This window comes from Caloenas nicobarica, chromosome 2 (assembly GCF_036013445.1).
Source record: "Caloenas nicobarica isolate bCalNic1 chromosome 2, bCalNic1.hap1, whole genome shotgun sequence".
Classification (NCBI taxonomy): Eukaryota; Metazoa; Chordata; class Aves; order Columbiformes; family Columbidae; genus Caloenas; species Caloenas nicobarica.
This window is the reverse complement of record NC_088246.1, coordinates 12,025,393-12,149,029: the sequence shown is the minus strand read 5'-3', so window position 1 is coordinate 12,149,029 and position 123,637 is coordinate 12,025,393. Positions and strand designations below refer to the sequence as shown.

The 123,637-nt window shown below is 41.9% G+C and overlaps 3 protein-coding genes and 1 long non-coding RNA gene across 8 annotated transcripts in view; 1 reads left to right on the top strand and 3 right to left on the bottom strand.

The window, feature by feature from the left end:
• Positions 1-10,349: 10,349 nt before the first annotated feature.
• Positions 10,350-56,622, bottom strand: WDR37 (WD repeat domain 37). 2 transcript variants are annotated; one of them, XM_065629851.1, is made up of 15 exons: positions 56,430-56,622; positions 51,184-51,215; positions 47,181-47,358; positions 44,534-44,630; positions 41,954-42,049; positions 41,720-41,784; positions 36,175-36,310; positions 34,713-34,784; positions 32,504-32,548; positions 30,676-30,752; positions 29,140-29,377; positions 28,456-28,597; positions 15,746-15,880; positions 14,985-15,099; positions 10,350-13,449 (listed from the first exon to the last, which is right to left on the bottom strand). In XM_065629851.1, the coding sequence occupies exons 3-15, from the start codon at positions 47,316-47,318 to the stop codon at positions 13,318-13,320; spliced, it is 1,488 nt and encodes a 495-aa protein (XP_065485923.1). In that variant the 5' UTR covers positions 47,319-47,358; positions 51,184-51,215; positions 56,430-56,622; the 3' UTR covers positions 10,350-13,317. The 2 variants fall into 2 exon arrangements, with proteins under 2 accessions (XP_065485923.1, XP_065485922.1); XM_065629850.1 differs by lacking the exon at positions 51,184-51,215.
• Positions 56,623-56,765: 143 nt separating this feature from the next.
• Positions 56,766-67,276, top strand: IDI1 (isopentenyl-diphosphate delta isomerase 1). 3 transcript variants are annotated; one of them, XM_065628489.1, is made up of 5 exons: positions 56,766-56,997; positions 61,399-61,562; positions 62,451-62,543; positions 63,891-64,021; positions 65,145-67,276. In XM_065628489.1, exons 2-5 carry the CDS (start codon positions 61,421-61,423, stop codon positions 65,460-65,462), a joined length of 684 nt encoding a protein of 227 aa, XP_065484561.1. In that variant the 5' UTR covers positions 56,766-56,997; positions 61,399-61,420; the 3' UTR covers positions 65,463-67,276. The 3 variants fall into 3 exon arrangements, with proteins under 3 accessions (XP_065484561.1, XP_065484560.1, XP_065484559.1); XM_065628488.1 differs by lacking the exon at positions 56,766-56,997 and adding an exon at positions 60,164-60,371 and having other exon boundaries at positions 61,402-61,562; XM_065628487.1 differs by lacking the exon at positions 56,766-56,997 and adding an exon at positions 60,164-60,371.
• A 1,873-nt stretch (positions 67,277-69,149) lies between these two features.
• GTPBP4 (GTP binding protein 4) lies at positions 69,150-81,560 on the bottom strand. Its single transcript, XM_065628744.1, has 17 exons — positions 81,473-81,560; positions 79,155-79,325; positions 77,791-77,894; positions 77,577-77,713; positions 76,891-76,991; positions 76,422-76,514; positions 75,732-75,923; positions 75,582-75,647; positions 74,779-74,868; positions 74,234-74,344; positions 73,885-73,962; positions 73,725-73,776; positions 73,050-73,150; positions 71,876-72,073; positions 70,924-70,989; positions 69,845-69,979; positions 69,150-69,350 (listed from the first exon to the last, which is right to left on the bottom strand). The coding sequence occupies exons 1-17, from the start codon at positions 81,518-81,520 to the stop codon at positions 69,198-69,200; spliced, it is 1,896 nt and encodes a 631-aa protein (XP_065484816.1). The 5' UTR covers positions 81,521-81,560; the 3' UTR covers positions 69,150-69,197.
• A 25,226-nt stretch (positions 81,561-106,786) lies between these two features.
• LOC135985669 (uncharacterized) overlaps positions 106,787-123,637 on the bottom strand; it is a 25,018-nt gene continuing 8,167 nt past the window's right edge. The window contains exons 3-5 of one of the 2 annotated variants that reach the window (XR_010605797.1): positions 121,200-121,300; positions 113,863-113,900; positions 106,787-109,182 (exon numbers count right to left, since the gene is read on the bottom strand). This is a non-coding gene — a long non-coding RNA (uncharacterized LOC135985669). The remainder of the gene's footprint in view (positions 109,183-113,862; positions 113,901-121,199; positions 121,301-123,637) is intronic. The other variant, XR_010605796.1, reaches the window with a different exon arrangement.

Here is a 123,637-nt window from a genome sequence, read left to right as displayed (position 1 = left end):
TTCAAAAGAGCAAAATTCTGCTTATATTATTACTTTTTTCTAACTGCTGTGGAAGAAAGGCTCATGGAAGAGGACCAGCTGAGCCAGGGGAAGGGAGGCTCTTTTCTTCCCATCACCACATCTAAAATGCTACCTTCGTAGTTGTTTTAAAATATTTTGATGATAGCATTTTTCAAAGCAAAATACCACCACTGCCCTGACAGACCAATTATATTCCCTTACAATGTCCCACAGGCATATGAATTATGAACCGACAGAGTTTTGCCTAACTCCTCAGATAAACTGAACATACGGAATTTTGTTTTTTCCCCCTCTGCGTATCTTGGCGTGCCCTCTGCTGGCATTTATTCCTAATGACACATCACAAATCTCCCTCGCTTGAAATACCTGGGGCCAGCAGTTCTGCTCACCCAGGGAGAGTTTTTGTCAAACGCACACGATGTGAAATTTCTGGAAAAAGAAGGAAAAAAAAAAAAGGCAGGTGTGTTAGCAACAGAGCAGAATTTTGGTAGAGCTGTGAGATGAGGGCACATCTTGGGTGGATGCCGAAATTGCCCTCCCCAGCCTTAAGGTGGAGGCTCCTGGAAGGGCCAGTGGGGTGGCTGGAGATGGTGGTCCCAAGCGTGCCCACCCAAGGGCTCATCAGTGAGTCTCTGACAGGGGTGGGAGGGATGGTTTGGTGACTGCCACACGCTGACAGACACTATCGTCTTGCGCGAATCTATCAGATATCTGTTCTCCTGCCACAGCCACAACATTTCTTTTGTTCTTCTCTGAAGTTTTTACATACCTTGGTGGTGATTTGCCCTTTGAAAATAAGTTAAATTGAAAAAAATGAAAGAAAGTACCAAAAATTAATAATTTGGCCTTGTATATTATTTATTAAATTATGCTGCTGTAGTGGCAGCGCCAGAGATTTCCTCATTTAGTGTCTTTTAAGTGTCCGTAGATTTCTGAAGAACTGCTCATTTTTAAAGCAGAGATCTTTGCACCGAAAGGACCAGGGAGCACACGGGCAGGAAACTGCAATCTTTTCCTCTTCATTAGGAAGGGCTCTGCAGGGAAAAGACTTGTTTTCTTCCTAAATAAGAAAAAGGATCTGCCTCTGCTCTCAGATACCTCGTAGAAAGCTGATGTTGCTGATGGAGCTACCTCAGTATAAAATCAGTGTCACAGAGAGAAGATGGGCTCTCTTTCGAGGGAAAACGGTGCGGCCCTATAGCAGCACTTTTGGCACGCAGCACATTTTCTGTGTAAAGCCCTTGGACGAGAGTTATTCCCAACACATCTCTGAAGGACCAACCACTCAGCGAGCACACGACACTGTCCTGGAGCCTGCAGCTTTCTGATGGCCAGAGCTTGCCTGCGAGTCTGGCAATCCACGGGTATCTGATGGACCCCAGAAAAAAAGGACAAGCCCCATCACTTCAAATCCCCCTGGCCCAAGTACTCAGATCCCCTGGGGCAAGGAGCTTCCTTCCACAGCATTTAGGTGCTAAAAATCCCATGCTCTCATTCATTTTCTAACTGCCTCTCCACAGGTCCCCAGAGAAGGATCCCACGCAAATCTTAACGCCCTATCACCACTGGTCCCACCTCCCCAAACCAGGTCTGACCCACATTTGCACCAACTGCTGGAGGTCACTCCAAGACCGATCCCTTTCTTTGCTGCGCCACGGGAAACACAGGAACCCACAGCCCTGTTCCCAGGGATGCAGAGCCTGTATTGGAGGCTCCAGCTCATCAGCCGCTGTCCAAACCCACAATACGGGGTTGTCCCTGCCCAAGACCTTATGATGTAAAAGAAAAATCTAAAAGCCCGAGGGAACAGAAGCAGGAGGTAAACACAGTCAACAGCAGCGTTTCTGCTGTCCTTGGGCTGAACGTTACATGATGCTGGCTCTGACCCCAGTTAGGGGAACCACCTACCCACTGCACTTGCAGAGAAATCCCTCCATGATACGAAATATTTTGTGAAACTACCTTTATGGGTAGTTTCTTCAAGTCAAAAATTGCACATTTGGTGGAACCACAGGACCAAAAATCTGTGCCTTGGTAGAGCTCCACTGAGCTCAGCTGGACTTGCACGAGAGTTTGACTCCCAGGATCAAGGTCTGCATCTGCATTTTGACATTGTTTATTCCCAGCAAGAGCTCTGTAACTTGTTGGCAACACTGCCGGTGTTCAGAGGTCATTTGTTCTGTTGCATCTGGAGAAGAGGAGATAACTTTAAATACTTGTAATCAGCTTATTAACAAAGTGGATCAGAAGTTAGATACCATTTCTCCTATGATTTTATACTTGTAAACTTCAGGAAAACAGGTTAGAGGAAAAATCAAAAGGATATTAACTAAAGATCAAGATCAAATTAAGCCAGATTAAAATAGCTCTACATGTTATCAAGTATAACACAAGGCTTTGTTGCAAGGTGGAGTGGACATCCAGATAAATTAATCTTTGGCCTTCGGTATGGGAAAATAAATAAAAAGAGTATTGACAGAGCAGCTTGGTTGCAGCATCACAGAAGCTGCTCAGGAAAAAGGCTGATGTGGACTCCTTCACATGTTTGGCTTTACCTTTCTCTGTCCCTTCAAGTCACTTTAAGACAGGAAGACACTGAAGAGAGAAAGATCCCTTTTTCAGTGAGGGCGAGAGAAGAGTGGAAGGGGACATCTCAGTGGTTGTGGCTTTCTAGTGGGAGAGCAGAAATATGTTATACTTAAAAGAGTCCTAGGTGGTTCAAGGTGAAAAAACTCAAATGAGCAGATGAGGCTCTTGCAAACATATAATTGCCGAAGGCTCATTGAGGCCAAGAGCACTGCATGAAGGGATGGGCTTTGGAAGAACTGGAGTATGTTTGGATAAGAGCCCGACAAATAAGATACTTATATAACATTAAACATAGTGTTTCTAGGGCACTCAGGGCAATGTGCAGCAGTACTGCAAACACAGTTAATCTCAGGCTGGGGAGGCCTCATCTCCAGTAAGATTATTAGAATGGATGCTCATCCTTTTGGCAAAGCCTCTTGTGGAAAGCATGGTCTCTTTGGTAAGGAGAATGTTATCCCAATCTTTCTTAAATTTCAGTTATAAAAATACTTTCTAGGAGTCTGGGGAAGTGGGTCTTTTTTTTTTTTTAAGACTTAACCTGATTTCTCAACCTATGAAAACACCAGTCAGGATCAGCGTGAACTGAGACTCGCCCCCACAGCCCCAGCTGAGCCCTGCTCCAACACGCGAGTGCTCCTGCCCCCGGGTACCACCGCGCTGAATCACACCAGCTCCTGCAAAAGAAAACTGGCAGAAACACCCCGCCTGTCCCACAGCCCATCCCTCCTCTCTCACAGGTGCTGACTTTATTCGGTATTTTTATCTTCTAACTCCTTTGCTCACCTCAGTGACTCAAGCCCATTGCCTTCACACCCTCTCACCCCCTCCTGTGCTTTTCATGCCAGGGCCAACATGTCCCTCCTTGGGGTCCCCATCCCCTGTGCAGCCACCCGCTGCCACCAGCCCTGGGGGACACGGGCCATGGTCCTCCTGCAGCACTGCGGGGCCACTTTGTCAGTCTTCTGCTGGGCAACCTCGTTTGCAGACACCAGCTGAGCTTGTATACTGATGGCTCACAAACCCTTCTCTCTCCAGACCTTTTTGTTCTGCCCCGTTCTGGGTGTCCCCGTCTCTCCCGACAGATCAACACTCACCTGATGCTGAAGAGCAGAGCTGCTGCTCTCCAAGCTCTGCCTTGCTCCTAGCCCTCACCTTTAGTTCAGAGTCATCTCTGGGTTCTTCCGTTCAGGCCTAAAATTTCTGGGGTTTTTTGTTTGGGTTTTTTTGGTGTTTGGTTTTTACGTTTTTGTTTTGGTGGTGGTGGTGCTTTTGGTTTGGTTTTGGTTTTATACCATCCATGAAGGCTGAACCTTTCCCTGTTCAGCCAAACTAAAATCGCAGCCGGACCAATCCCCGGTAATTACACTCGTTACGTTTCCAAACAAGCACCTTGTACAGTGCCTTGTGCTGCCAATACCCTTTGCAAACCCCTCCTTACTTTCCTCCACCTTCTCCCATCCCTGCAGCTCCCGCACAGCCTGGTGCAGCGCAAAGAGCTGGTGTGAAGAGGTGGGAGGGGAAAGAGGGAACTTGCTAAGTCCTGAGGAGCCTGAAATACATGAGGGAGCAGCCTCTGACATGCATGTGCATCTGTGAGCACCTGCCCACCATCTAACAGCTGCAGCTGCAGAGCAGGAGCAACCCTGGTCCTGCTGTGCTTGCAGGACATTTCAGCCAGTACTCCCTTATTATTACGAATGGTTGAGGCTTCTATATATCATGATTGCAATGATGATAGCGGGCTAAATAACCCTAATTTTCTGTGCATCGTTCTCCAGAATTACCTCTACCTACCTGCCTTTATTCCCAGCAGAGCAAAACTTAAGGTCTTTGGATGGCCTTGCCTGGCGATATTCATATTTTTCCCGTGACTGCTGGTTTTATGTGGACCCCAGCTAATCTCTGCAGAGAAAGAGCTGTAACTAGCTCTTGGTCTTAAACCTTCATTTAATGCACTGTTCATAGCTTATCTGTTTGTAGCTGCTTCTTTTAAGACCTTGCCAGCATGTTTTCCACAAGAAAATACAAAATAAACTGAATCATTAAAAATACTACTGCAAACACACGCCTGCATGAACATAAGGGAGACACTGCAGTTCAGCAAGAAAAGGAGAAGAAAAAATTCGGGGTTTAACAGGCAGATACAGGGATCCCTTGCAGCCCAGTTATTCTCTAACTGCAAAATCAGACTTTGCTACGAGGGCTGCCACGGAGCCCTCAGCACAAGGCACATGGCACCGAGGCTGTAGCGTGCACAAATAATGTCCAGCTGTTGACAGCTGGACTTGATAATCCTTACGAGTCGCTTGGAACTCAAGATACTCTATGACTGAATAAGAAAGAGGCTGTGTAAATCCTTGAAGGCACTCTTAGAAATGCCTCTCCTCAAAAAGAGGGACTCCCGGTCAGCAGAAGCCCTGGGGAGGGACGATGCGCCAGCAGCCCTACGGACAGCTTCCCAGAGCCCCATTTCCACTAGCACAGTGTAAAAAGAGGCTCTTTGCCCCTGATTCCTGCCACTTGGCTCTATTTGGACTGACTCGCCGTTGAAGGCAAAGCCTTTTAGTTTCCCTCCGTGTGGCTCCATCTCTCGCTGGCACAGAAGTTACGACCAGGTTTCTTTTTATGCCATTTCTGATCCGGTAACTGACATTCAAGGCCAAGCCCCTGTGCCTGCGCCAAGGTCGCTAAACAATGTGCACTCGCTCACTTCAAGGAACTCGTATTTTCTGGTCAAAAACCATTTGGAGACAAAAGTCTGCATCTCCTCTCTATCACCACCCACTTTTACACTTGGTTTTAGACACAGATCTGCCTTTGTAGCTCATCTGTAGGTGGGCATCCAGTGGTGTCCCCAGGTGAAGCACAGGAGAGATGTAACTAATCTTGCTCATCATACAGGTGGTTTCTCAGAAATACAGCATCTGTTTGAAGGGCCCTACAAATACATGCGTTCCATTTTGATTTCCTCACTTCTGCTCATAACGGCAGAACTGGGGGGAATTTTATTATTTTTATATATACATATATACATTATTTTTATATATACAAAAATACATTATTTTTATATATACATATAATATCTATCTTCAGCTAAACCTCCAGTTTCCTTTGCTGTGGAAAACTCACGCTATGACTTCTGCACAGGTAAAAATATTCTTGTAAGAGGAGCGATGAGCATCTGAAAGAATGTTCTTATTCACTACCAGTAAGCAGTGATACCTGGAACTGATGCAATGTAGCTTCCGTTTTCAATAGTAAACTCCAAGTAGTTTAGGAAGGAAAATAATCTCTCTAGTTTTCTTCTATTTCAGCAAACCATGCATCTGTGTCCAAGAACTTTTCAGTACATTAATTCAGCAACGACATAAAATATATTAAAAAATAGGGTAGAGTTTCCAAAAGCTGGCACCTAAAATGCAGTTTCTAGAGGCATATTTAGGCCCACAAATCTGATTTTCCAAACTACTAACCAGCCGCCAGAGTGCGCAGAACGCTGCCGGGAGCTCAGCACTTCTGCAGGTTGCGCCGCTCAACAACAGCATCCAACTTTTTGACAGCCTTCTGGCGGAGACGGTTCTCGCAAGCTTCATAAAACATGAAAGGCCAAACCAACACATCCTGTAATTATCCACGCTGAAAACCAATCTTAATTAATAATGATACCATCGCTACTCCCTCTACCCTGAAAATGCCGTTGAAAAGTCTTCCATTTCCTTCATTTCTCTCCCTTTTCCCTAATACTTTAATCCTGTACTTCAAGGTTTTACCATACTATCAACCTGATTTCAGTGGGGTTTGTTGTGTACCGTGTCAGATTTTAGTCTCTCTTATTGTTAGGATTAGTCACCTTACTCTATGCTCAGTAACTGCAGCCTCAGAGGACACACACTGTTCCAGCAAAATACTCAGGTTCAGTTTTGTGTCTGTACAAGGCTGATCTTGGTGACATAGCAAGGATTTCGATAAGGTTTAAAAAAATAACAAGAAAATAAAAATCAGATTTCTGCCTTTATCTAAATTAAGCATGTAGAGGAAAAAAACATTCATTAAAAGTATTAAAAGCTAAATGTACATATGTTTAGAACATTAAACTGATAAGATTAACCAGTTATTTGTTCTCCTTTCCATGAGGTAATGGTTTTGATGAAGGTACAAAATGTCACCTCTGCGTAAGAGTGCTCCTGTCTGTATTCTTCGGTACGTATTTTGACCAAAAATTATTGAGGCCAACTGAAGTCAGAAGTTTGATCGCTGAAGCCAAAAGTACTCTTTTTACGTAGTTGGATTTATGAGGGAGGGTGGCAAATTTTGACATCTCAACAAAGTGAAAATTGGAAGGAAAGGCCAGTTTCACCTTTGCCAGAACTAAAGACCCTACTGAAAATACAGCAGTATCTCCCTGATGGAACTTCTACATTCGGATGCCTCTATTTTGGCTTAGCTAAAGACATTCCCTACTCAATTCAGGCTAAATTGAAATAAGTAGAATTAAGGCAAGTGTTCAGAGTATTTTGCTCTGAAGTCAAGTTCAAGCTTAAAATGCTGAACTTTTCTTTGCAATCTGGCCACATATTCTCAAAGGGACCATGTAAATCAGCATCTCCTTCTTCCAAATCAATTGCTCACTCAAGAGATTTCCAGTCCAGGCGCAACGCCTACTAAGCCACGTGCCCTGCTGTCATACCTTGAGTTTGTAGGATGCCTCTTATTTGTATGTAACATTTGTAATCCTCTCCTAAGATTACAAACCCGAGGGGTGAACGCATCAGCCACCTGAGCAATCTCAGCACCACTAAACCACTTGAAATAGAGAAGTGAATATACACATTTAAAATGTGGTCTATATAAGAAAACGAGTTTTTCCCCAAACAAAGAATACTGAAACCAACAGCCTATTGTTTAAAAAAACCGCAAAGGACACGTTGAACTCCCAGCAGTTTCCACACCAGGTTCTGGACGCAAGCACATCCCGATATTGGCATTTCCCAGCGAGCTCCATCCCTGCCCTGGTCCCTTTTCATCAGGTCTGGGTCATCCACTAGATTCTGGTTTCCCAGTTCAGTTTATCCCCAATTGACCAATAACTTTCATCTTTGGGACATCCACCTCCTCCTAACCAACCCACACTCTCGTTCTACATGGTTCCCTAAGCTGCCCCATTTTTATTCCAGATTTTCATTCCTCTTCGTTATCCTTCCTTCGTGTTCCTTATCGGCAGTCCAAACACTTTTATCATAAATTTGCCTCTCATATGATCTTATTTCCCCCTCTGAAGCCATATCTCCAATGCTGGGCCGCTATTCCTGCTCGCACCACAGACTCCTTACCCTTAGTCTTGTACCCCCTTCTCCAAACTCTTCTAGCATTGAAAATCATTGTCTGCTCTTTTCTGATGTCTCAAGTCACCTACAGCATCACTGCAAATCTAGTTTCTCTTATCAGTTAAAGTGCATGGACTTGATTCAGACTTCAGCAACCCCAGACCATTAACGCATAAAGCCATCAGGAAACATTATTAAAAATTTGCATCTGACTTAAAAAAAACTTAAAAAAAAAAACTTAAAAAAAAAAACTTAAAACTTAAAAAAAAAAAATTATGAAGACAACAAAAAGCACATTCACATTAAAGTCAGCTCCAAACATCACACCTCTGCTCCCAGCGCAGGGCTGCTGGATGCTCCCATGTCACAGAGCTGCACACAAGGGTTTCTTTTCCTTGGCATTGTGCTCTGAAATAGAGACAGAACTAAATTAGTTCGAACCTGGGGAGACAGGAAAGACGACAAATACAAGTGGGAGAGGGAAACCACACAAATTCAGCATTAACCTCTGAAGCAGATACCAAGCATGGCAAGTTTTGGTGGAAGCATGTGGAACTGTGCAGTTGTCAGCAAGGGGAAACAGGGCCTCAATTAGCATCAGACAACCCAATTAATTAGCAGTGCGATAATTCCGCTGTGGAGCAGGCACCAGCCCAACTGAAAAAGTTTCCATTTTCAAAATAGTTCGGGCCAGAACTTTTATTTTTTTAACTCCCTTGTACTGTACACGCCATCACAGACGCTTCGTACCATTTCCATTTGGCGAAAAGCCTGAATGATGGAATTCTACACCGAGCACTGAGCCACCCTTCAGAAACTCCCCAAAAATTATACCAGCTGCTAATCCAGGCACTTGGGTTAGACGCTGCACACGCCTACCAGCGTCAGCACTGGGAAATGGCTCCTCCTGGTACTGGTGAATGGTCTCACTGGGAGGACACGGACCAGCAGCATCCACAGCACGTCCGCGACAAACCCCACTTATCCCCTGTGACACCTCTCCCAGTCACTGGTACCTTGTGACTGGGATTTACAGTCCGAATTAAACAGGATTTCCCCTGCAAGCTCCTGCAAATTACTTATGTTCTGAAAACTGTGACCTCTGGGAATTAGAAAAGGTAACACCACCACTTAAAAATAAAATATCACAATGCTGAATGATTGTTCAGTGACATGCTTTGGTCCCAATGGAGCATTAAATAGAATTTCAACACCCATCTAAAGAGCACACAATGAAGCACGACAGAGTGGTTCTCCTGCAGCTCATCTTCAGGTTAGAACACAGACATCCTATCGAAGCCACTTATTTGCCACACTACTTACTCACAGGTTTAAAAAAAAGATAATTCAGGCTTCAATACTTACTCGTCTTCAAGTCCTCTGCCCTCAAAAACAAACAGAAATGAGCTCTGTAAAGGGTGTATAACTTAGGTCATTAGAATATTTACTGAGGTTACAAGCATCACAAGTTTAAATCAGTTGCAAAAAGCCCTGACTTGATTTAAATCCCTCAAAGTCAACTACAAAGCAGGGTTTGGTGTTCTGTCTCAATCCAGCCCTCACGTCGGTTACGCCACCTTGCAACTTTCGTCTTTTATTTCTAGTCCGTAACACCATTGACACCAATTAATAATAGTTTTCCAGAGCACAAGCTCTTGAGGATGCGAAACAAGGCAATAAGGGATGCTGGAACGCACTGAAGGATACTTGGGGATGCACAAAGCAACATCCTGTGCTCGGGTACCGGCCCAGCAGCGCTCTGCGTGGCACCCGAAACCTGATGGCACCGGGGTTTTTAGGCTTGATTTCAACATTGCAAAGCGTTATGTTTTGAATAATATGGGTGCAACAAGCAAACAACCTTTATTGTAACCTACAGAAAAACTGCTGGTGGGGTTCTCCCACCAGGGAAGTTCTGCAATACTTTTGCCATATTCTAAAGATATAAAATCTGGTTTAGACTTCATTGAAAATATCAATCCCTAGAGCGCTGTGAAAAGTCACATGGAGACTTTTGCATAAGTGTAATTACAAAATTTTTCATGCAAAAGTGGAGATGCCAGTATCAATGCAGGTCTGGGCACCTCTTCAGCCCATATACTTTACTGGCAGTATGACTGATGGCGCTACACAAGTCCTGCTTCCAGGGACAGACTTGGTTTTCTTCCAGAAGAACTGTGGCCATCACTGCCTTGGAAATGAACTTCTTGGGTAGAAAAGAGTGGAAAGTGAATAGGAAGATCCTTTGACTACTAACAAATCGAAATTGTAAGATTAACAGCAACCTTAATGTAATACAGAAGAACAGCAACTTGCAAAACAAAATGTTGAATGTTTTAATGCATTTTGAATCATAATGAAGAACAACACTGTACAGCTAAAAACAAATTAGCAGAATAATAAAAAGTGGTTCCACATAACTTATAATTTTTTTATTTTTTTCAAAAAGGTGGTTTTCACAGATTTAGGCAACAAATAAGATGTTTCATTCCAGATCTTTCTGATTGTAAAATATACACAAATTTTGTGAAAACTGATGTGCATTGCTTGAGAGAAAGACAGAAAAGCTTGATTTTGCCCAGTGATGAGTTTTCTGTGAAATTCTGCGCAATACTGACACTCTAACTGCAACTCTCCTCCATTTTATGAAATGCTGGACATTGTTCAGGGCTGAAAAACACTCTTTAGAACATTCAAAGCCACGAAATGTTTTCCATGTACTCAGTCACTGTAGCATTACTCACTAGCACTGCTCACGGGTGATTCTGCTTCAAGGGAAACGGCAGCCTCAGCTTAACCTTTGGTACAGTATAGAAAATTAAAATAAGTGATAGTTCAGTGTTTAGCTGATGAAGTGTTCGCCTGCTCATAAGAACACGGCTCTAGCACCTTATTTGGTTGATTTTTTCCAAAGTGAAAGTGTGTGATCATCCCACTCCCGGTGCGAGAGGATGGTCCCTCTGGTGATACAAAAATTTGGTAGCAATGACGATTAAACTGCATAGAGTCCAGTGGTCCTGTGTTACAGATGTATTGGAGAAGCATAAACAGACAATTTAGTTTTTAGCGGGACCAAAAACAGCGACCCTCTCCCACACCTCGGGTAATAGGACAGTCATTGCTCAAGACAGCACATGCAGGTCCTGCTGCAGAAACTGCTTCTGCTGGCTGGAGAGACATTTTTTGTCTTTTGGTCTTTTTTTAAACAGCATCAACCTGTACCAAGTTCTCTCCGTCGCAAACTAAAAGAGAAAGCAAGTATTTATTTCTTAAAGAATAAAACCTGCAACCTAACATCAAATGGCTTTACCTGAGTGTTAAAAACTCGGGGAAAAAAAAAAGTGAAAATAAACTTTAACACCATCCTTTAACCCTTGTTATTAGCAGAATTAAAAGTCTGAAGGTCCCTTCTCCAACCTCACTAGTTTTGGGATTTTAAGATTACTTCGGTACAGCTCTCTATGTAACTTGTATCTAAAAAATTTACAAAAACAAACCAAAAAAAAAGGATCACCAGAAAAAAACCAAGGTATCAAGCTGCTACAATAACCTGTACTATAAAGATAGTGCATACACTCTCCATTAAATAGCTTGAGCTCCATCAATGTTACGCTCCAAAACCATTTCTAGGATCCCAGTTTCCCTATAAATACTCAACGATGCATTCACCACCCCATCCCATCGCACTCCTACGCCATTTCACGTCAGTTCACAGGAGAACCAGTTCGCACATCTGCCCTTATGTCACTACACACAGTGCTGCAGAGGGCAGCAGCCCAGCTATAGCTTCACATAATCACGAGATTAAAAATTCCCAATACTTATTTTATGCCAACCTACCACGAATTATTCCTGTTGCGTACCCCGGCCTACCCTCACCCTGCACTTACGCTGTGATATGTCAGACAGCTCAGGGCAGCATCTCCCTTCAGCTGAAGAGGCGTCTGTCTGAAGCAGCATTTCGTTCTCTAGATGTCCGCTGCCACCTGCATTTACCTGTATCGTCAGCAGCTGTGGTGTGACACCCCACTGCCAGTGCAAAAAAGGCAAAACCCAGTGAGGAGCAAAACCAGAGTAAGGTAATTTGGGAGAAGGAAGGGAGACGTGTTAATTATCCCCTTTTGGAACAGAGCAGGGACTGCAGCAGCCCTCGCCACGGCTGAGAACAGAAAGGTGACAGATGATGTTTACTTATCGTATTGCTCCATTAGCTTTAAGTGTTAATTATCTTAAGGATCACATTTAGCATGATTGTCTCTCCTCTCGTGTCAGAGATAGCATAACACTTCAGCCAGAGACCAAAAGTGCTTCTTTTTCTAGGCTACGGCGAGATTCAATGCATCTTTACCAACATTCGTTTTTGAGGTAGTACTCATTTACTTTGTATTGCTGGCTCAAAATAAAAATATGGGAAGTGAACACAGTTAAAAGTATGCCCACTGTAGGTATATATATATTTAAAAAACAAAAACAAAACAACACTATTTCCTTTCTGGGCAGATCACCAAAAAGATCCAATCCTTCTTACAAAGGTCAGCTCACATTCACTGGTAAAGTCAAACTTTCATAAATGGTTTATAACAATAGCTATAAACTAAAGTGCTTCAAAATTTGCTTGACTAGATTTCAGTGATTACAATCATAATATTCTGGATTTCTGCTAGTATGAAATGCCATGATATTTTAGAATCACTTTATATAAGAAGGGCAGAATGAATATTTTTCTTTTTCAAAAGAAAAAGTACAAAAAGCATTCCGAATAAACCTGGCAGTCGATACTCACTACAAGTTGCTTGTGTTTTCCTTCTCAAACCTACTATTTCTCCAGTAACTGGAATAAAAAAATGGAGTTGAAGTTGCACTATACTGCAGCACTAAAAAAAGTATTCCAAATCAGATGCAAACAGGAAAATGTTTACAACCATACAACTAGTGAAATTCACACTTCATTTCAAAGTTTTAGCCCTGCAGGTTCTTTTTAACACAAGGCAGATATGTAGAGTCATGGAAAAATGTAACAGACTGCTATACACACTCTACATGAATTACAGAAGTTTCACATTTGCACAACTGTAATGCCCTACTGTGTATCTATTAAATGCTAAATAACTTACGAACATTTATGTGCTCTATACAACAGTGAACATATTGACCAGTGGATGCCAAAATATAAAAATTCATACACCAGATGAACTAATTTTAAAAAAAATCACATTGTCTGTACAATTCATGCAAACTGCGCACAATGTGGTAACAAGAACAACATTTGCTAAAGTCTCCACTTGAGGAAGAGCTTTTACAGCGGCAGCAGACCAGTTTTTGGAAAGTCTGTGCGAGTGTCGAAGTCCATGGCAACAGAAAACGCAAAAATTCTTCCAGCATTTCACTTCTCTTGTAACAAAGCGGGGATGTTGATGTTCCAGCCAATCGCTTGACGATCAAATCCACATGTGAAGAGGTTACATATGGGATGGTCCTCACACCAGGCGGTGCAGCACACCATCCTCCTGTGGCCCTGCGACAGGTCAGGGGACAACAGCTGTTACTGACGGTGTCTTTTGGAAGCCTCTATGCCTGAGGTGTCCAACTCATTTTCGGTGGGGGCAGCATCAGCTTCACGGTTGCCTTCAAAGGGCTGAATGTCATTTTAGGACTGGATAAATGTAACTGCTCCTACATTCACACAGTCCTAAAATGACATTCGGCCCTTTGAAGGCAACCGCGAGGCTGATGCAGCCCCCACCGAAAATGAGTTGGACACCCCTGTTCTATGTTAACAAGTTAGTGTGACTCAAAAGGCAAACTTGCTAATGCTCGCACTAGTTTTTACAAATGGTACTTGGGACTCCTAAAGGTCATTGGTACTTTCATCTGCAAGGTGAAAATCTTTATAATAATGAAACTCCTTAATATCAACACCAGGTCCATGATGAGAGAAGCAAAGAGGGGCATCAAAACTTTTGAGTTTTCCGAAGTATGTTTGCTATTTAATTGCATTTTATCTATAAAAGCAAATCAAATTTCGATTTTAACATTCTTATTTATAAAAGCAATCTTAAAATATGGAACTACTTGCTGGCAACTACTTTGTTACAAACCTGCAAGATTAAGTATCCATCACGTTCACAATTCAGAAAGGATAATACTACACAGCAGGAGGAATGTCATAGTGAGGAAAAGCAATGCCTTACCATTCAAGTCCAATAGTTAAAAAAATGGACAATTTTGACTAACATTTAAGTTTAAAAAAAAGCCATGATTTCAGCAGTGTCAGTCTGAATGGAAATCTTAAGGAAAAAAAAAAAGCCAATACACTACAAAAACCCTAAACTAGAAAATGACTAAAAAAGACTAAACTAGTCTTAAAAATCCTTCCTAAACTCTCTCAAGAGTTGCTAAATCCACCCAAAAAAGCCCACTGAGGTGACATAATCCAATTAATTTCACTTAGTCTAATTTGCTCCACCAGTGATGGCTGCCATGCCAAATAGCACCACAAATGCACAAAACTTGATGGCTGCAGCAAGGATGGTTTAGTACTTGGTACCAAATATCAAGAATTTATGTGCGTAACCATGGAAGAAAAAATATAAAATTTATCACCCAATCACACACAGCAAGCTTGCAAAACTGACCCCACTTTCATGTTTCTTCATATAACAAATTAAATACCATGTAATTGGAAAAAAAAAAAGCATTAAACCTCAGTGAGTCACTTTTCTGACATGATTCACATCAAGATAATAAAACACATTTGAAATACTCTTACATATCTTCTCCATTTCATAGAGAAGGCAGACATTAGCTTCACTTTAGCGAGGAGAAAAATTATGATGAAATCCAGTTGGAATAGCATTTCTAATTCCAATTAAAAAATTCTAAATTTGTTACTTATTTGCATGTTGGCAATTTTCAATAACAACAGTATATTTGTATTGACAAGTGCCTCTCAGCATTTGCTCAGCTGTTAAGCTAGAGAGACCAAATCCTAGTTTTAACCTTGTATGAAAGAAGAACAGGCGTATTTTAAGGTTATAAATATTCTGTTACCTGTCTATTACTGCGAGGGAGGCGGGCTAATCGCACCCCTGACATGTCAAATAATCTGACCTGCCGGTTGTCATGAGGAAGGGCAATGATTCTTTGGCCAACACATACGTTAATCCTGCACAGAAGAGACAAAAGTCAGTTATGTACAAAATGGTGAGCCTGGAAAATAGAATTTGACAGTACAAGTATAAGCTCACAAGAAGCAATACAGCTGATTTTTTTCCTGATTAGAATTCACAAGTGAAAAAAGAAAAATATTAAATCATTAAGATGTTTTCTATTGCAGCAGACACTCAAACAGCCTTAACATCTACATCCCATATAAAAAAAATTCTCATAAAAGTAATAGAATGTATCTAGTGAAAATTAATGTTGACTACACCTGCATTTGATAAAACCACTTCAGACCTTCTTCAAAATATTAATCTCAAATTCGATTTTAGGTACTAAAATTAAATGTACACTCAGCAAATGAATATAATCGACTATTTCAGTCTGAAGGGACCTACAACAATCATCTGTCCAACTGCCTGACCACAAGTTAAAACGTTATTAAGTGCATTGTGCAAATGCCTCAAACACCGACAGGCTCGGGGCATCGACCACCTCTCTAGGAAGCCTGTGCCAGTGTTTGACCACACGCTCAGTAAAGAAATGCTGCCTAATGTCCAATCTGGACCTCCTCTGGAGCAGCTTTAAACCATTCCCATGTGTGGAAAAAAAACTAATTAAGAAAAATAGTAACTGAGAGATCTGCTTACCTGTTGACTGCAGAATCTGTGCGGATGGTTGCAATAGGAGACCTCATATTTTTCAAATCCCAAACTTTCACAGTACGGTCATCGCTACCAGAAACAACATTGTCTCCCACAGTGAAAACTGCAGATGTCACAGTGCTAAACAATCAGGAGTAGAAAGACATCAAGCTCTAAAATTCTTTATTAAACTAGTTGCTGATTTAAAGGTCTATTTTCTGTTCCTGTGTTTCCTTTAAAATATACAACTTGCTTTTCTTTTTTAAACTGAAGTAAACTGAAATAGTGGAACTCTAAGTAGTTGTTTTAGAATAAAAAAAATATTTTTACAAGAAGCTGTGTCACTGAAGGCACACAGGGCTTGCCTGGTCCAAGTACTAAGGAAACAAGCCCAGCAGTGGACTCACTGGCATTTGTAACTCACGGCACAGACACTGAGGAAATCCAAAACACCCGAGATGTAGCTAAAGCTATTTTGTACACACACCTAAACACGCTGTAATACATACACAGAGCTTCCAGTATAATTCCACCAGCAATCTAATAATTTCTAATTGTGATTTCTACTCCTATTTTACTAGTAGCTGAAATCTGGGAGTCGGACAAAAAAAATGGCAAGTAGTAGTAGTAAGAAGCATGACCAGACAGTTCTTCAAATTTTACCCATTATGTCTATAAATGCACAAGGGCAGTCAGAGAAACACTCCCAAGAATATTTCAAACAATTGGAAATGCAAAATATTACTTTCAAAAGATATTATATATAAAAAAAAATTTAGAATTTTATTATCTTTGTATTTAATACTTTCAGAGAACAGTATACTGCTGAGCTCAAATGAATACATCTCACAATGATGAGCTGATTTTTTTCTTTTAATCTTTTACGTATTATTTCATATTAACCAATTAAAGGTTTTGTACGACTATTTTCATTTTAGTACTGTGTGAATTCCCTATTCAAACCCAGTTATTTTCTGCCCACATAATGTACTAACAAAGCCTTTTTGTCTCTCCCTAAAACCATTAGGGAAGGCTTCTCAACTCTTTTTCTACAGATTTGATTTAATGACCTATCTTATAGCCTGGGTCACGCACATCAATTTCTTAGAATTTAGTAATTTTAATTTAAGTTGTCAGTTGTTACTGTCACTTTGGTTGTTCTGCAGAAATTTGAATTCATGTCCTATCCAAGCTGCTGATTGAGATTAGCACTAGCCAGGTCACAATGGACCAGTTTATGCAAGCCTCTTAATTTAAATTGACACCAAATTAAGTTTTAATTAGGATGAAGGCCCACTTTATTCATGATAGCAAGTTTCCTAACGCATTATTTGAGTGCAGCTAAGCTACCAGGGAGATGATTACAATAAGAACCAAGTTGTCTTCACCTAATCTTCTGCACTTTGTGAACCAAGAGTCAAAAAGTTAACACTTACACCAAGGTTACAAGTGATGAGTCTCTTCCATCAGGCACCTTTGCATTTGGGAAAAAAACTCACTCATGTTGTCAAGTTACTGCACAAGTTGGTAAGTTCTTAGCACCAAACTTGTCTCCCACCAGCCTGGCCTCCATTAAACTTACCAACATCTGCATTTCTCTCCTCACTAGTTCTTTATATCGGCTGCAAAATACCTCAGTAAAGCATCTCAGACTCTCACTGAACTCTCTACTGCTGCAACACATTTGAAACAACGTTTATAAGTTTAAAATCCACTATTAAATCTCCACACTTTGCACACACAGACTTCCATGTACAGAACAGTATAAAGAATTCAAGTCATAGAAAAGCTCAATTCAAGTCATGGAAAAGCTCCATGTGAGTCAATATATATCATTTTAGTATTCTGCTGCCAACACACAAATCTGATCTATTTTCCCATCATGCATTTTATTCCAATTGCAGTCGGAATATCTTGTGAAACTGTCTTAAAATAACCTTCCAAATTTGGATATTTTTTCAAAACTTTAAACAGCTTTCCAGCTTCTTTGATCTCATATTCGTTCTCCTGTATCACTTATTGCTGTCAAACATAGTGAAGGTTCTTTGATCACCTAAAGTGCTCTAAGATTTATCATTTTTCAAATGAAGACATTCTAAACTATTGCCATGCAAATAGAATGCCAACTCTAGGTTAGCTCAACCCTAACTGCTCCTGTAAGAGCAAGAAGACTCTCAAAAGAAACAAAAATTCTTTTCTGTACTCTTTTCAGTTTAACAATTCATTCAGATATTCCTGGGTACACTAAGGAAAAGTTTGTAAAATAAAAATGTTATGAAGTTCTGCAGCTTTCTCTGGTGACTGGGCAAGCGACAGAAAGGCAAAGGGAAGGCGGCTGGGACGTTTTCAGTGACATCTCTAAAGGTGTTTCGTGGTCTCAGTCCTCTACCCACCCTCCCAGCCCTGCAAGGCACTGCAGCCCCGGACACGCACCCAGGGCTGCAGCAACAGCCTCTTCGTAAGGAGCTCTGAATTCACAGGCTAGATATAAAAGCACTTTTTACTGAACCCACTGTTTACAATCAAGAGTTTTGGTCACAGCTTCAAAGCAAACAGTATACGGATGTACCGCGTAACAGTCCTAGATGTTACGCTTTAAAAAAAATGAAACAGTCTTCTAGGAGAACCTATAGATACAGAATCACAGACTGGTTGGGGTTGGAAGGGACCTCTAGAGATCATCCAGTCCAACCCACCTGCTAAAGCAGATCACCAGAGCAGATCGTACAGGAATGTGTCCAGGCAGGTTTGAATGTCTCCAGAGAAGGAGACTCCACAACCTCTCTGAGCAGCCTGTTCCAGGGCTCTGGCACCTCTAAGTAAAATTCAAAAAAAATACACTCGATTCAATTCTCAAAGATATCTCATTTTCAAAATAAGATTGCAAGACCAGAAGTTTTAAGTAACTTAATACCAATTCTAGAAAGGCCAAAAGCAGTATCATTCTCACCAGCTTGACAACTCAACTTATCTGCACTTTGTTGTCATCTGAGTAAAGACCAGGGTTTTTTTTTGTGGTTGGTTGTTTGTGTTTTGTTTTGTGTTGTTGTTGGTTATGATTTTTTGTTTGTGGGCTTTTGTTTGTTTGTTTGGGGCTTTTTGTGTGTGTTTTTTGGTTGGTTGGTGGAATATATTAATATTAAAAAAAAAAAACCCATACATTCAAGAACATGTACAACACTACTGACTTAAAACATGAGCAAGTGCTGTGCTCATGTGTTTTCTTATGTGCTACAGATCACGCTTTGTCTCCCCTGCTATTCCAAACTGGGGCATCTCTTAAGGTGAGACACATGCATTTCATCTCAGTTTTTGTTTTTTCTAACTAAGACGAAATAGCAACAAGAAGAAAGGTCACTTCGTACTTACAAACTAGAACAGGATTTCAGCCCAACTGAAAGGGGAAGGTGAGAACAAAGAGAAGCAAGATTTGAGTGGGAAGAAAGAAGTTGGCAGAGCAACCAATATACAAATAACCTATCAAAAGTATTGCCTCTCCGACCCCACCCACATCACAAAAATAAAAACTTTTTCCTGTATTTTCATGTGGACAGTTTTACTTTGTTTATACTAGTCTAACCCAGCTAAAACTGTAGTTAACATCCTCCTGGCTAAATTAATAAAAAGTGTCAACAAAAGATCATCATCCTCTGAGTTAATGGAATGCTAGAAGACATTAGGTTTTTAATAACTCAAAGAGATGACAGGTATTGTAGGACATTAAAAAAAAAAAACCAACACCTGGCAAAGAGGAAGCAGCCTTACAACACTTCAAACCGCGGGTCCCACAGGGAGTTCGGCGCGCTGCAACCATTCTCCAGAAAAGCTTCATCCTCCGCCAAACCCCAGCAAAACTCATTTATCTTGTCGCAGGGAGCAGCCGAGCGTGTACTCGCGGCTGACAGCGCGGTCCTTCCCAGCGCAGGCGGCTGCCCGGCCCCGCGCAGCCCGTTCCCTCCGCCGGGCTCCAGCAGCAGCGGTTCCGCGGCGCTGGCACCGCTCATTAGGCCCAACAGCTGCCTCCCCAGTCACGCCGAGACACAAAACTGCTTTGCATAGCAATCTGCTCAAATTTCACACATAGGGGAGGAAAAGAAGAAGATGGGGAAAAAAAAAAAAATTTGAGACGTTGGACCATGAAATGCTGATGCAGAACCTTTGCTGGCAATGCACCAAGAAAAAAAAAAGTTAACATTGCTCTTTCCATTTTGGTTTGCAATCTGTAATGGGATTTACCGTGGAACACTTGGAGGTAACATGTTTTTGTGCCTGTGAAAAGGCATCTACTCGTAAGCATTAATCTGTGTGTGGGACAAAGTTCTGGAGAAAATGGACTAAACCAGAGCTTTCCGATAAATTTATTCGATGCACACCAAACTGTAGTTAAACAGCAAAATTTGGGTGCTCAAATAAAGCCCCTCTCATTTTAACATGTAAAATTCAGGAACAAAACCTAGAGGAGCTGTATCTGGGACAGAGTTTCCTGCATAAGATTTTCCTTCCTTTTAGGGGAACAAAGTTCCCCTATAAAACAAAACAAAATAAAACATCCTCAGGCAGAGCCATTTGCAGGGAAGCCAGGACCTGGGCTTAAAACCTCCCAATACAGACAAGGGTTTGCCCAATGTAAAGGGCGATGGCTCAGGCCGTGGGAGTGCCATGATAGGAGCACACCAACATCTCCGCGGCTGATGGCGCAGCCAGGTTTTACAAGTGCTAAAGGCACTTGATTCCAGGAAGAACTACACATACAATTCCCAAAGGTCTGTTTGTGGATTTATCTCCAACTGGAGAAACAGTAAGAAAAAAACATGAAAGAATTAACAGAATAGGGAGAAGAAGAATTCAAAAATGATTGTTAGCAGTGAAAACTCTTTTTTTTGGTGTTTAAATCAACGTCTAATCCAGATATACGTGTTTCATGACATTCAGAGAAAATTGACAGTATCTCCTTTTCTCTCTGTCTTAAAATAATGAAATTATACAGGAATGAAAACAATCACTAGCTTTTACAAGAATTACTCAATGGCAAAGTTAGTACATTAGTTAGGGTGCAGATATCTTTAAAAATCAATCCATTACATTAATGATGGGATAAAAAAGGTCCATTTACCTCTGCAGTATTGTTGCATATGTTAAGTAAACTTTAGAATGACAGCACACTACAAAACATTATGCTCTGTTCAATAGGATACAAAGAAAAGGACTTTGGCTATGCCCTTTCGTGGATCATTTGAAAAAATCATAGCACTTTTTAGTGCATGCATTCAGGAATGGAATTAAGATTCTCTCCATCTACTGCAGCAAAGCTTAAAGCACTCATAAGCAACTAGATACAGATTTATTGCCTACATCCTCTTTAAAGTGACAAACCCCTGATGGCCACACTGAGTACAGCTAAACTCTGTATGTTCCATACTCCATTCCCCAAATTAAAACACCTAAAGGTTTGTTGTTTGTTTATTTTCTTTTAGCAACAGGGCTTTTAATTTTATGCACTTACTCTTAAAGCTTAAGGAGTAGATTATTCAATTTATCATATTTCTTTATTAATTATGAAGTGATTTCTGCCATGAGGAAAGAGTTCAAACACATAAAGGAAGCAAAACTATCAAAGAATATTATCTTTCAAAGTGCCTTTGTTTTGGGTCATGTCAGCAGCTCCATGACAGTGCTGCAACTTTCCTTGTTTGCCAAACTATTCAAGTACTGATATGTGACTAACAGTTATAGAATGACTCACTTTCCAGAATTTCAAGAGTGGTTGCAGCGTGCCTGTTTCCATTCCAAAGTGCACACAGTATTGGTTAGATTGTAGAGAACGTACTAAGATTAGTTACTTAGAACTCCAAGCAGTATTTCCTATAGCGAAGCCCCTTGCAACTGATTTTCACTATGTCATCCCTGTACATTCCTTTTACAGGAAACAGGAATTAAACTTCAGAGAGTTTTGACTATTCTCTTAAAATAAAGATGGCAAAAATAATCCAAAAGAGAGAAAGTCTAATTGTCTTCACTTTAAAAAAGAAATCTGGAGTAGTTATAGAATCTCTCTAATATCAATTCCATAACATCACATTTTCATGCCTTCTCCCCTAGCTTGATGATAGCCTTCCTTGTAAACATTTTAAGTTGATACTAGTTATTGTGGCTTACAAACTCAGTCATGGTACATTTACGTGTACATGGTAGCAATAGCCTAACAAAAAAAATCTTAATTTTTTATCTGTTTTCTTTGGAGTCAATCTCAGCAGGTGAAGAGATGCATGCATTTACTGAAAAAATAAAACAAAACACCCATCAGAAACATCCGAAGAATAATAAACTCCTCACAACCTTACCACTGGGAACCAACTTCAGATTCTATCAAATGGCAAGCTCAGTAAACTTACAAATATTTGTCAAAACTAGTAAAAAGACACCATAACACAACCTACTTCTGGATAGCCAATAACAGCTTCAGCTGTTAGCATTTCTTTTTCATTGTCACCCCAATAAATGACAAAAAATGGTAGGCCCAGACCTATAAAGAAAAATGGGATAAATGCATATTCATCCCATTTATTTATAAACAAAAATAGAAGAATGCTTGCCAGAAAGTAGAAAACATCATAGCATTTGTTTTTCTTGGTGCATATTTAGAGACATATAGACAGCAAATGAACAGGAACTTTCCCTTCCCATCTCCTACAGCCACACAACCAGAGTGAAAGGAGAAGGAATATGCTGCAGTCTGAAAGTGCTGTAAGACACCTTGTTCATCCCTTCCTCACAAATAACATAAGATACATAAGGCTGAGGGAGCTGGGTCTCTTTAGTTTGGAGAAGAGGAGACTGAGGGGAGACCTCATTAATGTTTATAAATATATAAAGGGTGAGTGTCACGAGGATGGAGCCAGGCTCTTCTCGGTGACAACCAATGATAGGACCAGGGGCAATGGGTACAAACTGGAACACAAGAGGTTCCACTTAAACATGAGAAGAAACTTCTTCACGATGAGGGTGACAGAGCCTGGAACAGGCTGCCCAGGGAGGTTGTGGAGTCTCCTTCTCTGCAGACATTCCAACCCGCCTGGACACCTTCCTGTGTAACCTCATCTGGGTGTTCCTGCTCCGGCAGGGGGATTGGACTAGATGATGTTTTGAGGTCCCTTCCAATCCCTAACATTCTGTGGTAAGATACATTTTCAGCAAGTTTTTCTCCAAGTTTGCCCAGAAAGTAACACAAAGGTATAGATTCAACAGCTAACACACATTCATGCTTGATGCACTGGCTTAATCTAGTTACAAAGATCAGAAAGTTTGAGAAATCATAAACAAACTTTATAACTTTTTCTGGCTAGGTCTAAAGTATCTGTTCAATTTCTTTTTTTTCCTTAAGCCAAAAATGTGTTTAATGGCCATGACAAATTGGTGCATAACTATATACTGAACAATCAAGAAGCACTAACAAAGGGCGTTCACTTAAGGATAGCAAAAGCTCCTTCTGAACACAACATTTTTCTATTGGAAAGATGGTATTTGCAAGTCCAGACTTGGAAATCCTGCACGTTTTATTCAAGCATTTCAAGAACTAAATGCCCAACCACTCTGTAACTTTGACCATCACTAAACAAAACTAAACAAGTTAATATCTACCAAGTAACTCTTCAGCTGCATAAAGCATCAACATACTAGAAATATATAGCAAAACCAGTGTACGGTTTAAAAGATGCATTTGAATCCATGAGCTAATAAGCATTGTTACCAATAGGGTATTTATTTTCACTGTTACTGAATTGTCAGAATAAATGTGTGAAGTCTCTAAAGTACTTGACCGAACCTGTACAGACTAAGATATTTTTAAGCTACAAATAGTAAAAGATTTCCAACATGAATATTTTAGAAGGCTCCACACATCAAGACAGACCTCAGCACATGCAGAGTACTTGAAGACAGAGGAAAACTCATCAAGCATCAACAACGCCAGAGTTGTTCAACCAGGTCACAGGCTGCACAAAGAACAACCTGCAGAGCCCTCAGCAGAGAGGGCTGGGCAGGAGTCAGCAAACAAGAGCAAAGGGAGGCTGGAATGAAAACAAACGTGTAGGTGCCAGAAGCATTTTGCTCTTCAGAGCACCACCTTAGTTTAACTTGAAGAGTTCTAATCAATAACCTCTAAATTCAATAATTTCTCAATTGGTGAACAGTTGGTGCTGTACATTATCAAATATTTATTTTAAAGCAGTATCTGGTGGGAAGAGGTATTAGAATTTGAGTTCTCGATATAATTTTTGGAGGTTTTAATTCAGGAAGTCAATTCAATTAACATGCAACAAATAAGTATCTGGAAAATAATATAAACGTAACCTTTTCCTAGGGCTCCATTAAACATCTCCTAGAGAGATGTGATCAGGGATTAGCAGCACTAAATTCCTTGAGGTGCGCACACAATATCAGACAATAACAAAGCCTTACATTTAAGCAAAAATCAGTCTTATTTCCACACCAGTTCATTAGTGTTTTATCAGTAAAGAACAAGTAGTGAGACAAACTGGAATCATAGCAAACCTAAAACAAAATGTGACATGATATTTTTCTCACTATGCCAACAGGGCACTAACAACACGTGGACTGAACTGAAACAGTCAGTAAAGAAGATATGTTTACAAATTTAGAAACTTCCCTAGGAAGATGCAACTTCAAAAAAGACCGGAACGTACTTTGAATACTCAGGTGAACGCTGGCTTAAAGTGCAAAAGTACTACCAATGTACCTAACTTGGCCTTTGAATATCTACAAGTCAAAATATATTGGGCAATGAACTTTGAGGCAAAATAGATAACTTGTAAAAAAGAACTGGAGGAAAATAAAGACAACTTTTATCATCACCTAAGTATCTAGTAATACAGGAACCAAAGCTCTTCAAGATCAAATCCAGCAGCTAGAAACTGAAACTAGAGAAACTCAGACTAGAGAGGCACAAAAAGTTCAACAGGGTAGTTAACTAACACTGGGATTAGCAATTTCCAGGATATGCCAAGGGCTAAAATGAAATATTTATCATTGGAAGAACCTAACATACAACTGGCATGTCTACTAACATTACCTCCTAATGCAAAAAGGGCACCAGTGCAGGAAGCTCAGACAGATACGCTGATCACAACAGTTTCCTTCTGGCCTTACTGGAGAATGACTTATTTTCTTGGACTGTCACAGTAGTAGGCTATAAGAAATATTCTGCTTTTAATAAAGCAAGCAGTTATATGCTCAGAACACAAAAATAATAACGTTATTTCTTAGTCCTTGTACTTAAAAAAACCCCTAAATAATCTATCATAGCTGATGTATATATACCTGTTCTGACAGAACATCACTTTATAGCACAAGGCAACACACAGCAATTGCTTTCCCGTTTTGGATGTCAATTCACATTCCAAAATGATACTCTGCATATAACAGGATTCTCTCAACAAATCAGCATAATTGTGCTGTGTTTTTTACAAGATCGTGTGCCACTTTGACTAAATCTTCGATGTAACCCATTAAGGCTACTAAGTGGAAGCTGAAATGGCACTATCCACGTCTTGTCTTTGGTGCGCAAACAGGCACAAAGCTGCGGGGAACAGAAAACGAGCAGGTTTAAAGTCTCAAGCCCCTCCCAACCATTTCCAAACCCAGAAGCTGCTGCTGGCGGCCGGAATCCCGCGGCAGGAATCCCGCGGCAGATGCAAAGTTTCCCGAGGCAGGAGCCGCCTGTCCCCTCCCGCCCCGCTGCGCGCGCTCTGCCGCAGGGCGCTGGCGCCACCTGCTGGCGCCGTCGGGCCGCTCCGCGCAAGGCTGCGCCACCGCGGGCGGGAGCGCTCGGGCAGCGCCCGCCTCGCCCCGGAGTCACGGGTTCGATTCCGCTGCGCAGAAGCGCCCCGGGAGAAGCTTTAGAGCGTTCGGGAACGAAGCCAGTGCCACGGGAATGTCAAACGCGGCGTGAGGGAAAGAAACTTAAATTGCGAGCCAGGTATTGCGAGGATTCCATGACGGTGTGGATACCTCATGAGGAGGGATATGGGGATGGCATACGATTTTTGGGGGTTACGACACAATAAACACTGTATGTCAGCCTCAGAATTGAGATGTCTGGCATCTAATTACATTGGCTTAATGCATCAGGAGTTGATTGGTGAAATACACAGGAAACAAAAAATAGCTGCTTCATGAGCTGTAGACAGCTATTCATCAGGTAGTACTTAGCAAGAGGCACTTAAAACTTACAGCTGAGGACTTTAAATCATCACCGTTAATGACTGTAACATCCAATTTACAGAACTGATTCCAAGAGCCTATCAAAATCTTAAAAACTTGGCAAATTATTCAACTAGACATTCAGGAAAGCCAAAAAACGTCTTACATGTATGTATTTTCCAGTCAACAGATAAAACAGTTTAATCTCTGCTGCTTAATGCGAGAAGATTGCTACAGTGTTGATTTGAGAGTAATTTTAAAATATTTTGCCAATAGGGAGCAAAATAAATGGACCAAAAATAAAATCCCTCAAAATGTGTCTTGACTGCAAACCACCGAATTCCCATCTCCCCTCTGACTGCATCCCTCAGTGAAATACTCATCTTCTGTAACAGAATCATCTCTTCAACAACTGAGAGCTGAACAACCTTGGCCACTGCCCAGTAAAGTCAGTTTAGGGACTGCTACAAGTTACAGTGCATTTGGTGAAAAAAAAAAAACTATGTCAATACTAAAAATTCCTACATCCAAAGAACAAAATGGATACAGACAAACACAAATGTGAAGACAATTAAAAGCTGGAATGAGAGTGACCTAAGACATTGTTCAAGGTCTGTTCCACTCATAAAAAATAAACTCCCTGATAGTTTACAGGTCTCAGTGATAGAGGCCAAAATACCAGCTAACAGCTTTTACAGCATGGACCACCACCCCAGAGCAGCATCGTTTGGTCTCCACATAGAAATAGAAAAACACAAATGTCAATCACATTTCCTTCTCTGAAAAAATGCCCTGGGACAAAACAATTAATTAGCTCAGAAAAAAAAATGAGGCACCAATGGACAAAAAAAACTTCCAGCTTTTACAAGTCATTCTATAAAAAGCGATACCAAGAGTACAAAAATGATGGCATGAAACAATTCCAGGATGCAGACCACAAAATTTTCCATCAGGAAAAGATGGCTACTAACATGGGATGACTGTTGGGCACCAAATAATTTAACATGCTGAGTAGTCTGGGCTGGGGGGTGGTTAAAGAGGTTTTACTGTACATATGGGTTAGTCAGCAGCTGGAAAAATGAGAAAGTGCATGCTGAAACTCAGTCATAATGCAAACCACACATTTGAAGTAACGCAAAATAGAAACATGAATAAATATTTGTGGTTTCTGCTTTGAGCTAGGACTAACAATCATCTTTTATTCTGAAGACACGAGGTGAAATTTCTTTCTGAAACAGTCTAGTTCAAACATTCCACAATCTTAAAAAAGGATTCACTTCCTCAGGTAAAGTATTTCAAAGTTACTTCTGCATTTTCTGTGTATCAAAGCTGTGATGAACACAATGGCAAATCAACACCATAACATAGTTTCTCATGACTACATTTGCCCATATTCAACAGTAGCCAGTAAAAAAACCTCAAGTCTAAATTGGCAACTAAAAATGTTACGCCAAAACCATGCTTTTGACAGAACACTGTAATCAGTGCCCTTATTTTAATTTCTTATTTTAAGTACAAATTAGAAGCTTTAGCTTAAAGAGTAAAAATTAATCCTGCCTTTTTTTCCCCCACTGGTTCCAAGAAGTAACCTTCATCACAGCCTGAGTATCATGACAGGCAGATATGATCTGCTTGATCAGCTGCATGACAGCAACACCCCTTGTCCCAGTTTTGGCTGGGTTAATTTCCTTCCTAGTAGCCAGTATAGCACTGTGTTTTGAATTTAGAATGAGAATAAAGTTGATAACACACTGATGTTTTAGTTGCTGATAAGTGGTCACGGACTTTCCACCTTCTCAGGCCGTGCCAGGTGCACAAGAAGCTGGGAGGGGACACAGCTGGGACAGCTGACCCCAACTGGCCAAAGGGCTATTCCATACCATATGACATCATGCTCAGCATATATGTTGGGGGAAACTGTCCCAGCAAACAAGGATGGGCTGAGCATCAACACCAGGTGGTGAGCAATTAAATTGTGCATCACTCGTTTTATATATTCTTTTGTTACTATTATCATTATTGTTATTATTATTTCTCTTTCTGTCCTATTAAACTGTCTTTATCTTAACTCATGAGGTTTACCTTTTTTTTTTCCGATCCTTTCCCCCCAGCACTGAGTGGGGGGTGTAAGCAAACAGCTGCCTGTGGTGTTTAGTTGCCTGCCAGGTTAAACCATAACACTCCTGAACTACAGGCATAACCAATGCCAAAAACAACCCTCACACCTTAAGCTACCTTTAATTGTGAGAAGTTTTATCTAGACTTACCATATAAGCAATATGACACCAAGAGCCCTGGCTGCTGGTTTAGAAATTAAGTACTGCTGCATTACATCTGAAAGAGGATAGTTAGGGGTTTCTGTGAAAAATCAATCTCATAAAACCGGGGAATGAACTTAGTACCTCAAAAAGAGCAGGGGAACAGTTTTGTTCAGATTAGCAACTGAATACATTTATACTTCTGGAACTTGTAAAACCTGTGAAGGAACTGTCACTTACTCTGTGTGGCCCTGAAAGACATTCACAGAATGGATGGAAGGATCTCTGAAATCCCACAGACGGAAGGTTGTGTCGCGTGATGATGTCACCACAAGACGTTGGGTGGGATGTGTACAACAATGTGTTAGCTCTTGGTCATGCCCTACAATCGCAGATGAGAACACGTAAGGTAATGAAAATAAAGACTTTTCATTTCCACATACACTTGGAATGAAATGCTGATGATTTTTCTTTTTTTTTTTCCCCAAACCGTAAAAGAATAATAATCATTCTGAACTCTAATGTTACTACTACTGCTGTAAACATTTACAACTGTATTTGAAAGAAAAAAAAACCCACTACTCCCTTCACATAATTATGAAGTAGCAATATGTTATTGCTACTCAACATGTCATGAACACAGCAAAAACATTTTGCAAGAATTAAAATTTGGCTACATTCATTTCAAAAACAACTACTTCATACGATGTATCATAAGCTTAAAAGAACACAAATTCATGCTCAGAGGATTAACAAGGTTGGAATTCTAGAAACCACTACAAAATTGAGCAGCAGTTCAAGTCTTGTACACACTCAAATTCTACTCCAGAGAAACAACTTACTTTTCCCAATGTTACTATATCTACAAATAAGCCTCCATATAAAAACAAACCACCAATTTATCTTTTGTGAGTGAACAAATACCTGTAAGAGAATGGACAAGTTCGGAAGTCTCTACATCATACAGATTTGCCGTCCTATCCCACGACGCTGTCACAGCTTGCTTGCCCCCAACCAGCCAGTCGGCTGCTATGACGACTCCTTGATGGCTTTTGAGCGAAGTTAAGGGCCCTCTGATAGTGGGACAATCACTAGAACCCTCTCCATCTCCATCAGGTTCATCTTTATCTGAGCACTCAACTTCGTCTTCTCCGGACATTTGCTAAACAACGCAAGCGAAAAAAGATTTAGCAGAAATAGGAAGGAATGTCTCCAAGTTAAATTTTACAGTGTAAATGCTTCCCAGTCCCCTTAATGTGAATGTGGATAACCCAAGTCGTATAATCCAGCTTATTCGGGTATTCACTATCAAAAACTTAGCTGAAGGGCTAATACCAGTGAGTTAAATGCAGTTTTAGTATCCATTTTTAAATACCTTCTGAACTGTTTCGCTCTGAATTTCTGTCCCTTTTACTATGTGACAAGTCTGTCATATTCCACTCATTGTATTACCCTTCAGTTTCACTGCAGCACATGTATCAAGGGACTTTTCTTCCTTTAAATTTTTAAGAGTAGGAAGCATCTAACAGGACACTGACTATTTTAATCTTTGGGAAGACAATCGCATCTATATTTTTATCCATTAGAATCAAAATCATTACACCTGTCTGCTGGTCAATACACTGTCATCACGCAGTGCCAATGTAAACTGCATGCAAAGTAAATTCTTTCGCTAACCAGGAAGCAGTCTCTGAAGCCTATTTCACTTATGCAAAACAAACATGCTTTTCTTTCATGATGTTTGTATGTGAAAAGGGTAACATTTGTACTGCTGTTTCAAAACGGAAATGCCAAATCAAATAAACTGAATCAAACATTTTCCATTCAGAAACCTCTCATATTATACAGCCGTCTCTTGCCCCTACTGAGCTTACTGAGAAGTTCATGCTATAAAAACTGTTTTCACAATTTAGTAAGGGTGCTTTTAAGTCACATACAGCATTTGACAGTCTACAGCGAATACTGACTAAATAAAAGCCTGGGGACAACAATGTCAGATAGTGTGATAAGTGCTGGCAAGGGTTGATTAGAAATCAAATTTAAATATCCAATTAAATTAATGCCAAAAATACAAGTCTTTACCATCAGTTTTAAATTCATAGCAACTACAGCAAATAGAGGTGCCTCAGGAAGTTAAGCTACAAGAATTTAACTAGTTTTAAAAGAACATTATTATTTAAAATTTGAATTATTAAAAAAAAGTACTCAGTTCATTTACTTGCACATTTATTACCTTGAACAAAAAGTCAAATAATGAACTTGTAGCTGTATATTCTGTTCTGCACCATAGATCTTTGAAAACACAAAGGCTTTTTTTTTTTTAAAGAAAGGCTGAAATATATGTTAAACTAAAACCTTAAAATCCTACCTTTTGCATTCCCGAAACCATGTAATTTTTTAATTATGTATAAATTTAACATTCACTCTTATTAGTTTGGTTGTGGTAAGTTGATTGCTTACATTGCAGTCTGCGGTTGGCTGAGGTGTCGGCAACTGCACTATGTACCTCCAGATGTGAGCTGTCTGGTCTCCAGATGCTGTATAGGAGGAAGAGGGGAAAAAAGAGAAACTAAGTAAGAACATTTCCATGGACAACGGAAACAAGCTTTAACATTATATTTGGCAACACTGTCTGAGTTGCATCTTTTTCTAACAGGCACCATTATGACCTTTTTGGTAAGCAAGTCTCAACATCAAAGGTTTCTTTTCAGGCTTCAATACTGATAAGAACATAACTCATTATGGAAAATATAGGTAGCACCCAAATTAATTATTCCTCCAGTGAAAACAACCACTTAAATACTACACATCAGAACATGAATATCACTGCTGATCGAATATGCAACATGTGAAGAAGGCATTTAATGCGTCAACAGGTACCATCCTTCATTTGCTATGTCTCAAAATACTGGAGTTCCTCCTCATTCAACAATTTCTTCTGTTGAATGTTTTTAGCATGTTTTGAATGAGAAATCCAAAAGAGCAAGTGTGAGGCTATCCTGCTTCTGCCTTAAACAACTGAGCTTAACTAGCACCAGTTCACAGCTCAGCAGGTACCATCTGATTTTAGACTTCATTTGGTTTGGAAATAAACTTATCTGTTATTAGCCAAGTAGAAACTCAAGATTCTCCTTGTTACAAACAGATCGAACATGCTCTAATACCTCGGAGTACAATGCTGAGAGCTGTAGACTTGAGAAGAAAAATAGTTTGTTATGGCTGTGCATAGATCTGGCAAATGCAATGTGCATGAAAGCACCAGGAAAAATATCCCATCTAATAGACCAAGTAAGAATGTTTAGAAGAAAGGTCAACCTCCTATTATTTCTGGTGTCAGTATTCTGGATGAGAGTTCTAAATCAATCAAATGACACTGAAAAACAGGTCCCCTGAAGGCTTTCAATGGAAATACTTGGCTTATAGAACCACCTCTTGGAAAAATAATTGAAGAACAAAAAAATCCAGCTATGAGCAGCTTTTCTTTGGTTGGTTGGTTTGTTGGGGTTTTTTTGCTTTTGTTTGTTTTTTGGTTGGTTTGGTTTTGCTTTTGTGAGGTTTTGGTTCGGTTTTGGGATTTGTGTTTGTTTATTAGTCAGTTTATATAAAACATTGTTTATGGTACTGAAACGAAGACTACAGTTAGCATATTAAACCAGCAAAAGCCAAATTGCCAAACTTCAATCATTGTTGTCCTAGATAGAAGGCATGCTACTTCCTACCTTCCTTTTAAAGTAGTCACTGTAGATGCAGAAATAAGCAGTGTTTTAACTTCCAACCTCAAAAATAACTATCCTCATTTTACAATGACTTACCCAACAGCAACAAATTGAATCCAGATCTCTTTAATCCCAAAGCTAGTGCCCTAATTGCTGGACCATACAAACCACAGTATTGACCACATTAGACAGATTCATAGCCCAAAGCTGCACTGATGGTATTCTGAGTCCTGAAAACACCTTTACACTAAGAGTTGTATTTTGGAGTATTTTTTCTGCACATTCAATATATTACAATCTTCTTTTCCTTTACTTCTGGAAATATAATGTATTTCAAAAGGGTTAAGATGTATAATTCTAAGTGTCTGTCTTGGAGCAGGTGAACAAAAATGGCAATGATATGACAAACACAGATGGAAAGATCTACCTCTGATTTGTTACGCCTTAAATTTAATTAACAAGGATACTGACAAAGCACTAGGAAGAGGGGCTATAACCAAAAGATGCCAGCAAATGACATTTATTTTTCCATCATGATTAACATACTCAGCATAAGAAAAAACTTTACATACCTGTAAGAGCCACTTGCTCAGTTGGATGAAACTTCACGGAATTTACTGCATAAAACAAAGTAAAGTTTTAAGCTAGTATACTAAAAGAATTATTTCACAATGTTTTATCACTAAATGACAAAAAAAATCAATAAGTCTTCAGTTTAAAGTCATTTTTTGTAGTATAGCAATCTCTTAGGTGAGATAAAGCACAATGGTATTTGATTTCAGTACACAAACCTATGCAATATCAAGGAAATTAGCTTAGTTGATTATACGACAATACGTATTTTCTACCAAGTTATTCCTGAAGCTAGTACAAGCGTTTCACGTTACAAAGGATAAACAAATCACATTGAAATAACTGTGTATAAGCTGGCAGGAGATAATGCTCTGGACTTGCATACAGAGAATTTAAGTACTCATAAATATTTCTAATATAATGAAAACTTGCTATATATGACCATCAACTTTCTCATTATTGCTTAAAATTGCAAGAACAAACTCCTAAAAACCTAACATAAATAATACAAATTAGATTTCAGTCCTGCAACCATATATAATCAAAACATGATTGTTCTAAAATAATCCTGCACGAATTATCTCAGCCTACAAAGCTCCTGTTCTTATTTTGGTGACTAATATTCAATTACTTTTGATTACTAAGCACTTTCATTTGCAAAATCCATAAGCTTCTCTTCAAGAAAGAGCTTAGAAATCATTTCCATCCATCATACAACTAAAAGAGATGCCCATGTTTTCAAGAGAGCGTCATGTAATGAATCTAAAAGATACTCCTTAAATTGTTCCCGCTGAACTAATCCAACAGTGCACTAACTGCTGGCACCCAACACCTCTGCTCTATTTCAAATCAACTGTCAAATGTCAACAAGTTCTATGAAATTAAAAATACACGAATTTTTATATAATTTATAGAAAAATTATTATTTTTATAAATTATAGTGTAGAAACATTTAACTTTTAAAACTTAGTTTACACATAACTGTTTAAATACAAGTTAGGGCTTTTTTAATTTCCATGGTTACCCAAATAATAATTAAAAAAAAACCCAAAAAAAACAAAAAAAAACAAACAAAAAAACCAAACAAAAAAACCCCACCACCACACACACACCTATCAGCATGAAAATACAAGTGACTGGAGTTTTCAAACATGACTTTATGGAGGCTAAAGGTACTCTCTCCATGCAGCAAGCAACCTAAAATATCTGAACAAATGAGTGTTACCTGTTGTTCCTATACACCTATCTTTGTGCTGTAGGAGCTAGAAGTCACATAGCAGGGAAAAAAAAAAAGTAGAACTCATGGCTGAAGCAGTTGACCACTCTCTGCAGAACTTAATTCTATTTGTATCTTTGCCACAAAGTTCATGTGATGCGCTCGCTGAATTACTTAACCAAACATACCAGGTCAATAATGGCATTCCTCATTTTCTGGGTCCATGACTCTACAGCCCAGGGTACGACCGCTCAAAGTGCTCAACTCTCAATAGCAAGCTAAAGATATAATATGAAAAACCCCTCCACCTTTCGTCTACAAAACCCTATATTGTAACCTGTTATGAAACAAAAGGGGTCTACTCAGGTGCTTGTTGAATTGGACACCAAAAATTCAGATTAACATCAAAACCACTTACCACGCTGCACCTCTCCATCCAAGGAGGGGTTTAAAAACACTGTTTCTGAAATATTCATACTGATATGGAGGAAGACAAATGCCTACATTGAATTAATTGTCTTCAAAACAAGATTTTAATACCATGCAATAAATTATATATGGGATAGCATATTAAACAAAGTGCAAATAGATGGTCAGCCCGCAACTGCATCTTGTATCCCAAACATAACACGAATCCTGAAGAACAGCCAGTTTCTGACAATACAAACTTCTCTTGTTCTGCATATGCACGAGACCTCAATGAGTTCTGACATTTAACTTCTGAGTGTCGTAACTGCGCCTGTGAATTTCTTTACATGGACTTGTTTATTCATTTAACATTTACAGAACTGTCTTAATACACCTCCGTAAGAAAGAATCACAGTATGAAACATTCTTTCTATGAAGATTAATGGAACTTCACAACTGACTTGTTAAAGGCATTGGCAAACCTATAAGTGAAACCACAATAAACATTTCTGTAGTTGTCCAAACACATTTCCCCCTCCCAAACACGCTCTGTTCCCAGTTTTCACAACATGCCCTGATCTTACCTGATCCAACGTGCCCTACATACTTGGTAACGCACTTCCCTGTTTCTATGCTCCACAGCAAAGCCGTGTGATCTACAAAGATTAAAAAGTAGCTGTAAATATTGTTACAAATGTACAGTTTTCACTTTCAACCAATTCAACAAATAAGTTGTCTTCAAATGTAGAGTGTACCATATGAAATAGACTTCAAATGTAGAACAGACTAACTCATCTTGATTACTACCTTACATTTAATATATAAAAATTTCCTATCATTATAACTTAATAAACATCTCCCCCAAAAAGTAAACATGCTGTCCCAATCAGATTAATTTGCAGTAAGCATTGAAAGGCAAATTCTACTTTTGATATTTTTCCTAACTTGGTTATACAGTTATGTATAATGCTCCAGCTGTTTATCATGAGATTCAGAAGGAACACAGAAAGCATTCGGTGTGGAGGTCAGGCAGTCACCACGAGCAAGAGTTCTAAAACTATTTGCTTCCTGCATAGATGCATATAGGTCACTGCAGAGCGCTATGAAAACTTACTTAAAAACGAGATTTCTGCCATGTCACCCCTTTACCCCCCCACACCTCAAAATAAATAATTAATATCAGTATTTGTAAGTGGGGAGAACTTTAATGCTGAATGAGAGAATGGCTGTTCGCAAGTTAAATCAGGACAAACACAAGACATCCCACACAGACAAAATGTGTCTCTCAGTGGACACATAAAAATTATAAGAGTTCCATTTAGGACGCAGAGATTTCTGGTCCATAATGTATGTTTATGCCCTCTAAGTATCTTCAGATTCTGTTCCAGTTTCAAAAGACTGTCACTTCAAACTGACCAATTCTAACTGGTTATGGCTTATTTCGCGAATAATTTGACAAATCCACACAAGACTACAGGTCGATTTTTGGATCATAGATTTAGTGACTTATTCATTAGTACCTGTTTCCTCTCTTAAGTAGAGAGGAAGGAATCCAGTAAATTACATAAGATCTGAAAATTAAGATATTTAATTGCCCTTAGATCCTTAGGAAAAAGCCACATGAATGTAAGAATAAGAGAATATGCAACATATGATTAAGAACACAGCTTCTATAAAACAAAGGCTGAATAACACTACAGCAGAAAGTCTGCAGGGATCTCTGTGCGAGATCTCTCCAATCAGCGGCTCCACATCCCATCCACTTACACCCTCCAACAGGCTCAAAACGACACCAAGAGCAGCATGACCTGCATGGACATTAACTGCCACATACACAATGGAAGATCAACAAAGATGCCTGAACCTTCTACAGGTTAAATGCATTTCAAGGTAACTCCAATTTAAGATTTTTTCAGTTACTGAACTTCTTTAAATCAACTTTTCCAGTGCGGAGCTAAGTATCCACTTATGCTTTTGATCTACATTTGCTTTAGCTTAGGGATTAAAGAAGAATTTTCTCAAGATTCAAGCAACACAAAATGTTACCAGCAGATGCAGTTCCCAACACCACTGGTTGAGTTCTTGCGACACTGACATCCCAAATACCATCCCTGTGGCCGACATACTCCTTTACCAGTTGACAGATTGCCCTTGATGTTGTAGTTTTAAAACTGGATACAATCTGAAATAGCAGAGAGACCAACATATTTTTTTCCACATTGACCCAAGACTAAGTAATGACCTCATAAATACAAATAGATACTAACTTTCTCATAATAATTCTTCGGTGTTCTGACAGTTCACTATTGTCAAAAATTTGACATTTGATGATAGGAAAGTGAGTCTAGATGCAAACATACCTCTTATGGTTTTTTTTCTTTTGTTTTTTTGTTTTTTCTTTTTTAATAACACCCACCTTTCTACAGAACACAAGGTAAACTATTCTATACTACAATAACACAATCTCAATGGACTAATGAGTTGTACAAAAGCAGTGTGCACTTGCCATTCAGTTTGGGTAAAGGATTATAAGGATTAAAAAAAACACACCACCAAAACTTTCCTCACCTATTCCCAAACAAGTGTATCTGATAACTTAAAGACAGTCCATATTATCCAGAGTAATGTCTTTAAAAGAATGTACTTCCTACATAATTCTAGTAAAACCTAGAAACATTCCCATTTAAAACACTCACTGTTGTTCTTCCTCAAAACTGCACAAAACAAATCAAACATTAACCTGAGAGCATATGTCACTTTATTTGTGTAATAAGGTTTTTATTTGTTAAAAGATATGTCAAATTCATCTAAACATTTGATAAGCACATTCCCTCAAAGTCAACGCTATTCAGGGAAAATAGAAGACTTATTAAATCCAAATCAGCATGTGCATAAGCAATACCAAACGAAAGAAAAAATCTAGCAAAAATGGTAAAACTGCAAGGCACTGTAGTACAGGAAGGCTGAAAACACTCAGTATCTACAGAAAGAAACCAAATTCTTGAAATTCTAAATTTTCCAATGAAAAGAGAGTGCAATAAATTTTTTTTAAAAAAAGTTTGTCTCGCTGGAACACTGCCGCCAAAGACAAATGAAATCAAGACTGGTGAAAGATGACTTAAAAAAGCAAAACCACTGTTAAAAATACCCTAATTTTACCCCACAAGTCTTGAAGCTCATAATAGTTCTCTGAGAAAGACTATCTGAAAAGCTTTGTTAAAACTAAAACAAGAAGACTTCCATTTATCTGTGTCTTCCTCTGTATGCAATTATGGACAGATTTCTATCTGACCTGTTAAGTCAAAACCTTTAAATGCTTCAAAACAAATCACATTAAGACTTATCTACAGCTTAGTAAAAGGTAAAAAATTAAGCCTACATTTCAGATACAATAAACTAAGGTTAAAATCCCATTAGTTTTTGGAATCAAAAAATAAGGTCTTAAGTATGTCATTGAAGCAAATTAATTCCCAAAAGGTCTTTAAAAGTTAAAGAATATCTGCAAGAACATTCCAAATGCCAAGTATGTCAGCTTTCCAATGATGAAATGATCATGTTCTATTTGAATTCCAAATTAACAGCTAATACACATCGCAGTTTCACAGCAGATGAAGGAACAACCGTTCAGGATGCATTGAAAAGAAAAATGGGTTAATGGTAAAGATGATTAGTTCAACCACACTGCAGAGTTTCCTAGGCCTTGAATACAACCCTACAGATGCAACTTTCTTATTGAATATAGTCCTTAAACTAAATGGAGTCATGTATGAGAAGTGGAACTGCAGAATTAAGTAAACCGTTAAGGACTAACATACCACTCAGCTCAAATTCCAAACTTGAATTCTTTGAACTCTCAACTCCACACCTGAATTCTGCTTGCATTTTGTCTTTCTAATGCTCAGTCAAATCCTCATGCAAATGTTTTCTAGGACAAACTATCTTCTATTTATCAACAAGCACAGATGTTCCCAAACTGCTGGACAGTGGTTTCATTGATCGTTTAATGGCAAGGCTGTAAAAGTCCTTTTGGAATATTAGCAGTCTCGAATTGAAAACAAGGAAAAAAAGAGTTCAAGAACACTCTCTAACACCAAATATCCAGATATAGATATTTAACACACACTTTTTCCACACATTTTTCTTCCTTCTTTCTTTCTTTTTGCTATTCCTCATTTCACATTCCAGTAATTGGATAAACTAAGTTAGTATTGCCTGGATTACTTCTTGGTTCCTTAACCATACATAAACAGTTTTCCAAGAAAGGAAATTAAATATTTACATAACATGCAACTTGCTAAAAAAAGGGCTTCGCACTGCAGAAAGTTTTTAAAAGTAACTTCAGCAGGTCTCAGATTATCATAAACAGACACAAATAACTGAGCAATCATATCTTGAGTGCGCTTCAGCTTTGTCTGTCCTCTTTCTTAAATTCCTATATTCTCTCTGGAAAGAGTTATGAGGCATTGGAACAGGCTGCCCAGGGAAGTGGTGGAGTCACCATCCCTGGAGGGGTTTAAAAGACGCGCAGATGAGCTGCTTAGGGACATTGTTTAGAGGTGGACTTGGCAGTGTTAGGCTAATGGTTGGATTCGATGAACTCAAATGTCTTTTCCAACCAAAACAATTCTATGATTCTACACAGCAATTTGTGTAGAATGTTTGCCATGTAAACAACTGAAAATTCCAAAATTGAAACACCATGAAAACAATTGTTTAACATGTAAACAATTGAAAACTGAATACAAATCAAAACAATTGTATGATAAACAAATTGAAACACCCTATAAAAATGTCTCTTAAGGAGACAGGACACATGAGAAACAAGCATGAAAACTTGGACAACTCAGGACCAGTCCAGCAGCATTACACTGTGACTGATGAACAGAATTTCCTGTGGAGCAACATTAAGCAGTGAGGTCAAAAACTACATCTTCCAAAAAGTTTTATTCCCTTCAACTGCTGGGTGAAGAAATATCTTCCTTTAAGAGTCCTCTTCCTGATCCAAAAGAATCAGAGATCCTGGAAGTTAGTTTATGATGGAGTGAGTTGTAGCTTTCCAGTTTATTTTAGGATTCTGCATAAACTGTTAATGTTTTCCTGATGTCTTAAGAACTGTCATGGCCAGGGACTGTTAACATCAGCAATAACATCTTGTTAACACCAAAACATGAATTTCACACAAGAATTCCTGCATCTACAAACAATTGCAGTTAAATTACAGGATCTTGTCCATTAACAAATACAAAAAAATATTTTTAGAGTACCAAGCACTAAATCTACCCTGTGTCTTCACGATTTGGGCACTGGTGGATAACCCTGCTGCGAAAAGCATCCTTTTCTAATATGAGTTTTGCCAACTTAATATTCGGACTCCTAACTCAGGTAAGGGATGAAAAATATCTGGGATGGGGAATTTTCTACGAAGGACTCAAATTAGGCATGTTTACCTCAGCATTTTCCCCAAGAAAAAAGAACAGGTTGCTTTAGTCTTAGCATGTTTTACCAATACTAAAGTCAAGGACCAGCTTTTTCATTAAAACAAGCAAATACTGAAAGCTCTTTTCAGAATAAACCTAAACTCCTTATAGGTTGAAATCAGAAAAATGTAATTCTGGGCAAACTACACAAAACAATTGGTTCATAAAACTAAGTCTCTTCTAATTACTCGCAGGGAAGAAAGAAAAAAGTTGTTTGTTTGTTTGTTTTAAAAAGGCTTCTGACAAGTTTTAAATTACACATACAGTAACAGTATAAAGGATGGGCTGAAAAGAAAACTTGTGGTCCACTATCCCACTGAGTTTGGAACTCCCAGTGAACAGCATTGTCCATTCCATGACCATACAAAATATAGACATATGAATTCCAAGCCGTTGAATTCTTAAAACTCTTCTAATGTCATTTCCCCAGACAGGATCTTGGGAAACTCTACCTGCATCCAGTCAGGACATGGAGAGAAAGATCACAGTTTGTTAGAAACTTAGTTATGATCTCCCTGGAATTTTGGCTATAGTCTCTTTGTGGGTCAAGGTTACAGCTTTGACTCTTCTGTGCAGGAAGGAAGAAGCGGTCAAAACGAAGTCATTCCCATGAGGTGCAAAAGGTTTCAAACACCACACTGGGCAGAGATGCCCTCAACTTGATTATTTCCCTCAGCTCTCTTCTCTACTCCCCAAGAAATTCTGACTCAAAGTTATGGGAGGAAATATTTCAGCACATTCAAACATCTGTTGGTTATCAATTGACATAATAGATATGTATGATGTCTGTAATAAGGTATTAAATTCTTCATGTTCCACTACTCATGACTACTCTGCTGTGCATGCCTACTAGAACCCCAGGAAGCAAATTAGTTACCCAGGAGTCTCCACCCCACTTCCCAGCTTCCCACTCTGAAGTTGCGAGCTCCACCTGCCTTGCCTGGGAAAGAACAAGAGTGCTACACTGTTAAGCAAGTATTATAAAGAAAACAAGCATTTAACACCAGTATTTAAAAAACAAAGCAACAAAATACCACATTACACTAGAAAAAGTATCATAACTACATAGTAAGCATATTAATATTATCTTGTCCCTATTAATATCATGTTGTCCCTATTTAAGTGGCCTCATTAAAGAATTTGTAAGTCATTAACCCATAAGAAAAAGGAAGAGGCACCTCTGTGCATCAGATTGGCAAGAACAAACAAGAAAGTTTAAGAAACAATAAAATAAAAAGGAGACCAAATAAAACACAGTAACTTAGATCTATTTCACCACACTATTCTTACTCTCAAACTTTCCGACTACTTAACAGGTGGTATTTCCATGACACCTCCAGTCATTCGATAACCACACATCAGCCTACAATGCGGGTCACTGCAGAGCTTCTTCCACACTCAGTTCACATACCAGATCTCACTGTGGTTTCCTTACATTTCATTCACCCTTAAATGAAATGACCCTGAGATAAGGCAAAAAATTGCAGCAGGTAAAGTCTCTATGAAAACTAAGAAGGGAGAGAGAAAGAGGGAAACAAAAATACCAGACAGCAGCAGATGCAGAAAACGAAAAACATTACAAAGGGTAACTATGCTAACCGACCAAGCAAAAAAAGACCACTAGCTACTATTCATAATTTGCAAGGCTTGCAACATAAACAAACCTTTATAGTCTCATAGCTAAAAAAAAAAAAAATCAAACCAAAACCCTATAATAGTACCCATATAGATGCCTACTTAAATCCCCATTTCAACTGCAATACCCAAATCTTTACTCAGAAATTCACTACCTACTAGACTCTATTTCCCTCACTAAATAGAGGGGTTTTAATTCTCTTTACAAGAGTAATCCCACATACACATGTGCACACACTCTCTCCCCTCCAACATTCATTCTTTAGAAAAGGTAAGCAATTATTGTAAAAATGTCATATAGCGTGGTTGAAGTAATGGGTAACTGATGAATTCAAGACAAAGATACCATTCCTCATGAGGCAGGTTTACTTAAAGAACAGCACTACTCAGCTTAAAGAAACAACAATTTACAACATAAAAACAGTTGTGTTAGTCTCACGAGTACACATGGATGAGTAGAGGTTTAATTTGTCTCATACCTTGCTAGTAGATGCCTTGTAAGTTGTCTTTAATTTCTGAGAAAGCTGACTGGTACTATGACTGGCTGTTGAGACAAATAAGTTCAAAGGAAGATATTTCAAATAGAGCATTAGCTTATTTGTATAAGTAACTGGTATTAATTTCCTTCAATAAGATTCTACATTTTGGCCAGCAAAGTACAAAAAAAGGTAAATTCAAAAATACTAGTTTAGGATTCTTTGTGGTTCTCTTACCTTTTGTTTTCAGCTGCCCTTTGCTCAGTTCAGCTCCATCAATTGTCTGTCCTTCACCTGCTAAACGCTCATTCAGTGTATCAATCTCTCTACGTACTAACAATAACAAAAATTCACATTAATACAAAAAATTGAGGATCATTAACAATGCCATTAACATCCTATTTAAGAACTGTTCCAGTTAATAAGTAATCTATTTTACGCTAAGGACAGGAACAGAGATCAGCTGTGATTTTACAAAAGCAAGTCGCACCAAGACATATACCAAGACTCGTGCTGAATTTTCCAGAGATTAACCTTGACCCAGATTCCAAGGAAAGTATTAGCAATTTCTAATTACTATTACTTGTACTAATACATGTGGCCAAGGATTAACAAAACAGCTTCTATGAAATACATAGCACATCTGTATTGACTTAAATCCAAAAGAAGACAGAAAACTTAGAGCATCATAAATATTTTAGCCACAGAATTAGTATGTCATTTCTTGACAAAGATTTTATTAATCACAAAATAGTATTCTCCCCCAAATGCTTGTCTATCATTAGTTTCAGTAAGAAAAGTAATGCAGCAAATGTGTATATTTTTTACACTTTGAAATACGTTACAAATTGTAGAATGAGATAGACATTTTACATTCAGGTGTTTCAGAAACACTAAATACAATCAAATTCTTTTCATTGCACAACAGACAAAGCATCTATTTGTAACAGGAATACGCTTTTCTGTCAATTTATAACTCACGTCAGTGTCATTTCAACACAAGACAGAGTGACGGCACAGCTAAACCAAATCGGGAACTCTCAAACGATTTCCAATGGTTAGGCTTGTTTAAAGTTACTCAGCTTCATTTTATAAAGAAGATTTTTAGTGGCTTATAGCTTTTTCCTCAAAATCTGGACTGATACTCTTTAAGTGTTCTCTCCTCAGGTAAAATCTTGTTGATTTAACTGCTTTAGCCATGCAGTTTTTCACTGTTCTTGAGAATAAGTCTAGGTCTGTCTTCCCAGAAAATCCTAGGACTTCTTTAAAAACAAGTCATTCACTCCCAGGCTTTGAAATGTGGGAGAACACAAACCATCAGGAGTATGATTCCTGCTGTTTCTGAGAAATTCACTGAAGTCTCAGTTCTAAGAACTAGAAAAGTCAGTTTATGCTTCCATACCACATCCAAGTGCTCGAAACAAGCAAAGCAAGATTCTCTTTCCTGCCTTCCCATCATGTAAACCTAAACTTTTACAAAACACAGACAATATGAAAGAGAAGTAAACAAAGAGACAGGCTTGTAGTAACAGATGACTGAAACAAATGCCAGGCACATACAAGAATTGCCTGAAATTATTAAGACTGAAGCCTGGAAGGGATAAGAAAAGGAAGAAACTAGAAATAAGTTGTAATAAGGGAAAGCGAGCGTATGGAAAGCCATGGAGGAAAAACCTGAGATTCTCTATATACCAAAACTGCAACACTGATGTAGGAATTAGACCAAGAACAAAAAAATAACAGACTGAGCATCAGAAGAGCAAAATTTAGAAACTGTCGGGGGATGAAAAGAGATCATAAAGGCCAGGAGTGAACGAGAACTGTGAGGTGAAGAAGGAAAATGCAGAAGAAACAGAAATGGAATGTAAGGAAAGCAATCATACTCTGGAAGGTACAGACAAATTCATCACTTGTTTTCTAACAAATATTTTTAAAGTTTGGTGGTGGAAAAGGGTCCCCTATGTTTCTTGCTACCAGTCAACTTCTTTGCAGGAGGCTGAGAAATCAGTTGTGCGAACTGTCACTAAAAACAACGTAGTGTTGATCATAGCCTTTAACCAACACAATCTCAGGTCTTAAGAGAATAAAAAAAAAACAGCACATTTTCAAAAAGCGTGCAAGAACTTTTTTTAACACAAGTGTTTGGTTTAACTGTGGGAGCAGATTAGATGTGGAAAAAAATTTGACCTGGTGCCAAACCAGACAGACTCCAGAATTCAGAAGTCAAGCCATGCAACACAGCTTCCAAAATCCAGCAAGGAAAACTGAGCAGAGGTTCTACTGTGTGAGTGCTTGTGTTACTTACTTCGGATCTTCTTCCATTGCCCTGGATCACTTACACTACCATATGACTGCACTACCATTAAAAAAATAACAGTTTTTGCAGATAACACCAGGAATTTTTATCTGAGTGCTTGACTTCAAAATTCATGAACAGTTGCGGATGCTGGTTAAGCAATGCACTAAGTAGTATGATCCAGAAACAACACATTTTAAACTTCATCAAGAAAGAGACTTTTCCAATTTTATTTACTAATATTATGTCATTAAAATTAAGCCTGTAAATATACAGCACAGCCACAAAGGTCGAAGGCTGAATGAAGTTACTGCCAGATTAGCACAGTATACACCAGAGCCTACAATGACAAGGAGACAGTCACTTCACTATCTTGATCTAGGAGTCAAGGAGGATGACACACATCAGTTCCCACTACTTGCATCAAAGAGCTAAGAAAGTGATTTTTTCCGAAAAGGTACAAACCCCATCTTTGCCTTTTCTATCCAAATAATTCATAAGTTACTGGAAAAAATACTCACATTCCAAATTTTCAATATACAGGTTCTCGAACTCCCGCTCTATTTGTCCAAAAAGTTCAAGGAGTGTATTCCGGACAGAAGATGGTAGTTTTGAATCCTAGGAGGCAAAATATTGGGGTTTATATTTTTCTTTACATATATTTTATGTAGTTACCCTTCAATCTTAAACTGATTTTAGCAGTTCTCTATCTTCCAGCAATAACGGAAATTAAAACTTATTACTAGTTTAGAACACAAAACAAGCAGCTCTGTACCTCATAAAATTATTCATTTTACATACTCTTTCAAGGGACAGAATCCAAATCACCTGTGGGTGGTTTTTGTTTTGTTTTGTTTTCACTAGAGAAAAATTATAAACTGTAAAGATACCTGTACTACTCACTAAAGAAAAAAGGTGTAAAAAATGTATAATGTAATGTCAAGGTGCTTCCAGTTCAAGAAGAAAGAATACCTTTGGTTGACAACGTATTTCAGAAGTTGCCTATGCATTAGGTTAGGAAGTTGCCATCACAAAGTACCTTATTACCAAAGCTTGAGATAAACTAACCTTTTAAACGTATTTTCAACACTCGCCTACTTTCATCACTAACTGCACCTAAGAGTGAAGGAAACTGCAATTTCTAATCCTTCCCTCCCAAGACATTATTCAAGCATCTCCTCTTCACAGAAAGTGTTTTGAAGCAAATTCAGAGGGCTGATTTTTTGTCTTCAGCATAATCAACAGAGCAATTCTGAGGCACAAAACCAAGTAGGTAATAAAACCACTAACACAGGATTTCTATGATCTGAGCTCAGTACACAGCTTGACCACAAGTTTCTCTTGGTAAATTATTTAAATTTTATGCATCTGCCTATAAAACAGAGATCAGCACCGTATTTTCCCTGAGCAAACACATACCATGTTCAAAACAAGTACTGATTTCTGTTGGGAGTCAAGGTTCTCACTGTATCGATAATTCTGTTATCAAGCCCTGTTGAGCAGACAGTAAGTAAAGCAGAAGACAGCTGACCACAGTACACTGAGAACCTAGTACTAACAAACATCTCAAAACTTAAAGAACAGCATGCTACAAAAAAATGGAGAATCAGAAAGGAGAAAATATTGTCATTAGTCTAAAAAGTATAATCAGTTAATTCACTAGAAGATGGACCAAAGGATGAACCATCCTTGCTTGCTACGTAAATAAATTCTACTAAACCTGTTCTATTCAGTTGCTGGTGGAGCACGATATGAAGGCTGGCTTACTGCATTTATTATTTATCTAGGCAGCCAGCTATAAACTTTAAGAGAAGCTTCTGCTTAACTGAGCCTTACCCTAACAATGAAAAAGCTGAACTACTCCTTTGTAGCATATCTAATCTATCATCTCAGAATTCAGTAAGACGATATCTGATCACTGCACAAACCTGTAAATAATGCAGCTGTATTCAAAAACTGAGAAATAACTATGCGAGGAAACAAGCTACCAAATTTTGAAGTGAAATACCAATATATCAATGTTATCTATTAAATGCACAGGGAATGTGCGCATCAATGACATCTCTTTTCATAAACAAAGCAAAAGTATGTAATTTCAAGAACTCGGAATCACCAGCTATGAGCACTAACCACTATTTCAGGTCTAGAAGTACAGAAACAGCATTACTAGAATAGGAGTACAAATATTAGCACAGGACACCACCTAAACGTCAGTGAACTTCACTATTCAATGCAAGTTTAAGGATGATTACAGCTTGTTTTGCCTTTAAGTGTTCTAGCAAACCCAAACCAGAAGAAATAGGCTCCATTCCTATAAACTGAATTGGGAAGAAGCATGATCTGGCCATCAGAGGGCAGCATGCGCCTTCCACCAAGTCTGCTCTAAACAACCAGAATTTAATTTGACTCACAGTTTCATACAGTCAAGATGATTGTCTCCAGAAACAATCAGAAAAGCCTATCATGATCCTGATTTTCTAAGTTATTCCTGATTTTAAAGAGAAGAGCAAGAGAAACCACTTGGAGCCATGACACAGAGCACATCTGCTTTGTTACATAATAATTCGGTTTTGCACCAGTTTCACAGCTACTTCAAGCTGTGGCACTGTGCTGAAACAGGCGCTGTGCTGACAGAAGTGGTCCTTCGTTCCTTTTGTCCCCCCAGGATATTCCTTTCTGCATCTTCATCTGCCTCTGCCTTGAGACAGTACTTTTTGTTCATGCATTCACAGTCAAACAGAACATTGAACAGACGTTGATTAAAACCATCTCAAAATAAAATTGATTAAACAAGAATACTATACAAATGAAACACTATTAAGAGAAACATTGCAGTTAGAAGATTTTTTTCCAATTCATTTATCCAATAATTCCATACAGCTAGGTTGTTAATGAAACTAAGTTATCCTACAACTTTCCAAACAGAAAAATAAATGTAGGAAAGGTTTCCAATCCGCTTCTCAGAGTCTGAAAGCATAAGCAAATCTAAACCTGTTCTAAAGTAACAACAGTCTCCAAAGACAGTCAACACTCAAAAGCAAAAATGTCTGCTGTTCCTGCATCTTTACTGGACATATTTCATTACTTAAGATTACTTAGTTTCTTCACATAGAAAACACATCATAAAAAAGTTCAGGAAGTTACCCAAGCAGCAGCATGTTCCTTTACCTGCCCTTCCAACATGTCTCTCTGCAGTCCTGCCCGTTCTTGCTCGGAACTGTTGGTTCTTCGGATTGAAAGACTGTGCGATTTACGTTTCTGCTTTGCTTGGCGAGCAGATGCACAACTTCCACTTTCTATTGGCATTACTTCAAAAAAACAGCTTCGCAGAGGCTCCTATGATAAACTAAGGACAAGTAATTACACATTACAAATTGCTTTACCAAACTAACCATAGCTTTAAATTTTTTTCTCAGAATAGAAATATTCAGTTCTACTAAATTTTGGAGTTGTTTGGGGTGTCATTAAAGAGAAGGGATATCTAGTACAACTATTCTTCAAACAACATTAAGTTCAAAACCACATATGCATATACTTAAATAAAGTGAAATCACTTCTGCATTACTTAGTCATTAACCAACAAACCTCCACAAAAGGAAAATAAATTCCACTACCTTGCTCATTTTGGAGAACACCAGCAAAGAGAGCCCCAAAATGCTTCCAGGAAACAGCTATTATGCACTGAAACCATATTGCACTGAAATGCATGCAAAATTAAAACCCAGCTGGAAAATGAAGGCAAACAGACATGATAATTTAGGGACACTGTCAGGTTAAAAACCTATTATGCAACATTGTGTTACTATACAAAATTTAATAGATGTGCTTGTTTACACATAAGCAGAAATTAATTTTAATGACAGAAGTTCTGAGGGCTATTTTCCACCATTTTTGACAGCTCACGGTTTTACTTTCTTGGATAGTAAAAGTGCCCAAGAACTGATGAGAAGAGTGAAAGTGCACCTGACCTACCAGGTGGCTGTTGGGTTTAACTTCGGCAGATTGTTAAAGCTAAATATGCATTTCAATATCCTTAAAAACACCTGACAGTATCACCAATTAATATTACCATGCATGATCTACTGCTTTCCTGTGTTTAAGAAAAATCAAATTATGTCTGATTTCTTGCAAAAACATGAAGAATATATTCTTAGCTGTCAAAATCTTATTTTTTTACAAACAATTACTGGATTTTTTTTAATTAAACCTGATACTCAACAGAAATTTTTAGTTTCACGGGGTACCAGTTCTTAAACATTTCAAATGTCTGAGGATTGATTACTCAAAATTTTCTAATCATGAACATTAAGAACAAAAAAAAAATTCATTCTCCAGCATAAATGATTTCTGAAACAATTACAACTTAACACAGCTGCAATAGTCTGCAGAGAAATAGGAGAGCAGAGTTGGCAAAGCTAACAAGGCAACTGAGCTTCCTTGTAAATAAGTTGATCAGGGAAAATTTAAACCAAACCCAAGACCAGTTCCAATTTAAGATCCGCCAACACACTAGATCTTAAGCTAGGAATGAGCACCATCGCTGTTAACAAAACCAGGCATTAACCAGTTTGGCGGTTTTAACATGGTATTTTCAGCTTTTTAACATATCATAAAGCCAAGGAAAAGCATAGCTTACTAAAAATGTAGTACACACCATGAATAAAAACAGCTTTAAATTTGCTTTGGTTTTTATATCACAAAATGAAAATATATAAAGATATATAAAAAAGACTAGATTTAGCTAAGGTTTTGATGCCCATCCATCCTCAAATTTTCTCACTGAAAAAACTAGTATTTTAATTAGCTTCTGGAACGCCCAAGTTCCAGTAACCTGACACAAATCCCATAGCGAATCTAAAATAAAAATCAGGTTGCACCAGTATCTTCCACTGCACTGAAATGATTTTGTTCATCTATTCTGGAATCTGCACAGTCCTCCCTTGCACCTAATCCCATCAGAGCTTTTTATGTGTGATTAATCAGTAGTAACTAATTAGCTATGTTCACAGATTAAAGAAGAAAGAAGAGAAAGAACTACCATTGGGTAGTTTCTTATTTGACTGGATTTTATTTTTCACCGTGGCTAGATTCCTCTGCCATAGAAAGCCCATCCCATAAACAAATTATTGCCAATTTTCTGGGCTTCACTAAGTATCTCCCTGTTCTTAGACATATGGTCAACAGCTAGGAACAGGTTCTCAGTGCTCACATTTCCGTTTCTCTTCAAAATATGATCAGATCCCAAACACATGTATGCTCTCCTCTCTTCCATCGTTCTTCCCATCTTCCTTGGGAACCACTTTTTCAGTGTCTTTCAGTTACTGGTTTCTGCAGTGTTTGGGTTTACTTTTTAAGGCCCAAAGCACCAAACTCTGTGTGCATGCACACAGATGTGTGAGATAGTTTTATATCTATACATACGCACAGTTACATATAATCACATAAATCAGTTAACACCATTGCACTTAAGCTCAGTGAAAAAAAAATAATCTCATTTCTAATTGTTGCCAGATATAGTTCCTGAGTTGTAGTTACACACATAGCTGTTTATATGGTTTATATTCGCTCCATATCAGGCATTGTTTTAACTGTCTTGACTTCTATTTGCCCTCTGCTGACAAGCTCTTTCATTTTAGAGGACTTTACCAAGAAAGACCCTTTTCTGAATTGCTTCATGGAATCATAGAATGGTTTGGTTTGGAAGCCTTCAAAGCTCATCTAGTCCAACCCCCTGCCATGAGCACGGACATCTTCACCCAGATCAGGTTGCTCAGCGCCCTGTCCAGCCTGGCCTTGAATGTCTCCAGGGATGGGGCATCCACCACCCCTCTGGGCAACCTGGGCCAGTGTTTCACTAGCCTCACTGTAAAAATTTGTTCCTCATGTCTAACCTGAATCTCCCCTCTTTAGTTTAAAACCATCACCCCTTTTCCTGTCACTAGAGACCCTGGTAAAAAGTCCCTCCATCTTTCTTATAACCTCCTTTAAGTATTAAAAGGTCGTAATAAGGTCTCCCCAGGGACTCACCTTTTCCAGGCTAAATAACCCCAACTCTCACAGTCGTCCTTCACAGCAGGGCTGTTCCAGCCCTCAGACCATTTTCGTAGCCATCTGCTGGATCTGCTTTAAAAGGTCCGTGTCTGCCTTGTACCATTGATTACTGGATACAACTGGCTTTTTGGGCTCCAAGCACACAGTGCTGCCTCACTCATAATCTGATTTTTCATCCACCAGTACCCCCAAGGCCTTCTCTGCCAGACTCCTCTCAATCCTTTCATCCTCCAGTCTGAACTGATATTGGAGATTGTCCCAACCCTTGCACTTGACCTTGTTGAACTTCATGAGGTTCGCATGGGCCCTTTCCTCAAGCCTGTCAAGGTCCCTCTGGATGGCATCCTGTCTGTCAATCAAATCAACTACACCACTCAGTATCAGTATGTACAGATTTGGCAGCTATACGTTCTATTATGTAGCATTTAAAGGGACACAGTCAAATGCATGAGATCACATTTTTACACAGTGAAATTCTCACATTAACTACACAGAAGTTTCCACTTTCCCAACTCATAAGCAAACAGAAAAGAGGAGGTAAGAAACGCCCCCATTCCGGTATCTATTTGGTAGCAGCACTTCACCTGCAGCCAGTGCCATTGCCAGGAATCACAGTCTCCTCATGCACCAGCATGACCACGTCGCTCATGCACCGCTCTGGGGAGAGCAAACATGCACCCCCTCCCCAGGCCTGCGAGGGGCTGCACACAGCCAGGGACACGCTGCAATCACAGAGCTGACAAGCAGGCATGTGCCTCCAGAGGACAGAGATGGAGAAGCCGAAGGAGACGAGCTTCGCTGCCTTTAATATCGATCTAAATTCCACCAAATAGCCTTACAAACTTTCAGTAAGGGAGCGATAATTAAACTTTTTTAGAACCAGGATGGAAATTCAGGTTTTAAAAAAAAGTGTCCCTTTAAATATTAACTTTATTTTGACAATTTCAGAACTAATTTGATGCTAACTGCAACAGTAAGAAGCAATAGGTTTTTCAAGAGGAGATTTCACAAAACAGATCCTTGGCAATATGATGCTAAACAAATAAATAAATAAGGTGCTCATTTCTAGCAGTTACCTGATTCCCCTTATTATGTAAGGTTTTCAAACAATGAAAATTACCTGTCCAGAATATCAGTGTCATGTTACATATCCTATGAAAACCATATTAAATATTGATTAGTGAAACAGTCAGTAGTATAAAAACCAGTCAAAGTCTTTCACATTTTTTGAAACGTTTGCAGTTTAGAACACACCATACGACAGGAAAGGGGGATGAGGGAAAACATCAACACAAGTCAAGGCTAAGCACCAAATCCCAAACTAAGAAAGAAAAAAAGGCTTCAAAACGACCCATTACATAGTCAGATGTAGTTAATGATAATTTTTGAGTGTTATAAATGGGTTCTGAAAAGATAAATTCATTTTTCTTCTACTTAGTAATACCACAAGTATAGGACGAAAAAAATCACCCAGAGGTATGGGGCTCTTGTTTCCTGAACCAAACAAAGGTGAATTCACAAAAGCTAAAAATTAGCAATCAAGAGCAAAAAAAGCCAACCAAAAGTACTTTCTGTTCTGAGAGGAAAAAAAAAAGGGGGGGTGAAATAGTTTTATATTACTGAACTATATTAATTATGGGTGGTAGTTCACAAATACTGTACTATTAAAAAGTGAGCTTTTGACACATATTGAACTATCAATTTATTTGGAAAATGCTACATCTGCACAGTGTTCTTCACACAATGACCTGTCGAAGCCTCGAGAGAATGGTACCAAATGAATTTCTGACAAAGTCAATCGGCAGAAGTAGGGGAGAAAAAGATGCCCTAGAAAACATCTAGACCATAGGTGATGACTAATTTCTGAATGCAAAAATACTTCGGTATTTAAGTTATGCTGTTTAATTAAACTCACAGTATATTTTACAGTGTCTTAAACTAAAGTTCTGCTACCTACCTTTCTGTAACAGACGTTACCATATAATCAGCCACAGGAAATACTTCCTCAGAGTAACAGTAAAGACCAGATGTGTAAGCAATTACTGTTTTATTCAGCTACAATAGAGAAATGGCATCAAATAAAAGTGCACACACTGGTCTCACTAGACTTAAAAATTCAGTGCAGCAAACAACTTGCCTACTTCTATTCTTGAATAAGGAATAAGCAGACTGCTGAAAGGAAAGAATTCCTGGGCTATGCATGCTGCTGAAGCCAGGGAGAAAAATCTGTTTCCAGACCTGTCAGAGCACAGACAGAATGGCTACAGTATTGCATTTCCTTTTTTGTTCATTCAAGACAACACACAAGACAGTTAAGGGAAAGTATCAGGAAGTTACAGCAGCATCTCTTACCCAAGATCTCCCTGCTCCATTTTGTTTAGAGTTCAGCAAAAGTAATACTTCCTATTTAAACGATTGTTTTTAAAAAAAAGCCACAGAAACCATCATTTTACTGTATTTGTGTGTGCTTTTAAGTCTCTTAAACAGTCTCACATCTCCCATTTTCAAACATGGTTTAGAAAAAAATGTCAGTGTATACTACATAAGAAACAAAAGCTTTTTACAATACTAATTATTGCCCTGTGCAACATTAAAACCTTAAGATACAAAGATGCCAATTAACATGGGGTTTTGTTCCACTTAAGGGAGGAGGGAAAGGAGAAAGAGAGGGGAATGATTACCATTATTAAGTTCTTAATTACATGTAACTTGGTTTGACAGCATTAGTCATGAGTTAAGGGAATTTAAGTATCAATGTCTGTCACTACAATCTTTATTAATATGCTAAGTAATCAAATTTAAAGGATTAAAACTTCCATTTCGAGGTCTTCAGCGAACAATTAGTTTCAAGGATGCTGTACATTCAGGTGCCATTAATTCAATGCAAGCTCCAAGAATACAGCACACCTGAGAAAGATCAGACTAAACAGACTTTAAGACTAGTTGTTTTGCTAAAGATAAATATTTAAGAAACAAAACCATACCAGATAATCACAGATGATGCTAGAACCACTGATAAGCATGCTCAAACCTTATGAAATCCACTTGAGCATTACTACATTTTTTTTTCTAAATTTAGTGCAGCATACTTTCATACAAAACTGGATGTTCCTCGAAATATAAAAGGGGAAAGCATCCATCACTGAAAACGTAACAAACCTCCCTTTGACAGAAAGCCTAGTAAAGAAGCTGCACCAATTAATTTTAAGTGTGTTATACAGCTAGGAATCAATAACAAAAGCTTTAACACATTAATAAGTATATACACTAAGCAACCTTCTAACATCAACATCCAAACGTAAGCCAGCCCAGTCTTGCTGCCAGCAAGCTTTGATCTTGCTAATTCAACTATGTCAGCAAATGCTGCAATCACACCAAAACGCAGTGCAGACCCAGCCTGCCAAACAGTCTACTACAGCAAGAAACCATACAGACTTATTTTAACTAATATTAAACAAGAACAATTACCAAACTTGGATTATTTTTTTATTATTACTTGGAATATAGAAGAGACCTGCCTGGGTCCACTAATATTCATCAGACCACAACCTGTTAAGCGAAATTGCTGATGTCCTGAAAGTGTATGACTTCCCTTTGCGATCTGTGCCACCTGTGCTCGCTGTTTCAATTAATGATTTAAGTTACTTACTGCTGGTTTAAACCTAAAATATGTTTGAAGGGTGCTCTATTTCCTTAGCTGTTTCAGATGTTTTAGCTCCCGTTCCTGTTTTAGCTAATCCCTCATAGCCTAGCAGTAGTCTGCATGCATGCACAGGTATGCAAATACAAGACCTGAGGGTGAAGAATCCTAAGGAAGTTAAAAGAGCAAAGGCGGTTTAACCAGATATTTGTTTAAGGAAGCACTCACCACAGAGGCCAGAATCTTATTGTGCTAGGCTCTAAACAAGCAATATTTAGGCACTCATTACTGATATACTAGATAAATTGCTATTATGCTTTTATGCAGAGTGACCTCTAATATCATTGCCCTTCATTTGGGTTTATATTACTTGCTAATAAATTAAAATCTCTTACTGCTTAAGACACAAACCATCAACAAAAGCAAGTAACTTTGACATTAACTATAATACATTTAACAAGCTTTTCTGAAGCAGCAATAAATATCCTTAGCACAGGACATTCTTGAAGCATTACCTCATACAGCTACCACAGAGCACCACATCTTCCAAGAGTACATGTAACAGCACTGCAGGCACCCAGCCCTACCGTCTCGGAACACTAAATCTCAAAATAGTCAGTAGGTATTACTCAAAGATGAGAAAACAACAAATCACTCTGGCTTGCCAGGAAACCATCCCGAATCCTGTCCATTCCTCAGTAGTCACACGTGGAGTACTAACAAACCCTCTCCGCAGATGTCTGAAGCGGCGGCCTCCAGAACAAGCCCCTCACCCCGGCATTCATCTCATAAGACAAGCTACTAGTCTTAGTTCCAAGACTTAAAAACTCCATCACATAAAATGATCCAAATCTTATCTCAAACATATAAAATGCAATACCACTTAACTTGTAGTACTCGACACATACTAGTTCTGGTTTGCAATTTCTGGGTTTTGTGAGAAGTAAGCTTATTTTAAGACACTATCACCACACTCACAGTATTTCTCCCGTGACTGTACCAACACTCTCAAGCATTTCAGTCCATACAAGAGACTGCATCCTTTAAACAAGTTCTAAATTTGGAAGAAAGACAGTGAAAGGCCATGTCTATATTAGAGAGACAGTCTCATCTTAAAAAGAGTTACCTTTAGATTTAACACGATAAACCTAGTTTAAGGTCAAATGTACACATAAACAACTGGCATTATAAAAAAACCAAACCAAACACACATACACATTACACTGGACCCTGCCTTAAGTTCTAATGTTTGGTGCAGGCATCTTTTCTTAAAATAATTGCCCGTGTCCACAACACACAAAGCTACATTTAAAGTTATTACAATAAGATATGTTAGGGCTGACACATGCACATACAAGATCTTATCCAATGTAAACTCATTCTAAAACATACTTGAGGATTCTTGAAGTTACCAGCTCGCTTTCAAAAACATCACATAAGAAATGCCAACAGGCTTGCTTGGAAAACAGTTTCAGAAATTTGCTTAAGGAGAACAATCCTGCTGAGATGCTGCAAAATGGGTGCCTGAACAATAGACGTTTGTATAATTTCAAGGTGTACTCAATGACACTGAATCACTTCAAAGAAGCTGTTCCACCAGTTCTTTACATAAGTATTCCATGAATTACTGTTACAGAAATCATACTTTAAAATGCTATAATGAAACAAACTTTGATAAGCTAGAATATGTAACAAGAAGGATAAAAATACAGGTAGAAGTTTCTCTTTCCTCACAAACACCAAGATGTCCTTGAACAACGGTTCGAGGCTTAACTTGAATAAGTTTTCCTTGTCTTTGCATAAACACAATTTTATTTCCTTCTACAACTATAATCTAACATCTACTCAACCTCTGAACACATTAAGCACATTAATTCTTCCCTCAAATTTGTTTTCACCTTTTTAGCTCAGGAAAAGAGAGAAATACTGCAAATGGCTCCTTACAGACACAATTTTTACCCATCTCAGGCGTTTCCAAGCCATCCTGCTGCAAAAATCCAGATCTATCCCACCACAAACAGCACTTCCCTTCCTCATGCACTTGTACCCCAACTTCAGGGAATTTGGGCGTTTCATTTTTACTCCATTCGTGCATGTGTCAGAGGATCTAAAATGAACCTGGAAACTAATGAGGTCCTACAACTGGTCTGTCCTCAGGATATGCAGTAGCACACAAACAAAGTTAGTGAGCAGAGCCTCCTCAGCAGGCACCCCCGGGTTCTCCCTCTGCAGACCTGACACCCGCCTCACAGCCTCGGGCTGCCAGCGTTAAATAATAATAATAATAATAATAATAATAATAATAATAATAATAATAATGATGACAGCATATAAAAGAGGAAGAAGGGCTGACAACAACAATAATAGTAATAATAATAAAAGGCAGCACATAGAAAAGGAAGAAGGGCTGATTTTCGGTTATTTCGGATTTTAGGAACGAACGTGCCAGCCATTTGACGCGGAAACACCCCGGCACAGGCCGGGGGTGCGGGGCAGAGCCCGCTCCCCGCCGCGGGCCTGGCGAGGCGGCGGCACCGCACAGGGACCGACCCCTGCCCGGCCCTTCCCCGCCGCTCCCCCCGCCGGGCCGGGCCGGGCCGGGCCCGCCCACAGCCCCGCAGGGAAACAGCTGCCGCCGGCTGCGGGGGTCTCGCCGGGCGGGAAGATGGCGGAGGGTCTGCGCCCTGCTGTGAGGGGAGCGGGGCGCCGCGGCCCTCCGCACTCACCTGTCAGCCACAGCCGGGGCGGCGGGCGGGAAGAGGCAGGGCCGCAGGCGGCGGGGGGAAGGGGAAGAAGGAGGAGGAGGAGGAGGAGGAGGAGGAGGAGGAGGAGGAGGAGGGCGAAGGCGGGACGGGCGACGGCGGCAGCGACGAGCCCGGCCCCGCGCTCCCGCAGCGCCGCTCTGCTGAGGAGCCCCCGCCGCCACATCCGGCAGCGGGCGGAAGCGGCGCGCGGCCCCCGCTCGCCTCCATGGCGACGGGCCGGGCAGCGCCAGCCGGGCCGGGCAGCGCCAGCCGGGCCTCCCGCCCCGGGGCTCGGAAACGGCACCGGAACGGGGTAGGAACCGCCATCGGACGGCTCGTTCTGGGTCTCGGTAGATCGGTACCTGAGCCGGCAGGCTGGGCTGCGCGGCATTGGAGCTGAGGTGCGGCAACGGACGTGGAGCCACCACACGCACGCAGAATCACCAGTATGGCAGCAGGGCCCTCAGACTGGGAAGAACAGGGGCCGGGGGCTGCACCACCACCAGCCCCCCGTGATCCAGTGGTTACCCTTCAATCCTGCACCTCCTAGGTATTAAATTAATGCTGATATTTAAAAACCTGAGTTGCATTTCATCGTAACTACTGCCCAAATGGACTAACAAGGGAGATGAAACTTTTCCCAAAACGCCATTGGAATTCCTTGTTTGTTTTTTGTTTTTTAATGTGGAATGGCTGGAAAATACTGAACGTAGGCTGTGCTTCATCTGCAGATGGTATGACAGAAACAGCGAATCAAAGCTAACCACTACACTCTGCAAGTAGGCTGTTCGCTTTGAAGCTTACAACACATAATTGAAATGTGATTAATTCCTTTGCTCCTTAACACTTAGAAGCAGCCTTCACATAAAATTCTTATTCATTGTAGCAGATTGTGAAAGTCAAAAGAGGCCTTTGCCTAATTATTTTCTCTTCCTGCAGATCTATCTAGCTGCCTCAGAAGAGGTCTGTGGAAAGGCCACAAGAATATGTGCCTCAGAGTAAGGGCTGAAAATACATTTTCTTTTCATGTGCTTCCCAGCTACAAGTATGCCTGCTGTTCTCTTTGGTCTTCATTTTCCTTTCTGCCTCCTTTTGTGCAGTAGACTTGATTGCAGCTGTATTAACACAGTCAAAAATAGTGTGTTTTACCTATTTACTAGCATATTTTTCATCACTGGAGATCATTCTACAAGGTATCCAGCTGCACTGGTTGAGATGTTCCCATAATTTTAACCTTTTCCCTTCTTCAAAGCCACCAAAAAGGGAGCAAAATGAAAAGCTAAATGGCTTTGAGGGGGGAAAAGAGGGAGACAGAACAGGCAAAAGAAGATGGATGAGGTAGAACAGAGTTGCTTGGGAGGAAACCTAAACATAACCTGACCAAATGTCACTGTTTGCTGCTGTGAATTCTCTTTATAGCTGGTGCGGTTGCAGCTCTCTCAGTTGTCTTAGCCAAGTCACAACTCCAGTCCTCAGCTATGCAGCTCCTAACTAAACATTTGTTTAAGCCTCATTACTCCTACCAAAATGACTTCATCCTAATATAATTCTACTGTACCATAACATTTTTATCTATAAGAACATTTGAGATTTTCCTAGGAAAACAGTTGGCAACATTCTTATTTTCTGAAGCAGCTTACTGTCTAGCAGCAGGGGGCAACACAGAGATCACCCTTTTTTTTTCATGAAGAAGAAATGCAAAATACTGCCACAGGGAAAGACGGGGCTTAAACAACTTTTCACTTGATATGGGGTGTCTCTGACCTGAAAATGAACAGACCTTGTATGGATGCAGTTGCTTTTTCATGCGAAAAGAATGGCAAGTGGCTTGTTGTCACTCACCCTGTTACAGGTTTGGTTTTGTAATGGTACTACAAGAGTAGCGGGCACGGTGTAATGTATAGGAATGAGTACAGAACAAAAGACTGCAACAAGCTACTAGGTGTAAAACAAGACGCATAGATAGCAGTGCAGAAGCCTAAGAAAACAAGGTGGAATACTAGTTAGCATCTTATCAACAGCTGAGAAGCTTTTTAAATGGGCATTACTGTAAACAGAGTGGCAAAGTTTGGTTGTCCTGGATATCACACCTTCCAGACCTACTTGTGTACCCATGACTGGACTTGAGAAAACTAGATACAAGGCTTAGGAAGCCAGTAACAGAACAAATAATAGTTGAATCTCTCAATTCAAGATTTTCCAAACCTGTAAAAGTAGCAGGAAAAAGCAAAGCCTCCTGTCCAGACCTCCAACCAAAAGATAAAACAGATCTAGAGGAGAAAAGCACTCAAAGGTTATTTCTCCCCTCCTACAGGAAACCTCCTAATAACTCCTTCCTAAAAGAGCCAGTTCCTGTATCATTAATCATCACCTTATGCTGTACAAAAATATTTGGAAGCCATCCATCATAGCACTCTTTCCATCAGGCCTGAGATAGCAAAACTAAATGCAAATGCAACATCCTACTTATATATTTAGCATACAAGTATTATATTTTTACTACAAAGCCATCTGCCTTCTCTGAAGCGAGCCAAAGCCAACCCCTTTCCTGAAATACGCCTTTCAAAAAAGAAGATTCAAGCAAACAACAGCAGATTAGTTAGGACCAGCAAGTATTTACCTCTCCATTCAGATAAAACCCAGGCTGCTGCTTGCTGTGCACAGAAGTGTATCACCTAGACAAGTGTTTTTGGAAGAGCTGTGACTCCAGGGGAGGAGCAGACTTCGAGAGGATTCTTCAGGGAGACCAGGAAGAAGGATACTGGAGAAGGGCGAGCTGGAGGTCTTAAACATTAGAACAGGAAGCTTTAAAAGAAGCAGTTTGGATGTGAAGAGTGGGGATAAAAAGCCTTAATTTTCCATGGCAAATTTTCCTTGGGTATCTGTGTGTATCCAGGACTACCCAATCTCAGCAGTTCATCTTGACATCTTGCCATCTTCCTATCCAGAAACTGGGCGTTTCTTTCTCTGTCCCCTAGGAACTTAACAAGCAAGGCGATTTCAGAGCTCAACTAACACAGTAACTGTCTTCCACAAACTAGCTGCAGCAAAGGAGGGAAGACAACAGGCCAGTGTTCCCCACCCCAAGAGTGCCGCAGGCTGTGACCTGTGTGCACACACTTAACTGATTTAATTCGAGGGATGCTACTATGGAGCAAAGAAAAACATCCAAGATTAAACATGCTGCCAAAAAGCCCCTCGACTCCACAGCCCCGTGGCGATGGCATCTACCTGCAAGAACTGACCGAGAACTGATCAGAAATTCAGGTTTTCAGAGATCGGTGAAAAGACAAACGGCAGCGCTTAATGCTAGAAGTACTCAAACCTCCTGATTACTAAGACCAAAAAAAGGCGCCTTTCGTCTTTGCAAGTCACAGCAACACCACGTTGCAACGCAGTTTGCTCCCCAGGTGAAAGCCCGGGGGCCGCTCTCCAGCACTGCCCGGCCCATCCCCGCGGGCCTGGGTGCCGCCCCGGAGCTCGCAGCCTCCACCTCTGCGGCCGCCACCATTGAGCGGCCCGCTGCCCGCCCTGCCGGAAATAGCTGAGCCCACTGGGCGGGGCCGCGCCCTGAACGGGCTTCCCCACTCCCATTGGCTAGCTCGCCGTTATCCCTTCGTCGTATTGGTCAGTGCCTTGAAGTAGCTGTGTTGCGGTTGGCTGCTCCCGACGCCTTTCCCCTCTGTCAGTGTTAGTCCCTCCTCCTGGGCAGCCCGCTCCGCGGTGGGGCGATCGGGCGATGCGGTGACGTCGGTGTTTGAGGGCGCTGCCATTGGCGGCAGCGGCGTGACGGGCGATGTGGCGCGTGCTGCGCCGGGCCCTTAGCGGCGGCCGCCGCGGAGCCGCCGTCCCTCAGGGGCGTCGCTGCCACCGGCCGCTCGCGTCCTTCGCCGGCCTGCGCGGGGGGAAGGCCCGGGCCCAGAGGTGAGGCAGCGGAACGCGGCGGCGGCGGCCGCTCCCCGCAGGGGAAGGGGCTGCTGAGGGACGGGGCTGGGCAGAGCGGAGCGGGGCCGGCTGCTGAGGGGGCGGTGGAGGGGAGGGCGGTGGGAGCTGAGTGGAGCGTGTCCGCGGGGGCTGTGTGGGAAGCGCATGGGCTGCGTGTGCTGGGCAGGGAGTCCTCGGCTCTTGGTTCTTAACGATGTGGGGGGGAAAATCCCCGTGCACCTGCTGTCACAGAATCACGGAGTGTCTCATGTTAGACGGGGCCCAAAGGGATCATGGAGCCCAGCTCCTGCCCCCCACGGAACCACCTAAAACTAAACCATGTGACTGGGAGCATCGTCCCGACTCTCCTTGGAAATTGGTCGCGACTCCTGCAGCCTGCCAGAGTTTTGCCACCCGCGCCAGTGTACCTCACGGGGGTCTGAACTGAGTTGGGTCGAACATTGTTCACGGATTTTGGTTCCATTCGGATGTCGCGGGACCAGGAGTTCAGCTCCCATGGCAGTGCTAACAGGCTTGCGTCTCACCTGAGGCTGTGAATGGGGAGCTTTAAAGAGGGTAGCGAGAGCTGAACTAAAACCAGAACGTAATACAGGTATCACTAAGCAGAAAATACAGAGAGATCCGGCATGGGGAATGTAACCCAGCGGTGTGTGCAGAACACACATTGGCTATGGGGTGACACAAGGTGAAATTTGCCCTGGGTGAAATCTGACATTGGATTTCTTATACTACTAACCCACTTGGCACTTCTGTTGTGCAGCATCTGCTGCATGGAGTTTCAGAGAAACAAAAAAGAAATCTTCTAAACCCCTACACATTGCATTGCAACATTTGGTATTGTGAGTAGGAAGTTTCACAAATCCAAAGGCATGTAAAACCCCCAAAAAATCATTGGTGCATGACTTAAGCCATGTTGGATACCTAGCTGTCTGATTATTTCTCACAGTTTGCCCAGAACCTTACAGATTTTAGTATTCCTGAATCACTCTCTGTTGTTTTTTTTCAGTAGAACGTGTGCTACCATCACGATGCCTGAAGTAAAAACAGATCACCTGGATGAGCAGCAGGTGCAGCTCCTGGCAGAGATGTGCATCCTGATTGACGAAAATGATAATAAGATTGGAGCAGATACCAAGAAAAACTGTCACTTGAATGAAAACATTGATAAAGGTACAGCATGCTTGCCTTCTAATTGAACCCTTAAGTTGATTGAATATTTTCAGAAATATAGCCATGATTAAATTAAAGCCTTAATCTCAGGTGGGTGTTGATCAAACCAGGGCAAGTACTTCCCACACCCCTGTCCTCCCCCAGTGTACAATACGGCAATGTGGAGGAACATACCACTGGAGAGAGAAATGTGTGATTGTGGATATGAACTGTATGTCTTGATAAATATTTTTGAATCACATTTTTACGATAAAACAGTATTGTTTCCTATTATAGAGACCTGATTCTTTGTAGGTTTTCCTAAAGAATGCCACTTGCTTTGTTGTCATTCTCGCTGATTGTGGGTTTCATTTGAGGTTGGTCCAACTCATGAATCTCTCGTAGTTTGGGATCTCCTTTTCTGTACTCGGGGGTAAACATCTTCCTGGAGACTGAGGAATAGTAAACTCTAAAGGTGCAGAAAACAGCAGTGGTACTGTTTTTAAGGGAGCCTATTGTACTCTTGCAGTTCCTGAAGCATCTTGAAATTCCTTACAGTTTTTTAGGAATTTTTAAGTTATCGCTTTTTGATAGTTAATTTACAGATGCTGAATCCTCCTTAGAAGCTTGCCAAAATGTGCATCTGAGAATGGTGAACTGATTAAGTAGAACTCTTCTGTTGCATTGTTGTTCTTAGCACTTTTCTGATTTCATAATGTTTTGCATAAGCTGACATAGAAACCTAAATAATAACTCTGAGTTTTTTATCAAATCCTTGTTCTTTAACATACATGAATTTTAAAACAGGTTACCCCAAAATAAGGCATTCAAGCCTTTAAACTGTCTTCATATGTTTTTTTTCTCCTCTGTTAAATAGCTCTCTGTGTTTGTTTGTTTGTGTTTTTTTAGGTTTACTGCACCGAGCTTTCAGTGTTTTCTTATTTAATACAGAAAATAAACTATTGCTGCAGCAGAGGTCAAATGCCAAAATTACATTTCCAGGTTAGTAATGAAATACATTGTACTTATCAAAATGTTTTATTTAAATCAATATTTTTTAAATATGCCGGTCTAATCTTGCAGTATAACTCATTCTGAGGTTTTAGAATTCACTACTTTGGAGAGGAGATACTTCTAAATATTTCTAAGAGTTCAAGATGCACTTGTCTTGTGGATGAAGTGAGTTAATGGGAACACTAGCTTATTGTTCTGCATGGTGTTGGGAAATGATTGTTCCCTCAGATGTTTGATCCTGTTTATGCCAGTGCAGAGCCTGGAGACGTGTTTAGTGGGGTCGGAGCCCTTGCTCTGGTTGCTGTGGAGAGTTCTCATTGCACCCGTGAAGACGGGCAGTCGATGTGTAGAGGGCCCTGCTGCTTGGCAGCAGTTGCACTGTGCTTCAGTGAGATGTGGACCTTTATCTGTGTGTGTCTTAACAAACACCTTTTTACCTATAGAAGGGAGACTGTGTGGCCAAACTATGTAGTGCATGGCTTTTTAAGACTCCTCAACTATCACTATCAAATGCAAATGGAAAGGCAAAAAAATAAGGTGTGGAAGGAAAGAGAAGTAGCTTACACAAGGTGTTGGAGGATGCATAAGGCTGTCTGTTTCAGAATTTTGGGTGGAAAACAAATTCAAGTGTTTCTAACCCTCTTCAACTTGAGGGAGAAACACCTATTTTTTCTTCTAAGGGAATTTTTACTTTGGAGATTAAAAAATGATTTTTTCCTTGACTGCTAACTAATCAAAATGCTTGAGTGTAGTTTGTAGGTAATCTGACTCTATTTTAGATGCTTTTGAGCTAGACCTTTCCAGATAAAAGCTTGGCCATTCACAGTTATTTTACATAACTGGAAGTAATTTTTGCTATTCTTGCAACAGAGTACAGAGGGTCTGTCCTTTAAACACAGCATAAACTGCTTATTTACATCTGCCTGCTGTCAGCTGGTCTTGAAGCCCTGGGAGTATTTTCAACATTATTGCAAATAAACTCCCAAAAGTAATTTTAATTAGCATTTGCAGGATAAACAAGGTCTTCATAAACTGGCTGTGTAGGTAGATGCTATCTTGGGTATGAGAATGTGTGTCTTCATGTACATCAAATACTAACCTGCGAAGTAGTACCTGGTAGAGGCAAATCCTTGTGCAAAATATGTAACGAAAAATAAGAGGTGAAAATATCCTCCTTCCTCCCTGACCCTTCTCTGCAAAAGGAAACAAAGCTCTGATGTGTTGTATAACTGTCCTATGTCTCTAGTGGGTTTTTTTAGTGTGTTTTTTTTGTTTTATGTTTTTTACTGATGCTTTATATGCGTTAAAAAATGTACTGATGCAAACTTCTTGCAGATTGTTTTACCAACACTTGTTGCAGTCATCCCCTAAGCCATCCACTAGAACTGGAAGAAAATAATGCCATTGGGGTTCGGAGAGCAGCACAGCGGCGGCTGAAAGCAGAGTTAGGAATTCCCATGGAGCAGGTAAAGGGAGAGGGAGAAACAGGAATTCTTGCCAACGTTTGCCAGTTTACAGACTAACTGCATCTGACAGACAGCGTCAGCCTGAAACCTAAAAAATAATTTAACTTCGGAGATGTAGAGAACTTAGTGAATTTGAGACTGCTTTATCTATATTCCAGAGTCTCAAAAGCTTCTCTTAGTAAATAGTATTTTAGAATATTCCACTGCTCAAACTAAATACGAGCCAAAGAGTAAATCGCACTGTAAGGAGGGATTGTGTTGCTTCATGTGTAAGTGTGGGTGCCTGGGCAGGCTGTCCCGCTTTGTCCTGCTTGCCCGGGGAAGGAAAGGTGCCATCGTTCTCCAGGCCGGCAGCCGAGCACTGGACACGTTCTGTATGGCGGGAGGGTGACGCTGTGAGCTGCTGCCAGTGTCCATCTACAGGTCCCTCTGCAATCCCAAGTGTCCTATGGGAAGAAGGGTGGTCTGGGCACTCGGTGCTTCTTGCAGAACAGTCCCACAGCCACTGCTGGCTGCTGTTCCCTCTGGTGGCACTTTGGGAGCACACAGACAGCAGGGGAAGCTGCCTCAATTATGCTCGTGGTCAAAATCTCTTTCCATGTTTTGTAACTGATTCCATTTGGGTCATGGGACACAGGAGAAGCAGCATGCTGGTGGGAAACACCATGGTTAGCTTGTCACAGAACCCATTAACTGGTCTGCAACTTGCACAGATCCCTGGTAGAGCAGGGTTATGTGTGGTCTGTCCGTGCACAGTTCTGACCTTGGCGTTGAGTAGTCGTCTTTTCCTTGAGAGGAGAGGGGTAGGTGCAGTTGTTCGTGTTCATCAGCGCTTCAGCAAGTGTTTGTTAAGGTCTGGTAAACATATTTAAAACTTGCTATGTAGAATAAATCCTCTCAAAGTATTACAGGGTGAGCCAAATTAGAGAAATGTGCAATTAATGTCATCAAAGTGCAATAAGGTTTTTTTGGTAGTAATTCTTTGAAGTAGTACACTGAAATTGTACACTTGGTGGGAAAAATTATTTTTAAGGAAGGGGTAATAGCTGATAGTTCTTCTGCAATGCCCAGCAGTGCAATTGTTGGGGTTTGGCACTGGTTCTGACAAGTGTTTTGGTTGTAGGTACCTCCAGAAGAAATCTCCTATCTGACACGAATTCACTACAAGGCCAAGTCTGACGGGATCTGGGGTGAACACGAGATAGACTATATCTTGTTTGTACAGAAGGACGTAACGCTGAATCCCGACCCCAATGAGATCCAAAGCTACTGCTATGTGACACAGAAAGAATTGAAACAGCTCTTGGACAAAGCCTCCAAGAATGAAGTTAAGATTACTCCATGGTTTAAACTAATTGCAGAGACCTTTCTTTTTAAGTGGTGGGATAACTTATCCAACTTGAACAAATTTGTTGATCATGAAACAATACACAGGATGTAAATTGTGGGGTAGAAGACGTGGAAGGCCAGCAGCGATGTGCTGTCTCGTTAATGCTATGGTAGCTCATGACTCTTGAGTGCAGAAAATTGGTCCACCTGGATCATGTTTAACAAATAACTTCATAGAGAAATGGTTGTAGCCAATGTTTTTTCTTCTCTCTTCACCTCCTCTTCCCCCCCAGGCCTATTCCTCCTGGCTAAGTTAATCTTGATCTCATGTAAAATGGGTAATGGTAACATAAAAACCCCCTGGGTTCATCTTTCTCCATTACCTGGTGCGATAGGAAAGACCCTCAGCCTGCGTGTGCTGGTTTGCCCTTCCTTGTGTAACGGCACATGCTGGCAAGGGCTTCAGGCGCCGCCTGCCCACCTCATCCGGCAGAGCTGGCACATTCCCAGCATCCTGTGGCTGCACCTTCTCAAAGAGCAATTAGAAATTAATTTGAGTTCTGCACTGATAATGAGAAGACTAGTTGCCTGAGGAAAAAAAACAAAACAAAACAAAACAAACAATTAATTCAAAGTAGTCGGGATGATTTTAATTGCAGAAAGCATGTCTCTTCAGCTACTGTATTCTATAATTAACCAAACACATAAAAGTTTAAGTAATTGGATTCTCTGTGTGGACCGAGTTTCACTTTGAAGTGCTGCAACATGTGTCATAGCTTTAGATGATAAACACTGGAGGGCTGGTTTGGGTTTTTTTCCCCACCACCCTTTTCTGGTTAGCTGATCGCTGAGTACTGGAGATCTCTTAAAAAAAAAAAATAAAGGGAGTTAATTATACCTGATATAATGATACCTATTGCATATAGAAAGTAGGCTGGCTTTGGAGAGGGATATGCACCCAGTGACGTTTCTCCATCTTCCAGAAAACAAAGGCATCGTGATACAAGCTTGTCTTTCCTGCAACATCTACTGTAAGTCATTCCCAGAAGGCTCAATCCCCTTGAATTCTGGAATTCAGGATTGACAATTTACAGGCTTACACTAGGTCTTAATTTCAGTTAATCAGAAACTGTATCAGAATGCAAGAGCTAATCCTTTTTGATCTTGCAGTCAATTGCAAGCAACAAGTAAAATGGAAGGCTGTATTTAATAACTAAGGGTATCTCAATTTGAATTAAAGGTTTTGGTTCTCCCTCCCCGCCAAAAAAAAAGCTTAATTGTGATTTCTTCTGGTAGCGGACTGCTCGTTCTCAATCTTCTCCCAGAGGTGTCTTGATGACAGAGGATGTTGTTCACACCCCTTCTTCTGGCGTGGCTGTAACTAGTCTGTGTCTGACTACATTTTTGCATTGGCAAACATGTTCCTGTTTCTGAAGCATCTCTAGTGGTTCAACACTGAGAGGTTTTGGTTGTTTTATGTTCACCTGAATTGGTGAATTGTCTGGAAGCAAATGGTGGTGGGTGAGGGAACAGTAACGCAATATAACAGCTCCTGAACTCAGCGCCATCAGCCATGTGACCTGGGTAATACACTACTTTTCAAATACTTAAAATACTTTTAAAATAAAATATTATCTTAAGATTATGATTAAAATACCTAACTTAAAGCCTTGGACTGTTGTTGTCTTTCCAGACGTTGAGCCACATGGACAATAATCTCTGCTGTTACTACACTATAAACACCACCATGCCTATTAGCTGTCACTGAAGGAGCACAGTACGGGGCACGGAACAGATTTGTTTTGACAACATTCACTTTTTCTAGTTCAAAGGGCCAGCTTAGAGCAAAGCTGACAAAGTTATCCTGAAGTAGAAATAATGTGCATAAGGAAGCTGAAAGCAAAGTTTTGCTAAACGGTTCTTCAAAATCCCTTAAAAGTTTTGACAATAAAGTTTTTCTTGACATTGAACTTCTTTGCAGCATTACAATATGTTTTTCATACCGAATTTATTCCACGATATAGATGAGGGAAACAATATGGATTTACACATAATGCTCCAGTATGCTAAAGCTGACATCTGAGCTTACTCTGTTGTTACCTTGTTGTATTTAAAGATAATTTAAAAATAATAATTTAAGGATTCTTCCCCCTTACATTATTGGATTTTTGTTTAACATGTGTATTTCACTGGATTCCAGTTTAATCTTTAAAATTGCACACTTTAAGGGTATTGCTTAGGCAAAACATTTATAATGCATAATTTTACTAACCTCTAGATAATTCCTACCTTGCGCTTGACCAACCAGGGACAAAAAGGGAACATTTCACATTTGACAACATATTTTACCTTGAACAGGGACAGAATTTTTTTCTATTAGCTTCTAAAGAGAAAAATGCCTTCCTAAGCAGAGGATGACCATAGCATAATTGACATGAACTCAGGATAAGTTCCAGTCTGTAACTCTCATTTTCTACGTATCTGAGATATTAATCCGAAGTATTAAAAGTCGTCAGTTGTAACCTGCCCTGCCCGTGCTGGTTTGGGTTTCTGGAGAAGCCGGGTTATTCCAGGCACAGGTCAGCACTAGAACTGCAGTGACTCCTCCAGCTTCAGGCACTGCTCAGCCCACGGAGCTGGCGAGTGTTTCTCCCGTTCATTTAAAACTGGTCCCGCACTTGTGCATGGGCTTTGTGCAGCACTTGTCAGTCTCCCATCCCTCCCACAGATTTCAGCCTTTACCTCTGTCCTGGTTTTGTTAAAAACTCTTTTAGTGAATTTCCCTGTCAGCTAAAGTCTTCTTACTAACTGCAGTTTTCCTGAAAGTTAGGTACATATTTTGGTAGACATAGCAATGGAATGCAAGGTCATTGATAATGATGCATCCCGCAAGATGTGCAAGCAGGAGGTGAACTGAAAAATTGACCAACTAAAGTATTCCATCCCATTCACGTCATACTTCATATAAAAGTGGGGGATCACAAGGATCTTGCCCCTTTTCCTTATGGCCGACACTGGGAGAGGACCTTGCGAGTTGTCCCTGTGAACCGAGGCCTAGTGACAGACTGAATCCAGCTCCGGTTGGCTGCAGAGCCCAGTCCAGGACTTCGGGTGCCAGCCCTACATCTGCCAGAGCAGTTGCTGGGACTTTCAAGATTCGTTTTGTATATTTTGTATTATTTTCTCTATTTTTATTGGTAGCATTAGTAAAACATTTTCAATTTTTCCAACTCTCTTCTCTCTGTCCTTCTTTCCCTCCCAATCGCCTGTCCTTAGTGGGAAGCGGGGAGAGGGAGGGGCTGAAGGGGAGGGTGCGGGGAGAGGAGATTAACAATGCATCTGCCACGGTTTTATTGTCACCCCGCAATCAAACCACAACAACCTGCAACACAAACTCGTCACTTACTATACATCAAAGAATTAACTTGCAGACAGAAAACCAGACCTCCCTGATGCAGTACCTTACACAGCTGTGCTTTTTAAGTTCTGATGGTAGCTTCATTACCAAATACTTCACTTTTCTAGATTTAACCTCATTTTAAACTTCATTTTACATAGAACTTTAAGTGTTTTACTGCTACACGAAAGTCACTAGTAAGAAAAAGGAACAAAGTGGTATTTTTATGGCTACTATTTTTATGTCTGCCACTGGCATGGACAAATTCCTCATAGTATTACTTAGAACTGCAAGATCAAGGTAGCAGAACTTTCCCTCTCTGAGCTTTGAGAATCTTAACCGCTAACACAAACCACATATTTTTAAACACTATATTACTAAGAAGAAAGACAGGACTATAAATTAGTTTTAATAAACTTTGGTTTAATTAGTTTTAATTCAGAAGACTGCTTATCTTCTCTGTGTTTTACCAGATTTTCTCTTTCCAGCCAGCAGATGTTTTGGCTTCAAGTCAAATATGTGTCTGTCCGACTCTCCCTTCCTGCCCAGGCGATTCATTTTCTTCTGAGCTTTCTTTGCCATAGTCTTGACCTTCTTCACCATCTATTTAAAAACAAACAAACATGCAGAGTGACTTCCTCAGTAACTCAGGTAACTAGCTTTACCAGCTAGATGACTTTAATGAGGACATTAACACCCACCACATGCCATCTGCAACTCTAGAACAGGATCACTGCAAGTGGCACTAACCTTCCTTAGAAAAACTCTTTTTTTTCCAGTACACTAACAACGCGATCGTGCTGTCCCTGGAATTCCTAACTCACTAAAGGTGGAGATCCACAGTTTGCACAACTCTTCCTTCATACTTGTGTTTAGAGACAAAAGTTTAAAATGTACTTTGTCTGTATTATTATAATTTATTTGTAAGAATGAACTAGGCATTTTTGAAGTATAGAGCTCGAACAGAAGATGAGGCTGCAAAGAGAACAGAAAGGAACCCTGTACAAACATAACCTGCCTGGCGCAGCTTCCCAGAAGCTGGTTTAAGTACAATCATGCTGTCTTAATTTCTATAAAGGTAAATAACTTCAACAAACCTTTTCATCACGAAGACCAGAAACATCCCGTGGTGTGCGAGAGCAGCTGCGACTGCGTGCCACAGATTTAGGGGTTTCAGACTCATCACGTTTACGTTTCCTCGTAGCACTACGGGACCTTCTCACGTAATGTGCCTGAAATTCAAAGCATCACTTTATTAAAACCAGAAACAATCAGCTCAGACATGCTTCATTTCTAATTAGACTAATATGAAAAAACAGGAAGTGGACTGCTGCGATACATTATTTTGGTTATTCCATAGTGACGAAGACCTTGCCAACTGCTGGTCGCTGCCTTTCTGTCCTACAGCAATATGCAAATTTCAGTGAATATCAGCATATTCTTTTCACAACTATTAACTCAAATTTTATAATATTTTTTTGAGTAGAAGTGTAAGTAACGTATAAGAAGACGTAGACAAATTGATGGACAGCAATACTGAAGCAATTTTGCAACAGCAGAAAGCAATGCAGAAACCTGCCCTGCTCAGTGTCATGTTCACAGGACAAAGCCCTGAACAGTTTCAGATGTGAAGACTCACCATCCTACAGCACAAGGATTAAATTCCTCCTCATCGAGATCACTCCTAAATCAACATGGCCCATCAGCTCTGAGAAGCATAAATGCTTGCTTCAAATGTGTAGCGCTGACATTCCTTGGTTCCTAACTCCTCATTTAGTTAAAGCATTTGAGGTCTCAAGATTCAGACAGCCATACTACTGCTGGGTTTGCTGTACAAAAATGATTTTTAAATTTCTAATAAAATGAAATGTCATATATATATATAGTGCATATATATATATATATATATATGTGCATATATATATCGGTGCATATATATATATATGTGATCTTTATAGATGTTTATTTTTTCAGCCTACCCAACATGATTAGATCACATCACTCAAAAACTCCTGTTTCAACTGCCTCATCTGAATTTCCTGTTTTCTCCTTAATAGATCTCACTTCTCTCTTGTGCCAACTGTAATACACATTTCAAATATACTCAAAGAAATCTAGCATGTAATGAAACTGATCTCTCATAGCTAAACATTGTGTTTAATTAGCAAAAACTCACATCATCTTTATTAGTCATGTCAAGTCCAAGATCAGTCATTTCCTTCTCTAGCACCTTCCGCTGGACCTGTAAAAAGACAGTCAAGAAAACACATTTCTTTCAAAAAAGTATGGTTCTATCTTACTTTTGTCTTAATATGCCACCATAAGCCCATTATATTCACTATATATTTATTCCTTTGGCACATCCCACAAGCAGATGATGTAAGTCATAACTTCACATTTCTTCTATTCCAACTTAATTCTCTTCACCCATAAACCCTTCTTCACAGGACTGCGATGTCCCAGCGTTCCCTAAAGATCTGTCAAATAGTTTGCTTTTTTGGGGGGAAGGTGACAAACAGAGGTATTTCAGTCAGAAATGTGTCCTTCTCTCCCAAAAGGCACACACTCTGAGGAGGGTGAGAAATACTGGGTGCAAAAACCAGCAAGATTCATTTTTTCCAAATGTCTACTTATCAGTTTGCTATTCTGCAATCAGTCTTGGACTGGTCACAAGAGATTCTGACGTTCAGAAGTGTGACACCTAGCTTCCAAAAAGAAATATAATCTTTTCCAGTATAGGGAGGGCTCCATAGCAAATTTTACGTAATTTTGATTTTGAGTATATAATTCTCCTAATTCTTTGCATTTAAAATAATAATAATTAAAAAATACAATGCAGCAATCCAGTTAAATGAGCTGAATTGCATTCTTCAAAACTTTTTCTGTAATATATATGGAATTTTACAAAAGAATCACTTGTGTGACACAAAACAAAAAGGGCTGTCACTCATTTGTTTGGCCTCCACAACTACGTGGTGAGCAGAACCCCGAGGAGCACAGAAGGAAGCAAGGGAGAGGGCCAAACACGAGAAAAAGTGATCAGTTCCACTGCCCAACACTGTTACACATTTTCATAGAAGTTATTAAACATCAGCAAGATTTTACTACAGAATATGCTCTGAACTTGCCTTTTTAGCTGTTCTGGGCATCCTTGGACCTCGAGTATCTTTCTCCTTTGACTGCAGGATTTTCAGTTTCTTCTTTTCTCGGATCTGTTTTGCCAATTGCCTGATTTCCATCATTTCTTCATCCTCGCTTTCTGGTTCACTGTCATATTCTCCAGCAGCTTCTCTCAGTTCTTCCTCTTTCTCTAATTCTTCCAGTTTCTTACATTTTGAAAAGGTGAAAAGAAAAATCAAGATGCTCATCAAATCCTTGACTTACCACCCTCAGCATTACATTCTTGCACGGCCCAGGGCCATGACAGCACACAGACCCTTCAAAGAAGGAACTCCGCTCGTTGAGAATGACCCCTCCAGCCACGCTTAATGCAGCTGGTGATATAGGTTACTGTGAACCTATAGGGCAGGCTACTGCGCAGACTTAGGTGATCACATCACGCTTTAGTTTGGCTGTATTTGTGCGACTGCCCCAAAGCTGCCCACTGCGTGAATGCAGACGCACTATCCAGTGAACTGCGCTGGCTGTGCCGGTTCTAGAAACACACTCTGAAAAAAACTTGCTTTTTCTACATGTAGCATGAGTCTGGAACACCAGCAATTCATAGAATCATAGAATAGTTTGGGTTGGAAGGGACTTTTAAAGGTCACCTAGTCCAACCCCCTGCAATTCAGATGAACCCAAGCATATAACCAACAGGCTCCATAGTCTGCACTCACTACTGCTCCGTATCAACCAGCAAGAAATAAGAACAGTGCCTGTTATTAAATAAAAATGTTATAAATTGAGAATTCCATCCACTTCCTTTAACATCATACCCCAGCAGACATAAATTTTATGGGTGATTTCATATTATTAATACATAAAGTTTGATAGCTACATTCCTTCTCGCTGTAGTGAAAGAATGAAGAAATGTAACTTCTCCTGCAAACCTCATATTTTAGGATGGAAAAGACAAGATCACCCTCATTGACAAGACAAAGCAATTTTCCATTCTTTTAAAATTCAGTCCTTGATCATTCAGAAAATAGTATCTTTTCCCATGGCAAGTATAAATGTAAAATGTAAAAGAACTTGTTCTCATGACATATTGTTTTTAATCTACAAATACAGTAATTTACACTAAACAAATAAAGGAATAAAGAGGCAAGAAAAGTGTAAAAACAATAATGGAAAACTCACTCTCATTATATCTGGATCAATGTAGTCGAGTATGTTATGACCTTCCCATATCTCTGGTATCTTATCGTATTTTTCAGATGAATTCATTAAGTCCCAGTATTCTTAAAAATATAACAAAAGTTAGAGACAAAAAATAATTTCAAAGAATGTTCAATGACAGAAAACAACACTCATATCACAAATAAAAAGGTCATCTCCCTACATGGTCAGAATTTGGTAGCATCTCTGCCATATTTACAAATACTTTTGGATCCCCTTCGTACCGCCAAATATTGTTCAATAATTACAAGATCCAATGTCAAGCCATAATAAGCAACAGATATCCAGCTGAAACAGAATACATGCAATCTCTCTCATATTAATGCTCTCTTAATAAAGAGAGCATCAAGAATTAATGAGACAGCACAATACAAAATGGAAGGGAAAAAACACCCGAATCATCAGACCAGTCATTATATGTCTGTGACTCTAAAAAGGGAAACAACTGAGTGGCATCATGAAACAAGAACAGGCACTGAAGATCAGCAGGTCTGAGACAGCAGTGAAGGACAGTATGACATCAAACAGTGACACTGGCACTTAGCTGAAAGGAGCCAGGTTTAGGTATTCTCCCATAAACTGAAATAGCCAAATTTTACTGCTTAATAATAATACTGATCCTTATATAATACTTACTCTGAAGATCCAAAACATAATCATCCCCCATTTCAAGTTCAATATCTCTCTCCTGCAAAGACATACATGGCTTAATATACCATCCAATTTAAAATCTATGGGCTAATACGGCAAATTTAAAATCCATCTGCTGCTTTCCTAATTAAGACATGCCACTTACCAGTTTCCTCTTGGGTGTGTCTACTTCCATGCGCTTCTTCCGTGCTATGGCTCCCTCAGGTATAAAAGGCAACCGCTCCTGAAATTAATGCAACAATCCACCCCAATAAAAAAGGGGAAAAAAAGTTTGAATTAATTATTTAATAATGCTATAAATCACCATTGCAGAATAATTTATTTCTAAAGAACACAAAATCCCAAACTGCCTCTCCCACCAGCAAAGGCAGTTATATATAAAAACCAAGCAAATTTCACCATATTTATCTGTTCATACGTTATCACAAGAAAGAATTCTTGTCCTACTTAAAAAGTACTGGAAAATACAATAGAACTGTAAACATGTAGCGTACCTTGTTATCTCTTTTGGTTGGCATAGCCAGGTGTAATCTATTCAATACTTCATTCACTTTATTTCCTTTCATTTTAGTATCAACACGATGGGCCAACAGTCTGTCACAGGCCTGAAAATGCACATGGCAATATGAGGTAAGGAACGAAGCTTTCTTGATACAACAAATGTCACAGTAGCCTTTCAATCCCAGATACCTAACTTCACATCTCATCTCCTTTCTAATCTCTTCTCTCTCTGGCTTTCAAGAAAGCATGGGAGTACTTTATATAAAAGTATCATGGGAAGATATATAGGATCCTTTTTGGTTTTTTTACAATGAGCTGACAATAAGAGAAAGTGACAGGACTCAGAAAAACTCACCAATTAAAAAAAAAATATTATTTTTATTAGACATAATTTTCCATTTGCACTTAAGTCCACTGAGGCTCAACGGGCTATAGGGATAACAGGCTTAAGATTTACCACAGTTTAACTGAGATCGAATTCATATAAATGAGGCAAAATGTTAGCTGTTCATTTGGAATTGAGAGGAAAGTGACCTACCTCTGTTTTAACCTGGATTACACCTTCTTCTGTTAGGGTACTTGTCTCTATTACAGAAAATCCTTCTGCTTCAAAATTTTCAAATATTTTCTAAAATAGAAACATTATCCCAAAGAATGACATTCTGCCCATTTCTTAGTATACCGATACATTAAGAACAGAAATTTTAATCTAGAATCAATAGATGCAACTTGTTACTATTTTATTAGAATGCGTTTCTAAAAAGACGACAGAAACTTTCAACTACAGCTCTATTTAGTCTGCTGCTTCTTTTATAAGCAAATAACTACTTTCTAAAAGGCACCTACAAATGACCCATAAGGAAAAGTAAAAAAAAAAAAGAGGGAGAGAGAAACACAAATTCTTATGTCCTTGAACTTGTAGATAAAAAAACTAGCTCTGCCTATACCCAACGTGTTGCCCAGGGGGACCTTTTACTGCAACTGTTCAGCAACACCTCTCAGTCTAGTGCTCTAACTCTTACAGAAATGATTATTGAACAGGCCTATTCAGTCTTACTCCCAGCTACAGTAGTAACTGCAAGTTCTCACAGCATCAGAGATTTCCGAAACGACTAAGGACTTGCCTTCTGTTTGGCATTTACAATATTCAGGCCAAAATATACATCAGACAGTACTTGAGAAAGACAGAGGTGAGGACATGGAAAGCTACTTTCCATTACACTAAACAAAGAAGCGATCATGTAAAAGTTTTTGCCCAATACAAATTACATCCGTCCACGACACCAGCACATTTTTTTGTAAATGTCAGAAGACACAGAGAGGTGGGGGAAATAGTCTAACCTGACTCTCTTCAGGAAGTTCTGCAATCCTCTTCACATCACATTTGTTTGCAACAATTATAAGTGGCTAATAAAAAGAAAAAAAGAATCATAATTCAAGTTACGATATTATAAAAACCCGAGGTTTATTAATAATGTAAACCAAACCTACCTTATTAGCAAACAGTGGTTTAATATTTCTGAAGAGCTCTACTTGCTCCTCTAGGCTATGGCCACACTGCTCAGACACATCCATCACGTAAAGCACAGCAGCACGAAGATGTGCCAGCGCAGTAATAGCCTGCATCTCAATGGTGTTCCTGTCCTCCAAGGGATGATCCAAAATACCAGGAGTATCCACCACCTATAATTAACATCATTAAGTCAGGCCTTATTATAGGATAATTGAGACACTATTTTAGAACATGTGCTTGATTCCTGGTCAATAATGCCTTTTTTAAAGACAGCAATATTCTTTCAGTCATAAATAAGACTATAAACTCAGCCAAACTGAGAATGTGAAAATGGAGTAATAGGAGAAGAATGAGGTTTCAGAATAACGAGTCTTGAACAAGTAGGGAAATCCCTGCCCCAACCTGGCCCAGGATGTGACAGTGATAAAAAGTGAACTGCCTTTAATCAGTAATTCCATTTCTATCCTTCCTCAAACTGAAAACACACCCATATATGCACATTTTTAGAATACCACTGCCCTTGTTTGGCACACTGTACTTCACACAGCAGCTCTCAGACACAGCCTGTCTCCTCAAAACACAAAAAGGCAACTCACATTGCAAAATGGCAAATCAGATTATAACCAGGTAATTCTTTAAAGAAAATAAAAATAATAAACAGTTCTTACCTGCCAACGCAGATACTTATAATCCATATGTCCCACAAAGAGAGATTTTGTGGTAAAGGCATAAGGCTGCACTTCTACATCTGCCCTTGTAACCTTAAAACAAGATTTATTCACATATTTACTGAAAACTTCCTGAAGTTGCAAGCAGTAGATCCTAACTATAATACACTTAATTGGCTACAAAAAAAACCCTAAAAATGGTATTCAGGCTTCTCTGCAAGAATTTATCTATCAGTAAAGAAGTTAATGGGATATAAGCTATTTTGGAAAAGATAATGATTTTTTAAGAGTGATAGCTATTGTAATTTCCCATTAACCCTCCAGAAATTTCAGTCAGTCTCTACTCACACAATTGAACTTGCTACTGCTCACATCAGGCAGTGCTATAATGATGTCAGATTGTTTATATGTTACCTTGCTTTAATTAAACGATATGTCGGTATTACATTTGAAAAAAACATTCACATACCTTATTTATAAAGCTAGATTTTCCAACATTTGGGTAGCCACACAACAGAAGAGTTCGTGTATTGGGATCAATGGTTGGCAAACGAGACAAATGTTGTCGCACTGAAATGTTGAAAAGATTTTTAAATATTTGCAATAATTTAAGTTTTACTGAAATTGAATGAAAATTCATAGGCTGAATTGTTTATATACAAATTAATAACCTTTCTGACATTATAAATTGATCATTTATGAAAATGTATAATAATTCATAAACTCCACAAGTATCTACATACAAAGAAGAAACTTCCAAAATATTTTAAAAATGCTGTCTTTTAGCTAGACTGACCCCATCAAATCAGGCAACACAACCTGAAACAATAAGCCTGAAGTAAGGAGCAATGGTTGGAAAATGTTTAGCACTATTTTTCAAATATTTGTAAGTGAAAATAACGATAAATAAAAGCATGGCTGTGACTTTTAAGCAAACATTTTATAACTGTTACTATTACCATAAAATTTAAAGAATTTTCAAAGAGAAAGTTATTCAATTAAAAAATAAATTATAAGTATTTGGGGATTTTGAAACTATTTCTATGTTTCCTGTGTCTACACTCTGTATTAAACACATTCTTCTAACTGTTATCAAGCATAAGAAATTTTACATCCAATTCACAGGCCTTATTTTAGCCTGTTTATAACACAAACCTTGCTCCAAATATTCCAAGCTTTGTTTCTGTCTTTTGATAATGGTGCACATTCGTCCCAGAGCAGCACGTTTCAGCTGTTTGCAGCGGTAAAGGGAATCACCATATTTCATCAGCCGCACATAGTCTTTAGCAACACTGCGGAGACAAGAAAGAAGAATTTAACCACCAATCAACCAGGCAGGTACTAAATCAAATAAATTGATGTCCCTTACTTGTCAATCAGATTCTTGGCAATATTAATCTGACCCAAAGCCAGCTTGTAGTGATCTTTGTCATAGAGAACATTCATCAAATCCGCATAAAAAGGATGAATATCCTAAAACAAAAGCATAAAATTTAGCTTAATATTTTCTTGCTTTAAGATGACTAATTCTTGGCAACTATGTAAGTTCGGTTTTTTTTTCCTCCAGTACAGCAGCACAAATAACAATACAAGCCAAATCGTTTTCATTACTATCTTATGTAAGAAAAATAACCTGCTTGGGCACTGAATGCATAAATCCTAATTGCTTTGGATTTCTTCTGCAAACACATCTTGGATTCATTCATATGGAGTTTCCATTTCATCATTTTTCTTTGCAAAATCCTTTGTATTACAACTTCAAAAGTTTTTTTTAAATTATTAAAAACTGCAAGAAGCCTGCAAGAGTAGTTTCTAAAAGCAAATTCATACTATACCAGAAACACAGCAACAATGTTAATTCTTCCGTTTTTCTGAGTGCTACATTAAATTCTGTGAAAGACTAGACATGAAGGATTTCTTTAATGCCCAAATAAATCCTTCAGCTTTCCAAGAAAGCAGCATCCTTAGTTCAAATATTTTAAACAAAATATTTCAGTTATTCATGTATTCATCTGCAGAAAATTCATCATGTGATGTTACACAAAATACAGAAGATATTTGTGGGAATTCTGCAGTAATACTCACTGGATATGAAAACATCAGGAAAAAATATGGTTGCAGGTCAACAATTTAAGCATGAGCAGAACACTGCCTATAAAAAAAGTCCCACTGGACACACAGATCCAGTTGCAGTTGGTGGGATGTTAAGACTGTGTATCTCGTCAGTGTGTTTCCAACACTGTCCCTTATGGGGCCAAGAACAACGTTGATGTTGTCAAAGTAACTTCTGAAGAACTGAAGATGGGAGGCAACGTGAGATGTTTTGACATTTCTTACCTCCCGCAAATATTTCCTAGGGAAAACTAACTATAAGCACAATTCACATATGGATACACAAAGAAGAAATAAGGATTCTTCTCTTCATTCAACAGCAACTTCTGATAAACATATCTGATCAGCTAAAACCTTGTAAAACCCATCCTCCAATGACCACCCATGGGCACAATTTAGATTTCCTTTCTGAGTAGGAACATACTATTTTTGCAAAACAAGTTTGCATAAAATTACTCCCAGAAAAATCTAGAGGGAATCAGTCAAAATTATCTACACAGTGAAACTGCAAGATGTTGCTCAGGCCAAAATAAACGCAAATAAAAGGAATAAGCTCTTGAAGAAGCATTCCTGATGCCAGGAAAGCAAAGCTCCTTTATGATGAAATGACAAAATACTTACATCTAACTTGGGGAAATCTGTTAAGATCTGAGTGAGTCTATCATGGTAATTCTGTTGAGTATATTTGACTTTTCGCATGTAAAAATGTCGAATCCGATGGATTTGATAATGTTTATGAATGACAGTTGGAGTCTTCCGCTGAGTCTTTGACAATGTCAAATCTATGAAGTCCTGCAATCAAAGAAACACTATTAGTTACACAAACGGTGAAGTTCTAATAAGGATGCAAGGTATTAATTTCATCTTGGTGGAGAAGCACGCAGACCTATTAAGCACACCCACACCCGTGACAACCTTGAAGCACTCCCCCCATCCCAATAAAACAAAGAATGATGTCATACCTTAAACATCTAGTTTTTGATACTTTGAGGAGAAAAGATAGATGGCTGTGGAGGCAGACACCTTGTCTTTTCTTTACCAAGGTTTTGTGAAATGAAACATAGATTTCTAAGACAGAAGCAATTAACAGTGTTGCCGTGAAGGCCTCATGGCCTGATCGGGATGATAGAGATGAACAATCTGTCAGACAACCAATTACCAGAAGAAACTACGAACCAACAGCTACACCTGACGGGCAAAGCAACTCACTTCTGGTCAGTACTGTGAACTTTCCCCTAGTTTGAAGACCCCAGACCCATTTCCAGAAGACTCTTCTTAATTAGCATGAAGAGTGAACAGAAGGAGGAGATGAACTGCCCTCTCCTATGGTGGTGTGTACCAAAAATCTTCAATGTGCCCACCCCCCTCCAGAGGACATCGCAGGACTGATTAACCTGTGGAGCGGTGATATCTTACTCTCTCTGATATCTTAGTTTTCCTTCTCTCTCTTTTTTTTCTTCTTGAACATATAAAGGTAATATCATTGTAAGTTCTGCTGCTAAAGTCTTGAAAAGTTTTGTAATATAATAACATACTTTAGCCAAGTCACTAATCGCTGTAATTTGAATTCTGCCAAACTGCATATTCTGCCATAACTGAATTTGACCTCTGGAGTGATTGTTTGTCATTCACTTCGCATTACCACACAGAAATACCCAGCGTTAACTCACACCTGATCTCACCTGGTGAGACAGGGAGTCGTGTTCAGCGTCACAGAATCACAGAATGTCAGGGATTGGAAGGGACCTCGAAAGATCATCTAGTCCAATCCCCTTGCCGGAGCAGGAACACGCAGATGAGGTTACACAGGAAGGCGTCCAGGCGGGTTTGAATGTCTCCAGAGGAGGAGACTCCACAACCTCCCTGGGCAGCCTGTTCCAGGGCTACGTCACCCTCACTGAGAAGAAGTTTCTTCTCAAATGTAAATGGAACCTCCTGTGTTCCAGTTTATACCCATTGCCCCTGGTCCTATCATTGGTTGTCACCGAAAAGAGCCTGGCTCCATCCTCATGACACTCACCTTTTACATATTTATAAACGTTAATGAGGTCACCCCTCAATCTCCTCTTCTCCAAGCTAAAGAGCCCCAGCTCCCTCGGCCTTTTCCTCACACGGGAGATGCTCCACTCTCTTCATCATCTTCGTTGCCCTGCGCTGGACTCTCTCCAGCAGTTCCCTGTCCTAACTCACCCCTAACCCCACCCGGTGGGACGGGACACCACCATTCACCGTTTGCAACGTACGTGTTATCATCAACACCTGAACGACGGGCTCTCACCTCTGGAGAAGCAGTTTGCACGCTCCCTCACCCGTTTTCATTTCGGTTCCCTGAGGTGTGGCCTCCAGCCCGTCCCTGCCCGGCAGCGGCTCGGGCAGCGCCCCCGGCCCCGCCAAGGCCCGGGGGTGGGCAGGACCGGCCACACCGCCCGCCCCGCCCCGCCCCGCCGGGAGGCCAAGGCCCGAACCCCGCGGGCAGCTCCGCGCACTGCACTTTGAACTAAAGATCCTTCGTTGGATTCAGAAAGAACCTTATCCTGACTGAGTACGCAGCGATGAGGCTGAGTACGACACGGGTTTGGAAAACAGGAGGGGTTTTTGTGGGGGCCACCCCGACGCCCCGCGGGGCTGAAGAGAAGCGCAGCCCCAAGCTCCTTCCCCAGGCCGCAGAGCCCCTGACAGGACCCCGTTCCCGCCCCCTCCCTCCCCCGCACTGTACATGGTACAGGCCGCCAGGCCCAGGAGCACTAGCCCAGGGCGAGTCCACGGGGCCCGCCGGAGGGGGAGGAGGCAAAGGCCGAGGCCACGCCGGCAGCGCGGTGCGGGTGGGGAGCCAGCCGTCTCCTCACGCGTGGCTCGGGCGCGGCAGGAGCCGCCGCCGGGCGGGTGGGGCTCGCACCCGCTGAGGGACGGGGCGGGAGCCGAGAGAACGACGCGCGTACCTTGGCGGACGGCACCACCGTGATCTTCTTGAAGTTGTAGAGCGCCATGGCAGCCGCGCGACCGAGCCGCACGCTGCCGGAAGAGGGAGCGGCTCGTTCCTCTCGCGAGAGCCTCGCGCTTCTGCCCGGGGGGGCGGGGCCGGGCGGGGCGGGGGCGGGGCCGGGCGGGGCGGGGGCGGGGCCGGGCGGGGGGGGCGGGGCCGGGCGGCTGCGGCCGGTCCCTGTGCGGGCTCCCGCGGCGGGGCCGGCACTGCTCGGTGTGTTCACCGGAGACCTGGATGGGGAAATAGAGGGCACTGTCAGCAAGTTTGCTGATGCCACCAAGCTGGGAGGAGTGGCTGACACGCCAGAGGCTGTGCTGCCATCCAGAGACCTGGACAGGCTGCAGAGTTGGGCAGGGAAAAATTTAATTAAATGTAACAAGGGCAAGTGTAGAGTCTTGCATCTGGGCAGGAACAACCCCAGGTTCCAGTATAAGTGGGGGAATGACCTGTTAGAGAGCAGTGTAGGGGAAAGGGACCTGGGGGTCCTGGGGACAGCAGGGTGACCATGAGCCAGCACTGGGCCCTTGTGGCCAAGAAGGCCAATGGCACCTGGGGTGGATTAGAAGGGGGGTGGTCAGTAGGTTGAGAGAGGTTCTCCTGCCCCTCTACTCTGCCCTGGTGAGACCACATCTGGAATATTGTGTCCAGTTCTGGGCCCCTCAGTTCAAGAAGGACAGGGAACTGCTGGAGAGAGTCCAGCGCAGGGCAACGAAGATGACGGAGTGGAGCATCTCCCGTGTGAGGAAAGGCTGAGGTGGCTGGGGCTCTTTAGCTTGGAGAAGAGGAGACTGAGGGGTGACCTCATTAATGTTTATAAATATGTAAAGGGTGAGTGTCATGAGGATGGAGCCAGGCTCTTTTCGGTGACAACCAGTGGTAGGACCAGGGGCAATGGGTATAAACACACGGGTAGGGGAGGGCTCATGAAGAGCTGCCTTCTCCTGTGTCCATCCTCTGCAGGCATTCAACCAAGAACACTGGCTTTGAGAATCCTCTAAAAGCTTAAAGAGCCCCAAGAGGAACTTCTGAAACATCTCACCCACCTTCCCCGAGGAGTCAACAGCCAAACTGAAAAACCAGTGAGCCTCCACAGATCACTTACTGGCACCTACTGCACCACATATTCCTGATACTAAAAAAAATTTCATCAGGACCCACTTGCAGTCTGGTGATTATTGTGGATCAGGAAAGAGTTGCTTTGCTAATCTTTCTGGATATGGACTCTCAGTCTTAGGGCTGGCAGAGCTTCATCATACTTTAAGGAGCAGGTCATTCCTCTGCAAAAACGGTGCCTCATGTCAGGCCCGTCACCACCCTGGCCCAGACAGTGTGGCATTGGCAGGTCACGTTTTCAAGAGGAGTTGCGCCCACCCTGCCTTGGCTGTAAGAAGGTGCTCTCCACGCACAGCACCGCGCTGTGTGCCCCAGGCAGCTCTCCCAGACACCCGAAGGGCACGGTAGGCTATTCCTGTCCCTTAGGTCCCAAAGAGATTATTTATGCTGCACTAGCTCACCTTCTAATATTGAATTATCACCCTAATTTTAAATTACTTTACATCCTGGTTTGCTGACCTGGGCGTGACTGACTGTAGCTCCACGGAAAATAGAGTGTTGGCAGGGACCACACTGAGACTGCTTGTGACCAGAGGCTCTGGACGAAGAGGCCCGAGGTGTGGAATTCATTTATACTAACGATTAAACTGCACTCGCAAAAGGCGAAGTTTCCATGTGGGAGAGAGAGAGAAGAAAAGGAAAGGGAATAAATAAGTGACAAACAATAATTGCAGCATTGGGAAGTAACACAGAGGAGGGCCATATTAATATTTTATTTAATCATGATTTTATTTGTCCTTGGTTAAGACTTAAAAGCCTTTAAGATCCAGAAGAGTAACTATCAGAAAGATTCAAGATTACTGAGTGGATATCCCTTAAAGTGCAAAAGTAGGATGCACTTTTGTACTCACAATAGATATTCATGTTTCACTTTTTTCAGACTTCACATGTTTAGAAATTATTTCAAGTGTTCTCAGATTTTTGCACTTGAGAACATCTGCAGGTGTAATTTTTGCTGGCACATATCATTGCAGACACATTTTATTGTACTTAGATGCCTATTTTGTTTTGTCTGGAAAGTGAGCAGTTTGACATCTAAATGCCCCTGCAATCAGCTATGACATAAACTCTATCTACAGATGTATTCTTGACATAAAATTGGAAATTAAGTTGATGTCCTTTCCAAAAGTAGCACCTTCATCCTCACATTGCTAGGCTGAAGATAGTAGGTTTCAGGTTTTACAATAGTACTTAATCTTTGTCAGCATATGGTTAAAAGGTATGAGCAACAGCATTCAAAAAATATGATCCTGATATTGCTAAAGCCATTGAAACAGCCAAGTAGCTGCAAGTAGATAAAACAATATTTGATGAAGGTGGCAGCTGGGAAAGCTCTGCTCCTGTGTGAAGAGTCAGCAGGTGGTGCTTTTGCGTCACGGCATGGTCACCCTGCCAAAAGCAACACCATGCAGTTCTTCTAGTTTTAAAGAAGATTTATGTCATTCTGCAGGATGTTTTGGTTGTAGTGTAAGGCACAGTAGTAATATTTTTGCCAAGTACTGTATTTCGAGCCATTAATATTCTTACAGTTTGCCCTAACCACTAGCTCTGCACTGACCTAGCTTCTGTAGGTGACCCCAGGATCTTGTGTGCTTGTAACCTCTGGATGTCTGGGTAGTAATTGCTGGTTATCCAAGTATTGGAAGAGTGAGTTGTGTTCCCTGGTGCGGATCCCGCCAAAGGATCATCCGAGTGTCTGCCAGCACCACTGGATTTTGGCCTTGCAAGTCACTCTGCCATGCCAGGCCATCAGTGGTCTGAAGACCAAGCTTAGCTGCCGTAATCAAGAACACAGAAAGGCTGGTTGCAGTCTGGTTTTAAGCTAGCCAGCAATATTTCTGCAGTTCCCTATTCTTGCAGCCATGGAGGCAAGAGAAAAGACAGAACATTTCTCCTGAGAAAAAACAGAGACTTCCTTGGGTGATGGGCGCATCCTGCCCTCTGAACACAAGGCCACCAAAGGAGTCTACACAATTCGCATTTTCTGTTTTCTTTACTTTATGCTCACTGACCTCCCTCTCCCACAGCCCTTCAGCTGCCAGTCTCCCCACCCATCATGAGCCCTTTCTTTCCACGTCTTCCACTCCTGGCTGTATAGATCCATATATCATTCATACCAACATTGTCCTTGTCAATCACATACATGCTGACTGGAATTCTTTCTGAAGAAAAACTAAAAATACCCATAATTATGTGGCTGTAGAATCACTCCTTGTTTTAAGAATTAAGTTCTTTTTCAGTTATTTTTTAACCTTTTGTTGATTCTTGCTCAATGTGAAAGTCCTCGCAGTATTTTTTTTCAGCCATTAAATCAACAAAACTCCCTGAGACATAAATATGAATTGTTACTCAGCATTTCAGGCTTTTCTTTGCTGTCACTTTCCCTGTATTTGCATATGGCACACAAACACTGCACTGTGAAAAAATGGTATTTGTATCACAGTGGGATGGAGGAAAGAAAAAAACCTTCCTCACCAGTTTCTGTCTGGATTTGTATAAGATCACCTTGTCACCAAGCTGTTAAAGAGCCTTTCAGAAGTACCCGAATGTCTTCACAGTTTCTTTAAATAATAGTGGGTGAAATCCAGGAGGGCCTTTGGCAGCAAACTGTGATGGTGACTGATTTAATGCCTATGATTTGCTATATAATCTCCTATTTGCTATGAATCATTGTGACTAAGGTAGTGTCAGAAATACAGGAGTTGTGGACCTGAAAGGACCTGCATATTATTCCTGCGGGAAGGTATTACCACACAGCATCATCTGTGAAGAATTACTAAAACTTCTCTTCATCATACTTTCCCAAGACATACTTACAAATATATAGATACATGCATGCATACCCGGTTTTATATATATATATATGGGTGTATATGTATGTATACACACTCTTGTAAATATATATATGATATAGGATATAGGACATATTATATATTATATAATATATATTATATATTTTATATTATATTATAAATTTTATATTTTATATATACTTATCTAATGGAAAAACAGTCATTGTCTTTAGAATTTACTTCATGTATTTTGGGGAAATCCTTTGACACATGGTGTATTGAACTATTATTGTTAATTGAAATTTGTGTGCTACAGGATAGGAAGTTAGAGATGCAAAGAAATATCAGAAAAACAAACCAAGGTTGTGAACCATTGCTCTCTAATACGTAATACTTAGGAACACTTATATTGCACTTTTCATTTTTGTGACTTTAAAAAAAAACAAATTAATTTTTTTTGCAACATTCCTGCATAGTAAATGCCATTCTCAAATAATACTTTATTTAGAACATTTCCGAACAGCTCAAAAGGAGACACAACAGAGGGCTCCAGAGACAAGGTCATTTTAGATGAAGCTGCTCTGGTTGCACAGCAGTGCTGCTGCCTGCCTGTGATCTGACCCAGAGTATGTGCTCCCCTAAGCTACAAAGTGCAAACAGAAAGGTAATTGGTGTTCGGTTATTCCCGTTTTGGATGTAGTAACACTAATGATCTGGAAGTACTTCTACCTTGTGCATGTGACACGGACAAATGATCCTGAAACATTCAGACTCTGGCATTTGGATGGAAATTAAACAACCGATGTGCAAGTTACTGACACAGAAGAACTGGTGAGGCCCCACCTCGAATTCTGTGATCAGTTTTGGGCCCCTCACTACAAGGAAGACCTTGAGGTGCTGGAGAGAGTTCAGAGAAGGGAACAGAGCTGCTGAGGGGCCTGGAGCACAAGTGTGATGGGAGCGGCTGAGGAGCTGGGGCTGTTCAGCCTGGAGAACAGGAGCTGAGGGGAGATCTTGTCGCTGTCTGCAACTGCCTGAAAGGAGGTTGGAGCATGGACGGGGTTGGTCTCTTCTCCCGAGTGACAAGTGACAGGACAAGAGCAGATGGCCTCAGATCCCACCAGGGGAGGTTTAGATTGGATATTAGGAAAAATTTCTTCACTGAAAAGGTTGTGAGGCACTGGAACAGGCTGCCCAGGGAGGTGGTGGAGCCACCATCCCCGGAGGTGTTTAAAAGATGCGTAGATGAGGTTCTTAGGGACATGGTTTAGTGGTGGACTTGGCAGTGTTAGGTTAATGGTTGGACTCAATGATCTTAAAGGTCTTTTCCAGCCAAAAGGATTATGTGATTCTCACTTTTCCACACAACCTGTTGGTGAGTGCCGCACCACTGATCCCAGACCTCTGCGAGCAAGGTTACAAAGCCTGGGTTGCCTTCTGCTCTCAGCTCTCACTCCCCACACTATTTCCAGTGGTATTCTATGTGCCTTGTCCTGTACACCCCAGGCACGTGGTGCTTCTCTCCCTCCCACCCCCCAGCCTTGGCTGTGTGAGCGGCAGAAGATGCTGTGGCTCCTCCTGAGCGCCACGGGACGCTGGTGCTGAGCATCCCGCCGGCAGGCCAGGCTCAACAGGCAGGTGTTGAGCTCACGCTGCCTTTGCAGAGTCTCCCTCCTCCGTTCACCCACTGCCTTCTGTTGCTTGTAGAAAATTAGCTTCTATAGGAGCAGAGCGCTCTGGCAAATTCACTCATTAACAGATCTGGTTCATTGGAGGGTGTGGGAGAGACAGACAGGAAGCAGTATGGTAGCAAAGACCTACTTTTTTATTAAACAAGGCTAAAAAGTGTTTTTTAGGGATTCAGCTTTGCTACCTCTCTCTCCCTCAGCGTTCACTTTGTTCTCCTGTCTGCTAACATTGCACGCTCAAGCCAGATATCACCCACCACGCCAGGAAAGGTGCAGTAGATAGATAGTATTGCAACAAGAGTAACAGCATCCTCAGACGCTCAAGGTGACAAGAAGCAACTTGGGGACTCATCTACACTGTAGTTTGAGAGCAGTCTCAAGCCCTCGTATGCAGCCCTTGTTCTCTGACCATCCACTCTGCGTTCTCCCAGGAACCAGGGCTACAACTGAGGCAAAACCAGACCAGTACACAGAAGGTAAAAGGTGTGCTTGGGGGTGTGCAGAAAGGCAAACAGAAAGCCGTAACCTCAAAGGGAAGCACACAGAGCAGGGTGCAGCAGCTTCCTCCCCAGAAGGCCCAGGTGTGGGGTGCTCCTCCGAAGCACGGTGCTTTTTCAGAGCTGCCAAAGAGTCAACTGGGCTGTAACGATGTAAATTAACCTCTAGTATGAGCAACAAGATGTGCCAGAGAACTAACAGTCAGTTGACATCTCCATTAACCATAAGTTCACAGGTGACCCAAAAGGTAGTGGGATCATAATTAATAAGGTCAGCTCCCATGAGTGATGTGGTGATCATGGAAACTAAGGCTCATCTGAACAGAAACTGCTGTAAGGAATTTGAAGGCAAGGTCACATATGTATGAAACAAAAATCTAGGTCATGGTTATGGATTGGTACTTGGAAAAGAATGGTTTAGAAAATAATTGTGGAGGCCTGGTGAGTCACTAAGAGCGCATGAGCTCGCAGGGTGTTGCAGCAGCCAAAAAGCAAAATGTCAGGTATAAACAATGTCATTTCCACTGAAAGCAACAGTACTGATTGGAGTATTGGCTCCTCACTTCGCATTTCCATTTCTTAAAAGAATGTTGGCAAGTCTAAAAGGGTTCTGAAAAAGTCTATAATAATTATTTGAGATTGGATAATTTCTTCCAATGATAAATGAAAGGAACCCAATCTCAGCAGAGGGAAAATCCTATAAATATCTGTACAAAGAGACACCTGGCAGTAGGAAACTCTAAGCTAATAGGGAAAAGGCTAAAAGCTGAAAGGTTCAAATTCAGACTGAAAGTTGAGCTCATCAAGGATATGTAATTAGAGATTTCTAGTTGTGGAATTCTCTCCAAATGTAATGAGTAATGAGTAACTTTTCATGAGGTATAGTTTATTTCTGGAAGAAGCCACAAGCCTGAGGAAGTATGTACTTGATGAAACTGTCTGGTCGGCACTATGCAGGACATCAGAGCAGATGGTTACAGTCTAAACTGCACATATCCTAGTTCACATCCAGTCTTACTCTGAAGAGAAATAAGTTGCCTCCTGGCCAGGGAAACTCAGACATAGACTGGAGAGCACAAAAATCTCATCCTTGCAGTATATGTCCAGCTGCAAAGAGCTCCCATTGACATCTCCTATCTACTGTATGCCATCTAAAGCAAGCCTCATGGTGTCCTGTGCCTCTCCCTAATCTCATATAGACTATGCCATTATCTACGTGCTTCGCATTCAGAGTTACACTGCAAAAAGCCACATTCGGCTGTCTGGGAAGCAGCTGTGCCTGTGGTCAAGATCTGCAAGGACCATGCTTGCACCCACAGTTTCTTTGGCAAGATTTGCCAGCAGCAATATGAAGAAACATCAGACATATAAAGTACAGAGAGCTTTTTACAAGTGAGCAGTGCTGGTTTGCATTAGAGATGGTGGAAACTGCATACAGACACGGGCAGGAGAGAAAACAGGCCTTGGCTGCAGCCAGGAACAGCCAGCTTTTGTGCCAAACTGCGCGTGGTACTTGGGAGACCGTGTTGGTACCTCGCATGGTCAGCAAGCTTCTGCAGTTAGAGCTGCATGCTGCAGCTTGACAAGTGACAAACACCTTCCATTTCAGACTCTTCACTCGCTGCAGCAGCCAAAGTGAGAAAGACAAAGAGAGGGAGAGGAAGAGAGAGGACCAGGCAGGCCCTGTCTCCCTCCTCCCCACCATCCTTGGAAGAAGACTTTGAGAGATCAGCTCATGGGCCAGAAACCGAGCTTCGGCATGCTCCTGATGAGATGTCCTTGTTGTTGTCCAATAAAGAGGGAGGGGGCTGTGCTCAGTGAGAATATCCTGACATGTAGTTTGCAGTTCCTGGCAGCAGAGAACAAGAATCAGCTGCTTCTGGTGCCCTGAGGGTGCCTTCCAAAAGTGCTTCACCTTGTCCTGAGCTTGCCTTCACACACAGAAGGGGAACTGCTGGCTGTTCACAGGAGTGGTCTCATGGCTTGTTTGCTTGTAATGATTTAATGGCCTGTTCTTTATTGGTCTTGCTCAGTTTTAACAACTTCACAGCAAACTGGACTGAATGGTTGTATTCTCCACCCTGATCTTGCACCTCACAGCTACCACCAATGAGGATAGACTTGCTCTAATCCACAGGATGACTTCTGCCCTCTGGGATATAGGACATGAGGCCCTGCATAGGAAGTGTTAACCTTCCAGGAAGATGGCTCCAGCCACCGACTTGGCAGATATTTGGCAGCATCCTGGAAGGGACGGATCTGACTTTCTTTGATGTCTGGGATGAGGAAGAGTTCTGTTATCCAAAGCATCTCCTCACCCACCATGGATAGTTGTGTGCCATCCTGTGTGGCAGGGATCACACTGACTAAGCCAATCTTCACTGCCATGATCAGCAGAAGAGCTGGCAGGATGTGCAGCAGGTGCAGAGGAGAGGCTGAGGAGTTCCCACAAGCCTTGATTTTTATGTTGGTTGTGTTGGCCATGATCATGGCAAGGCAGATACGAAGGGCCTAGGGCAAACTTCCTTGTGTTTTCGAAGTGCAGTGTGCATGGACAGCCTTTTCACCACAGAGTACTCCTGCCACAGAAGCCATAGCTGTACTATTACACTGAACATACCCAGCACCCTTCTCAGGCATGGACTGGCCCTTCTTCTTGTGATTAAAAGCTCTTTAATCCTCAGCACATGGGCAGTCACATGCAGGTCACCTCTTTGGAAAGTGTCCTGTCCCTTACCTGCTCCTGAACTACACCTGGGAACTGGCTGGGAGAGGACTGCTTTGCATGTCTAAAACCACACTTTGGGTGATGCATCGTAAGCGATGTAGGTGCAGCCCCCGGGTATGTTCCCTGACACTGGCAGTGCACCGGTACAGACGTACCCAACGTGTGTCACTCACGGGCCTCAGGAGCTCAACAATACGATCACAGCCAGGTCCACACGTGGTCCGGCACGTGGCCTTGGCACTGCAGGGTGCGTGTCGTGAGCCCTGTAACAACAGTATGGGCAGAGCCAAGGGATTCCTCCTGTCGGCCCAGGCTCTGCGTGAGAGCACAGGTGGAAACCAGGATGCTGGTTTTAAGCCCCCAAACCCTAATAGCTTTGGATTCGGTTACCTGGAAATGCCCTTCTATGTGTGAGCAGGAGTTTGGTGCAAGGAAGGCACCGCTGATGGGCTGTACTATCCAGTGGGCTTGGACACGGGGATTCACTGTCCTGTAACCACCGCCTTGAAGTTACAAGAGCCCAGACGTAATTCTGGCTGCTTCAGCATTTCTTCCTTTTCCCACCCAGGCCAGGGAGTGGGCAGGACAGGGGCTCCTCTTTGTGAGAGCCAGCACTGACAGAGCACTCAGGAAAACCAGGCTCTCTCCTTAACCCAGGCAAGTCCATTTGTGTGTCTGCACTCTTCCTACCCTGCAGTAAAGCTGCTGGGCAGGAGGTGCTTCTGTGGCTGCTGGTGCCGAGCTCAGGTGCTGCACAGTCCGAGTAACCACAGCTTATAAACGAGCTACCCGGTGCTGGTGGCTGTATCCAGGGTTAGATGCCTAGCGGTGGTCTTCGTATGTCTGGAGACACAAATAAAACAAAGCCACCTAAGGATGAAATTACAGGGCGTAAAAGCTCCTGGAGTTCATGATGGATCAGATTGTGTTCCCATGGTCAGAAGGGATCTGACATGTCACATCCCCAGCATCTGCCGTCCCCAAGGCAGCTGGTCACACAGTGCCATCTGTGAGGGACGACGGGGTCTGTTCTGTAACAACACCACGTAAGACAGGCTTTGAAGAGGTGCTCTAGTAAACTGTATGCAATTTTATTTTCTCTTCAATAAAGGCACTTTAGAATTGCACAAGGGTAGAGGAAACATCTGATGTTAATTCTTTCTATGCATCATCAAAATTGAAAAAAGAAATTAAGCTTCACTAGCAAATAACTGAAACACAGCAAAGATTATATGTCAAAATACAACTTGAAGAAATCCTTCACCTCCACATTATGAATTCATAAAAGCAATTGCAGCATGTTTTTAATTATTAACTACCACATAATGGAGTAGGCAATACAATATACTAAACTTGTTTTGGTATTTTTTTCCCATATGGGAGATCTGAATTTAAATTCCGGATATGGCCACAAGTTGAAGCGAATTCTCAAATCGCAGTCTCACCTTTCAATATCCACATGACAAAAACCCAATTAAAAGGAATTCCTCTAGGAATGATTAGGCCTGGGACAGCCGTGCTGATGCTGTACAGTTCCAAGTGCAGATCAACAGATCCCTGTGAAGGGATCCTGCACAATGCTTGCATATTAATGTCAGCAACACCACATCACTCAAAAAATAAAAGGAAATCTGGTGACATCGTTCATCTTCCCTGTCGAGTGACCCACAATGCCTCAATAAATTGATATTTCATAACACATTTTTGTAACTAGCAATCAGAAACAGCTGGAGTGATGAGTACAATATTTTCCAGTCAACAACACCAGAGTCTAGTGGCTGTTTATTGTGAGTTTTGTATGGGTTGAATACATTCCCTGCTCAATTACCTCTAAGAGAGATGGACATCGGCTGAGTATGACTACCAGTTAAGCTAAGGTGCTTTTTTACGACACTTGATTAGTCTAAAGGAACCTGGGAGTGAATGAAAACGATGCTCTTGTGGTGCTCTCTGCTCCGAGGACCTGCAGCACAGGGAGGACCAACAGCATCTCTGCTGCTGGATCGTCCCGCAGAGCTTGGCTGCGGCTCGGGAGCGCGGTGGAAGTGTCTGAGCACACACCGTGAACAGGGCACAGTTCCCCAGCACGAAACGCAGACCCTCGTTCCACGCGGTGAAAGGGTTTACCAGCTCTGCATCAGATCACAGTGGAGTGTCTGGTCATTTCTATACCGGAAAAGAAAGACTTATACATTTTCCTGCTGCTTGTGTCTTAGGTAAAATACAGTTTGAGTGTTTTACATCAGTGGTGCTCAGTATCTTTTGACATGTTACAACAGCAGAAAGGTAGAGATTGGCTCTGTCTCTACCAAATTACAGAATGGAGCAAGCGTATCCCAGCCTGCCCTCGCCCCCACCTTCCACTGCTGGGATCTACCATCTGGAGGTGGAGGACTAATATCCAACAATTACAGCTCCTTTGATCAAAGAGGAACGTGCAGTATTCGGTCCATACCCTTTACGTGAGCCCAGCTTTAGGAACCAGCAGCGCTGCCTCTGCCCCGAGCCCCAGCCCGGGAACCCGCAGGGTGAAACAGCTCAGTGCACGAACGGAGAAAGAAATGCAGCCAAAGTGCATACGGCACTTTAGGTCTCATTATGTTTGTAATGAGTTTTTACACAGAAAGGCCAGTTTCTGGGTTATAAGCCTGTGCAGATAGGATGAGATCAGCTGTGTGGACCAAGGAGTTCTCTGTGAACATGCAGCCTGTGCCAGAAGATTATCTTCAACAGAAACTAAACAGTGACAGAACAACCTATGCTGGTAACTGGATGAATCTTTAGAAATACCACAGCAATCTCACAAATGCTAGAGGTTCACCACCACCATAAACTTTGCTTTTTGCAAACTAGGAAATAAATTTTAGGGCATTGCTGCCCTACCCATGTGGCCTTGACAACAGCAGCGTGGTTAAAAGCACTCTCCTCAAGGTGTAGGTTAGACATTAGTCAAGAGAAACTCATAGAGCACTAGATGTCAAGGTGAAATCCTGGTTCTACTGAATTCAGGGAGTAGGTCCTCTTCTAGAATGAACTCTGTATATCCACATACGTGATTAGGGATTCCTGAGTGCTCCGGTAGTAATAAATAAACAAATTTTTTCCTCCTGAGGACTGGAGGAAAGCAAATGTCACTCTGGTCTTCAAAAAGGGCAAGAAGGAGGACCTGGGTAACTATAGACCAGTCAGCCTCACCTCCATCCCTGGGAAAGTGATGGAACGCCTTATCCTTGGGGCCATCTTAAGGCATATCAAGGATAAGAGGGTCATCAGGGACAGTCACCATGGCTTCACCAAGGGGAAGTCGTGTTTGACCAACCTCATAGCCTTTTATGAAGACGTAACAAGGTGGATTGACGATGGCAGAGCAGTGGATGTGGTCTACCTTGACTTCAGCAAAGCATTTGACACCATCTCCCACAGCATCCTCACAGCTAAACTGAGGAAGTGTGGACTGGATGATCGGGTAGTGAGGTGGACTGTGAACTGGCTGAAGGAAAGAAGCCAGAGAGTCGTGGTCAATGGGGCAGAGTCTGGTTGGAGGCCTGTATCTAGTGGAGTGCCTCAAGGGTCGGTTCTGGGACCAATACTGTTCAATATGTTCATCAATGACTTGGATGAGGGAATTGAGTGTACTATCAGCAAGTTTGCTGATGACACCAAGCTGGGAGGAGTGGCTGACACGCCAGAGGCTGTGCTGCCATCCAGAGACCTGGACAGGCTGGAGAGTTGGGCGGGGAAAAATTTAATGAAATATAACAAGGGAAAATGTAGAGTCTTGCATCTGGGCAGGAACAACCCCAGGTTCCAGTATAAGTTGGGGAATGATCTATTAGAGAGCAGTGTAGGGGAAAGGGACTTGGGGGTCCTGGGGACAGCAGGATGACCATGAGCCAGCACTGGGCCCTTGTGGCCAAGAAGGCCAATGGCACCTGGGGTGGATTAGAAGGGGAGTGGTCAGTAGGTCAGAGAGGTTCTCCTGCCCCTCTACTCTGCCTTGGTGAGACCTCATCTGGAATATTGTGTCCAGTTCTGGGCCCCTCAGTTCAGGAAGGACAGGGAACTGCTGGAGAGAGTCCAGCACAGGGCAACGAAGATGCTGTAGGGAGTGGAGCATCTCCCGTGTGAGGAAAGGCTGAGGTGGCTGGGGCTCTTTAGCTTGGAGAAGAGGAGACTGAGGGGTGACCTCATCAATGTTTATAAATATATAAAGGGTGGGTGTCACGAGGATGGAGCCAGGCTCTTCTCAGTGACAACCAACAGTAAGACAAGCGGTAATGGGTTCAAGCTGGAACACAAGAGGTTCCACTTAAATTTGAGAAGAAACTTCTTCTCAGTGAGGGTGACGGAACACTGGAACAGGCTGCCCAGGGAGGTTGTGGAGTCTCCTTCTCTGGAGACATTCAAAACCCGCCTGGACGCCTTCCTGTGTAACCTCACCTAGGTGTTGCTGCCCTGGCAGGCGGATTGGACTAGATGATCTTTCGAGGTCCCTGCCAATCCCTAACATTCTGTGATTCTGTGATTCTGTGAAATTTACTGATTTTGGCTGATTTCAGTAGAGGAAGGATTTTACCTGGTCTTCTATATATGTTCATATATTCACAAATATAGTGATGTGTATTGTATATTGGCACTGAGACATCAACGCAATTTTTCTAGGAGTGTCCCTGAACAAAAAATATTTTCAGTAACAGAGCTAGTCCCTATCTGTAGATCCCACTTCTGTGGCTATAAGGAATTAAAAATGTATATTAAGTCCGACATTAGCTATGGAGGAGGTATTCTGAACAGCTACTCCATCATCCTGCGCACACAAAGGAATTCCCATTGCACGTGCATTAGAGCTTTGTTGGGTACAGCTGTAGGTGATGCACAGAAAAGGTCTCCCATGCATGGTCATTGTTCCTCCACAGTCCTACTGATCTCACCATCAGAAAACTTTCCTGGACACCCGCCTGTTACCTTTCTCTGCTTTGTCCTACCTCCTACATACCTTATCATGGACACTTTGTCATTCACGGCTGCCAGTCCACTCCTCTGAGTGCTGCACCAGCCAAGGGGCTCATGGACAGCACCTGGGGGCCTCTGGCCATGGGTCTGTCCCCTTCAGAGAACAGACACCCAGGTGGCTCCAGGCACTCCCTTTTCTTCATTTTGTGGGGACCGGGACTTGATTTAGGAAAGAAATGGAGTTTGCTAGCTGGGCTTAGCATGGCTGTGATTTATCTCTGCTATTTCTGAGGAAGGTGTCCAAGAACACTAAATTCTGTACTAAATTTCCAGAGAACTGACACATCTCAAGGGCACAAGTGTGGATCCCTCCAGCCACTTGCAGTGTAGTTTATCAAGAAAGAGTTTTCCTTAATGAATTTTTGCTTGTGAACTTGTTATGCCCTGATATGGCTAGCAAATTATTATCCCTCTTAATGGCAATTCTTGAGGGCTAAGCTTTGAGATATTAGAGATTATGCCCAGGATCATTTTTTTAAAAGGTGCTATGGTATTACAGTGCACCACCTTTTCTTTACTTCAGTTTTCTTGTACATATTGTATTTTACATGATATCTCAAGCATTAAGATGTGTTGTACAGTTTTAAACCTGCCAAAAGATGCACTCTAGTGCACAGGCAAGCAATTGGGTTTTTTATACAGGAAATGTATTTGTTACCTAAACAGCTGAAATCTTTCCCCATGCTTTAGAAGTAAGCTAGATGGGAAAGAGAATCACCCGTACACTCAGTCAGACTGAGCTCCTCAGAAGACCTTCTTCCCATATGGTATCAGCGCACTGCAAAGAGCATCACGGTAGGACCTGAGCACATGTGTGATCTAAGACCTGGGGGTATGGACCGAAATCCACCCAGCACATTGGTACTTCAAACCAGAAACATGTGCATTTTCAGTATGAGGAATGTTTTTTGTACCCCCCGACCAGGTTTCCTCACCCGCTCAGACAGACCAAGTGCAGAGACCGACACTGCTGCGTGTGAATGACTCAGAGAACAGAAGGGCAGGATCGGGCCACAACGCATACAGGACATCTGTGTACAGCATTAAACTTAGTAAAAACAGCATGTCTAGAGATGCTCCTTATAGTTCTTTTTCTTCCTTTATTAAAGAAAACTGCCAGACAAAGCAATAAAGAACATTTCCTTTTACAGCTTAATGTGGCTGCAGTGGCCTGGTTGTGCTGACGTTCGGCTGGCGGTACAAGGGGTGGGCTGGAATTCACCTTTCTGGGGCAGGAAGGTACTGGTGCTCCCCTGCTGCGTCCCACCTTCCGGAGGGAGGGACGGGTAGGGTCTGCAGCTCCCATCAGCAGGGCAGATGTTAATGGAGGAATAGCAGAGTGCTGTCAAAATTCAAAATTTAATCGAGGACCCTAATGCTAGGAGAAGAGAAAAAGTGTCCGTGAGTCAGTCCCCTGCTCACTCCGGGGGAACCAGCTGCTGGGGAAGTCAAGGGGAAAGGGAGGGAAGGCTGGAGGTGTAGCCTCCCAGATCTGATTTTGCAAGAATAATCAGGTCATAATAGACCAGATACAGTAGCCCAAGATGGGTAAAAATATTTAATTGTTTTGTTACTTTTGATTTTTCTGAAGCAGAGAAGCCCTGAGTCTTGCTCCATCAAAAGGTGAGAGCAGCTGATATTTATTTGGGATTTTCAGGGCTTGTAGGCTTGTTTGGAAGTGCAGTTGAAGGGCTGGAATATGGTGGATCCAGCTTCTTCATGTCCAGATTGCTTCTCATCAAGAGGAGAGACAACCAGGTTCTCCTGCCAGCACTAAACCCTCTTCTGTTTCTCAGAAGAAACTGGGTTCCCCAGGATGAGAGCTCACCATGAAGAGAAAGGACTTTTCTATCGAAGAGCTAGGTTGTGGGCTTTCACTTCCCCACCTGGGAAGTGAGGAGGGCACTCCATGTTTCCTTGAGGTGGTGGAAACCAGAGATCAGCACAACTGGAGGTCCTTTTCTTTTAAGTTAGACGGTTTTAATGTTAGAGGGAGTGTGAGGCTCAGCTGAGATTGCTGCAAGGAGAGCAGGCTCTCTGTGCAGTGAGTAGTGGAAATGGGTTTGATCTTGCTGAGTACCCAGACTTTTGGTTAACTGCCTTGTTCATCTTTTTATTTTTTTTTGATGAAAGAGGGTGTTTTCCCTGACACTGCTCTGCAGCCTCTGCTCTCTACTCCTGCTGTGTCTGCTCCACATCCTCCCGCTATGACCCCTGCATGATGGATGTGCTGCGAGCTTGCTCAGCCAGATCAGACTAACAAGGAGTAGCTGTTACCATTTTACTCAGAAAAATGCCGTGATAGCTTCAGGGGCTACATGGTACAGTCCATGCTTAGGAACATCACTGTCGGCAGCCTGTTCCTCACCCGCTGTGGACAATCTGATCTACGGACCATGGATCCTGGCACTGTGACTGAAAATCTTCAGTCTAAAAGTCCTTGTGTAATGAAGTCATTAGAGTATTTAATGTTTGCAGTTTAATATGAAATTCAGCTTATTTGCCTGGGCTCCTAATTTGTCCTGCGGGATGCTACTAAGGGTAGATACTGAATCTGTACATCACTAGACGAGCAGCATAGCCAAGCCCAGCTGTAGCACAGGCATGTACAGCTCCAGTGCCTCATGCCGATAATTACAGCGCACGTCACATCAGCAACTGCATCTCTGTGTGCCTCTGAGAAACGTCACCTCGCGTGTGCCTCGGCGGTGGCCGTCACCCTGCTCCTCTGCAGAAACGATGGCCAGGAGGGAGCTGTTAAAGCTCACGAGGCTGGTCAGCGTGGAAGGATGAGAAAGCGAGGCCATGAGCTTCCCTCTGGCAGGCAGGACAAAGTGAGACTTGTGCCCGTCCATGATCTGAGCAGCTGGACTCCTGTGGTAGCTCTGAGTGTCGGAGCCTGCAAAATATTGCAGATGGGCAAGTCTGCCTTAGTTTATGGTCTTGTTTCTTTCACTCACTGCCTAGACACAACTGTGACAGAGAAGGGAAGGATCCCTCCCTGAAGGATCGCAGAATCACAGAATGTCAGGGATTGGAAGGGACCTCGAAAGATCATCCAGTCCAATCCCCCTGCCGGAGCAGGAACACCCAGATGAGGTTACACAGGAAGGCGTCCAGGTGGGTTTGAATGTCTCCAGAGAAGGAGACTCCACAACTGCCCTGGGCAGCCTGTTCCAGTGTTCCGTCACCCTCACTGAGAAGAAGTTTCTTCTCAAATTTAAGTGGAAGCTCTTGTGTTCCAGTTTGAACCCATTGCCTTTTGTCCTATCATTGGTTGTCACTGAGAAGAGCCTGGCTCCATCCTCGAGACACCCACCCTTTATATATTTATAAACATTGATGAGGTCACCCCTCAGTCTCCTCTTCTCCAAGCTAAAGAGCCCCAGCTCCCTCAGCCTTTCGATCATTCAGTATGAACCAGAAGTTAGGAGTGAGAAGTAATTACCCCTTGGTAGAAAAGGATACCCCTCTGTAAAGCTGATCTCCCTCCACTGTCGCTAATTCACTGCCTCGATTCTCCCCAGCTGTCCTTACTCTGTGGCACTCAGGGTTATGGCTGGAACTTCATCATGCTGAAGTGTCCCCACACTTTGAGGAGTTTTATAGTTAAAAGTTGTTCTTTCTGTCTCAGTTTGGCACCCAGTGATGATAAATTCAGAGATGTTTCTGGGAAGGCAGCCAGTGCTGTCAAAACCCAAGAAAAATCAATCTTCAGCAAAGAAATAAATTAAATTCTGTCACTATCTATCAATATTTGCCTCTGACTCCACATAACAATTATATGAAAATGGACCATTTGCTTTAAATATGGAGAAGAAGGGAACCACACACAGATATGTTTTGGAAAAAAAAAAAAGTATTTTGCAGCATAGAGCTATTCAGAATATCCCATATGATCTCCTGGTAATGGGCACTGTAGGAACAAACACAAAGCCAGTCCTAAAGAAATACAGTACTGTCACCTTCAAAGTCTTCACACTTATAGAAATAATCCTCTCAATTTTTCAGTGCTGCATTTTATAAACATTTCATATTGACTTCATAGCCTAAATAAAGTGAAAATATAGCACATGCCACATAACTAGGACAGCAACACCAGCGGGGCATCTCTCAGCGAGCTGGCACAGCTGCCCGCTGGTGAATAGAGTGGATTTGCGCTCCGTGGGAACAGACTCGGCCAGCTGTGCAGGAGCAACCGCTGAACGTAAAGATACTATATATGGCTCAGGAAGTCCCCGAGCTGCAGATTGCTGGAGGCTGGGCCAGAATATATTCAGTTCGGGGAGGTAAAACTACACGTTGTCTTGTTCTCACGTGCTTTTGTGGGGATTCGCTCTAAGATATTACAAGAGGCAGAGTACAAGGCAGAGCTTCAGTCCGACCAGCTGCCCACGCTCGTGTTCCTCACAGAGACACTGCACCTGAAGAGACCTTCACTCCTGTACCAGCCCCTTAAGCCATGGGGAAGCTAATTTTTACAGATCTGCCCAACTTCTGAGGCCTCCCCACTGGCTATAGATGTATCGCCTCTATTACTGTTCATATTTGCATGTTTAAATTATACTTCTCCACTAAAATATACATCTAAATTATTTCAAGCCTTCTTTTTTACACGTTTCATCACTCATCTGATCTCCAAACTAAGAAAAATGTGTTTTTCCTCAGAATATTAGCAGATAGGTTCTCCTGTGTCCCTGGCCCAGATCTGTGACCATATCTATGTCTTTTTCTGTCTTTTCTTTGCTTTTTCTGGACATTTTTCTCAATCTCAAAGTAAGAGAGGAGGGTCTTTTTTTTTTTTTTTGTGCTTGTTGAAAACTCTGATGTCCTCTGTCTTCCTGCTCGTCTTCCTTGTGGTGACAGTGTGCTCCTCAGCCCTGCCTGTCCATAGAGATGACATTGTGTTGAGGGTCAGAGGTGCCTATGGATGGATCCTTGTTGAGGCTTAACAGAAAAGGATTGGGTCCGAAGCACAAATGTTATATACGAGCTGTATATAAAGGCTGGGTCTAAAGCACAAATGTTATATGTGAGCTGTATATAAGGGCTGGGTCTGAAGCACAAATGTTATATGTGAGCTGTATATAAAGGCTGGGTCTAAAGCTCAAATGTTATACGTGAGCTGTATATAAGGGCTGCTTCCATGGCACATGTATTGGAGTGACAACAAAACATGCAGATGTAACAGGGAGCACAGGTCCACTTGTCCAACCACAAACCCAGTAACTTATCCTCCTGCCCTAACACATACAAACGCTCCCCTGAGCTGCTGTATGATTTCACCATAACGACCTTCGATACAGTTCAATTACCAAACACTTCAGCTGTCGGGAAGGAGAGGGATGGAGAAGGAACTCTAGAGGTCTCGTCTCTCGCACTTGTAACAGTTTCTGGCTTGTGTGAATTTCTTCTTCTCCACAGAACACCTGACAAAACAGAGCCTGCGGGAATCCTCATCTCCTTTTGGTGCTCTGTAGCACCACTCGGCATTTTCCACGGGATGGATTTCTGAAACAGCGGCCAGCACTACCTACATCCAGGGCTGCTCCCTGTTGCGTTGTGTAGTCTGGGCAGGAGTGCAGAGCCAGGCACCTTTCTCCTGTTCCTCTCAGCCCCTTGTTTATTGTATATCATGGTTAATTGGGAAGTCTAGGTATAAAAATAAATAATTTCTCGCTGCCCAAAAATAGGTCAAGAAAACCACTGGGCGTGTGTAAGGGAGAGCCAGCTTTAAAGCACTGACTAAAAGTGATGAGGCTCCAAATTCATGTGGTTGTAATTCTTGATGCAAGCGATGGTGACAGTAATTATAACCACAGTCCTTCAAATGCAGTCAGGTCTCCGGGCTAGCCTGTCAGCGTGCTCGGTCACTGGGCCTGCTTTCCTGCAGGATATTTATTCAAATTTTACCATGCAAAGACACTGTGTCCTCTGCCGTGCCCACATTCCCCTCCTGAGGTCAGCCTCCCAGGTGGGGGACGCTGGCTCTCGGGACTGCAGAAGAGAGTCGTGACATTAAAAACATGAATGCCAGGTGGGCTTGCTTAGGAGACACAAACTGGCTCAAATCATAATCCAGCTGCTTTCCTTTGACTGTATGCATTACCACCTCCACCAGCAACCTTTTCAGCTGTGTTATTCTGGTTTTCCTTCTGGAGCTGAATCCCAGCAGCGCACACCAGTTACAAGCCGTCAGCAAGCTGCACCCCTGCAGCCCCCCAACCTCCTGCAAGGCTACTGACGGCTGCTGTCATCAGCAGCCAGCGATGGGCAAAAAGTTCACGATGCAACAGCCAAGTGCGGTGGCCATTAGTATTTGTGTCAGATACAACAGGAGGCCGGCTGGTTTTGGCTGAAGGCTCCAGGCTCCATCACAGTGTAAATAAAATGCATGGCTACTTATCCAAATGATGATGAGCGCCAATCGCCAAGAACCACATCCGTGCGTGTTGAGCTTGGTGTGATCAGCCACCAGGAGGAGCCAGTGTAATTTATTTCCTGGATAATTAAGGTATGAGCTTTCAGGTCACACAATTAGTTTGAAGGGGGTGAAGCAGGGGGAGATGCTGTCTGACTTCTGCCTCCTTTTCCCTTGGAGCACCTCGCAGACTGGTTTGGTTTTAAGCACCTGCCAAGGGTCTCATGTCAGAGACCTCTGAGGGCAATGCTTCCAAGTTTCCTAAACAAGGGTGCATCAGTTCTTGGGCACCGGCTGTGGTCCAGGTGTTCAAAAGTATTCGTCACACACAGAGACAATGATGCATAGAAAGTTCAGAAGCTGGCATTGGGTGATGAATCAAGGTCACCTAAATGAAGGTGTCTCAACCTTTTCCTTTTTGTGCTCAAAGGAAAAACGCGTGCCTAAATCCAGGTCTTGGCTTAACCTAATTTCCTTCATGTGCTCCCAAAGAAAATGAATATAAAATTGTAGTGTATGAGATGAAGGTACTGTTACTTTAAGTAAATTGACCATTCTTGAGATGATTATTGTTGTTTTGGGGGCTACCAGAAAGTACCTGAGCAGCAGAACATGAACAGGAGGGTCCCACATATTTGCAGATTCAGTTAACACAGTATTTGAGGTCCAGCCACGGCTCTGTGCCTCCTTTAAACTTTTGATTGAGGAAGAAAAAATGCATAACATTAATGAAGAGAATTTCCCTCCTTCATGCTACTCGTTGCCAGCTAGAGAGTGAGTTTTCCTGGCTGTGGGTGCAGCGTTAGAGCGGGGACGGCTCCGGGTCCCCAGCAGCACTTGTGGTGTTCGGGCCGAGCCCTGTGCTGACACACGGCTCCCCTGTCAGCGTACACAGCACTTCCACCAAGGATCATGTTTTTGGAGAAGAATCAGATTTGTACCGGTTTAGTTGTTTTCAGGTTTTGAGCTCATGCAGGAGAACACAGCTTGGCACAGCCTGAATTGTTCATCATCTGGCAGGGCATCTGCGGTTCCAGCCACCCATGGGCTCTGGGCACCAAGGAGCGGCCAGGACTTCCCCGTCCTCCTCACCCAGAGCCTCCAGCACTTTCTGAAACAACATGGTTTGCATGTGCTCTAAGGAGTGAGAGGTTGCGTTTACTTCTAAATATTTTGCCCTAGGAAACGTTTTGGATATTTTTCTTTCTCAAAACATGTTTCATGACACTGTGGAGCAGCTGGAATGACTGAAATGCTGAAGAACAAGGTAATGTATGACTCCATGGGATTGTTTTTAGATGCTGAGTTACATTAATTGTTTTAAAGACAAGGGTGCCGCTTGTGGTGTAAGGAGACCTAAACTTCAAAAGGCTTCAGGCTGGGATATTGTGTGGGAATGCTGTTGGGGCGCTCTTCCATGTATCTGCTGCTGGCCACTGTCAGGAAGGATGGCAAAAAAGCCACTGGTGTGTATTTATATTCCTTTGTGTGTCAGGACTACCATTCCATAAAGACCTTCCTTTTCCCTGTGCTGTTGGATTGCCCTCCTGACTGACTAGACAGGCCAGTCTATGAAGCCTATTTTTATTGTGCTGCAATTCTCCTTAATGTGAGTTTTGCATTTGGAAATCACACAGCACCTATATTCAAAACTGAAGTGATCAGCCACAGATCCCAACCAAGCTGCTTCCAGAGAAAGTGGCAAGGAAGGAGGTGGAAAATGCACCTGGAATGGTCATACCCTGGCCCACCACGGATGGCAGAGCGCTGGCAGAGCAGAAGACTCTCTGAGAACCCATCTGCCTAAATCCAGCACTGGCTATTGTCCTGGGTCTTCATTTGGGAGGAGACGGAAAAAGTTTTGTGATTAAACACAAATGGGAGATGGATTTTGCCGAAATTGCACATTTGCATCCTGGGCCATGAAAAGGCGGTGTGGTGCCTCGGCTCCCTGTGAGGAAGCAGGGCAGGCGGGGGGCAGCAGGGGCAGCCCCAGCCCTGGGCATCGGGCACCTCCAAGCCAGGACATTGGCCCTGACACCTGCAGGACCCCGTTGTTGCAGCAGGGACACCACAACAGACTCAGCTGGCATCCCCCATCTTTTCATAGCTGCCAGGATTGTATTAATATAGTTGCTGTATCTCTTCTATTTCACAGAAGCAACTGACATGTATATATATATGATTACTTGTGTAAATGCAATAAGATGCCTTCTGAATCACAGCTGAGGAGTTATCAGTATCATGTCTCTAAGGAATACTGCTCTGGGGATATGTAGGTAAACAGCTGGGTCATTCTGCACAGTGCCAGGTTTATCCCGAAAGCGTCACCTTGCAGGGTACCTGAGGAGCTGAGAAGCCCGGTGCCTGGTGCTCACCTCCATCCTGGCCTGGCCCAAGGGGCCAAGCGCTGTTCTCCTTAAAGAACGGGATTGCCTCAAATGTACTGGGCACTGGTGAGGCCTCACCTTGAATCCTGTGTTCAGTTTTGGGCCCCTCACTGCAGGAAAGACATTGAGGTGCTGGAGAGTTCAGAGAAGGGCAATGAAGCTGGTGAGGGGCCTGGAGCACAAGTGTGATGAGGAGCGGCTGAGGAGCTGGGGCTGTTCAGCCTGGAGAACAGGAGCTGAGGGGAGATCTTGTCACTGTCTGCAACTGCCTGAAAGGAGGTTGGAGCATGGAGGGGGTTGGTCTCTTCTCCTGAGTAGCAAGTGACAGGACAAGAGGAAATGGCCTCAAGTTGTGCCAGAGGAGGTTTATATTGGATACTAGGAAAAAATTCTTCCCGGAAAGGGTTGTCAGGCATTGGAACAGGCTGCCCAGGGAGATGGTTGAGTCACCATCCCTGGAGGGGTTTAAAAGGCATTTAGACGAGGTTCTTAGGGGCATAGTGTAGTGCTAGAGTAAGGTTATGGCTGGAATTGATGATTGTCAGGGTCTCTTCCAACTAAAACGATTCTACGATGTTAACTCTCAGCTGAGAGAAACCCCATCTGCCCTGCCCTAATCACGCTGTCTTAATCATATTGCCCTCTTTGCCTTCTTCAGTGCAGCAGAGGTTTTAATGAGCTGAAGTGGAGTTAAGTGAATACCAAATGAAATGTTTGGCTTGCTCAGGTTTAAAATTGTCTAGTGCTTCTTATTTGAAAGCTTTGTGCCAGAGCAATCATTAAATGAAACACAGTGTGGTTTTAGTCTGTTGTGCTGAGTTTAAAAAGTGGGTCTGTCCCTCTGCAAACAGCAACTCACAGGGTCCCTTCCCAGTACTGAAGATACCCGTACGGTGCATGCAACAGTGTGAGAGATATCATCCTGGCGTTACAGGGAAGAGGAAAAGGAGTTTATTCCACTGTGTCATCTTTACAAGCATGGCTGACGGCCCTGGTAGGAGTATCCCCAGAGGAGCAGCAGGACATGCTCTGAAGTACAAATTGATGCCATTTGCTCTTGCATGAGTGTAGCTGCAATGCACGTAGTCGCAGTGTAGGAAGTCCCTGTTGCAGGCCAGCTCTGACGCATACTCCTGTGGCAATGCCGAGCGCACCAGCACAGCTGGCAGCTGGATGCCACTCTTGGATCATCCTTGCAAACCATCTGGGCACGGTGGTGGCCTTTGGCCCTAAGCAGCATATTGTGTGCAGCTGTAGGGGACTCAATAGCTGGGGTTCACATGCTGTTCTAGCAGATGTTCCGATAAGTTGTTTCCTCCTCTGTGAATGTATGGATGTCTAAGCCTTTTGCTATGCTATTGGCCTGGCTGTGCTTTTACTAAGAGCCGTTCTCTACTTCCTCTTAGACCACAACAAAAATGAAGTGAGCCTTTGTCTGAATAATATTTTATTTGTGACCCAGCCGTGTTTGGTGATGGAGTATGACAGAGTGATCTGCACGGAGCAGGGTTTTCCTGACCCTGGCACAGAGTGAGAACATTCCTCACCTTCAGAGGAGACCCAGCACAGGACCCCCGCGTCTCTGCCCAGACACCTTCTTGTACACTGCTTCATCACTCTGATTTCCTCAGACTTCTCATATTTACAGATGTTGCTGCCATTCATCTGGGTTTGCAGATGTTGACTGTCAAATACTGAAGGTGAACAAGACAGATGGAAAAGAGTGGAGCCAATCCAAGGTTTTTAGGAGCTGGTGTGGCAGCCTGGTCTGCCTGCTCTCAATATCCACTGCCTTTGAGAAAGAGATACACGCACAGCTTTGAAAGCTGCGCTGCAGAAGTTCTGACATTCTTAAAAATAGAATAAAGATGATATAATAATTAAAATACAATCATTTTAAATTGTCCTTTTCAACAAATTAACATTCTTTTATGGCTGGGAGATAGTTATCTTAAGTAATTACCCTGTTATGCTAGTGACAGACTGACGGTGACCTTTATACTGCAAGTGAATTATGCAAATTGGTATTTTCATTAAACATTAAATAACTCCCTTGGGAGGAAAAAATGTTACTTACTGTTCGTTGGCTATTAAAGTCTAATGATATGATTTACCACAACTTTGTTTTCCACCTCCAAGAGCTCCAGAGGAGAAAGGATTAAAGCTTGGTTTGGAATTTGAGGCTTAGACGTGTGCAGACAGGCCAAATGAAGTTAAAAAGAAAAAAACAAAACAAATCCCAGTTACTTCATCCTGTGTTCAAAGGGTACGTTCTCTCTGACAGAACACTGGTATGTCAGTAAAAAGTCTCCAGGCCCGCACTTTCTAGTCCCCTGAGTACCTCAGAGCCAAGTGGGACCTTTCCCATTGACTTTGCCTAATTCTCAACACCGGTCCTTACTTCATACCGACTTACCAGCACGCCCCAAACTTTAAACCACGGCTGGCTCTTTGGCTTTCAGCAGTTCGTGTGGACCATGCACACTCTCAAAACCAGCCTGGTGCCACTCAGGCTCAGAAGCAACAGAATGCTGATAAGTAAAGACTATGAGAAAATTAAATTCACCTGATGGACAGATGCAATGGGAACGCTGGAGAGCACGCTTCCAGCACAGTGGGAGTGACAGAAGTTTACTGAGTTATGTCAAAAGTCATTAGGAATAAGGCCAATAACACAGGCTTTAGGAATAAGAATTACTCTGTTTATTACAAACGATTCCTGTTGTACAAAATGGCCCTCGGTAACAGCATAGGCTGTAAAGTGAAGCAGACTTTGTCAGTGCTATAGTAGACAGGCTTGGTCTTTAAGTGTTGCCATGTCTACACATTTCTACAGTTTAAATGTCTTTTTGGAAACTTCTATCATTGCATTAAAAGGGATCTCAGTAGGAATGCACTTTATTAAAGATATCTCAACATCTACACTGAGAAAAGCAAGAGTATTCAGGCTTCCAGGAGGCACCATGAACTACACACAACGAGGGATGAAATTGTAATTGCATCCCAAAAAAGCTGATTTACTCCTTCCAGAACCAATTTTTGGGATGTGTGGGACCATATTGCAGTGTTTCACAACAAAAAAACCAAAAATATTGCCTCTATGTTATTTGGTGGTTTGTGCTGAAGATAAACCAGTAAATAGACTCCTCTGAAATGTCTCTATTAATACATTAATGGTCTAATCCAAAATGAGAGAATCTGGGTGCCTGTGCACATGTGCAATGTATATTAACACTAGAAAATTAATTTAATTTGCTTTTAAAATATTAAAGTATAAGATCAACAGTCTGAAGAGCGGATGCTGATGCAACAGCTTTAGAAAGCATAGTCAACTGTTAATCATTTTTTATTTTGAAAGAGCAAAGTTTCCTGGCCCATTAAACTACAGTTAATATGTCCTTTAAATAAATAATCACAAACACATTAATTCACACTTCTCTAGTGGGCTGTCGGAAAATTCCACTTTTAAAAATTTTGTGACAGTTCCTCCAACCCACCATTTAAAAAGTTTATTTTAAATGTATCAGGCTGTTAGTACAGTGTAACTGTTGTGTGCAGCCCTTTAGAAGCCTGAGCTGAGCAGATGGGACCTGCACCCTCATCCATTGACTTACAGGGACAAATACTGAAGCCTTGGCCACCAAAAGCGTATTTATATTACAGTGGGATCCGGTTTGCTTAATTTAGGGAAGTTCTTGTAGATACTACATCTCTGAAAAATCATTAGCCATCTAAGCTAATCTAAACTATCACTTGTTTGCCTTTTAGAGCCAACGGAGAGAGATACCTGCTTGGTGGTAATCAGGGAACTGCGTTAGGTGAAGAGGAAAATTTGGTGTTCTGGTCTTTGCCCCAGGGCAGGGCCCCCTCAGCCTCACAGACACAGGACTATTACAGAAAAGGTCACCATCACCTTGACGTTCAAGTGCCTGTTTTGAACACAAAAAGTAGTGGAGAAGGCACATTTTCATTGGGTAATCTGTTCTAATCTTATTTGCACCTGTTGTTAAAATAGTATTCATTGCTGATAAAGCTTTAAGTCTTAGATTTTCTTCCATGTTATTCTTGTCACTGCTAGAGTAAACAGCTCTTAGTTTCCCATGTTTTTTTCCTCCTATATACTGTAATCAACCCGTCTCTCAAAGCAGGGATAAACTAAACAGACCCCTATAAATCTCAGTATACTGAAAGAGCTTGTAAGGCAGGAGCAAACAATGCACCAGAAGCTCATGTTTGTGTCACAAAGGAAAAAGACAAAAGATAAAACTGAGCTTTTCTCACATTTTCAGGTTTGCTCAGAATTAAGAAAATATTATTATTGTTTTTATTGTTATTATTATTACTATGACTGTTGTTAAGCATATAGGCTGTTAGTTTCTTCATCAATCCTATCACACAGAACTGCAATAGCTCATTCTGAAATAAATGCATTCTAGAAAATACTATTCAGTCTGGAAAGGCTAAGAAGTAGTCTTAACATACAAATATGCATTTTCAAAATAAATGTTAGTTCATGACGTTTTCATGTAATGAAGTTGTACTTTAATGAAGTAAGATTGCTTTTTCCTAAATAGCCTCATTTAACTTCTGCTTTCAAGCAAAGCCATATTAATCCTTTCTTGTTATTATGTGTCCAAAATTCTTAATATTAATAAAGATTTCCATCGGTGCGTGGCACTTTGTCACAATACAGAGTCTGTCTAAACTTAAACTCTCCAAACCAGAAAATTATAGGAGAATATTCCTGCCAGGGCTCCCATTGTTCCCACCAGACAGGTAATATCCCCCTAACCGCTGAGGTGACATGACGCGAGCAGAGGGAACCTACGTGGTGGCCACTGGGCTCTGTCAACAGCAGCCAAATTTCAGGTATTCGTTAGCAGGGAAACAGGTTGGCCCATGGAACCAGCCGCTGTACCTACAATACCCGCTCCATTTCCAGAGGCCGTGGTGCACATCTCTGCCCTTCCATTTCATGTTGTAGGAGGCTCCTTTTGGAAGTTTTGCTCCAAGATCCAGGCAATCTGTTGTTCAGAGAGAATAAATTTTAAATGTAAGTAATTTTAACTTAAATTTCTATCGTTTAACTGTCTTTTGGGAAATGTCTGACGTTGCATTAAAAGAAATCTCAGCAGGAATATATTTTATTAAAGATATTTCAGTATCTGTCCTGAGAAAGGCAAGAGGACTTAGGCTTCTGGGAAGCGTCGTGAACTACACACAAGGAGGGAGCTACAGCAATTGCACTTCAGTAACAATCGATATAAGTAATTTTAACTTATATCTACAGGTGAGCCGTGCTTTTACCTGAAAGTAATGTAAATGACTAATTCGGCAGAGCTAAGGTAGAAGCAGGGCTTCCTTGCTGCCAGCCTGGCGCCGCCTTCCCATTCCTGTCTTCCACCATCCCCATTCCCACCCCCTGCTCCCCTTAAGTATGACAATTCAACTGAAAGGGCTGGGTTGCCAAATACCACTTCTTTTGTGAACCACTCTCTGTTTTTTAAAGGATAGTATTTCACGGGGTGTCACACCCAACAGAGCCAGCAAGGCCCAGAAGCCCGTTCCTCGGCTGCGGCTGGTGGTCATATGAGCGGCCGTACGAATATAACCTGGTAGCAAAGTGCCTCAGACCTGGCCACATGCCCGGTAAAAGCTTAGGATTGCAGAGGGGTCAGAAAGGTGGTATTCCTCACACGGCCTGGTGGTGGCCTGAACCCTGCAGATGCCAGCTGCTGGCAGAGGTGCTGGCTAGTGGGAATGTCCTCTTCCTCCACAGTGGCTTTATCTGGGACAGCGGTTCAGTCGCCAGAGCTGGGCATTCCCTCTTTCCCACCAGCAGTGACAGCCTCCAGGGGACCCAAATGTCCAACCATGGAGTATCTGCTACACTCTGGAGCAAGGCAGATGTCCTAGCTCACGATGCCACCGACCCATTCTCCAACAGACGGACCCACCTTCCCGTCCCTACAGCGCATGCTGCTGCTCTTGGCCTCTGACAGCTGCTTTTCAGTTGCTGCAGGTCCCTTTGCTGTCTGTGCTAAAACACCAACATGGAAATGGGATACAGGCTGTGTCACTGCTTGTACTGCTGCTGCAGGAACAGTGACAGAGTGGCTTTTCCACATAAAACCAGTAAGCCCAGTACTTCTGCCCAGCCCCAGTTTAGATGACAGTAAAAAGAACAAGGCAAACCCAAACAATGTGTAAATGAGCTACTGTGAACATGACTTTGACCTGTGGCCCTGGTTGGGCAACTCCATTTTTTGAACAAATGTAATCTGACAGCAGGGCTTTATCCCACATCTACATTTGTGTAGTGGAGCGCTTGTGTATTTTTTTTGACCTGGTGCTGGGCTCCTGCAAGCTAAAAGTACCAACCACAGCCTTGCTGAGAACAATTATTTAAGGTGAATAAGCCACTGAGGATATTCTGAAACCTGCTCTGCTGCAGATGAAAAAGCAAAATCCCTTCTGCTCATCCCAGGAGACATCCAGGACTTGATTCAGTTGCCTAACACCAGTGTGTCGTGCTGTTGGAGACATCACTGGGCACCTGAGATACACACACAGATATGACACAGAATCTATGATAGATGCCTGTCCTGCTGAAGTGACATCCAAAGGGCAGGTCAGATACACTCAGTTATCCCAAAAGGTGCTGATTATATCCACCTGCTTGTCTCAAATACTCATTTGTCTGGTCACTGGCCAGCTGCATCACTCTCCATGAACTGTGTTGGCTAGGGGCCATGATTCAGTTGCCATAACATAAATATGGGGAGCCATTTGAGACACTCTGGAACGGCTGCCTTGAGTTACCGATTCAGATGAATCCAGGTCTTCTACGGACTCTAGAAATGTTGGTCAGAAGGGACCTCCAAGGTCATCTGGTCCAGTCTGAACATCCCAAGCCAAAACTCATGGCCACTGTCTCTTGTTATATTATCTGATGCTAGTGTTTATAAATATATAAAGGGTGAGTGTCACAAGGATGGAGCCAAGCTCTTCTCGGTGACAACCAATGATAGGACAAAGGGTAATGGGTTCAAACTGGAACACAAGAGGTTCCACTCAAATTTGAGAAGAAACTTCTTCTCAGTGAGGGTGACAGAGCCTGGAACAGGCTGCCCGGGGAGGTTGTGGATTCTCCTTCTCTGGAGACATTCAAACCCGCCTGGACACCTTCCTGTGTAACCTCATCTGGGTGTTCCTGCTCCGGCGGGGGGATTGGACTGGATGATCTTTAGAGGTCCCTTCCAATCTCTAACATTCTGTGATTCTGTGAAGCTAAGAGAGGAAGAGCAACAACTCTCCTACACCACCACTTCTCCCTGGAGCAATGGCATAGCAGTGCAGCCTCCAGCACCCAGCCTGTGAAATGCTACATAATTCTTTTAGAACAGAGCAAACAGACATTACATGTTGTCTGAACTTTTTTTTTGATGTGGTAAAAACAAGTTGAGCTTAGGCACAGCAAATACAGCTCTCTAAACTATGTTTAAACACTGCATCTACAGCAACCATAAACTTCACTAACTGCTGTCCTCCCTTCAGCTTTGCCAGAAAGAGTAAGGATTTATTCTGTGATATTTTCTTCCCATTCCTATCACTACTCTCTGGAGACCAACGACATAGACCCCATATACTGCTGGAAATCTCCAGGTCACTTATACTGTCATAAAGGAGAACAGCCAGTGCTGCAGAGGTCCAAGAAGGTAAAAATGGCCACACAGGTCAGGCCAAGATCCATTTGGTGCAGTATTTAATTTCTGATATGTGGCCAAAAGTGGATGCTTAGGGAAAATATTGCAGAATACAGAAAAATAATAAATAGTGGTATTTTCTCAGAATAAATACCCAGTCTGCCATTGCTGGTGGCCCAGGAACGTTCTGAGTCAGAGGAGATATTTTTGGATTTAATATTAGCCCATTATGGACAGTTTACACTTAAATCCATGCACACCGTTGGTCAGAGCTGATAAGTGTGATCTTGAAAGTCCCTGCCAAACTGCTCCAAATAATCTCTTCATCTTTCTAGACATACACTGGTCCAGGGAACATACACAGATGTTACGGTTCAAAGCTCTAGAAAATATGCAAGCACTAACACATTGTTTGAACTCTACCTCATATCTGCTCAGATACATTCAGAGATATTGAGGCCAGAATAAATCCATAGATCGTCTACTCTGATTTCCACTCTAAAAAATAACAGTATCCAATAATTGTATCCAATTATTGCACCTATTTGGAGTGTGGAGTCAGCTTGCAGATTAAAACCCTTTAGTGTAGCTTTTTACACCAGAGTATCTAAATTTCTGCTACAGGCACTGCCCATGCATTTAGTTCACTCCAGGAGTCTGGGAGCTCTTCAGCTCACTCTGATGCTTAGACCTACACCTGCTGAGCTGAACAGCTCTCCTGGCCCCATGGGTGACATGGGTGGCATTGCAACTACCAGGAGTGAGAGCTCAGAAAGAGCTTTGGGAGTCCTGAGCGGCAAGGTGAATCAGGCTCCTTATAATTGATAAAATCAGCTCCCAAAATGATATCTGAAATGGCCTGGGAGTTCATGTCTTTTTATGACAGGGTATCATGTCAGCCTGAAGTTTCAAACTCTACAGGTACTAACTTTGGAAAGACTGTTTTCCAAAAGGGTTAATGAGTCATATCACTAGCTGATAGAAATGCCAATCAACAGGGATCAGCTGTAGAATAATTAGATGCAGAATGCGAGCATTAGGTATGCACGGAAGTTACAAAACCCAAGAGGAAGGTGTAAAATCACAGTTCCTACAGAGCTGAATCTTGAGAAACCTCTGGTCAAATTACACCCAATTTAGATCCCATTCCTCTATTTTCATGGCAGGTAACAGTTTTCAATATAATTCAGATTAGCTTATCTATTTTAAAATATTTAGACCCTTAAATAGGCATTCAACTTTATTGTAACACACACTCAGTCGAAAATTATTTGATGACTACATCTGGAAAATGCATGAATTTTAGTGGCTGATAACATCTGCAGTCACCTAGCAACATATTTGTGACAGTGACCTGGTAAGTTGTAGAATGACATTTTTAACTGTGTCGCCACTGGGCTGAGTAGGTTTTCCCCATTTCACTCAGACCTGTTATTTGATTGCACATATGGGGAAAAAAAGGAATTAGGCATATAAATGCACTGAGAGTGATTATTATAATATTATAAAAGTCGTCGTGATTTTGGAAAAGTATTCCTGTGATTCCAAGGAAGTAATGCCAAGAAGTTTTTCCTACCTTCCTTCTTTCTCATTCACAGACAAAAATGATTACCACCATGGATCTGCAATCACCTCACCACAGAACAGCTTTCATTTGCCTTGGTAGCTTAAATTATGTCAGGTATTTGATTATCTGACTTTCAGGCTATTAAGGACACAATAAATCTATTAAAACATAAACTTCAGTTTTGTATGTATTTTCTGTGCCTTAGAGAACAGCACTTATTGCTTGTATTTTAGCTAAATAGTATTAGCATAAAGAATATTAGCATGTAACATATTAATATATAACTATGAATAGATATGGATACAGTGTGTGTCTCTTTTTGCATGCCTTTATGCTGCATCATTTCGACCTTTTCATATTACACATAGAATGAATTAAATTATGTACTAATCCTGGAAACAGGCATATGAAAAATTCACAAGTTATCATACCTTCCGAGCCTTAGATTTTGCAGGTCTGTGCCTTTCATCTGAAACACAGAGAAATTACCTTTCAGTTATATGCAACATGATTTTCAGCTTTTTATGACCTGTGAATTTGCTTCTTCGTAGCCTTGTTACAGCGAGCTCAGCAGCGGCAGAGATAAAACTTCCATAAGCGCTTTGTCTTCCTGACCGGCTGACAACACACAGCGTGTGACGCACACTTTCAGTTCAGCTCATGCGCCGCTGGGTCACTGCACACATATGCCCACCAGCTTGCTGCGTACGGTGGGATTCAGCTCTTCCCCAAACTCAACACCAGCATTAGTCAGCGAGCTCGTGCTTTGTGGTCTGCTGCCTGTCTCCATTAAACTTTCATTGACCGGAGTGAGATAAGATACCTGTGGGGTCTTCAGCAAAGGAGAATGTATAAGGAATGCTGAATCATGCATGAATAATGAATTCATATCCCTCCCCTGGTCTCTTTTAGGTTTTACACAACATGCAAAAGGCAAACGTCCCTTGCAGGTCAATATCTTGGGGGACTGTAAAACCACAAGTTTCTAGTTGGCTCAATGCACATTTCAACACACTGCAATCTGTGCATGAATGTTCATTCCTTGCTGGAAACGGAATTCACCCATGAAAAATCATGAGTGAACATGTAGATACTGCAAGCTGAAAAACTACCCCCAAAATCTAGCTCACAACTTAGTGGCAGTGAATGTAAAACAGGCACAGGTAGTTGAGATGTTCTAGAAACCCTTGTGAGAAGTTTGGATGGACATTCCCAGAGCCTCTCAATGAGGATTTGCATTTAAAAAAAAAAAAGTTTGCTTGCGAATGGCAGGTAATTCCATTGGCTGAAACTCTCCTCTCACAATATAATAGATTCGGTGCCTGTATTTTCTAGACTTAGAAAGACCAGGTTTAATTTTGGTTCAGTCTTGTATTGCATGCAAAAAGGTACGAACAGGGACGAGGATACTGACGCTGTGTGCAGGCATCAGGGCCTTATTAAGGCATTAGGTGGGCATTCGATGGGAGATGGCAGCATTCAGTAAAGAGGCAGCATACAGTTTGCATATATCTCAATTAATCACTGTTACTTTAATTTCATTTCATACCATCTCCTTTAAACCTGCATTCATGAGTGGAAAGAGCTTGTCCTCAAAGTAGTCACTACTTAATACCCCTGTAATTTCTCTTTACAGTCATGCTGTTGCTGTAATGCCCATAAAACTACCCGGCAATGGTTACGCAGCTGCTGTCATCTGATTGATGCTCATTATACTAATTACAAGTGTTGCACCAGTATCTTCTACTTCCCTGCCATCAGCTGGGCCATGGTCTTCAATTGTTTCTGGAAGTTCTTTGGGGCAGGAAGTAACTTCTGGAAAAAATATCCTGTCTTGCACAATAGGACCTTGACCTTTGACTGAAACCCCTGGACACTGCGGGTTATTGTCTATGAACTCAAAGAGCCTGTATACGCCTGGACAAAGCCTCCTGGTAAAGGAGGACGTAGAAAAGCGCTCCTTCCTATGTGTCTGAAACCACCCGCGGCAAGAACAACCTGTAAAGGATCTATGAATATGCAGGACGTACACTGCTGCTGTTCATTGACATTTCTGGCTAAATATATCAAAAGGACAGGAAATCTTTACCCAATAAAGTTAAAATTCACCTGGAAGAGAGACTTATTGCCCCTCTCCAAAATGAAGAAATTGATGAGGAGGATATTCCAGACAAACCCTCTTCAATTTTGGTGTTTCCTCTCCACATATCTTGACCTTTCTCGCAACCACCTCTCCCACTTCCTTCCTCCCTGCCTTGCCCCACACATTCCCTCCTTCAGCATCGCTTATATACTTTCAGGTGTACGTGTATATAAGCAACAGCAGCTTTTGCCCATCCACTTGCTGAAACCTCTGTGAGGACTCCTCGGGATCCTCTTGCCAATCAGCACAACGCCAGGGCTTCCACATTCCAACCCCCACGGCTGCAGGCCTGGGCCGCAGCTCCTCAGCGGAGTCATCTCCAGGTATGATTCATCAGGGGATGTTTTGATGTGCTGCCGGCACACCAGCGAGCCCGGCGCTGGCTCTGCACTGGCAGCCGGCAGCCACAGGCAGGCTCGCCCCAGTGCTGTGCGGCAGGAGCACAACCCGCCTGCACATCAGCACCTCTGCAGAAGCGACAGGTGACATCCCGCAGGGTCGTCGCTCTGAAAGGACACGGTACCAAACAACGCCACGGTTATTAGGCGCTAATACCACCTGTCGGGCTACTAATACTACCTGTAATTCCAGTCATATGTCCCACTCGGCAGTGCTGAGTGTGGCGCTGCTCTGAGGCACCTTTGATGGCACGGTTCCTCCCTCCTGCGCTTCTCTGTGGGCACACGCAAACTGTCTCCAACCCTTCCTGCTTCCTTACCAGCAGCATTCCTCTCTTCTTTTAACACACGGGAGGAATCAGAGGAGCCCAAAATGGCTGTGGGTCAGGATGACTGATGGATTCGAGTCCCCACACAAGGATGTGGAGAGGGTCAGAAGACCAGCAGTTCCTCCTGTGCCCCGTGACACCCTGTGCTACGGCTTCCCATGACGAAGTCTCCAAGGAACAGGCTGTGTGCCCCAACAAGATGAGATTAGCTGATGAGTGGAGGGTTTGGTGAGGAAAGAGAGCTTTCCATCAAAGTCCCCAGCCCCAAGGCTTACTAGCATTTAGCACTATAATTAAAGATGCATGGCCATAGAGCTGCAGGAGCAGCAGCGGCCATGCAGTGCTACCAAGTTCAGCCAAAAAGCAGGATGAACACAAGCACTGTGATAATCCAACAATGTCCCAGCTCTTCAGAGCATGAACAGCGCTGGTGCCTGACAGCACAAAATCCACGTGCCCCAAGTCCTCTCCTGGTTCAGTTCTGCAGAGGGTTTTATACATCTGACTGGGTGAACTGGAGCAAAACCTGAGCAAACGAACCACGGAACTGAACATTCCTAAACTCTGAGAGGTCCAGATGAATTTGCCAAGCCCAGAAATCCCAAATCCAATCTTTTGTGAATTTTGGATCTAGAGATCTGGTCAGACCTGGACCTCATGGCTTGGTTTCATCTTTAATACACAGAGAAAAAAACACGTGAGACCATAAAGCAATTCTTTTTTTGTGTTGCATGACTGCCTTTCTGATTTCAGGACTTCAGAGATGACTAAAGACATGGTTGTTACTGACTTGACCTCTCCCAGCGGAGGCATCTTCTTACCTACGTGGTTCTTTGGGAGGCAATTATTTTCTTCCTGCTTCTGAGGTTTGCAATTTTGGAGCTAGTCCTTTCTTTCAAGCTCCCTCAACCCTCTCAGGAACCTCTCCAGGTAAAAGCAAATGTTATCCCAAATGGGTACTGAGGCTTTTATTACAACCTGACTTCACTTCTGTAATTCATCATTCGCTGATCTACCTGCCATTTCCCTGAGGCATTTGCAGCTCACATTGAACTTCGCTATTGAAACCTGGATTTCTGAGCATTTTGCTTCTTTCCTGAGAGAACTTCTCTGATTTCATCCTGGTAAAGTGGTAGTTTCAGGCTGAACTCAATTTTCTGCTTATCAGCTTTCAATAGGTCCTTTCCACTTCTCATAATTTTATTTTTCTTTTACTTCATTTGCTGTGTCTCATCTAGTTCCTCCTGAGTTGCATGTCATCTCCTTCTTCTTTCAGAATCAGTTTTACTGGTGAAAAAGTAGAAAACCGCCAAAGCCCCATTCTGTGAGCAGGCCTCACGGTGACTGAGTGCCCTCACGTACCAATTCAGGCTACCCAAGGTATAACTTGGTAAACAGGGGGATTGTCCAGGACAGGTTCCAGCCTCTCCTTCAATTGTCCTGACAGGGTCTTCTTGCTTTCTCCCTTTCTCTCTCTGTCTGTGATGAATACCTGTACGAAAGCCAAGCACATGTCTTACTTGCCACACGGCTGGTATGATGGACTATTTCTGCTTTGCTTCTCTCCAAAGCACAGGACTGGAACAGGCTGCCCATGGAAGTGGTGGAGTCACCATGCCTGGAAGTGTTTAAAAGACGCGTAGATGAGGCTCTTAGGGACATGGTTTAGTGCCAGAGTTAGGTTATGGTTGGACTTGATGATCTTAAGGGTCTCTTCCAACCAAAATGATTGTATGAAAGGCACAGATATAACAAACTGTGAAAGACATAAAGGCTAAATTCATCATACGGATTCTCTAGCAATAGCTGGAGAATCTAAGAAGCCACATTTGGGGAGACAATACTTGTGTAAGCGTAGCTGTTTTGTTGCACACTGACATTTGCTACAAGCTAATGAGCAAAGTTTAGAAATCCTTTCAAAAGACTGCAGGTTTCTGTGTAAGCTACACGCATAAGGTCAAAGCCTGCACCCCGTTCTACCTCCTTTGTGCAGGTCCTCTCAAGCTGTCATGGGAAAAGGCACTTATTTTGGTTTGTCTAGGGGAATAGTCAGGGAACAGTGACAAAACTGGTGTCACCTGTCTCAGCCCCTCAGCCACACAGAGAAGGTGGGTGCATTCGGTGGTGATCCTTGGCTGGGAGATCCTCGCATTCGGTGACCAAGGTGGTTCTGAGGCTTCCTCTGCTCTGCTCCTTGGGGTGCACGATGACAGGAAATCAGCTGTGCCCTACTTTTGGAGCGTGCTGAATTCACTTCAGCAGTGCTTACGGATGATTTAGCTTCTGGAAGGCATTCGAACAGTCCAGATATGTCTGCTCTCCCATGTCTCCACCTGAGAAGCCGAGTAAGTCTGCCGGCATGGAGCCAAACCCACACTACTCCTGTTGGACAACTTGGGGCACATGAGCTCTCCCACTGTGACCCAGCGAGGTGTCCCCAGCCCACGGCACTGGCGTTGGGCACGTGTTCCAGAGTGCTGTGCGTGGTACAAAAACCTAGACAGATGAAGTGGAAGAGAGCGGGAAATGCCAGGATGCCATTCCTTGAGCAGGCATATCCACACCACTCTTCAAAGAGGCCTGAAGGGCCTCTGCCCAGAAATGGGGCCCAGGGTAGTCAGACCTGCCATCTGCTCCAACTTGCTAGAATGCTAAGTATCAGCATGTGGAAACCGCAACAGTTTGCTTCTAACTCTACAAGCATCTGCTTCCCAAGCACAGATCAAAACCACCCAGGCCGTTGATTGTGCCTGCCCAGTGCAGACCCATTCGGCACCTTCTTCACACCGGGTTGTGCCTCCATGCGCGCAGATGCCCACACCCTCCTGCAGGATTGCACAAGCACCTACCTCTGCCTGGTTTGCTTTGCCTCCTGATAAACCTCGCCTGCCTCTCCCTTTCCTCACAGAAACCCAGACATCTGATTGCATTCCTCCCATCTGGCCTTCGTTGCCAGTGCTGCTGAGTTCTGCCTTTTCCCACACGTGCTCTGCAAACGCAGGGGCAGCCTGTCCGTGGAGCCCAGCTCCACATCACAGACCCACCGGCACAAGCAGGGGCATCCCTTCTGCTGCTCCCCAAGAACAGGGAGCATCACAGCACGCCACAAGCATCTCCCCAGCATGCCCCGACAGCCGAACGGAGAAACAATGCAAGACACCATTCTGCACCGGGGGGCTAGCAGGATTCCTTCGCTGCATTTCCAGATTTTGTAACATTTGGGTGGCTTATGGAAGACAGTGAAAGTCTGATTTTAAAGGCTGGCTGGACTCCACAGGAAAACACTTTTAAAATTAGCTCTTTTTAACTGTACTTTCACATTTCAGTGGCTGCTGTATTGGTGGCAGGTGGGCTTAGCACCCAAGTCCTGACTTGGTTTGAATAACAGAATGATTACTGATCAGTTCTCTTTACATCTTTACAGGGAAGCAAAATACAAAAATGAATGGTAAAAGGTATATACAAAAGCTTTTGGGGCTTTGCCTTGATGATAGCAATGAGATGATGCATTTTTATTAATATTTTCAATTTTTAGCACTTAGGCATAACGTTTAAAAAAATATGTAGGTCAGATCTGGGTCTCACTTTGAGTCAGAAGCAGCTTTTCTACTGGTTTCCATGAAATTAAAGTTTGACGCATTATCACTGATGTATCAGTATCTTCCAACTTGTATTCAGCATTGGCATTGCTAATAATTTTATGGTGAATGTTATGATCTATAAAAGGTTTTTCACATTCATCTTACTACCAGAATATGACATTTAAAAATGTTTCTAGTTGATACATGTATAGATGATATCTCAAAAGCATTAACCCTCTGTATTTTCATGAGGAATATAAATAATAACTCAAAGGTAATATTTTCGTATTTCACTCCTTAACCCAGTCTTTGCCTATTTTGAGGTCCCATGCACAATTTTTTAAACTCTATATTTGGCAGAACAGCTGATCTTTGTTGTGAACAATGGGAATCATTATTCCAAGACCAGGAAGTTGTTGTTCATTGGCTCAGACTTCTTCAGCAGATTTTCATTTTTATTTCACAGATCCCTGATGTAAACAGCCTTGATGACATTATCGGCAGTATCCTAAATTTTAGGCAGGTCTGCCATTCTCCCCCAAAACCAGGCAATTCAAGAAGTCCGACAGTCTTGCCCCTGGCATCTCCTTTGCTGTTGCTGCTAGAGGCCACCTGCACAGCGGCCACCTGCACAGAGGCCACCTGCACTTGGTACCTGCAGCACCAGGTCATCCCGGTGTGCTCTGAGCCAGGCTGGTACATCAGAGGGCACATCACTAATCCTAATTACCAATAAAGGAAGAAGAAAGCAATCAAGAAATGCAGCCCTTTGTAATGCTGAAGTTTTTACACCTATTTATGGACCATCTGTTGGTCAGGGTCGTGTCTTCAAGTATTTAATTTGAACGGGTCTGGAAAAACAGAGTGGAGGGATAGTAAAGCAGCGGTGGAGAACATAGGCATCATTTTTCCAAGTGTGACGCAACAGTGATTTGCTATCTTTGCATTTATTCATTCATTCACTGTAATTTTTGAGCTGTCTTTTCCTTGCTGTCTACAGTGTGAACCGCAGCACCATTCCGCAGCCATCAAGCGAAAGCCATGCGGATCTCACCATGGATACCCATTTAAATAGAGAAGTCACAGGACAGTTGCTATTTGTGTGCCTGAATGGAAGTCTATTGTGTTATTTTTTTTGCTTCAGTGAAGCAGAACAAACCCTTCTTTTTCTTTGTTTATATGAGGTGAAAAAACATACTGGTACTGACTTCCAGATAAAAACTCTCAGTGGCAGTCAGTTCCTGCTCACTTTGAGAACATCTGGAGATATAGAGACAGACAGTCCAGCTGTCCTGCTCCCACACTTAGGCAACATACCTGTGAGGTTAAATATCCTTCTCATTTCCTTCGTATGATCACACCTCCTGCTGTAGTCCCTTGCGGTCACAGACTTGTTTCTTTTCTCCATTTGCCTATATCTAGAAAAAACAAGCAACTTTCAGGGACTACCTAAACACCAATTTTTGATATATAGTATCATGCAAGGAAATGCAAATTTTTATTGTTCAGGTATTGAATCAAACCTCAGAAGACGTCAGCCTTGTCTCAGAAGGCCTGTGTCATCTTTGGCACATAACCTCTCTCTGCACTTTGGAAATCGTATTTTTAATTTGTTTTGCTACAGTGTTGTTGTCAGAGACCAGGTGCTCGCTATGTTTGTGTTCTATAAACATATAAGCAAAACATAGTTCTTGCTGCAGTAAGTTCACATACTCAGAAGGAAACACTTTCTGAGAAAAAAAAAATAAGGAGAAAGAAAGGAAAAAAAATGGAGACGCGTAACACATTTTCAGTAACATCTGAGAAGATGTATTCTCTGTATCGCCTTCTGCACAAGCCAGTGCACAACGCAAGGTGGTTCTCCATGTAAGCTCATTCTGCCCTGTGTCTCAGCAGGACTGGTCAGCCTGCGGGGACACCAGCACCAGCGACTGCTGCTGGTGCTGAGCTCGGGGCTCTCTGCACAATGTGAGCTGGTTTATTCACCTGCTCAGAAGCAGATGTGAATACTGCAGTCTCACATGAAACTTTGGGTCATTTTAAGACATTTGATTTTTAAAAGGAGGTTAAAGCATTTTCACAATGCTAGCATCAATCAATTTTTCAATATTATCTTAAAGGACACTAAGGTAAGTCTTGTCTTGGGACACATCTTAAAGGACACTAAGATTCTCCTTGCAGATTAAGGCACCTGGTAGGTATCCACACGTGAACTGGATGTCCAAGCTTTTGTTACAGTCAGTGGAGTCCAGAGATCTACCCATCTCGCCCTAAAGCAGAACTCTCGGCACACAGAACAGTTGGCTCTTAGTCTAGTGTCTGTGGTATCCAAGGCATTTACACAGAATTGCCAAATATTAAACATGACCTTTCTCCTTCCAAAGTGGCAGTTAAAAATTGGGGCCTATACAAGGCACCCCAAATGGCGCTAGACAAATTTATGCAGGCAACTGAATCCATCACTGCCTGTGATGGGAGCTTGGATATATTTCACACATAGACATTTAATCCATGAGATAAATGCCACCCTGAATGTCACACAAGAAGAGGACTGTCTGACAATATTTTTCCTTCCCAAAGGGTGGGAAGTTTGGCTCCAAGTTCCAAATCAGCTTCTCCCCGGAGGATCTGTCCTCCCAGAGGACATCACAGGGCGCACTCAGCTCTTCACGACGCTCCGTACCTCCAGGCAGTACCCAGTCTGCCTTTAGCCGATGCACTGACATGGTTTTGTATACTGTTAGAATTAATTTAACTATAATGTAAGCTGCTGGAAAGGAACAGTGTTTATCCAGGATTCAGGCTTTCTCATTATTCACATAATGTTTATATTGCTCAGTGGTGCCAATCAGGGTAAGTATTTATTGCTGCCGGGTGTTTACCGCTCCATATCTGAATTTAGCTCTGCCCTGAAGAGCTTACAATTTAATTATAAAACAAGATGCTGGGAGTTTAAAAGAAGAGAGAAAGTTGATGAGCAAAAGAGGTAACAGTACCAGTCACAAAGTCAGCAGAAGCAAAATATTTTTTATCCCACTCTACATATTTTTAAAAACTATATGCTTTTCAGTTAAAAAAAATACGAAATAACTGCATGCTTCATTTATCTTTTTCCCCTTCTTCATTCTCAATGCAATTTACATTTCTGAGCAGAAAGATTGCACTTCAAATAATTTTAAGTTTCCATGTAATACTAGTTAAGATTCTTTTTCATATTTGTAAGTTCCATCTACTTATGTACCATTGGTTCAGGTCTGTCTCTCACAAGCTCAGGGCTGGATTATCAGCAGGACACACAAAGCCTTTCTTTCCCTGGTGCTCTGTGAAGCGAGGCAGGTCACATTCATCCATTTTGCCTCAGTTCCTCGTGGTTTATTTGCCTGTGGTCCAGCCTCCAGGCTGGACTGTGTATCAACAGGAACGATTCCTACTGACTGGCCTCTCAGCAAGATCTCCTCTGGATTTCCTGGGACCATCGGTCCTGCTGTGCCACCTTGGGACATCACCCACCATCGTCCCACAGGCTCCTCTCCAACAAACCGAGTTCACATTCCATCTGTCATCCAGCGCACTTCACAGAATCCAAGGACACACTTCCTCAGACGCGAGATCACTTTTACCATTAATTTTAAAAGATATTTTGCATTGTCTCTGCAGGATACCCCCCACTTACTACCCAATCTGATGAAAATCAGAAACATATGACTACAAATCTAATCCATATTACAGCAGACATGAAAATGTGCTACTACTGT

Bases quoted from the DNA above. Each gene is read 5' to 3' on its own strand.
- IDI1 (XM_065628487.1), top strand. From the start codon at position 60,244: ATGTGGCGCGTGCTGCGCCGGGCCCTTAGCGGCGGCCGCCGCGGAGCC. The intron at 62,544-63,890 runs GTTAGTAATGAA...AACTTCTTGCAG, and splicing joins TGCCAAAATTACATTTCCAG to ATTGTTTTACCAACACTTGT. The intron at 64,022-65,144 runs GTAAAGGGAGAG...TTTTGGTTGTAG, and splicing joins TAGGAATTCCCATGGAGCAG to GTACCTCCAGAAGAAATCTC.
- GTPBP4 (XM_065628744.1), bottom strand. From the start codon at position 81,520: ATGGCGCTCTACAACTTCAAGAAGATCACGGTGGTGCCGTCCGCCAAG. The intron at 75,648-75,731 runs GTAGGTTTGGTT...TCTTTTTATTAG, and splicing joins AACCACTGTTTGCTAATAAG to CCACTTATAATTGTTGCAAA. The intron at 73,151-73,724 runs GTAAGTATTATA...TATATTTTTAAG, and splicing joins TTATGTTTTGGATCTTCAGA to AATACTGGGACTTAATGAAT.
- WDR37 (XM_065629851.1), bottom strand. From the start codon at position 47,318: ATGCCAATAGAAAGTGGAAGTTGTGCATCTGCTCGCCAAGCAAAGCAG. The intron at 41,785-41,953 runs GTAAGAGAACCA...TTGTCTCAACAG, and splicing joins AGGGCAGCTGAAAACAAAAG to CCAGTCATAGTACCAGTCAG. The intron at 30,753-32,503 runs GTATGTAAAGTT...CCTCCTATACAG, and splicing joins TGAGCAAGTGGCTCTTACAG to CATCTGGAGACCAGACAGCT.